Genomic DNA, 108,661 nt, shown 5'->3' with positions numbered 1-108,661 from the left:
TCTATATCTATATCTGTGTGTGTATAGTCAGATATATAAACACACATATGTGTATGTGTATACATATAGAGGTATATATTCATCTGGTTATGCAAATATGTGTCTGACAATGTATAAGTATCTGTTATTGCTGTTAGGTGCTGTAGAGTCAAGTACAACTCACAGCAACCCTATGAACAACAGATCCGAATCCTATCCTACCCTATCCAAGCCTGTGCCATCCTCACATTTTCTGACACACTCGAGCCCATTTTAGCAGTTACTGTGTCAACCCATCTGGTTGAGGATTTTTTTCTTTCACCACCTCTTCCCCTTTTCAACATGATGTTACTCTCAAAGGAATAGGCTCTCGTAGCAACATGCCTGACATATATGAGATGAAGCTTTGTCATCTTTGCCTCGTAGGAGCCCTCTGGCTGCACTTTCTCCAAAACATATTTGTTTGTTCTTTCGGCAGTTTATGAGATATTCAGTACTCTCCTCCAATACCACAGCTCAAAGACATCAATTCTTCTGTCATCCTTAGTCATTGCCCAGCTGTCAAATGCACAGCAAGTGTTTCAAAAGATTATGGACTGAATCAGGTGTACCTTGTCCTCAAACTGACATCATTGTTTTTCAGTAATTTGAAGAGGTCCTTGACTATGGACTTCCCCAATACGTCTCCTGATCCCCTGACTGCTGATCTCAAGGGTGTTGTAGATTCAAGTAAGATGAAATTGTAGACAAAGTAATCTCTTCTCCATCTGTCATGATGTGGTAAGAATTTTTATTTTCTTGACATTGAGATGCAGTCTGTATTGAAGGCTGTATTCTTGCAAGGTTATGTCACCAGCATAACACAGGTTATTGATGAGTCTTCCTCTGATCCTGATTATCACATTCTTCTCCACAGAGTACAGCTTCTCTAATAACTTGCTAGCATACAGAGTAAATAGGTATGGAGAAAGGATACAGCCTTGATACATATTGTTCTTAATTTTAAACCACCTTTGGGAACTCATGTGTCTTCAGAGGGATAAGTTGTTGGGTTTTTTCCCTTTTTCCTGGCTGGTGATTGGCTCTGGAGCATTTGGTTATCTGGACCAGGTGCACCTTAGTCTCAAGACTGACATCATTGCTCTTCAGTACTCTGGAGAGGTCTCTGGCAGCAGGTTTTCCCAATGCAATTCATCATTTTATTTCCTTTCTAGTAGTATCAAGAGTGTTGATTGTGAAGCCAAGCAAGCTGAAGCTGTTAACAATCTCAATCCCTTCTCTAGCATGGTGTTACTAATTGGCCCAGTGGTGAGAATCTTTGTTTTCTTGATGTTGAGCTTCAATCCGTATTGAAGATTGCAGTCCTTCACCTTCTGTAGTATCAAATTCTTCAGGTCCTCTTCAATTGCAACAAAAGTTGTGTCATCTGCATAATGCAGGTTGTTGATGAATTTTCCTCCAATCCTGATGCCACATTCCTCTTCAAACAGTCCAGCCTCCCGGACAATCTGTTCCGCATATAGATTGATGTATATATATGTTTGTATATGTGTAATATATGCGTGTGTGTGTCTGGTTATCTATATCTGTGTATTTATATATATGTAGTTTCAACACTGGCTATAAATATAGGAGGCTCTGGTGGCCTCGTGCTAAGAAGCTGTGCTGCAATCCCAAAGGCATGTGGTCCGAGTCCATCAGTTGATCTGAAGGAAAAAGGTAGGTAATCTCCATCCGTGCTATTTATTGTCTCTCAAAAACTACTGGAGGGTCAACTATGGCTCTGTTCTGACTTGAAGACACACAACAATAAATGATATCTGATGATTTATTTGGTGGAGAGTTGCACTGCCCACCCAAAGCCACAATTACTCTGAGGTTCAAATCCACCAGCTACTTTGAGGGAAAAAGATGGGCAATCTCTTCACATGTAATTGATAGCCTTTCAAAACCTGCTGCAGAGTCAGCTATGAGTTAGCTCCAACTTGATGGCAAAGAGTTTGAGTTTATATGTACATGCATATGTGTGCTGGCTATCTATATGTACACGTTTGGATGTGTATATATATCTTAGTATTTATCTCTATCATCTCTCTTCTGTCTCATCTACCTAATCATTGGAGGCTAGGATTTTGACGCTCTGTTTCACTTACTTAGGGCATGTGGCCAGGAGAGATTGGTCCTTGGAGAAGGACATCATGCTCAGAAGGATGGACAGACAGTGCAGGAGAGGGAGACCCTGGATGAGATGGATTGATAACAGTAACTGGGGCAATGGGGGTCGGTGTGTCAGAATTAGTGAGACCGGCTCAGAACAGGGAAGAGTTCAGAGCTGTTGTACATAGGGTTGCTATGCATCACAAGCGACTCAACAGTAAGATTCGATTCCAGGTTTGGAAGAGCAGGAGTGGCATCCACTTCCTAAACAACTTGCCTCTGCAAACTCGTATGGACTTTGATAAATGTCTGTGGTTGTAGAAGGGCTTCTGGCCTTTTGTTTATAGGGTTGCTATGAGTTGTACTCAAGGCAATCAACAACAGAAAAGGGGACATGCTTGTTCCCTTAAGAGTATTGGTTTGATAGGGATGGGCAAATCAGAAATTGGCTATCTAAAACAAGGATATTAAGGTGAGTGGCATGAGTAGCCGGCTCACACCCTTTCACAAATGTAGTAAGATGATTTAAGGAGAAAATACCCCACAATATATATGAATGAAATACAATGTAAATGAGTTTGTATAAAACACAATGTATATGCAGAAATAGTGTGATATGAATGATTGTATATAAACCAATAAAATATGTAAAAAATATTTACAGCCTCAGAAACCCTTTGTTCAGACTGTGTAAGCAGACTTGCGATGTCCGAGTTGGCTGGGTCCTTTGTGGTGTGGCCAAACTGGGAGTGGGACTTGACCAAAGAGGTGGTCACACCTGTTACTCTCACACCACATGACCAGAGCCCGGTGCCCTCCACACAACTCTCCCATTTATGTTGTGGTATGGAGTCCCCTTAATACCCTGAAGACATTGTGCTGATTTTTATGTTTTTGCTAGGGATAAGGAACTTGTTCAACAAAATTTTGAGAACCTTCACTTTATATTTTCATAAAACGAACACTCAGTACATAGTATAACATGGTATGTTCTGCTGTGAGTGCTATTACTACCATCCATGTCACAATGGAGGAAATGGAGGCCAACGAGGTGATGGCCCTGGCTTGAGGCGGCACGGAGTAGCACCTACACCCAGGAGCTGGGGAGCACCAGACAGAGCAAAAACACACAGGCTCCCACTCATGGTGGCCCTGGGGATTTCAGATACTCATCTATGGAATGAAAGCCTGGTCGTTTGAACACCCCCAAAGGTTCTTCAGAATAAAGCCCTGGTGAAGTACTTCTAACAGACCCAACACTGAAAACTACAGGGCTCAGGGTTGCCCTGACACAAAGGGAGTCAGTCACTATGACTTGGGGGGAAGTACTGAGAAACATGAGAATATGTTCCCTGTTGAAAGAACAAAATGGGTGTTTGAGCCTTAACTTTTTCATAACCTGCTTTTCACTTGAGGTCTCAAAAATAATCAGTTCTGAACAGTGTGGCTTTTATGTAATTACTTAACCAAAGCATGTCTAACAATTTCCAATTTTTCCACTAGTAATAATAATTTAGGGCTAGTCTGATATTCCATAAAGCTAAGACTGTCTTATAATGGAGTTGCAAGTCCAAGTTGTTCTCCTTTCCAAAGTTGGGTGGATTAAAACTTCCCCACATGAGGCTGCACTTCTTTCTGCTCCACAATTCTGGTGCAGAATTGAAGCTGATGTTGTCGAACCTCCTCCTAAGAGACTCTTGGTTTGTCAGCAAGTGAAGCCAGTGCTTGGAAGTTGGAGTCTGCTTTGGAGATGAAGGCTGATAGTCCCTGGGTGCCAAGGGGAGCTGTGGAGAGGGCAGTCTTGGATGGGCCGAGAGCCCCAACTGGATCTACTGAATTAGTTCTTTATTTGTAAATGCTACAAGACACTATGGTATCAGAAATCCTGTGTAATCTTGGGCCAAGATACTTCAGGACACTTATCCGACAAAAGGTAATGGAAAAATATCTACATGATCAAGTACAGAAGCACTAGATACAACTCTACATAACAGAAAATCCCTCACACCACAGAAATGTGCTAAGGAGGTGGGGTGGCATAGTCCCTGGGCTGCCAACCAAAGGCCATGCTTAGTGGCTTAATCCATCTGCAGGTCAGCAGGAGAAAGGTGGGTAGTCTCCTCCCCTCAAGATCTAAAGCCTTGGAAATCCGACGGAGGGTCACAATCAGTTGAAACCCATTTGATAGTATTATGTTTAGAGTTTGAGAACATATTTTATGAGTATCTACTTGAGTGGATTTCCTGCCTCTGAAAACCTGCTAGAGAGTCAGCTTTTGAGTTGGTTCCCACTCAAAAGTGCTGAACATCAGCCCAGGCAGTAATACAAAAAGCAAGGGAACTGTTAACACAATTATAAAAAAACACACACCACCACCCAAAGCTAAACTGGTAACCTAGATGAGAAGGGTCAAGAGGGAGGTGACCTGGAAGCATACTGGGTGTCTGTGACTTCCAAGCTGCCCACAGACTGCCAACAGGTAGGTCTTGGAGACAGATCACTCCTTGGATGCAAAGATGATGAGGCTTTGTCTTACTTATTTTACCATGTTGCTAGAGAGGTTATTCCTTGGACAGGGACATCATGCTTGGGAAGGCAGAGATAGTGGAGAGGAAGACCCTCAACCAGGTGGGCTGACACAGTGAGTGCAGCACTGGGCTTGAATGTGTCAGACTGTGCGGATGGCACAGGCTTCAGATCTGTTCACAAAGATGCTAAAAGTTGTACTCGACTTCCAAAGGAAGGCACAGAAAAGCCAACGGGCACCGCTCTACTCTGATAAATAGGCTCTTCTTTCATTAGTCTTTAAACTGTACAGATGTTTTAGCCACACATTTCACAAGAAGAAAGATTAGACAAAACATCCCATGAGAGACCTCAGAGGAATCATTAGAAGAAACATTTCAAATGTGTTAAGAAATATTAGTTTTATTTAACCAGTTTTCACAGCTGAATATTTATTCTATAAAAACTTTACAGATTGTACAGTTTATATATAGTTCAAACTACTGAACAAAAAAAGTAGGTCCCACAGATGCAAAAATACTGTACCAATCAATCCCGGGCAAAGGTAGATTTACAGACTGCACGGCTCTCCATGCCGTCGGGAGGCGGTCAGCTCTAAGTATAAACTCCAAAACTGTACAAAAATAAGGTCTGATTTGATTTCATTCTTCATACATTCAATATGATTGCAAGCTCAGAAGCCTAACTAGTAAAAGGCATCTGGAGCCAGGAATCAACACCTTCCCAGAGGGAAGGCAGAATGTCTATGTACACAGGGCACTCTCGGACACCATACTGTAGACAGTATACTGTGTAGACATAAAAGTGTAGACAAAGAACATCAAGTGTCTAATATAAGGTAGTTTATTTTCTGAAAGGAGTTTCTGCATTTAATAGTGTGCCAAAAGAATTTTTAACTTATTAAATAAAATATATTCTAAGTGAACCTAAAAATTACACATTATAAACATAAAAAATACTTCTTTTTGGTGTAATACATCAATTATATCTGCAAATAGAAAAAACCAAAATTGTATATAAAGTAGTTAATTTCTCACCCAGTAACAAGAAGCACTTATGTAGTTATTTTTCAAAAGGGTCAAAGAACTATTTAATATCTGCTAAGACTAACTCATAACTTAAGATATTCAGACTTAAGCTATTCAGTGATTCACTAATACTGCAAAACAAGCCTTCTTCTAGGGGCACTGGCTCCTTCACGTTAACTGGGTAAGAAGTGACATCTTAAAAAGGAAGGGGCCAGCTGACGCCTCGGCAGACCCTAAGCGGACCTTCCGTTTGGGTATGACCACTGGGGACTTTTCACTAAAAGTCATCTGAAAAGAGAAGTCTTCCTTTTGATCTTAAATTTTCCACCTCTGAGGTATAGGTGCCTTCGTGGAGACAAAGACAGTATCGCTGATCTCCACAGCTATCTGGACAGGGAGGGGAGGCTGGCTGATACCCCTTTTAGAATTTGTATTCTAGAAGAAAAAAGAAAAATGAGAAAATGACATTATGCTAGACTTCTCTGCCATCTAAAGACAGCAAATCAGAATTCCTTTTTAGATAGTACTAGCCAGAGATAACAGAAATGAGCTTCGAAGAGCAGTGTAGTGCTCACCATTCCAATTCCATACTTTTGTGTACATTGTGTATAAAATAATGACATTTGAACCAAGGAGCTTTGTAGTTATTTATTGTAATGTTACAGTACTTAAAAACTCCTTGATAATAAATAGCTTGGCAGTTTCCAGTCCTTGTTCCAAGCATGAGCTATGGGTAAACGCATTTCAGGCTATGAGGGTGGAGTGGACGACGTGGTGCCGCAGAGCTCCTGCGACAGACAGTTCCAGTGTCGTTCTGCAGGAACTCTGACAGTCAGAATTCATCGATTTTCCTCTGTAGGTATTTCAGCATGGAGTCCATCCCTTGGGCTGAGCCCCAGATTTTCTTCAGCACTTCACATTCCCTCTCGTTTGCCTGCTCCAGCTCCATTTTCATGTTACAGCGCACAAGGGCCTTGGATTCCTCCAGCACCTAGACCAAACAACAAGCAGAGAGGTGTGTGCATGCACTGGCCCTGCGGGGTCCCTGTCATGAAGGCAGGCAGTCCTCCAACTGAGCCCCGTTCACCACACATGTCAGGCCTACCATCTGAATAAAGTATATGTCACCTAAGATACTGGGTACATTCTCGGTTCCAAACAGACTCCTAGAGTTATTAGAGAGCTCTGTGGGCTAGTTCATAGGGAGATGCTGTGCTGTTAGCCCAAAGGCTGCGCCTCTCTGAATCCCCTGGCAGCTCTATTTGAAGAGGGGCCATCTGCTCCTGTGCAGTTCACAGTTTCAGGAAACCCAACGGAGGGTCAGCTTTGAGTCGGTTCTGACTCAGTGGCAATGACAGAGAGAATGAATTCCTGGGAGCAGGACTAACTGCAGCTCTGGCCCTCACTCAGAAGGGCACCAACCTTCACTCCATGCTGTGGCTCCTGCTTTGTCGGGGCCCCAAACTGGACACCAATTCTCTTTAGATGATCAATGAAAATGACGAGGAACCAAGTTTAAAACAAAGGGCGAGGTTTCATAGGTTTGCCTGATAGTTCTGACAAACTATGCCAGTTAATGTTAAAATAACAGTGCCTCCTGCCACTTGCTAAATACTGGCAGAAAAGTAACTATTTGCAGCACATTGATTAAACAAAAACTTCCTCTACTGTAGGGGGCTAAATGAAAGACAACTCTATAAAATGAGTAACTATGAATACTAGCTTCTGTAAACATGTACACCTTGCGGCCATCAAGTGGATTCTGGCCTCACTGAGGGGTCATATTGAGCCCCACGGAGTCCCAAGGAGACTGATCATTTATCCCATAGATTAGCGAGTGAGTTCAAACTGTAGCCCACTGATTAGGAACCTGACATGCAATGACCACGAGGGCTCCTTGTAAACGTGCATATAAAAACATCAAAACCAGAACAAAAAACGAAATCCATGCCATCAACTCCTCTAATATTAATGTGGTTATATTTATGTGCTGTCGAGCCAGAAGCAACTCAACGCTGACGTTCCAGTAGGTTTTCAGAGGCTGTAAATGAAGACACTGCTCATCTTTCTCCTGTGGAGCAGCTGGTGGATTGGAACCTTGTGCCTTTGGGTTGGCAGCACAACTCCTTACCCACTATGTCACCAGGGCTCCCTTGTAACATACATAAGAGATGTTAAAATTACTAAATTTAAGGCAATACCACTAGATGAACATTCTTTAATTCTTGTATTTTCAAAGAGAGAGCCATGGTTATTTCTCTTATCAGGATTTCTGTTGAAAGTGAAAGAATACATAGGAGATGCTACTATATACGTGTGAGTTCTTATGGCTGTGTGGTAAGGAACTGCACTGCCAACACAAAGATACAAAATACAAATCCACCAGCTTCTCCATGGGACAAGGAGGGCAATCTCTTCTTGTGTGATTTACTGCCTCTGAAAACTAGCTGGAGGATAAGCTATGGGTAGGTCCAACTCGATGGTATACAACAATAACAACAATAAAAATTGTATTTGTGTTGACTCTGAGGAGGTAAAGGTCACATGTTAAAAGTCACATATAAGAAACTTACAACTGGATTACATGAGGCAAGTTCCTTAATCCGAACCATCACTTCCTGTGTGAACGTTCCTGGCCAAAACACCTGGGAGACCAGTCCTTTACCACATGCTTCCTGCGCAGTCAACTTCCGCCCACTGAGCAACATTTCATTTGCCTGAAAGAGAAATTCATGTTGATATGAATATGATCAGTGTGTACAATTAGATCAAGGATAATAAAGACATAAAGAGCTATTTAAGAATCAGGCAGGTTATTGGTAAATGCTGTAACTTAAGTAGTAGTAATGAACTTGAAATTCATGAGTGATTATACAGGAACATACGCGCGTGTGTGTGTCTGTGTGTGTATGCATGCATAGGTCTATCTGTTGTTCAGTGCCAGAGTCAACTATAATTCATAGCCACCCTATGGACAGCAGAATGACACTTTTCCTGAGCCACCCTCCTGATCTCTGATGTGCCTGAGCTCATCGTTCAGTCTCTGTGTCAGTCTCCCTTATTGAAGGTTGTCCTCTCTTTTGCTGAATCTACTTTTCCTACCATTCTATCTTTTCCCAAGGACTGGCTTTTCCTGACAACATGCCCAAAGTGTGTGAGATGAAGTGTAACCATCCTTGCCCCTAAGGTGCCCTCTGCTCCCAAATCCTCCAAGACAGATTTTTTTGTTGTTTTGACTGTCCAAAAGAATGGTGAAAATTCAAAAATCTTTACCAATACCACAAATGATGACTTTTTTCCAATATACAGAGGCAGTCTTTTAATGCCAGTGAAATGCTGGATGATGGAACTTGGAGTTCACATTTTTTGCCTCTTGGATATTAAATTATTAAACTATTCAAGACTTGGGTGTGTCCCAAGATCATCATCTGTTAACATCTCTGCCAGGTTGTTCTTCCAATCTGGACTCTCATTTCCAATCTTTCGATTAACAATTGAACACATTAACTCCACCACCTAGTGACTTCAGTGTGATATTAAGAACCCCCAAACCCACTGCCACTGAGTTGACTCTGATTCACAGGGACCCTGAAGAATGGAAGACAAATGCCCCATAGGGTTTCCAAGGCTGTAAAGTCTTTAAAAAAGTAGGCTGCTCATCTTTCTGAAACAGAAAAGGCTAGATTAAAATCCCTGACCTTCTGGCAGTCTAATGCCTCGTCCATAGTACCATCAGCACTCCTAATAGGACTCCTTTCCATATCCCCCTTTCTGAGTTTATACACACATTACTTAGGGAAAGGAAACGTGGACCTATCTTGCCTCAAGCTACTGAAGGGTCATACTCACAAAATGCCCACAGGAAAAGCTTTACCACTTAGGCAGTCACTTAATAAGGATGGTCACAGTTTAAAGCACCTCACATTCATTTACTTTCTATACACAAAGATTTCTTCCCCTTGCTTTGGTTTCTCTGCGCTCTAGTGCAATATTCAGAGTTTCTTCTGACATCCATCTTGGTCTTTTCTTCCTCCTCTGACTTCCTTTTGCATTCTTCATGGTTGATATTCTTGATATCCTCACATAGCTCATCCAGTCTTCGCTCATTAATGTCCAAGGCCTCAAACGTGTTCCTGAAATGGTTTTGAAATTCAGGTGGGATAAACTCAAGGTTAAATTTTGGTTCCTGTGGACTTAATTTTCCTCAGCTTTAGCTTGAACTTGCATATGAGTAGTTGGTGGTCTGTTCCACAATCAGCACCTGGCCTAGTATTCACAGCTGATACTGAGCTTCTCCAGTGACTCTTTCCACAGATGTAATCGATCTGATTCCTAGGCATGCCATAAGGTGAAATCCATGTGTACAGCCTGTGTTTATGTTTCTTTTTTTTTTTTTAAAATGTGTTTATGTTTCTTATAAAATGTTTTGTTTTTTTTTTTGAATGAATGAGTTGTTAGTTGTACAAAATTCTATCATTCTATCTCCAGCTTTATTTCTGTCACCAAGTCCATGTTTTCCAGCTACTGATCTTTCTTCTCTATTCCCAACTTTTGCATTCCAGTCACCCATTATTGGTAATGCATCTTGATTGCATGTTTGATCGATCTCTGACTGCAAAAGTTGGTAGAAATCTTCTATTTCCTCCTCTTTGGCTCTGGTTGTTGGTGCATATATCTGAATGATGGTGGTATTCACTGGACTTCTTGTATGCATATGGATATTACCCTGTCACTCACAATACTGTATTTTAAGACAGATCTAGAAATTACTTTAACTATGAAGGCAACCCCATTTATGCTCATCTTTTCATTTCCAGCATAGTAGATCATATGATCCTCTGACTCAAGTTGTGCCCAAGAAATCTGAAGGACAACCACCTGCTCAACTGACTGGAAGAGATCTATATTTGTTCTTAACCCAAAGAAGGGTGATCTGACAGTGTGGAAATTATTGAACAGTATCACTGATACCACATGCAAACAAGATTCTGCTGAAGATTATCCAAAAAACAATTGGAACAGAACATCAACAGAGAAGTGCCTGAAGTGCAGCTCGGGTTTAGAAGAGGCCGTGGTACTAGGGTTATTATTAGCTAATGTCAGCTGGATCTTAGCTGAAAGCAGGGAATACCAGAGGAACGTCTGTCTATGTTTCACTGATTATGCAAAGGCATTTGTGTAGATCACAACAAACTGTGGCTAACACTGAGAAGAATGGGAATCCCAGAACATTTAACTGTGCTTATTATGTGAAACCTATACTTGGGCAAAGAGCTAGCTGTCAGAACAGAGCAAGGAAACACAGCATGGTTCAAAATTGGGAAGGGTGTGTGCCAAGGATGTGTCCTATCTCCGTATCTTTTCAATGGCAGAACAGATTATCCAGGCGGCTGGGCTCTATGAGAAGTGTGGCATCAGGATTGGAGGTAGACTCATCAACAATCTGCATTATGCAGATGACGCAACCCTGCTTGCTGAAACTGAGGAGGATCTGAAGCATTTGATGCAGAAGGTCAAGGACTGCAGCCTTCAATGTGGATTGAAGACTAACATCAAGAAAACAAAGATTCTCACCACTGGGCCAACTGGGAGCATTATGATAGATGGTGAAGAGATTGAAATTGTTAACAGCTTCAGTTTGTTTGGCTCCATAATCAACACTCTCAGTACCAGCAGCCAGGAAATGAAAAGATGAATTGCATTGGGAAAGTCTGATGTCAGAGACCTCTCCAAAGTACTGAAGACCAATGATGTGAGTCTGGAGACTAAGGTGTGCCTGATACAGGCCATGGTCTTTGTAATTACTTGCTATGTATCAGAAAGCTAGACAATGACTAGGGATGATAGGAGAATTAATGTCTTTGAGCTACGATGCTGTAGAAGAGTACTGAATATATATACCATGCATTGCTAGGAGAACAAACAAGTTCATCTTGGAGAAGGTGAAGCCAGGCTGCTCCTCGGAGGTAAGGCTTCTGAAGCTTCATCTAACATACTTTGGACATGTTACAAGGTGCAATCAGTTCTTGGAGAGGGATGTCATGCTTAGGCAGGTGGAGGGACAGTGCAGCAGAGGAAGGCCCTCTATGAGGTGGACTGATTCAGTGACTGGGGTAATGGAGGTAGGTGTGTTGGAGACAATAAGATTGAACAGGACAGAGCAGGATTTAGGGCTCTTGTACATAGTGTCGCTATGTGGCACAGGCAACTTGACGGCACACGATGACGACGACAACAACAACATAAAGAAAGAGACTCTGCTTAGGAAGTTTGGAGTCTGCACCACGAGCTTTGGGCTCTTGGGTCCAAATCAGGATCTCACAGCCTGGGCTCTGACCCTTGGGGCCAGAAAGCTCTTTTGTGGGGTCTATCCTATGTACTGTTGGACACTGACAGTAACCCAGGGTTCTACCCACTGGCATTTCCTCAGCTGTGACAACCAAAGTCACCAGATTACCAAACGTCTTGTGGGGAAGAGGAAAAAAAAAAAAAAAAGCCTTGATGGAAACCAAGGCTCCTGTACATACTCAGATTGTTCTTGTTGTTGAGTAACATCAAGTCAGAACCAACCTATAGCTGACCCTCCAGCGAGTTTTCAGTCAGTAATGTGCAAGGGAGGAGACTGTCCATTTTTTCCCTATGGAGCAGCTGGTGGATTCAAACCACATACTTTTGGCTTAGCAGTCTAAGTTGTTACCACTAAGCCACTAGAACTCTGTACTAATCACTCAGTGACCTTCTACTGGGTTTCCAAGGCTGTAAATCTTTATGTGAGAAGAAGCCTCATTTTTCTCCTGCAGAGCACCGGGTGGATCCAAACCACTGACCTTTTGATTAGTAGCACAACACGTAACACACTATGTCACCAGAACTTTTCTAGTGCCACCATAAGAACAGAAAAAGGATACCAGCAGTGGTAACTTTTCAAGGTTTGTCTAAGTGGAGGCTTTAAAATAAGTAAGCTCAAGGCTACCCCTGCAACAACCCACTGGGTGTTCCAAAATTCCCGAGACAGATAGCATCTGACCTCTCAGCTGCAGGTATAACAGATGGGCAGTTACAAACACAAGGATCATGCCCCGCACACACGTGGAGCTATACCAGGAGGTGGTCCAGACCTCTGCATTATCTACCAACACTAGGCTCACTCCAGTGGCCGGCCACCTGAGAACTTTCATGACCAAAAGTGGCATACAAATGAGGATGGCAAGTTTGCTGAGCTTTGCCCAGCCAGCCTCTTCTCCTCTGAGAGAGGCTACATCTAGATGGCTCCTTCAGGTAGGAGGCAGTGAATGGAAATTAGACAATATACTAACCAAGCAGTCAATGGCCTAGTTGGTGTCAGGGGCGTGATAGACAAGGACAGGAAGGTTGGGGACAGAGATCCGACACGGGTATGTTATGAATCCACAGGAAAGAGTGAAGAAAGACTAAACTCAGGTAGACAGGGATGTCAAGCAGTGCTGATCACTGGCCATCCCCTGGAAGTGGGGTGGGCCTTGACAGTGAGTGATGGAGCTGTGTCCATGGGAACCTACCCGCACAGTTAGGTGCCCCAGTGCTAAACAATGCCTCTGAGTATTTTTAAAGTCGCTAACCAACTGCACAAGGTGAAATGTGGACTTAACAGGACTGGATGCTCATTCCAGGGGTAGGGTGCCTTTCCTGCCTCAGGTCCTCAGCCCATACTACGCTAAGCTTATGAATGATGTGCTTCTCTGGCATGGGATTCACCATCGCCAGGATTGCCTCAGAACAGAGATCTGCTACATAGCACAGGGAGTACAGACTGGACTGACCCTGGAAGCAGCTTTAAGAAGATGAGGGCCATCTTTCAATTCATAGGACACTGAATCAGAAGCCTACATTTTGATCCACTTTCACTGATCTCTGTGACCTACTAAGGAATCTTCCATTATCTGTCCTTTTAACAATAGGCTCCTCTGGGTCCAGAAAAGGCATACGTTTGTCAGCAGACACAGAATTTCATCTCAAGAGCTAACTGGCCTTGTTATTCACAGATGCTGACTACCCACAGTGAGTGTCCACTTCTGGGAAACCCAATCCATGACACTTATATTTTAAAAAAGTAGGAATGACAAAAGCCAGAGTATAAACACATACAATTATTATGAAAGGCTTAAACAGGTAAAAGGGAGCTCAGGTGGCCAAGTGGTAAAAAGTTGTGCTGCAATCCCAAAGGTGGGCAGTTTGAATCCATCCGTTGCTCCACAGGAGAAAAGATGGGTAAGTTCCTCTTGTAAGAGTTACTGCCTCTGAAAATGCCAAAATCCTGAAATCTGGAGGGTGAGCTATAGGTTTGTTCCAACTCCATGGAACACAACAACAATAATCCAGTTGTGTGCATTTTTTTTTTTAAAGTACCTAGGAAAAACCCTCTTTAGGAAGTTATTTTGTTCTTTCATTTGTTCTCTAAAAAGTTACTAGCATTTCAAATAGAGTATTTAAGAATATATTAGTGTTATATACACACAGTCTTCTCAGGAAATGAGGTGCTTCTGCAAATGATGCAGAATAGTGCCAATAAATAGTCTCTGCATCAACATATGGAAAGTACCTACAATTTAATACATTATGAAAAACTAAAGAAATGATTATGTTTGATGGAAAACTTAACAGAATGACATTTTACATTTATTTAGAAGAATAATAACCACATGTCTTCAAATTTTCCAGAAAAAATTTTTGGTAATAGGTACTCACTGATGCTCCTCCCATGATCTTGGGAAACATAACTGTGGAACAGCCATCTGGGCTCTGTCCAAAGGTGGTGTAGGGTGTCTGAAACCAAGCTTTCTCGTTGGCCCAGACCACATCACAAAGAGGCAAGATAGATGCTCCTAGTCCAATGGCTGGGCCATTTACTGCTACAATTATAGGCTTCTTAAACTGTATGAAAGTATTCACGAAGTTTCTAAAATGAAACATACATGAAGAGTTACTCAAACACTGCACTCATGAGCAGAAGCAAAAAAAAAAAAAATTCCACCATTTTATAATTCAATTTACTAAGATGGAAACTGTGAGAACCATTAAGAAGAGCTGAGCTATTTAAGATCTTCCTGCAACTGTGGACCATGTATTTTCTTCATGTTATAAATAAAGTTTAATGTATCTGAACACCAAACCTCACGTATAAACCGGCTTGACCTATGTGAAAGCCAGAGGCTGTTTTTATATCTGTAGCTTGGGCTTTTTGAAGACCAAAACATTTTGGTCCTTACAGTTCCTCTTTATGAGATATAAGGAGCCAGATACACATTTTGGGTTTTTGATATTCAGTCAAGAAGATAAGCCAGGGAAAATGAGGCTTGAAGCATACTAGCAATGCTTGTTTTAGGATTAGACTGGAATGCAGGCTATTTCTCAATTTTGGGCAGGTTGATGCCTCTGAGACTGTCTATCTATGCAACTTGGATCTTCCATTCAAAGGCTGTTTCTTGGTGTGCTGTAACACAGTGGAGAAGCAGCCAGATAAATACATCAAAACAAAGACAGTCTGTTCCAGATTGTTAATTGTCACATATGTCTAACTGTCCATTCCTTTCAGATTTTTCTTCCTTTCACCTGTGGTGCAGTGTTCATTACCTATACATTTTCCCCCCTCTGTTAACAGGACAAGCATTACAAATTAAATATGTGGAAGGGTAGAGAGGGAAATGTGTATGAATAAAAACCAATCTCTTTGTAAACATTCATGAAAATAATAGTAGTTGTTGTTGTTAAGTGCCATCGAGTTGCAGGCGACTCATAGCGACCCTATGAAGGAGAGTCCTCAACGCTTGGGTGTCTCTCATCCTCTCTCCAAGGTCATAGGGTTTCCGGAGGCAAGCTCTTACGGAAGTGGATGCCACTCCTCCTTCCAAATAATAGTAGTAGTAGTAATAATAACGCTAAAAAACAAAAACAAAAACAAAAACAAACAACAAACCAAGGTCCAAATTCAAACTTAGAAAAATAAGGACTAAGTAGCACTCTTCACACACAAGATTTTGGGTCTGTGCCCATCGTCAGCATTGAGAATAACAATTTAGGTGTGCTCTAAATTTAGCAGTTTAAAAGCAGACAAATCTGTTCTAATTTTCTCTGAAAGTCATGAGTTGTAGGCATCTTAGATAGTCCTATCACTCCTCATATGACACCAACAAAGAGGGTGGTTGGTATATGTTTATGTGTGAGAGAGAGCTATTTGAGAGGGCCAGGTTATAGGTATGGAGATAGGTATACATGTGTGATGAACAATGGAGGGAAAGGAGAGAAGAGTGAAGGGCTTAACAGCCAGCTCTGCAGTCTCGCTCTCAAAGATGCCCTACAGCCCTGGAAGCCCTCCTTCCCCAGCTCTGCTCCTCAAGGCCTGTAGGATCTTTTCACTGAGTGAGAATTAACTCATTCAAATGAATGAGTTGCACTAAGACTTTCTAAATGAGAGAGCCTGAGGCATTGTTAGAAAGATCACACCGGGTTTTAATGATACAAAGAGAGCCAGACAACCTTTTAAGTAGGCTCTTGAAATAAATGCAGACAACCTACATCAAGCTACTTCAGTTCTGCCACCTTTTGAGGAGTCTGGGTCAATGACACATGATGAAACATTTCCTGTCTTGGTTATGGAGACAGTTATTCTTGATGAGGTAACTGCTGAAATCGGCTCTTATAACACAGAGCAGATGTTGTCCAACTACAATTCCCAGAACAGTTCTACTTTCTCACAGAAGCAGGGTACCATATAACAACTGTTCCAGTGCTAAAAACATCTGGAAACCACTGATGGGGTTGGCGGTTAACATAAAGTTGTCAAACTCAGGGCAATAATAAAACAATTCTAATAGAGAAACATTAAAATAATTAAAATGCTTCTTGTGGTAAACTTTCACCCTTCATCTGACAATAAATGTTATGTTTATAGAAAAGGATTAACAATTTGTTTTAAAAATAGGCATTACAAAAGCACAACTTGAGATTTTAAAGGACTGGAGAAACTTTTTTGAAATGAAATTCTTCCCATCTACCCAAATCAGTTTTGTTAGAATGAAGAGATGGCGCTTCTACTTACTGAATCTGGATAAAAGTGTCTTTGAGGACTTTAGCTGAGGACTACAGCTGAAGAGCATGTGAACTATCCTGAAGGTCAGCATCAGTCTTTTTTAGAAGATAGGACTTGTCATTTTCAAGTTTAAGCCAATGGCAGGAATGAACGTGGTCCCCAAATAAACCAACTTGACCCTGGAAGTCTGGCCAAACCTACCCTGCTACCCTGGTGGGAGGTGGAAGTGGAGGCCTGGTGCTGAAGGAGGGCCTGGTGTCTGCTTTTACAGAAAAAAGCAAACTCAAACTCAGAACTGACTCTAAGGCTGTAAATGGTATGGGAAAAGCAAGCTCATTTTTTTCCCTCTTGGCGCTGCTGGTGGGTTTGAACTGCTAGAAGCACCACTTTTGGGTTAGCAGGGTAACTCCCTATGGATTCAGTTACCAGTATAGAAGTATCTTTTACACATTACAATGAAAATGTCTGCAAATTCAAATACACACAATGCAAAAGGAAGAATTTAAATATTCGTTTCCTTTGAGATATTAGGATTTAACACAATACTATGTCTATTGAATTAAAGTCTACTAGGTATATTGTTGCTGTTAGGTAATGTCAAGTGGAACTCAGCTCACAGTGACCCTATGAACAGCCAACCCTGCAACCTGCCCTATCTGGCACCATTCTCATCATCTCCGAAACACTCAAACTCCCTGCTAAAGTCATCGTGTCAGTCCATCTCATTGATATTCTTCCCCTCCTTTGCTGATCCTCCATCTTTCCAAGCATGTTGTCCTTCTCCAATGAAGAGCCTTGCCTAGCTATAAGTGCAAAGAATGAAAGCTTTGTCATCATTGTCTCCAAGGAGCATTCTGGCATTACCCTCTCCAAGACATACTGGTTTGTTCTCTTGGCAGTTCATGGGATATTCAGCACTCTTCTTCAGCATCACAACACAAAGGAATCACTTGTCATCCTTATTCATTTTCTAGCTCTCTGATGTGCAGCAGGCGACTGATAATAAAAACCATGGCTCGAATTAGGTACACCTTAGTCTTCAAACTGACATCATTACTCTCTGGCACTTAGGAGATGTCGCTGTCAGTGGTCTTGCCCCATGCAATACATCTTCTGGTTTCTTGACTGCTGGTATCAATGATGGTGACTGTTGATCTAAGCAAGATGAAATCATTGGCAGCTTTAATCCTTTCTCCATCTATCGTAATTCTGTTGGCCCTGTGGTGAGGATGCTTTTTTGATGTTGAGATGCAATCCATACATAGGCTGCAGTCCTTGATCTTCTGTGGTGCCAAGTGCCTCAAGTTCTCCTCACTTTCAACAAGCAAGGTTGTCATCTGCATAACACAGGTTATTGTTGAGCCTTTCTCTGATCCTGATGCCAACATTCTTCCTCATAGAACACAGACTCTCAAATTATTTACTCAGCATACAGACTGGAGAATAGGTATGGAGAAAGGATACAACCTGGATGCATTCCTTTCTTAATTTTAAACCATTTAGTCTTTCATTGTTTTTGTTCAGACATTCCTCTAGGTTGTATAGCCCTGCTGTACAAGTTGCTGTCCCGTGGTCGCTTGTGGTTGCTGTGAGGCTAAACCCTGTGACACGGATGTGTCAAATGCGTTAATGGTTGGCTACCCAATGCGGACTGAGAGTGGGGTGGAGCTCCCTGATTAAACAAGCGTGGAAGGAGGAGTGGCATCCACTTCCGTAATAGCTTGCCTCCGGAAACCCTATGAACTTGGAGAGAGGATGAAAGGCACCCAAGCGTCAAGGACTCTCCTTCATAGGGTCGCTATGAGTCGCCTGTGACTCGACGGCACTTAACAACAAGTGTTCCCTTGCTCTGCTCGCACAACAGCCTCTTACTTTAGGTACAGGTTTCACATGAGCAAAATTAAGTGTTCTGAGGTTCCCATTCTTCTCAATATTAGACATAATTTGTTATGATCCATACAATCAAATATCTTTACACAGTCAATAAAGGACAAATAGACATTCTTCTGGTATTCTTTATTTTTCAGCTAGAATCCATCTGACATCAGCAATGACACTCCTGATGCTACACCCTCTTCTAAATTCTGTTTGAATTTCTGGCAGTTCCCTATCTATATACTTACTGTTGTAGCAATTTTTGCATGATTTTCAGTAGAATTTTTCTTTCATATGATATTAAGGATGTTGTTTGGTGATATTAAGGATGTTGTTTGGTAGTGTCTACATTTTGTTGGCTCATCTATTTTGAGAATGGGGACAAATATGGATCTCTTCTACCCAGCTGCCAGGTAGCTGTCCTCCACATTTCCTGGCAAAAACCAGTGAACTCATCCAGAGCTATATCTGTTAGAGGAAACTTGGGAGCTGGTATCCCATCAATTCTTGGGACCTTATTTTTTGCTAATGTTCATTGCAGCTTGAATTTCATCTTTCATTATCATTGGCTTTTGCTCACATGGTAGTTTCTGAAATTTTTGGTGCAGTAATTCTTTGTATTTCTTCCTTCATCTTTTGATGCTTCCTGGATCATTCAAGACTGTGCCCACAGTATCACTCAGTATTGAAACTTTAGGCTTTGTTTTTCAGTTCTTTCAGCTTGAGAAATGCTGAATGAGTTCTTCCATTTTTATTCTCTGCCTCCAGCTTTCTGCACATATCATTACAATATTTTAGCAGCATGCACACATGCACCAGCCCTTTAAGGGACAGCACAATCAGGGTCACTGGTCTCAACCCAATGGGGTAAAGACCTCTCATTCAGGGAAGGCAATTGTCATCATCCAGACAGCTCATGGCTCCAACAGGCACCCCAAAAAAGCATCAACTAAATAGACATGCAATAAATTTTCTTTTAATTACTAACATGCTGAGTATTTTAAGATAACTGTTTAGCAAATTAGTTATTTTTACAGTTTATAACAATTCCAGTAACAATTAATTATAGCACTAGTTAACTTACAAGCTACTGTTTAAGTAAATCTTTCCCCTTCCCTCCTTTTCTTATGGAAACTTATTGGAAAATAAAATTTCATGAGATTTGACATATGACTAAAAACTATATGCATGCATAAATATACATACAGCTGACCCTTGAACAAAATGGTTTCGAACTGCTCTAGTCCCTGTATACTCTAATTTTTTTCTTGTTGCTACTGTGCTGAACACAAGTGTTACTATCATCCCTGTGGAGTTCCTTTCCCTGGAGAGAGGAACTGTTACGGGGAGATGACTAGTGTTAGTTGGCATTTACGTGGTACCTGAACATTCAATCCTGGGAAGTTCAGATCTGTGTTGTTCAAGGTCCACTCTAAATTACAAATGGGTTTTCTATTGCATAGGAGGTCGCCTCCTAACCACCATATGTGTGTATGTGTAAGCATCTATGTGTATATGCAGGTATGTATAAAAATAAGACACACGGAACACTTATTTGTTTAAGCCTATCTTATACATGTAAAAATTAAATGCAAATGCGCACAAGTAAATACGATGTGAATCCAGCATAACGCATTATTTTTTTATCTTGCATTTATATTTTTTATATTAAAAAATAAAATTTATGACTGGTACAGACATACATACTTAAACGAACAACTGACTTTTCCTAAAGTTTTTTCCTAGAATTCTAATTCAGGGCTTTGGGACAGGGTAAGCGAAAATGGACTGGAATGGAGAGTTGGTAAAATTAAACATTCAAAGTTACCTCAGACTCCAACAAATTAGGATCTCTACTTAAATCTCTGCTTTTACTTGAATTTTTCTTGGTTTATCTTTCTTCTGCTCTGCTTTTTTCTAAACCCCGCTATCAAAAGCTTTATCCTTGCCAAAGACAAATCAACATGCAGCAGTAGGCAGAACTAGGGCCGAGAACTAGTCAGAAATGGTGCCAACTGGAGAAACTTAGCAGGTGAAAGCTGAGTCAGAATTTAGACAAGGGTGGCTGACAAATCTTAGGTTCTTACCAGAGCAGTTACTAAAAGGCACAGTTTTAGGAATAAATCTAGTGAGATAAATAATAGAAAATAAAGTCATCACATGAGGCACTATAATGAGGATGGTTTTTGGGACTGAGAAATAAAAATGAAACGTATGCAATTCACCCTGAAAGGATAGGGTAGGCTAGTAAGCAGGAAAATCTACAAGCAGTCTGAGAGATATAAACATTCTTTCATTGGATCAGTGAATTAAGCAATTTCATGTCAAAATAACAAAATGGCCCCAATCTATAGAGTCTACCTCAAATTTTAAGTTTTTCAGGAAGTGATAAAGAATACTTAACAGAATCAGATTATAATATTACAAACTATTTCTGAAAAGAAAATAAAACAGCCTAAAAAAGTAGTGATGTTTACAAGGACCAAAAAACTAGACTGTCTACTAAATGCAGGTATACAGTGGACAGTGAGAAAACGTCAGAAAAGGCCAAAGTCCCCTAACTCCCAGGTATGGGGTTCCAAATTTACCTTGATGGGCTGTTTAGGAGAATGCTGTTAGATTCATCACAGAGGCTGTGTCAGAATAGACATGCTTGTCAAGCAAGGATGACTAAAATAGAGAAAGAATCTGGCCTCTTCCTCTGTAGCCCTGGCTGGACCAGCAAGGTCTACCTCCCAATGTCCTTGATGCCTATGACTCAGCCGGGTAACCTCTGTTCACCGAAGCTACCAAAAGCAGCTCTATTTCCAGTCTCCAAATACTTGGAGCTCTTGGAGAACATCCAACCATTTCTTTTGCCATTTTGTTTCTTTTTGAATTATGTCTCTAAAAAATTTTAAATATCCGTAAAAAGAATTCTTATGGGTTGAGACATGCCATTTGAAGTGAACAGAGATAATGAAACAGGTCTTTCTGGTTGGTGATTGGTTTCATTTAATTTAAATAAAAATTATTTCTCAAAAATGTGACAGTTTTAATTATAATTTACACTGTGAGGGATATAAATAAAATATACATATGGATATAATGCATAACAGATTTAAGTGGTTCTCAGGAGACTTTTTTGCCTTGTTATAACAAAGGTAGTGATAAATCTAGTAAGTGGGGGGAAATACTGTAAAGTTATACTGTTAAGTGAAAAAAAAGCACATTTTGAAATAAGACAGCATTAACTGTATTTATCAACAGAACTAAAAAGAAATCGAAAATATTTGTATACAACCGTATATATATATGTGAAAATGCCAGGAGAGAGATACAAATTACCAGGTGATTACTTTGCGTTCTTAAGAAGGGTACCTTTACTTTTTAGTCCTTACTATCTGACTTCTTGCATAGTAGGGCCGTTAAGATGAGCTTGAACAAGAACATTTATTGCTTTTATTAAAAATATATTTTCATGTGATGCTATTACGGAGTTGATGTAGGTGCTGTTGAGTTGACTAAACTCATAGCAACTCTATGAACAATGGATCTGAGCTGTGCCCTATCCTGCATCATCCTGGATCTGTCCACTGTTACAGTCACTGTGTTAGTTAATCCATCCTGCTAATTCATTGGGAATCGTGCAAGTGTTAAGTCACTATTTAAAAAAAGGGGAAAACCCTCCCCACCCAAAATTTTAAAGAGTTGAAAACAAATGCATCACAGAGAGGATCTATGGAATACATTGCCATGCACGGTAACCTTTAGAACATTCACTGAGCACTCTCTGGGCTTAAGCCAGCCTTGAAATCAGTTATTAGCCTAAGGCAAGTAGTAATTTATGGCAGGCCCAGGGAAATGACAGATAACTTAATTAATCTTGCCACCAGGTCTCTCAATGGAAGATGGGCATTTTATTTACAAAGCTTGGAGGGCCTTTTTATGCGGGAATATGAATTGGGGGGGGGGGGGAGGAAACCTCCCCAAACAATTCCCTTCTACATACCTGATAGCTTCCGCCATCTTAGTGCTTTCTCTTTTTCGATCATCTGTTAAGCGCCGTATAAAATAAATAAAGTCGAGACCGCAGCAGAAGACACTGCCCACAGCGCTGAGCAGCACGAGCTTGCTGTCGTCAGCAGCAGCCGTGTTCAGCGCACTTTGGACCTCCTTCATCACCTGAAAGCCACCAGAAGTTAAAGCGGTAAAAGGATATTTTGCATATAAATTCTAAAAGCATTTTATCATTGGTAATCTGGTTTCCACAGAAAACAAACATTCACAGACTGGTACTGCCTGCGTTCCTGCCCCGAGTACTAACTTTAAACTATTTGCAAATTTCTTATTTTCTATTATCTGAGGTTGGAAACACCAGGGGTAGAGTAGAAGTGTAATTACTTCTAAAATACAACTAGAAAAGTAATACAGAGTGTAACTAGATGGGAACTGAAGTTACCTTAATCCTCAATAGTCCCTGAGGTTCTCAACAGATAATACAAGTTACTTGCTTGCTATAGTCACTTGACATTTCTACAGTCTGAACAGCAGGTGGCACATTCAACCAGTTCAAAGAAACTAGTTCAGCTCCTATTTTTAATTTTTGTTTTTTTAAAACCAGCCTACCATACTTACAGCAGAAACCGAAATAGTTCAGTGCATAAGTAGATTAAACACAAGTACATGAACATGGAAGGGTGGCTTTAGAAGGGCACAAAACCATTTTTTAAAATTATCTCTATGAAGCATTTAAAAATAACCAACCCAGCAGGGAGGCAAAAGGACTGTGCAGTCCAAAATTGTACTCGAAACCAGCCATGAGGAATTTGCTATGTGACCCTGCTCAGAAACACAGTTTGGTTCTCTGGTCTTGGAAAAAAGGTAACTTGGCTTCTCTCACATGGAAAAGCAGCAACAAGTAGAGCTTAAAATTTTGGTAAACATGGTGTAGGTATAATACTCCAGTCTCCAAACCTCTCCATGCCCCACGCCCCTTCTCTTCCTTTAGCTGGGCAGTTTACTGGACAGGCATCACCAGCAGAGCACATGTGAAGTCAGTTGCTCTGCGCTCTGCTTCCGTGCTCAAGAGTATCCGAAGACTGGGACAGACGAAGTGTGCTGATGGGGCTGGGGCCCAGGCATGGCTATATGTCTGGGCAAAGAACCCATCAAGACTTTGATGAACTACAGGAAAGCCTATGCATACAGCGCTCTGTGATTTAGGGACCTCTTCACCCTCCAAACAGAGCATCTGGACAAAGACACAGCACCACCATTCGCCATCACAGCAGCAGTGGGGACACACTGGCCCAGGAGGATGAAGATGGCACACTGTCCCAAGCTTGCTGTGGTCACACACCCAACAAATGTCTCCTGTTTTCCGCTTTCTGGCAAACGGTGGCCAGGCTCAGCAGGAGATTAGAAAGAGCACAAGAGAGAGTGCTGCCTCAGTCAAGAAGCACTTGAGCGAGCCCCAATAAGAGGGTCTGCACAAATAATACCACCAACCACCCCAAAGAATGGTCTCTCACCTCTGGATTTAGTGAATTATTCTCTGATGATTTTGTTGATAATAAGATGTGGGTGAAACCATCCTGCTTCCTGACGACAATATCTCTGTATCTGTAGGCACTTTCTGTTTGCCTCACACTGAAACGTAACCGCTTGTCAAAAGGCTGGTCTCTTCTGTCGTCAATAAATTTCCTTTTCCCGGCTGCCACTCCCGTAACGGATGTCTGTATGTTGGTTGTTCCACTGGCTGTTAATGCATCCATAAATGGAGATGTACCTGCCAAGAGTTTCAAATCACAGTAGTCTGTGATGTCCTATCACCAATCCATTCCCCAGGGTGCTCTTTGAATGAATATAAAAATGCCCAGAAATCCAAGACTTAATGTAGTAACCTAAGAACATTATAATTTAGAACCTTCAAAAACTCTGCTTTTAAAGGCTTTGGCTTTCCTTCAGAGTCTAACAAAGTTTTAGCTAGTCTAAGATGGAAAGGTCTTTACTGAAAAGAAGTTGCAATGGGCCTCATACAAAGTAAGTGTCTGTTCAAAGTTTGAGAAGTTGGAAGGAAAACTTTAAAATACAATACTCTATTATTAAAGTAGGGTCATCCACCATCTACTGAAAGCTCCTTTTCCTGAACGAAAGGCAAAGCAGTTGCCTCTGAGACAATTCCAAATCCTGACAGCCCTGTGTGTGGCAGTGTAGATGCTAATTCCTTCTTATGCTGCTCTGGAATGTAGTAATTTACAAAGTCCATTTTGTGGTCTCACAGACTTTTAGGGAATTGGTAGAAATAATACTACACATATTAAATTTCAGAGTTTCAATTAAAAAGATTTTTTTTTAATTTTAGGTTCTAATATACGCATGTAGTTCATGTATATTGAAAGATATATGGTAAAAGGTCTCCCTCTGCCCTTCTCACAACAACTGGGGCTGGTTTCTTTTGTATCTTTCCAGAATTCCTTTCTGTACATGCCAAAAATGCAAAAATCTATCTATCTCCCTCCTCACCTCCTAAACGGAGTAGCAGTTGTGGTATAGTAAATTGCTTAATGTGATTTTTCTAATTCCTACCCACATGGCTGGGCAGGAGTATTCAAATGTGAGGTGGGTATGGCGGCCCATCAGGGGGACTGAACAACTTGCTAATAATGTAAATGATACCATTTTCGGGTGGAGCAATGCAAACCAGAAGTATGGAATGCTAACATGGGGAGCGAATGGTTAGATTTGTCATCCTGTTAGGCTTAAAATGATCCATCCCAGAGACAGAAAGGGGGAACTTGCCACCCCATCAAGTAAGAGAAGCAGTGACTGCAGCATGACCTTCGAAACGTAGATCCCTGTGCCGAAATGCCTCTGATCCAGGAGACAGAGAGCTAGAGAGATGGCATGAGGGGAGGAGATGGCAGCAATAGTGGTAGAAACCAATAGGCGACAGGGCTGTGGTTTGGTTCTTGGCTTAGCTGAAAGAGTTTGGGGAAATATGGTGGCATGGGTGCCTTTGGTCATTTGTTAAGAAGCAAGGTTTTCCAGCCTAAGGAGGGAGCTAGAGGGTGAAGAATCTTTGTGCTTAGGCTTGTTTAATAATTTGCCGTGCTATTTTTGGGGACCAGTCCTTGGATAAAGACATCACACTGGGAAATGCGGAATGTCAGAGAACAAGAAGGACCCTCAAAAAGATAAGACTGAAATAGTGACTCTAATAATAATGGGTGTGAGCCTATCAGAAATGGTGAGGATGGCCCAGGATAGGACATGGTTCAGATCTGTTAAAAGTGCTATTTAATGCTGGTCCCCCCAAAGGGCAGACACCAAGGCTTTGAGTATGGCTGAGAAGCTGTCTTGATAGAAGATCTGTTTCTTGAATTGCTCCTAACCTTGGATTGTATGTTATTATTTCCCTAAATAAATTCCATAACCGAGTATTTTGAGTTTTGTGTCATTTTAACACATTACTAAACCCAATAGAGTGTGTGCTGTGGGAGAAATAGTTCATATCAGGGTTGACAGGAAAGGACTGGTGCATAAATGTATATGGTCATCCCACAAGAATCAGCTGGGGACTGACTGTTGATCATGATTCGCTCTGTGTGAAGTCAGAGGTCAGATGCTGCTGCCCTTTCTAACAGGCCCCAGTAGTATACTCGGCCTACTGTCGTCTTGTTCTATCTTGCTTTTTCAGTCATTTGATGGAATCTTTATTGGTACACTTTCCTTATTCTTTTCCAAGGTGACTGCTTATGGGGAGGTGCTAGAACTCATTTTACCAACCCACACTGCAATAGCATCCAGTGGATTTTTTTATATCAGAAGCGATGCAGAATAAGGTGGTCAATGAACAGTTTGTCCTGGAGAGGGTGAAGCCAGGCTGTTCCTTAGAGGCAAGGATTCTGAAGCTTCGTCTGACATACTTTTGGACATGTTGCAAGGAGGGACCAGTCCTTGGAGAGAAACGTCATGCTTGGGAGGGTGGAGGGAGAGCAGGAGAGGAAGGCCCTCGAGGAGATGGATTGATTCAGTGACTGAGGTAATGGGGGTAGGTTTGTTAGAGACAGTGAGACAGGCACAGGATAGGGCAGAATTTAGGGCTGCTGTACATAGGGTCGCTATGAGTTGCAGGTGACTCGATGGCACACAACAACAACAACAATAACATGTAGTTATTGGCTAATTTACAGAATAAATCCCTAGGAAGTAGTCATAGGTTATATACCTTTTGAATAAAATTGCTCTCTAAAGGATTTACACCGAAGAATACTTCCAATTGAAAAAGTGTTGCATAAATTAATAGCACTTTCTGAAGTACCCAGCAATGTTCTTTTTATCTTTAAGCAGACCTTCTCCTCCAGATGCTGCCTTGTGTTAACTACATTCTTCCATCTCTGCTCTCTTTAATTTACTCCAATGTGTTCTTCTCTGCCATTATCCCCTCTGCTTACCCAATCTCAGACTCACTTGTTCTACACTTGTCATCTCATTTTTGTCCCCCTCCTCCTTACTCAATGTTTTCAATGTTATCAGCTAGAAGAAAGTATGTCCAGGTAACTCCTTGAGTGAAAAGAAAGGTTTGTTCACAGGTGAGTCTGGAAAATCTGGTTTTATCCATGTTGGTCATCCAGGTGGAGAGGCGGCAGAGCTCAGAGGTGGGATGAAGATGCCTGGGTTGGAAGGCAGGAGAGCTCCAAATGGAGGAGAAGGGTGAATAAGTGCTGGCAGGGAGGGAGGAGCTCCATGGTACCAGGACTGGATTGCACAGCAATGAGGACATGTTAATAGTGACATGAACTGCAGAGAGGTGAGAGAACAGAGAATTGATAGGAGGTACAGGTAAGAACCACAGTAGACTGGGGGAAGTTATTTCACTGGAGGGCTAAGGACAGATTACAGAAAAACAAAAGATAAGAAAAAGTTATTAAGTAGGAAATACCCAACTCAAGAAATCGACAAAAGTGTGTTGAGGAATAGATTACTTGAAAACTTCATGTAAATCAAGCTAAAATGAAAAAGAAAGAACCATCAGACTGAGAGTATGGGGAATAAACTCAATTTCATTCTCTTTCTTCCTCATTCCAATCCAGAAGCTGAGTTTAAAATCTCTTAGGAAGTTAAATGACTCTAGAGAAAGACAGCTGCAGATGTGGGAACACTTAACACTCATGTCAAGAGTAACAATTTCCTTCCCTACAAAGAGACCAGATGTGGCAGTCCCAGTGCTGAGGACTCAGATTTGGGGCAGACAGAAACTAGTCCTCTTGGGAAGGGCTCCTCAGAGCACATAGCAGTGTAAGATTCCTGAGAAAGACACCTGCATCTTAAGTTTCTGTTACCATCAACTGGGAGGCTGCCAACCAGGTGCTCTGCAGGACAAAGATGTAGCAGTCTGTTTCCGTCAAGGACACAGCCTGCAAATTCCTGGTGATAGTTCTACTCAGTCCTACAGGGTCATGGTGAGTTGACAGCAGTGGGTTTGTTGGTTTTGGTGCCATGAACAGAATTAACTGGTGTTCCATCAAAACAGGAAGAATGGCTCCAGCGTACACTGATTGCTTCTCACCAGGAAGGATCTCATGCTCAAAAGTTCTTGATTTATTTAAAAAGCCCCCTTTGTGTAATCTCTCCAAGTACTTTCCTCCCATGGAAGAAAGATTTCTAGACTAAGCAATCCATGCAGCCTTTGTATTTGAACTTTAAACACTAAGGAAAAGTGCAGCATTCCTTTGAGGCACAAGTGTCCATGGAGCTATCCATGGTTCTGCAAATTTTTTTGGCTTATGCTGGCACAATAGTTTACCTTAACTTTTATGCTCCTGTGTTAGAACTGTGTAGCCTTTCGCCAATTTAAGACTTTTGTGACCTCACAGGTGTCAAGTCCTCTGTCTGCTCCAATGATTCACAGGCCCCCTGTTATCAATCTACCCTTGATCATCTGACATTCGATCATGCACTATTCTAGATACATAAATCATGCACTATTTAGACACAGATAAAATAGGGCTACGCAGTCTTTCAATCTTTAACTGCCAGCACTGAGCTAGGTCCTGCCTCTCAGTACTTCTATTTCTATCCCCCTGACCAGGTTCCCTACTATCTAACCTCTAAGGTTTGTGACAACTTGGGAACTCCTCTGTCTGCCTAGAATGTTGTTTCCTAGAGTTTCAAATGCCAGCGCCTAATGTCCATCAGGACCCAAAATGTCCAAATGTTACCTCCTTTAATAAGCATGTCTAATCTAGTTATCTAATTCCAGTCAAACAGCCTCTCTTCCTATTACCCAGGCTCATTTCTTCATAGTACTCCTCACCAGAGTTACATCCCCCCCCCCCCCCGATTTGACTTTTGGCTTAGGATTTATTATCTGTCTGTTCCACTGAGCTTTGTGAAAGCAAGGTTCTTCGTTTATCTCACTCACTAATGCAAGGCCAACGATTAGAATACTCAGTAACTATGCGTCAAACACAGATAGAAGGATCTAAACCTTCATTTAATTTAGTTCCTTAACTTTATACAAGCTAGTGACTTGCCAAATCACAGTTTACTGTCTTCAGCTAATCCAGGGACATTTGCTACACAAATGGCAACTACTGATATTCAAGGAAAAAAAATTATCCACAATATAAAATGTATAGCAGTTCAAAGAGGAGTGAGAGGTGTCTGAATGACCTGGATTTAGAGCTTACTCAAGATTATCCTAAGTAATCTCTGGTGTTCTGGATGGCTGCTGTTGTTGTGTACTGTAGAGTCAGAATCGGTCCAGAGCTGACCTAGTGAGTTTTCAGAGGCAGTAAATTGCACTGTAGTTGACTGACCCTCTTTTCCCCCATAAAGCAGCTGGTGGTGGATTTGAACTGTGTTATCTTGCATTGGAACTGCAATTCCTTACTGCTAAGACACCAGGGCTCCCTATGCTGCCAACACAAAGGTATGCAGTTCAAAGCTACCAGCTACGTCATAGGACAAAGATGGGCAATCTGATCCCTTGTGATTTACTGCTCCTCAAAATCTGCTGGAAGGTCAGTTATAGGTTGGTTCCAACTTGATGGTACACAATAATAAAGTTTTCATCCTAGAAGTTTTAGGCTTAAAATTCTACAAATAGCAAACCTAACCAACCAACCAACAAGGGAAAAAAACCCAAGAAACCTGACCAAAACGATTTTAGTGTTTTTCCTAATAATAAGTTTTTCACTTATATATTCATGAACAAAACAAAAACATTATCTCAAACATGTATGGCAAATCTGGTAAAAATCAGTTGACAATGTATGCAAGTATTTCTAAAGATAAACTGCTACTTCTACTTTCAACCTTAAGAATAACAGAGTTAGGACCTCCTCATTTGCTACTGAGAACGAGAAATTGAACAAAACACATTAAACATCTATTTTCAGACACTGGGTTAACAGGGTTAGGGTTTCCAATGAAGGGAAACAAACAAGGGAGCCTCGCAGTGGCCCCGGCTTTCTGCCTGCCCACACTTTCCACACTATAGTTACCACACCTTGTTGGTAAGTGCAGTCGAGTTGTAGGTGACTCATAGGGACCCTATGAACGGAAAGTCCTCGACACTCGTGTGTCTCTCATCCTCTCTCCAGGTTCATAGGGTTTCCAGAGGCAAGCTATTTACCGAAGTGGATGCCACTCCTGCTTCCAAGCTTGTTTCAACTGAGGAGTTGCCACCAAACACTGTCTACCATGGGTAACCGTTACCACATCTGACACATAAGATGTCAATGAACTCTTCCTTGTCATCTCTATACACTATAGTATAGGGAGGTGAAACTAAAATATAGTTTCGCAAAGGTGCTAACTTGAAAACAAGACTGAAATATATTTTGGAGGGCACAGTAATGTGTAGAGTATAACAGTAGGAAAGGGAGAACTACACAGAGAAAGAGATGCGTGATACTTTGACAGAATACAGAACAATTACCAAAGCGCTGATAAAAACAACAAAAAAACTTTACAGAGCATATATAGCAGCAGGAACCCTGAGCTCTCACTAGCCAATGGAGAGTATTGAGTGAATACACAGAGCTTTGGCAGAGATTACAGAAGAGGCACATATCTGTAATGGAATTAAATCAATTCTAAAAGAAAGAATACTCTAGAACTATACTAACAACCCTAAAGAAGGAGGGAAAAGCTTTGAAAAGAACAATTTATAAGTAATCCTCCTGGAAAACAAAAACACTCTTTAAATGCACACAATAAAACTCACCAACTAAAAATGTGGAAGTCATAAAGTATAGGAACCAATTAAAAATATTTTACTAAATATTCAGAAAAGCATGAAAATATGATCTGTGACCAAGGAGTGGGAGGGAATGAGTTAATGAAATCTAGAAATGAGAGAAGATGAACTTAGCAGGATTTTACATTTCCAGCAACTGTAATATATAACTTCAATATGGTAAAGGTTTAAAGGAAACCACTAACAAAATGAGGTAATAGAGGTCAGCAATAAAAGTATCACAAAGATGGGTTTACAGTAGCTCTGGTGATGCAGTCCTTAAGGAGTTGCTCAGATAGGCCTAACTAAGGTGGTGCCTCTCTGGAGGTCTGAATTCACTAGCTGCTCCTTGGAAGAAAGATGGGCAATTAATTTCCCACACGATTTACAGCCTCAGAAAGCCTGCTGGAATATAAGTGGAGTTGGTTCTGACTTGATAGCAATGAGGTTTGAGTTTGAAATAATAGATTTGACACTATAGAATGAAAGTGCAGAAAGCATGAAGACACAGCAATAGACAGTGTCCAAAATAAAGAGACTAGAAGAAATGGGGTGTATGTGCATGGTGTGCAAGAATGCTCAAGTATCCTGTGGGATAGATTCAAGTAGTCGAGCTGTATAGAACTAGAGGCCAAGGCAGTGGTAGTGGAGTGACAGGTCAAAAGATTCCACAAAAACCAAATCAAATTCCCAAAATACAGCAATAATGGATGACAGTTTTCCAAACTCAACTACAACTAAAAGTCCATAGATTGAAGAAAAATAATGAAAACCAAAGAGAAACACAAAGAAAATGAAACTAAGTCATGTTACAATCACTCGGTTGAAAGCCAGTGATAAATAGAAAAAATTCAAATCAGAAAGAGAGCAAGATTACAGCTTACTTTTTTCAAAATGATGCAAGACAATCAACAATGGAATGACATCTTCAAATAGGCATATGTTGTTAGGTACCCGTAGGGTCCTGCATGACTCATAACAATCTAATGAACAATAATCTGAACCCTATCTTGTGCCATCCTCATCTTCTCTGACATACTTGAGACATCCAGTGTAAAAAAAGATGTGTGTGTATATATACTCACAGATTATCTTTCAAAAGAAATGTATAAAAACTTCTAGATTAAAGCAGAAAGAATATGGATTATGTTTTCAGTAAATCTGACCAACAAGAACATTTCTTAGGTAGGACAGAAATTTCAGAAAGAAACTCGGCAAAGGAATGAAAAGCATTTGTGGGTATAGAATGGATATACAAACATTACATAATAAATTTAATTGAAAGTAGTAACTGCTTGCCAAAATCATAAAGAAATACCTCTCCCTCGCTTTCACACCAAGACGGAAATAACAGAATCCCTTTAAATATTTTCCAAACAAAATCAACTAAATATTTAATTCATAATGCACACTGAAAATATGCTAATGAGAAAAAATTTTAACAAAGTAAAAATCCAAAGATATAATTTACCCAACCAAAGAGCTAAATGACTGAAAAATTAATAATTTCCCAAACTCCTTTTTTCTTTAAAAGAACAAATAAAAATAAATTATTCAACAAAAATAAAAGAGAAAAATACAAACAAGCCCAAAGAGAGTAAGAAAAGACATAAAAGATAAAATCCATATGCATGAATTTTTACATGCAAATCTAGGCTCTAGCTCTTTGAAAACAATCTCAGTCACTACTACTTCAACCAGTTAACCTTTTGTCAAAGTTAATGAAGAAAAAAAAAATGAGAAATATGCCGGAATATATAAGAAACTGCCTACTTTGGGGTAAAAAGCTCCCCCAAATAATCAAACATAACACAACCAAAAAAACCAAAATTAAACAGAAAAACTCCTCAACAACCAAACCAAACCAAACAGAACAGAACAAAACAAAACACAACAACCTAAACCAAACCCAAAAAACGCCACAAACTCTTAAGATTTTTAAAATACAGGTTACAGGTTCATATTAACAACATAGTACACAAGCCTTAAGTGTTGTTAGGTGTCCTTGCCCAGCCCTGCACCATTCTCAAATCACTGCCACTGCTGCAGCCACTGTGTCAATTCATCTCGAAGGCCTTTCTACTTTGTACATACATGTTATCCTTTTACAGACTGGTCCTTCCTTCCTCATGTCCACAGCACAAGAGACAAAGCCTGACAATTTTTGTTCTAGTAGTCCAACGTATGCATAGTATTTTTTGCCAACATCATAATCCAGAATTATCAATTCTTCTTTGGCCTTTCTCATTCTTGGTCCAGCTTTCACATGCATACAAGGTTATGGGAACTATCAGGCTTTTTAGTAAGGTGTACCTTAGTCTTCAAAGTAACATCTCTGCTTTTTAAGATTCTAAAGAAGTTTACTTACTAAATTCCAATGCGTCACATCATTTCATAGTGTGATTTCTGCTCTCATGGGTTTTGACTGTGGATCCAAGTAAAATTAAACTCTTGATTGACAATGTCAATCTTTTCTCTGCATATCATCATTTTGCTTATTGATTCAGGAGCAGGTTTTTGTTGTCTTTATGTTATGGTATAGTCCATATTGAAGGCTACTCTTTTGGTTTTGAACAATGTTTCCAGACTTCTTCACTTACTGCAAGTAAGACTGTGTCATCTGCAGAAAGCAAGATTGTGTCATCTGCATATTGTAGGTTGTTAATGAATCTTTCTATAATCCTCATGCTGTGTCCTTCTTCATACAATCCAGTTTCCTGGATTATCTGCTAAGCATACAGGTTAAATAAATATGATGAAAGAATAAAATCTTTCCTCATTTAAAAGGTAATAATCCCTTGGATTATTGACTATGTCTTTGCACAATTTCTGCATGGACACAATTAAGTGCTCTAGAATTCTTATCTATCTATCTATCTATCTATCACGACCCAGGCAGTTGAATGCCTTTGCATAGTCAATTATAAAAAGTAAAGACTTTGCTGGTATTCTTTGCTGTCAGCCAAGATCCATCAGCAATGATTTCCTTTGTTCTATGTCTCCTGAATCCAGCTTGAATTTCTACTGGCTTCCTGTCAAGGTACTGCTACCATTTTTAAACTACTGCCAGCAAAATTTTATTTGCTTATGATGTCTGGTGGCCTAGGGGTAAGAAGCTTAGCTGCAATGTCAAAAAGCACAGTTTAAATCGACCAGCTGCTCGAGGAGAAGGATGGGCAATCTCCTCTCGTTTGATTTAGTGCCTCTGAAAACCCAAGAGTCAGTTATGAATCAGTTCCAACTTTGACAGTACATAGCAACAACATATTAAAGATACTGTTTGATAGTTTTTCTATTTTGATAGATCACCTTTCTTTGGAATGGGCACAAATACTGATCTCTTTCAATCAGCTGACGAGGTAGTAGTTGCCTTTCAGATTTTTTGGTATAGATGAGTACACACTTTTACACCTATCTGTGGAAACATCTCCATTGATAATCTAGTCTAGGACCATACCACCCTGAATGTGCTCACTCTCATCAAATGATAGTTTGTCAATTCTTAAAACCCTAATCTTTATCAATGTTGTAGTGCAGCTTAGACTTCTTCCTTCAGCATAACTTCTGACTGAATATTGATCAATTCTTTATGGCACAATGACTGTATTACTTCTATCTTTCTTATTTCCCATGTTGTTCAACAGTTTGCTAAAAGAATCCTTAAATAATATAACTCAAGAATGGAGGGGGTGGTTTTGTTTTTTTTGGAGTTTTTTTCAGCTTAAGAAACGTTGATGAATTTTCCCTTTTGGTTTTCCAACTTTTTCATATATTCAAAGTCTTTATACATTTTATTTTATATAAACTTTACATTGTTCTTGGAAGCTATCCTTTGAAATCTTCTGTTCGGCTCTTTATGTTCATAATTGCTCTCATTTGCTTTAGCTACTCAATGTTCAAGAACAATTCCAGAAGTTTTTTTGTGACATGCAATTTTATTTTTCCTATTAAATGATCTTTTGCTTTCTTTTTGTATGATGTCGTGTTAGTAAACAACTAATCTGGTCTTTGGTGGCTAGTGTTCAATGGGTCAAATCAATGAACTCTAAACTCAGATAAGATATACTCAAGGTTGTATCTTGGCGCTTGTGGACTTGTTTTAATTTCCTTGTGCTTCAACTTGAACCGATGTAGGAGGAACTGATGGTCTGTTTCACTGTCAGCCTTTGGCCTTGTTTTGACTAATAATATTGAATTTTATTACTATCTCTTTCTACAGAAGTAGCAAATTTCATATCTCCTTATTCCAGCTAGTGAAGCCTGTATGAATAAAGTAATAGTTTTATGATATGTTTTAAAAACTGGGTTTTTGCCAAATACTAAAATCAGTTTGTTGGTATGGGGAAACTCTTATCATGTGATGTCGTGTGCCTTGGTTCTTCTTTGTTCCAACCTTGCATTTCACTCCCCAGCAATTATCAATGCCTCTTGAATGAATGTTTGATCAATTTTAGACTGACGTCAGCCAAAAATTTTCAATTTCTTTTTCCACAGCATTAGCAGTAGGCATGTGAATTTGAATAATACTCACATAAATTGGTTATTTTTACAGGCATATGAGTATTATTCTGCCACTACCAACACAGTACTTACTTAATAACAGATCTTTTGCTTTTTGAAAATTAATGTGATGACATTCCTCTTCAATCTGTTATTCCTGACTAGTTGACTATGTTTGCTTGAGTAGAAATGTCCAGTTATCAGTATAATGATGTTACTCTAAGAACACTATGCAGCACACAGGAGCAATGATTTTGTGAATTATTACCTAACTTGGGGGAGGGGGCAGAGCTGGAGAGCATTATGCTGAGTAAACTAAGCCCCCCAAGGACTAATATAAAACCATTACTGCAGAATGAGTATAAGGCTCCAAGAAGGGGGGAGACGGTGGAAGCAGAGGGATGAGGATGTGCAGGAGGGGGATTAATCATGGGGTTGTACAATTTGATGGGTGTGGGGGTGAGGGAAATGGAAAGAATCTGTTCTCTGGGGGAAAAAAGAAAAAAAAATCAAATCTGAAAATTCCAAACAAAACCCCAGAACAGCCAAGAGATCACTATTGCTAATGTCTATCCTTAGCCGTAGAATCATTAACATAAAATACCTTCTGATGACTGCGCCAGGGAAAAAAGGGTGATTATATATTAAATTAAAAAAAAAAAAAAGAACACCTAACTAAAGTCAGGATATTTTTCAATCACCTTTTATGCTAATGAAGACTGGACAATGAATAAGAAAGACTAAAGAACTGATATGTTTGAATCCTGATATTGTGCAAAAAACACTGAATATAGCATAGATGTCAGAAAACAAATCTGTCTTGAAGTATAGCCAGAATGCTACTTAGAAGTAACATGGTAGCATGAAAGCCCATACAAAATCACAATCTCACAGACAAGAGGTGGTAACATAAATACCCTAAATTAGATCTATATAGTACACCTGAAAAGTTAGTACTTTCTGCAGATCTCACACCCAAGTTTGTGTTCTTTAACTACATTGCTTCCGGTTATACATGGAAAAAAAAAAAAAAAAAGAAAGATAGCTTTCGAGCTAGTGTTTTTTCACATGTGAGTGCTTATTAGGAATGTAAGAAGAGAAAATTACTAATTAGTGATTCTTTTTTACTGACAGAAATAAGAACAATTCTTATTTTTTGGCATTTTGTAACTTTCTATCACATATTAATGACAAGATCTAGGGGAGGCCTTTAAAAAAAACAAAAACAAAACACCCCCCCCCAAAAAAAACCCCAAAACAAAACAACTATGACATTTGTTAATAATAGAAATTAACCTCTCTGCTCCCAATCTAGTGGATGTTCTAAACTCTGTACCTGGGAGAATGACCTTTTCGGAAACGCAGTTTTTGGAGACATTACCAGTTAGCGTAAGTTACACTTGTATAATGTGAGCTATAGTGGTGAAGCCCACAGCTGATAAAGCAAAAGCAGCATCTTTCTGGATAAAGCCACATCCCTTAAATTGCCTTTATCTCCATTCAGATTGTCTGATGTACATAATCCTCCTTCCACACAAGCTGCAACCCTTCTGAAACCCAAGCACACAAGCAAATGTCACAACTTTTTCAAGGTAAAGTATAATCTTTATTGTTTTTAAGGGCCATGGAGTTGAAAGTGACTCATACTTGATTCTCCAGCAGGTTTTCAGAGACAGACTATGGCTTGCGCGGGATGAGAATGCCTGCCCAACTTTCTTCCACGGAGCAGCTGGTGGATTCAAACCACTTGTCTTTGAGTTGCACCATCAAGCTAAAAAGACTAGATCACCAGAACTCCCTAATGTAGTATTATGTTTTTCTTAGCCATATCATCTTCATTTGTTTCCAATTACCCCCACATACAAAGCAAATTACTCCCAAATCCAATTACCCCCACATACATAGCAAATTACTCCCAAATCTTCATCTTGACTCACAAAAATCTGTCTTTAGAGTTTCACGTTCACTTTCAACTGAATTGGCAATATCTACCACCATACCCCACAGGACATTTTATTCCATAACAACAGAAGATTCTAGAACTCAATCTCATCATATTCATTTTAATGAGAGATTTTTTTCTTGTGACCCTACAAGGCACAGGGTTCCTAATTTTTTCACTGGACATGGAAATCTTTCTTGAATATCAACTGAATATTCTTTCTCTGCTCATCTGCCTTTTCAGAGAGCTGCCCCATGGCTCCTGGTCTAATCAGCATTTCCTCAGGTCTTAAACATTCATTCCCAGCATGACAGAACCCCCATGTGGGGTACACAATGACTCATTTCAGAACAAGTGCCCCAGGAGCACCTCTAGAGGTGCATTTAGGAGTCAGAAATTAAGTGCAGACACACTCAAAACTGTGTTCTTGGTACTTTGTTGTTGCTGTGAACCACTGAGTTGCAACCGACCTGTAACTGACCCTGTGGTGGGTTTTCAGAGGCAGTTAATTACACAGGAGTTTTTATATGATGCTTTAAAAAAACAAGGCATAAAATCCCAACCAAGTACCATGGCCTCTGAAGACACTAAGCCTCTTTACACAAATATAACTCGACTGAATGTGATCCTTTATTAAAGGGAGCCTGTCTATTTACATCCTGCTTGGCCATGATAACCGAGTTCCCTGCCCTTCATCAGGAGTGCTGGTTATCATTCTGACCATCCCTCAAAGAGGCCTTTTCCAGAGATGAAGTAGCAGCACAGTAAATGGAAGTCCAGCCAGGCTGTCCTTGGTGAAGAGTACCTAGACATCAGAACCATCCTCTCTCAGATTAGTCATTTGTCTGGGCAAAACTGCTAGTCATTTTGAATTACAAATACTGGAGCAGTCTACATCCTGTTCTGCTGCTATAGCAACTGTTTTCCACACTGAGGCTCAGACTGGAAAATTCTGTTATTATAAGTGGGTATGGGTCCCTCCCTAGGTGAGGCATGATGTTTTGTACTTCACTACTAACCTGATTACCACCTTCAGTGAGTGAGTTACATTTCAACATCAAGAAAACAAAAATAGTCACCACTGGGCCTAATACATAATAACATGACAGATGGAGAAAAGAAAAAAAAAAATTGTGCCGGATCCAAAATCAACATCCTTGGCGCCAGCAGCCAAGGACCTCTCCAAAGTGGTGAAGAGAACAAAATGTTTAAAGATTAAGGTATACTCTATCAAAACCATGATCCTTTGAATTACATCTGAAAGTTGGACAATGAACAAGGATGAAAGAATTGACGCCTTTGAGATGTGGGACTGAAGAAGAGTACCTAAGATCCCATGGACTCCTAAAAGGACAAACAAGTAAGTCCTGGAACTGGTGCAGTCACGATGCTCTTGGAAGCAAAGACAGTGAAACCTCACCTCACATGTTCTGAGAAGGGGCCAGTCCTTTGAAAAGGACACCGTGGTTAGAGAGGAGGAGGGTCAGTAAAGGGAGGGAAGATCTTCAATGAGATGGATACAGCGACCGCCACAATGAGATGATAAGGATGGCACAAGATAGGACAGGGTTCATAGGATCTCTACGAGTCATGGTCAACTCAACAGCACCTAACAACATCAACTAACCCGAGATAGGTGGTTCAGGCCCAACTAGTGTCACACAGGTAAAAAAAGGCCTGATAATTTACCTCTGTAAAACTTACAGCCAGGAAATCATTCCGAGTAGGTCAACTCTGTTAACACATGGGACTATCATGAGTCAGAAGTGACTGGACAAGCATCTCTGTGTGTCCACTTTACACTCTGGATTTCTGGCTCCCTCACATTCAGAGAGGACAGTGGGTGAGTTCTGGGTTGTTTCTCCCTGGGTGGGTGATGTCTTCTACTTGTGTACGTTTCAAGCTGTGGAACAAGTCAACCGCTGTTGTTAAGTGCCTTTGAGTCATAGACAACTCACAACAACCCTATGAATGAAAGACTTCAACACTTGTATAACTTTGATCATTTCACCACGTTCATAAGAGTTTTCGGAGGCAAGCCATTTCAGAAGTGGATGCTACTCCTGCTTCCAAGCTTGTTTTAATCTGAGAGTTCCATCAAACACTGTCCAACACAGGTAACCATTATTGCATTAGTGGATACCAATCAATATTTATTTTACATAGAACAGTCTAGGAGGAAATAGAGGACGTCACAGAGTTGGGGTAACTTGTTCAGTACCTAGAAACACAATGCAACACGAGCTTCTTATTGTGGGTCACAGAAGAGGTTTGAGAACACTGATGGGAACCTCCTTCCCTCTCAGAATGTCTGCTCAATCAAGGAACCCCTGAATGAGGCTGGTTTTTCAAAGAGGCTCAGCCCAACACTGGGACTCCACTTGTAAAAATCTAACTGGGAGTTCCCTGGGGGTAAGACATGCAAGCCTTCCAAAGCTCTCATCAGTTTCTAGCTGCAAGCCTTTCCAACTAGCTTCCTGCCAAGGGTTCATTAAATTCTCACCCCTAAGGCTCAAGTGCACCTTGGAGTCAGCCAGAGAGAAGAGCAGGACAGTGGGTCATTGATCTGATTCTCTCACTACCTTCCAGCTATGCAGATAGTCCCATATGGTGTTGGCTTCTCATCTAACCCAACAAATGACACTTCAATGTCCTGAGGCTTATAGTTCACTCCCCTTCAGGCTCATCTGGCCAGCTACCCACTTCTTGACCCTGACTTTTGCATTTTTTCTTTCAATTGGCAGGGTTTTCAGTATTGCTATCTTCACCACTGTAACATCTGAGGGAGTACCGGTGGCTTAGTGTTAAGGAGCTGTGCTGCCAATCGAAAGACATGTGGTTCCTATCCACCAGCTGAGAGAGAAAGATGGCAATCTCCTCCCATACGACTTACTGCCTCCGAAAACCTGCTTGGAGGATCAGCTATGAGTTGGTTTCTACTTGACTATAAACAACAACAAAAACAACGACTGCAACATCTGAGAGTTGCTGCTCTGGCTGCTAGTGCCTGAGCACACTATCACTGGGCAGTCCCACAGTGAAAACAACCCCTCTACAAAACAAGAACCCAAATTAAAAAGCCCACTAAATCCATGTTTATTATTAGGTAAATAATCATGGTTTTCCATAACTTGAGTCTTTTCTCATTTTTCTGACACCATCTCTTGGGGTCCAGACCCATTTCCCTGCAGTATGCCACGTGAGTGCAGAGCCTGGGGAGGGGCCCAGAGCACCGGCACCAGTATGTGGGCCATGTCCACACTCAGGAAAACGGCCCAGAACTACCTTGGTCTCTACAGCTTGGGGGAAAAGCCCAAGAATGGAGACTATAAGAAAAATGATTAATTACTTCAAACAACTAAATAATACTGAATACTAAAGATTTGTGGCCAAAAACACACTGAAGGCAGATGAATAGAAAATTGTGAATACCTTAAAAATCCAGGATTAGGAAATATGTTGAAAAACAATCGGGGAGGGAAAAAACCCAACTCATAAGCTGTGATTATAATGAAAATAATTCTGTTTAATAGCCCAACTTCTCAGAAGACATGAAGCAAAAAAAATATAAAGTGTACTTAAAAAAAAGACTTAAAATGAAAAACACTTTCAAGGCAAAAAGGACCAATTAATGGAGACAATGTAATCCAAAATGAACTCCAGATAAATAATTTCCTAGCATCTAAATGAGATAATTCAAAACAAAAAAACAAACCCCCCCCTGTGAATCGAGAGATACACAATAATGCCACATGTGTGGCATCAGAGGCAATATACTGTTGTCTGCAGGATTCTCAGCCTGACTACACACAACCATCTGGAAGCTTCCAGAATCCCGCTCTGTGGTCCACACTCCCAGGCTCTTGAATCAATTATTCCCTCCCTCCGTACTACAGTCGACTAGGGGAGTTTACAATTCTCTCAATCTACTCCAGAGCCCTCTGTGGTTCCGATGCACACAGGGATGAGAACATTCCAGAGCAAATGTGTGCACAGTTCATAACTGAGGAGGCATACTTAGAAGAAGGTCAGTTTAGAAGATGGGATCAGATTAACAGGAACATCCGCTCAAAACAGAATTCAGGATTCAAGAAATAGAGAACATCAAAAAGGCCATGAACAGATGCTAACACAGATGGAAAAAACTCTTAGAAGTGTAGTTGTTCTGGTATCCTGTGGACTTGTGACCAACCCATCCAGGGCTGACCCTCAGTGGTTTTTTTTAAGAGGCAGCAAATCACATAGGAGAAGACTGCCCATCTCTCTCTTGCAGAGCAGCTGGTGGAGTCCAACAGTGTGTTTTCAGGTTTGCAGTGCAGCCTAGGTCATCAGAGTTTATTTAGAAGTGTAGAGAAACTTTGCTTGGCCCACAATCAACACTCTTGGTACCAGCAGCCAGGAAATTAAAAGAAAAACTGCGCTGGGAAAGTCAGCTGTCAGGGACCTCTCCAAGGTACTGAAGAGCAAGGATATCAGTCAGGAGACTAAGGTGTGTCTGATTCAGGTCCTAGTCTTTGCAATTACATCAGAAAGCTGCACAATGAATGACTAGGGATAAAAGGAGGATTTATGACTTTAAGTTGTGGTACTGGAGAAGAGTACTGAATATATAATGAATGGCTAGGAGAACAAACAGGTTCATCCTAGAGAGGGTGAAGCCAGGCTGCTCATTGGAGGAAAGGATACTGAAGCTTTTTCTGACATATTTTAGGCATGTTGCAGGGAGGGACCAGTCCCTGGAAAGGGGCGTCATGCTTGGGAGGGTGGAGGGACAGCGCAAGAGAGGAAGACCGATGAGATGGACTGATTCAGTGCCTGGGGTAAAGGGGTAGGTATGTCGGAGACAGTAAGATTGTCATAGGTATAGGGCTACTGTACAAAGGGTCCCTATGAGTCACAAGCCAAGTCAATGGCACATAAAAACAACAGAGAAACTTAAGAATTTCTTAAAGGTGTTCGGCCTAATTTGTTTTTTCTCCAGTAACAGAGTAAGATAAAGAAGTCAGCAGACAACAAGATAAATGAAAAGGGAGACCAACGATGGGAGCCTGCTAGCTCTGGTCAACATCAACAAGATCACTCTGCTTTCCTTGTTAAAACCGCTGTCTGGGAAGCACAGAGTTTCACAGGGTACGTCAAGCACTCACAGTCTACAACTGGCTTTTGTATTTTCAATTTTATAATTCTTCACAGTAATAGGGAAGTAAAGGTTTCCACATTCTAATTACCTTCTCTTAGAATCACTCACAGATAAAATATCCCAACTTCTAGTTTCTCTTCATCTTCACCAAAAACAGTGGAGATTCCTGAGTGGGTAGTAGGTTGTATTGGGCTTCTCTGAGTATGGCAGCTTAGAGGTGGGTAAGGACACAGAGGTAGAGTATGCCCACCTGACCTGTGAGAACTTGGCACACACGTGCTGTGGGACCTGGCTCCACAGTGAAGCCCTCTGCTCCAGGCCCCTGTCAGGCTGCACACTGTGTTATCCCACTGAGGATAACAGGGTTTGTAATATGGCCTAAAAACTTGTTCTGAGTCAGTTCTAAAAACAAAAAAACCAAATAGTACTGTGACTTCTAACAAATAACAGGAAGTTGTGAGAATGGCACAGGACAGGGCTCAGAACTGTTGTTCAAAGGATCACCATGGGCTATAGCGAGGACATCTACCACCACCAGCAAACTCCATCATCACACACCTAAAAACCCACTGCCATAAAGTTGTTCCCAACTCAAAGTGACCCTTCACCGGTTTCTAATGCTTTACATCTTTAAGGCAAAAGACTGTTTTTCTTTCTCCCATGGAGCAGCTAGTGGATTTGAACCAGTGACTTTTTGGCTACTACCGTACTATCTAACACTCTATAGCACTAGAGCTCCTTAACAGGCAGCAAGTGGCTTACTCATTTTAAGGGCTCCAAACTCAGGTCCCACATGTCACTTTTGACATCCAATTGGTTGGAAGGGCAAGGGAGACCGGCTTTCATAAAAGGGGAAAAAACTTACTGACGAGTTACTATGCTACAGAGAGATGAAAATTTGTCAGAACGGAAAGCAAACATTTCCCTGCTAAAGTGATTATTCCAACCTAATAAATATTCTCTAAAAGCAGAAAACTTATGAAATGTGGAGTCAGAAAATCACTGATATGCCAACATGAACCTGAAGGAAGCCCAGGTGTGAAAGTTAGAAACAGTTTTAAGAGGCAAATGAATTTTAACCATATTTGTACATAATGTGAGACACAAATCCTAAACAAGCTTTAGTGTCTTTTTCCAGTCCTACTGAATAAAAATCCAAACCAAAACAAAATCACCAAAACCCTTTCTGGATGTTTATGAGGTAAGATTCTGAACAGACAGTGGTAGAAAGTGCTAAGACTATACCCTGTCAAAAGAGGAAAACTAGACGCTTAGAAAAATATGGTAGACCCACTGAACTGTGGCTTTCACAGCTTATGGTTCTTAAAGTTGTAATCTAGTATTCCACATCCTGCATTCAGAAAGTATGGGAAGAAATGCCACCTCCAGCAACTGTCATAAGCAGACTCCACCTCATGGCAAGTCCATGTGTTGAGAACTTTGTGTGCTCCACAGGGTTTGCAGGGCTGCCTTTCCAAAAGGCATTCACCAGGGCTTTCTTTTGAGGCTCTAGGACACACATGTCCTTATCTGGTGTGTTTTATGCCCCATAGTCTATCCATCCACCTCAAGGCTGTAATCGTTATTGTCTACTACTAGTTTGTTTCATGTGATGTTGAGTTGGAACCTAATCATAGTTGATGCTCTAGAGTAAATCTATGGGAGGAGAATATTAAACTTTATCCCGCAGAGTGGCTGGGAGATTCTAAACACCTGACTTTGGGCTGGCAATTTAACTCCTTGCCACAAAGCTACCAGAGCTCCATTTTCAGTTACTTCCAATGCATGTAAAGTTGGGCATTAAGGACGACAGAAGAACAATCAATACCTTTGAACTATGTTGGAGAAGAGTACGGAATTTAATGGACAGCCAAAAGAACAAACAAGTTTGTCTTGTAGGAAGTGTGACCAGGGTACTCTTTAGAGGCAAAGATGGTGAAACTGTTTTACGTATTCGAGCAGACTGTCAGGAAGGGCTGCCTAGTCATTAAAACAACATCATGCTGGTAAAGGTGGGAGGATCAAAGAAAGAATGGTAGCCCCCTCAACAAGGTGAACTGACAAAATGACTAAAATGATGGGCTCATGTATTATAAAAAATGATGATGATGATGGCTTGGGATAAGGCAAGATTAAGATCTGTTTTTCACAGGGTCACTATGAGTTGTATCTGACTTGACAGCACTTAACAACTACTACTACTTACTAGCTTTTTGCATAAAAAGGGTGGCATAGTCCATAATGAGCTTTAATGCCAATCAAAAGACCTTGAATCTCTGCTGGTTCAAACCCTACATGGGAGAAAGGTAGGCAATCTCTTCTTGTTAAGATTCATAGCTTTATGAACTCAATGGATGGTTGCTAAGTTGACAGCAGGTCTGTCTGAGCTTTTATTACAGGGGGTAGTGAAGGTCAATGTTCTGCAAAGTTGCTGCTGCTGTCATTAAAAACCAAAACCAAACTCAAAGCCACAATTTGGAATCTGACAGAAAGCAGACTTTTTACCATTCCTGTTGCCTAGAGCGATGCAGGCATCTGCGGGGCCCCAAAGGCACTTTCGGTAGCACTTCTTCCTGCCCCCAGCACACCTGAGACAACAAGCAGCTCCCTGCCTACCTGAAGAGGCCTGTGTCTTGTTTTCAGACAGGAGACTGGCGGAGTCAGGTCTGTCTGGCACAAAACAGATCTACTTTCACTACAAACTTTTATTTCTTTTGAGGGGTACATCACAGACAGACAACAGCGAACATGGGTTGAGTCTCTAATCTAGGACCCACTTGGCCTCTAACACCACCTGCCTGTCCTGAGAGAAAAATCTCTGCACCATTACCCAGCTCATAGGGCCTATTATACTCTATGACCTCAGAAATAGAGTAGTGTTTGTCAATTAAGTTACAAGTATGCCTCATTTTATTATGTTTCATTTATATTGTACTTCAGAGTGGGGAGAAAAAAACCACCCCAAAAACAAACCCACAAAAACCAAATTGAAGGTCTGTAGCAACCCAGCATCTAGCAAGTCTATTGGTATCATTTTTCCAAACACACGTGCTCATTCCATGTCTCTGGGTCACATTTTGGTAATTTTGGCAATATATCAAACTTTTTCATAATACTAAGTACACTTCTCTCTCATGATGCTGGTGAGTCAGGCCCTCCATTGGGTTTCTGAAGCTGTAAATCCCATAGGATGAGACTGCCTGTCCTTTTCTTGTGGAGCTGCTGGTGGATTCCAACCACCAGAGTGAAATGGCCTTTGTTAACAGAGAACTTCCTATGGACTAGGCCACAGGAGCACCCTGTGTACATTAATATAATACTATGTAGTACATTTATAAGCACTTTGCTATACACTAAGAACCCAAAACATTCATGTTACTTGTTTTGTGATTTTACTTTATGCTATTCTAGAACAGAACCCAGGCATTTAATTAGTTAAGAGCTGATTTAATTCATCATTCTTAGAAAAGTTTTACATAGACAGTGATTACTTCTATTTCCTTGTTAAATTTTTTTACTGAGGTTTTCTACGCTGGGGGAATAAGATATACAAAGATGAAAAAAATCGTTTACCTACTGGAGAGAAATGAGTAGTATAATCAAAGAGAAACTGGTAAGAAATCATAACCAATTTTAACTTCTGGCACAGAAACAAAAACTTAGTAAAACAAGTTCTTTTGTTTTTTTTCATTTTTTTTTGGTGAGAAATTGCTTGCTCCTAGTTACTGCTATAAAGAATTCTGGTGGCTGAGTGTGGTTTTTGGGTTGTGCTGTCAACTGAAAGATGTGGTTCGAATCCACCAGCTGCTCTGCTAAAGATGGGCAATATCCTCTTTGCCATTTACTGTCTCTGAAAAATCGGCTCGAGGCTCAGCTATGAATTGGTGCCAAAAGCCAATGAGAACAACTACTACTCTATAAGAAGCCTCATGCCTGGGAGCATGTACCACAGAGGGTCATAATCACTGCACTCTTAAGAGATGCAACCAAGAATTTGCCAACTGACATCTCACAAAATACAAATTTATTATTCTTCCAGGAACAAAATTTCTCCAAGTAGCATAAATTTACCATAATCTATGCAAAAGTTTATAGCCAGTTAAGAATACACAAATGTCCTTGTTCATGTTTTAAGGTTTTGTGGTATAAAGGTCAACACTATGTACAATATTATATGCCGAAGAACCCTGTCAGTTTTAATCTTCACTCGGAGTTGTTCTGAGCTCCTTTGAGTGCATTAATCCCCAAGGGGATTTAGAGTTCTAAATCTAGATATGCAACTGAAAGTCGACTAAAGAAAATTCCAAGTGTTCATTTTTACTAAGTTCTTCAAAACATTTATGTATGCAATGAAGTAGTTACTATGTTACTTATAACAACCAACATTTCAGAATCAAAGAAAACAGGAAAGTGTAATTGCTAAAAGGGAATATTATTTGAAAGGAAATAAAAATATTACTCATGCATAATTTTTTAACTATAGATGTAAATTCACACTGTTAAGCTTAGTTTTTGACTGGAAATACAAACTCTATCAATCTATTAACTAGGCATTATCAGGAAGATCTATGATAAATTCAACAAAGCAGGTGATACTTCAAATCAACTCATAGTTGATCCTTCAGTGGGTTTTCTGCACATCACACAGGAGATTGCCCATCTTTCTCTTTTGGAGCCGCTGGTAGATTTTGACTACCTGAGAGGCACAGCCTTTGGGTAAGCAGCACAATTCTCTACAGAATACACCACCAGAGGGCTCTCATACTTCTCTTATTGTTTGTCGTCATCCTTGCTGTGTCCCTTGGAGTTGAGACAGGCTCACAGCTGATTCTCCAGCAGGTTTGGAGACTGTAAACTTGCATGGGAAGAAATTACCCATCAGAGCAGTTCACGGATTCAAACCACGTGCCTTTGGGTTGGCAGCTCAAATCCTTACTACTCAGCCACCAGAGCGTCATAGGAGTTGTTGCTGTTAGGTGCCATAGAGTCAAGTATTATTCATAGTGACCCTATGAACAACAGATCTAAACCTTGTCCTGTACCATCCTCATCATCTGACTCATCAAGTTGACTGTTGGAGTTACCATCATTCCATCTGGTTCAGGGTTTCCTTCTTTACTGACTCTTCACCTTTCCTAATATGATGTTCCTTTCCAAGGAATAGCCTCTCCTAACATGCCCAAAGTACTGCTAATTATTTTATAGTTTTGGTGTGTATATGCCTGCTTGTTTATTTTTTGTTCTCCTTAGTGCAGTACTTGTCTGTCAATTTGCTACACTGAGGTAACTTGTCAGTTGTTGTGATACTGAAAATTATGCCACCAGTCTATCAAATGCTAGAAGGGACATCCATGTGAGCAGATTTCAGCAGCACTCCCAGATTAAGAAAGATTAGGAAGCAGGACTGGACATCCACTTCTGTAATAACAGAAAAACTTTGCAATATCTGTCGCTATGTGCCATTATTTTCCTGATCTATCTTGACAAACTATATATATATATATATATATATATAGCCCAGTGTAGTTGTCACTGTGTCAATTCACGTGATGGAATCTTTCTCTTTCACAGACCCTCCACCATTTCTCCAAGTACGATATTATTATTAGCCACACCTAAAATACTTCCTTAAAATAAATCTATTTAACACAAAATCAAAATCATTCAATACTTTCCCCCCATAATAATTTTTCTTCTTTCCCCTGATATTTCACTTGAATTTTAAAACTAACTTTGGCATCTATTGCTATAGTAAGATAAAGATTGGAACAACTATAACTTAATATCCTATTTCATTAAATATTACTAGGAATGACAGACAGAAGGGAGAATTAACGCCATTGAGCTATGATGCTGGAGGAGAGTACTGAATATTCCATGGAATGTTAAGAGAACAAACAGGTTCATCCTAGAGAGGGTGAAATCAAGCTGCTCCTTGGAGACAACGATTCTGAAGCTCCATCTGACATACGTTGGCATGATGCAAGGAGGGGACCAGTCCTTGGAGAGGTTTATTATGCTTGAGAGGGTGGAGTGACAGAGCAGGAGGAAAGACCCTGGATGAGATGGGTTGACTCAGTGACTGGCGTAATAGGGGTAGGTGTGTTGGAGACAGTGAGATGGGCTCAGGTTAGATCAGGGTTCAGAGCTATTGTATATAATAGGGTCACTATGAGTGGCAGCCAACTCGACGGCACATAACAACAACAACAACTACATTCACTTCAAGTTCTGTATAATAAAAGGAAGACTTAAATGGGTGGTTGTTGTTCAGTGCCTGCAATTCAACTAGGATTCACACCAACCCAACGGACGACAGATTGAGACCCTGCTGTATCCTCACAATCTCTGCCATGCTCAAGCCCATATTACAGTCACTATGACAATCTATCTCTTCGAGGGTTGTCTTCTCCTTCAGTGACCCTCCACAGTATGGTATCTTTTCCTAAGCACTAGCTCCTTCTGATAACATGCCAAGTATATGAGATCAAGTTTCACTATCCTTGTCTCTAAGGAGCACCCTGACTACACTTCCTTCAATATAGATTTGCTTGTTCTTTTGGTAGTCCATGGTGTATTTACTACTCTTACCTAATTCCACAATTAAAACTATTTCTTTGGTCTTCCTTATTCACTGTACAACTTTCAGACGCATAGCTGTTGGTGTTGTGTACTGCAGAGTCAGAAATGACCCATATGTGACCCTCTGGTGGGTTTTCAGAGGCAGTTAACTGCATGGGAGGAGAACGCTGATCATTCTGAGGAGCAGTGGATGTCCTCAAACTGCATGCTTTCAGGATTGCAGTGGAGCTTTTGCCATCAGGCCACCAGAGCTCCCTCTTGGATCAGGCACACTTTATAATTAGTCCATTCTTGCTCTTTAGCACTTTGGAGAGATCCTCGTCAGTAGATTTTCCCAATGTAGCATATTTTATTAAATTTTTTTATTTACAAAATTTGAATACATTGTTTTCGAGAACAAATTCTTCTAATTTCCCTCACCCCCTACACCATCAAATATGTTACCTTGATATTCTTGAGGTGATTTAAACTATTTTTCTTTTTTCCCCTTTCCTTTTTTATTATTATTAATTTTAATGAAAGTTTACAGAGACTTTGGATTTTCTTTCATTCATTGTTGCACTTTTCTCCCTGTCCTCCACCGGTGGACCCCCCACCCCCCCATTTGCTCTTCCCTTTGGAAAGTAAAATTCTTTCATTGTTATACAGTCCTCCCCCTGACGTGCACTCCACTAAGAAGCCTTTGTTCTGGACTTCTGTCATGAGAGTAACACCTAATCATATATCCCTTTAAACAGGTCTCTCCTTCATCTGTTTCAATGCAGTATACATAATTTATCCCATCTTTCTCAGTCTCCCCGTAACCCCAATGTCAGTCCCATTTTACAACAGTGGCACTATGCAGTATTTGTCCTTTTGTGACTGATACTTCACTCAGCATAATGCCCTCCAGGGTCACCCATTTTGTATACTATTTCACGAGTTCTTTGTTTCTCAAAGCAGCGTAGTATTTCATTTTGTGAGTATATCACAACTTCTCTATCCATTTGTTTGTTGATGGGCACTTATGTTGTTTCCAACTCTTTGCTATTGCGAACAAAGAAAGCCATGATAAACATGGTGTGTATTTTTTTTTTTTAAATTTTTTTGACTGCTGCTGCCATGCGTTGTTGACTGAGGATCCAAGCAAAATGAAATAGATGAAAGCTTCAAGCTTTTCTCCAACTATTATGATGCCTACTGGTCCAGTAGTGAGGATTTTTGTTTTAAGATTCTTCATGACGTCTAGCTTTTGGAATGATTTATTCAGCATACACACTGAACAGGCATAGTGAAAGGCTACAACTCTGGCCAGATTTCTGATATTAAACCTTATAGTGTTCCTTTCAATTGCTTCTTGGTCTATGTAAAAGTTTTGCATGAGTACAACTAAGTGTTCTGGGATTTCCACTCTTCTCACTGTTACTCATAATACATTATGGTCTGACTGACACAATTAATGCTTTTGCATAGTCAATAAAACAAAAGCAGACATCTTTCTGGTATTCTCTGCTTTCAGCCAAGAGGTTTCTAACATCAGCAATCATATTCTTCCACTTTCCTTGGCCTCTTCTGTATTCAACTTGAATTTCTAACAGTTCCCTATTGATGTACTGTTCCAGCCTGTTTTGAATAATCTTCAGCAAGATTTTACTTGCAAACGATACTAATAATATTGGCCAAAATTTCTACACTTCGTTGGATCACTTTTGGGGATGATGAACAAAGATCTAACTTGGTTAGACACACACAAAGTAACTTTGACCAAATATCTGCTCCAAAAAAAATTATGTTCACATACTTAATATTTCGATCTCAGGGTGAAACTATGTCACAGAGGCCAGCTTTACTTTGCAAGAATTTAATTACTTCAAATACAAGTAGGACCAAGGTGTTTGCTTGTTATTGACAATAAAGCCTAACTCAGTATGTTTACTTGCAATGTCAAAAGGAACGGGCTAAAAATACAAATCTCTCACCTATACTTTTTACCTTTTCCAAGGGCTACCATTTTTATCATTAATTTCTTAAACATTATTACTTCTGTATAATGGAGATTTGAAGTAATCAACTCATTCTAATATGGCACAGAAAGCAGTTGGATGTGTATTCTTACATACAAACCATGTGCACAGCATATAAGTTAAAAACTATTGTACCGGACACCTTGGATTCACAAACTAGCTCTGATATTTGTCTCCTAACTTACTTACTTACTGATTCATTTTCTAGTCTAGCACTAATGAGGCAAATCTATTCTCCACCACTTCCTAGATACTTCGGAACCACTGCTAGGTTTTTATTGCTGTAGTTAAAATATTTCTATGCCTGGGCATCAGCTAGCTAGTCCTTAGAGTACATTCTAGGGACCATAGGCCAGTGGTGCATGATGTTATCAATGGACTCACCAGAATACGATAGTGGACAATGACAAACTAATTTTGTAAGCCCTGTATTCTATGATAACGTTCTCATGGCCTCGTGGTAGGGAGTTGCATCGCTAATGGCAGGTGGTTTGGATCTACAGGGATCCTGTAAGAGCAAGATGGGCAATCGCTTCTTGTGCAATTTACAGGCTCTTAAAGCTCATTAGAGGGTCAGCTATGAGTTGGTTCCAATGAATCTGAGTTTTCAAGTATATTCTACTATAAACAAAGGTTAAATGGAACAAACACACATAACCAATAGTTCAGAATTAAGAACATATTTGTGCACAGCTGCAAAATGCTAGCTATAAAATGAAAATAAACAACAATGTCATAACTTTACTCGAGGTCATCAGACCTGAGGATGGAATACAACCAAGCAGCCTGACCCCTAAGGAAAAATAGGACATGTAGGCTGTCTCATCTGTGGCATGTAGGACTTCTATAAAGGAGAATAGAAGCAGCTACATTTTTGATGGTTAGATAAAGATAGATGACTGTGGCTCAGCTTGCTAGTGTCAAAGCTCACACACAAGAAAAACTGGGGCAAGGCACATCAGAGAGAGCTTCTCTCATGATGCAGGCACAGAAGGCTTTACCCCTCCTGTGGGGAAGCCCAGGGCCCACTCCTGCTGACCTATGGCCAGGGTCTCTGGGTGGACCCATTAGTATTGAAGGCAGGGAATCTAAGGATGTTCCATGCACAAAGCTTAGGTATATAGTGCCAAAAATGGAGACAGGACCAACAACAACAAAAAAATTGCCTTGCTCTACTCCCTTACCAGTCAACTGCTTAGGGAGGGGCAGAAGTATGGCACTCTAAGTCCTCTTATGGACCAGACACCCAAGGACAGCTGAAGTTGAGGGTGGAGCACAAACACTGAGAAAAGCCTTTTAGTAACCTCAGCACCTACATGAAGCATCTCAGATGTATACTGAAAGCAACCAAAGTCAAACCCAAACCCAAATCTAGCTCAATTCCTGGCTAGAATGACTCATTCCTTCCTACTAATTGCATAAGAAGTGTGCATACATTCAGGAATGGATTTGTTATTTATGTCGTACTTTCCTGTTCTACCATTATGCATTTATTAGATTGTACAGCATGACCTATTTGTTGCTAGGATACTGGATGATATGTCATTGGTATTTGAAAATACCATATTGGACAGGTTTCAGCAGAACTGCTATATGAAGAGAGGTTTTGGCAGAATTTCTATACTAAGACAGGATAGGCAGACCTGGTAGTCTAGCCATAAAAATTAACGAGTGAAAATTTTACAGTTTAACAACAGAATGTTGTCTGATATAGTGTGTGTGTGGGGGGGGGGGGGGGGAAGGCGCTCTCCCAGACTGAAAGGTATTATACAAAGTAGCCACAATGACAGACATAAATAGCCCAAAGATCATGAAGATGGTACAGGACCGGGAGATATCAAATCATGTTATACAAAAGGGTATCACGAGTTGGAGCTGACTAGAAGGCAATTAAAAACAATTCCTGTTCTACACAAGTTGTCCAGGAATCTATTAAAAAAAAAAAAAAAAAAAGAAAGAAAGAAATACATGCAGAACAAGGAAAAAAAATATACAAACTTACAAACTGTAAAGAACAAAATAATCACCAGAAAAAGACTCAGTGCTGAATGGATGATGAAACTATCATATGGGGCATTAGAGTAACCATGAGATAAAAAAAATGTTGAGAAAAAGGTAGACAATTTGCTAGGATAAAATTGAGTCTGTCAGCAAAGACATAGGAAGCTACATGAAAAGAATCAAGCATTAGTGATAGAAATTAAAAAAATATCAAATCAGAAATGCAGAACTGCTTCAAATGACTTAATAGATTCTACAAAGCTGAGGAAAAAAATTTAGTGAAAAGGACAATAAGAAAACTCAACTGAACAGAACACTCATTCAAATAAGATATCATATACTCTAAGCAAAATTTAAAAAGAATTACTCAGTCCCAGACGCATCATATTCAAACTTCTGAAAACCAAAGATAAAGTCTAGAAGATGAAAAGGACACACTGTATGGAAAAGAAGGGTGAATAATTTCAGCTTTTAGAAAACGTTGTAATAGTCTTCAAGTTGAAAGAAAGCATGAACTCGGAATTCTGGACCCACCAAAGTATATTCAAGACAAAGGCAAAATTAAGACTTTTTCCCAGAATAAGAGCTGACAGAATTCATTGCTAAGAGTAAGAAAATGAGAGACCTGAATAAATACAAACTACAAACCTGTCCTGTTCATGTAGAAAACACTATACAGCTAAAATCTGCAGAATATACAGGATCTCTGCATGTTTAGAAAGTAAACAATATATATCATCATCATCATCATCATCATCATCATCAATAAACCCCCTCAAGAAAACACAAAAACCAAACAAAAGGCAGGAACCAAAACCACCAATCCCAATGCCTTTGAACTGCTTCAGCCTGACAGACATCTGTGAAGTTTCTAAGGCTATAAATCTTTATGGAGAAGAATCCTGCAGAGTGGATGGTGGATTTGAACCACTGGTCTCTTAGTCAGCAGTTTGATAAATTATGTCCTATGCCATAATGGGGGCAGGAAACCACAAGGGAAGCCAGAACACTTGGGAAGAAAACATATGAACAATAAAAAGGAATATAAACATCTGTGGGATGCAACCATAGCTCTGCAAAGTGGGAAATAAATTTTTTAAAAGGGTAACATCATGGTGCTCTAAATACCTACCAGGAGAAGTCAGGAAACCAGCAAACAGAATGACAACAAAAATCAGAAAACCAGAATTAAAGAAATAAAGAGGAAAAACAAATGAAGTCTAAACAAATTAATGTTTCCTTGAAGAAATAATAATAGCAGTAATCACCATCATCAGTAGTAAAACACACACAAACTGATCAAGGAAAAAAGGAATAGAGACTGTTATAAATAACCTGTCAGGGATGAAAACATAAGGAATTTCTAGAGCATCTACAGAGACATTAGTAATATTAGGCTATTATTTTATGTAACAAATTAGCAAATCAAGAGGAACTTACTAAAAATATGATTTCTCAAAACTGACAGTAGAAGAAGAATAAAACCTGAGAGGGTGATGGAGGTGGTGACATCAGGAAAAAAACTGAATACATTGTTTTCTAGAACAGCGTCTTCCAATTCTCCTCTCCATAAGACTATACAGCTCCATAATTAATCCCCCGACCCTCACACATCCTCATACCTCTGCTTCCACTCTCCTCCCACTTGGATCCTTATACTCATTCTACAATAATGGTTTTATACAATATTTGTTCTTGTGGGATTGAGCTAGTTCACTCAGCATAATGCTCTACAGTGCCTCCCAAATTAGGTAATTTATCAAATTATTGCTCCTACATACTGTGAAGTATTCCATGGTGTGAATGGACCATCATTTCTCAAGCCATTCATTTGTGGTTGGATATCTGGGATGTTTCCATGTTCTTGTGATGGTGAGTAATGCTGCTATAAATAATGGTATACAAGTCTCTGTTTCTGCCTCAGTTCTCATTTTCTCAGGGTATATTCCAAATGATGGGATAGTTGGGTCATATGGAATTTCTATGTTCAGCTTTTTGAGAAAGCACCAAACTGCCTTCCAGAGTGGTTGTACCATTTTACAATCCCACCAACAATGTATAAGAGTTCCTATCTTGCCACATCCTCTCCAACACTTATTACTTGTTGCCCTGTCAAGCTATCAAATGGGTAAATGACAATCTCTTCAAAAAATGGTGCTGGCAAAATTGGACTTGCACATGCAGAAAGTTGAAACAGGATCCACATCTCACACCATATACAAAAATCAACTCAAGGTGATTCAGAGACCTGGGAGTAAAGCCCAAAAACAATAAAGTTCTTAAGAGAAAAACTGTGATCAAGTTTAGAAGTGCTAGTCCAAGGTATAGAGAGACTGCCAGAAATGCACAATCTGAAGAGGATAAAATTGATGAATGCATATTCAGATTATTTAATGAGACTTCTTCTGATCCTAATGCCATGTTTTTCTTTACATAGTCCAGCTTTTTGGATTACTAGCTCATTAAATAAGTATGATAAAAAGGATACAATGCTGAAATAATCCTTTTCTTACTTTAAACATGCAATATCCTCCTGCCCTGTTTGAACAAGCGTTTCTTGATCTATGTGCATGTTTCACGTAAGCACAATAAAAGGGCCCTGGAATTTTCATTCTTCTCAATGTTAGCCATATAGCTGAATGCCTCTGCATTGCAAAGCAAAGACAAGTATTCTCTGCTTTCAGTTAAGATCCAGCTTTTGGTCAGAATCAGCAATAATATTTATCATTCCATGTCCTCTTCTCAACCAAGTTTGACTTTCCGGCAGTTTCCTGTCAGTGTACTGCTCCAACTGTTTGTAAATTATTATCAGAATCATAAATTCTACAGTAGCTAAAAAAATACCTTAAAAAACAGACAGGGAAAGAGATGTTTATGTTGGTTGTTGTTGTGTATTGTTAAGTCAGAAATGGCCCACAGCTGACCCTCTAGTGGATTTTCAGAGGCAGAAAATTCCATGAGAGGAGAATGGACACCTTTCTCCCATGCAGCAGCTGGTGGTTTAGAACTGAATTCTTCTGGGCTGCCAGTGCAGGGAGAGGTAAAAAAAAATTCACTAAATCTAAACTCCCACGACCCTGAAATCAGATGAACTAGATGGTGTGTGTCAAACACCATTAAGCCTTTACAAAACCTACACAAGGACATGTGTCTGGAGGGAAGGAGGTAACACGGTATTTTAAATTCACATAAAGAAAATAGTAGACTACTACCTAGAGAATAAGGAGACAGAAAAAATATTTTGGTTTGAAACCTTTCCCTTCTGATTTGAAAGATCACAGTATACAGTTATAACGATAAACCTGGGGTGATCAGTATATAAAATATAAAGACATTATCTACATAACAGTACAAGGAAAAGAGGAACAGAATGAAGCTATATAGCAGAAATGTTCTTGTATGCTGTTGAATTTACATAGAAAACAAAAGGCAAAACAGACATAAACCTGGTGGTACAGTGGCCAAGTGCTTGCTGCTAAAGGAAAGTTTAGCAGTTTGAACACACCAGCTGCTCCACGGGAGAATGGTATGGCAATGTGCTCTATAAATATTACCAAACCAGAATCTACTACTGTCAAGTTAATTCTAATTCATGGCAACTGTATAGAACTAAGCAGAAGAGTCCCCACTGGATTTCTGAGGCTGCAAATCTATACAGGAGGGAACTATTTCATCTTTCTCCCATAGAACTGATGGTGTATCTGTACTTTCTGGCTTTTGGTTAGCTGCACAATGCTTAACCAGGACTCCTTCTGTTAAAGTAACAGCCTTGGAAACTTAATGTGAGCAGATAGAGTCTGTCCTACTGGGTTGCTACAAGTCAGACTAAACAATGGCAACAAGGTGTATTAATAGTAATTATTTTAAATGTAACAAAGTAAACATTGCAATTTTAAGCCAAAGATTGGCAAAAGAGATTTTTTTAAACTACCACCTATAATGTATACAAGAGATACACTTTGAATTCAAAGACACAAAGAGGTAAAAATAAAAAGGATAGAAAAAGATAAAGCACATAAAAGAGTAACCAAAAGAATTGGAATCAACATCAGAAAATGGAGACTTTAAGATAAAACAGAAAAAAAAAATTGGTATGAGAGAGAGAAAAGTGAACTCCATGGGAGATGCCCTACTAATCTAAAGTTTGCACCTCTCTGGAGGTTCGAATCTACCAAGAGCATCAAGAGACAAAGATGCAATGTCCCCATCTGCGATTTACTGCCTCAGAAATCCAATGAAGGATCAAAGTGGCTTCAACCTAACAGCAATGAGTTTGGAGTTGAAATAATCAGTGGGTCAAAGGAGAAAAAAATTTACAAGGTAATTGTATGAAGCACAATGTAAATGAAAGATTGTATAAAACAAAATGTATGAAACACATGAATGAAACAATGTATGAAATACAATGTATATGAATGTATGCAAATCAATAAAATATTAGGGGAAAATAGAACCGGGAAGATATTTTGAAAGAAAAGTGAAAAAAGTGCATACTAAATAGGCTATACTCAGAAATTCTGTCACAAACAGCAATATTAAAATAATTCATTACCTTAAGCTTTCACTGTAAAAAAAACCCTAAAAAGTGGAAGAGTAAACAAAAAACAAAGTAGAAGGAAAAAATAAAAATAGGAGTATAAATTAATGAAACAGAATAGAGAAATGGTGAAATATGAAAAAGCTGATTTTTCAAAAGATCAACAAAAATTAAACTTTTAGCTAGTTTGACCAAGAAAAACAATACTCTAATTATGAAAATCAGTTATGAAAATATATATATATATATTTACCACCAATCTCTTTTGTTCATAGGGTCACTATGAGTCGTGCTCAACTCAAAGGCAATCAATAACCATCACCACCACTACCACCACCACCAATTTCATAGAAATAGAATAATTAAAAAAATACTATCAGTAGTAGATAACCTAGATAAAAAGCACAAATTGCTAGAAAGTCACAAAAAACCCATGCTACCCTGAGAGACAAAATGTGGATACATATGAAGTAGTTTATTAGTAATTACTTCAGGAATGCAAAAGAACAAAACTGACAACGATCATCTCAAAGACAAATGGGGAGGGAAGAGAATGACTAACATTTCTGGATAAAAGCATGGTACAAACTTGAACTAGAAGCAATTTCTTCTAGTTGTTGGAAGGATCAACTATGCTTACATGATACATCGTGTTAAAGACTTCAAAGTTCCCCACCCCCCTCAAAGCTGAGGAACAAGAGAAGGCTGTCCACTCTTGTCACTTCTATCTCACACTATACTAGAGGTTCTAGTCAGGACAATCGGGGGGTGGGGGAATAAAATACAAAGCATTCAGCTTGGAAAGGGACATTCAAATTATTTACTGATATAATTCTGATATAACACACAGAAAAATTTTAAGAATACAGGCACGCATGTATATCCCCCCCCCCCGGTGTCAACAGTATCACTACCTGCCTCTCTTAGAGTGTGGTAAGCTATAGTCTGGCCTTTCGAGGGTCAGGCTGAGCTGGCACACTTCTCACCTCTTCACTCTTGCTTGTCCCTTCCTTTCTCAGTGCAATACAGCCAAGCAGGAGACTGAAGGACAAGTGGTGGGGAGACTTGTGCATTCAGGAAGGGTGAGAAGGGGTCTAAAAGAGGGACAGTGAGGATCTTCAGATGATTTAGGTAGCTCCTGGTCTCCTATCACTCATGGGACCTGAATGTTCTCTAGTGTGCAGGACAAGAGGTGTTGGGAAAGGACTGCTGATGGGTACACTTCCTCTAGTCTCTGGTCATTCTGACATGCTACTATTTTTTCATACTTGACTAGTCTCTTCAATGATGATAATCTGGCAAATGGGGCTGGAAACATGGTAAACTTCCCAAAGACCCAATCTGCCATTTCTACAATTTCCTCTGTTCTGTATCCTACAGGAAAACACAACCCTTATAAAACCTTCCATTGTAGACGGCTCTTCACAGCTCTCAGTCTTTGCTAGGGCCAGAGCGGAGTCCCTGAGTATCTAAAGTGGCCAGTATGAGGCGCTTCCCCAGAGATGACAACCTGGTGAGCAAGATCATTGGAGATGTGGTGGGGGTGATCCCTAGTCCTGGCCCTTTTTCCTTTAGGCAACACCAGGGCACTTCGTTTGAAACATAGATGATAAAAGTACTCACATCAACACTTGCTTTTCCTTCCCTTCCTGTGACTGGTTATCTCTGCTCTCTGACTTGGGATGTAATATGTTGCACTGGGCAAACCATCCAAATATTTGCTGTCAATGATTTAAGCCTTTGAGTGAAGGAAGCTGGAGAGTCCATGCAGTTATAATCCTTCAGAGGGGTTGGAGCCCTGGCCCTTTTCTGGACCAGAGAATCTGTGATTAGGTTCTGGATAGATGAAGGCTCTTCAGACTCCCAGGAACATGATTTCCTTTGTTTAAGAGGTAACTCAGGAAGAAGAGGTGCTTGAAGGTTCAAAGTTAGCAGGGCCAGCAAGCTGAAAAAGGGATGTCTGCATAGGACGGCTGGCAGAGATTGCTCTTGACACGCTGTACTTGATGTACAGCTGCTGAGGCTGCAGCGGCCCCAGCTTTGGCTCCTGCCATCACGGCAGCAAAACCCGCTGGGACACAAGACTAATACATAGAAATCCATTGTCTTTCTAATGTCATAGCAGTAATAGAAAAGAAAATTAAGAAAATGCACTACTTAAAATAATTTAAAAAATTACACAGGTGTAAAAGTAACAAAAGTGAAACTGTAAAACTTCACTGAATTAAAAAAAAAGCAACTTAAAATCAAGTTTAGGTGGCAATACTCAAACTGATCACCATACTCAATTCAATCTCTATCAAAATTCCAACTGACTTTGTAAAAATGGACAAGCAGAGTTAAAAATTCAACTAGAATGGCAAGGGACACAGAATAAGCTATGTAAGGTCGAAAGAGTGGTCTTTTTAGCAAATGGGTGCTGGGATAAGTGGATATTTATATAAAAATGAATGAAGGCAGATCCCTATCTTACAACATACTTTAAAAAAATTGTCTTGTAGATAGACAAACGTAACAGTAAAACTAACAAAAGTTCATGGAAAAAGTGTAAATCTTACTGATCTTGTCTTAGCAGTAATTGCTTACACAGGACCCTAAAAGTAGAAGCAACTTAAAGAGGAGAAATAAACTGAGCATCATCAAAAACTCCTATCCTACTACGAACAACTGTACGAACGTGTACAAGTTTCTGTTTGAGCCTCAGTTCTCATTTTCTTGGGGTATATTCCAAGCAATGATATAGCTGGGTCATATGGAATTTCTATGTTCAGCTTTTTTTCCAGGAAATTCCAAACTGCCTTCCAGAGTGATTGTACAATTGTACAATTCCACTAACAATGTATAAGAGTTCCTATCTCACCACATCCTGTCCAACAGTTGTTACTTGCTCTGAGAACTGACCTCAACCAGAAACTTGTACACCAATGTTCAGAGCAGCATTACTCACCATTGCATGAACATGGAAAGATTCTAGATGTCCAACAACAAATGAATGGAATGAGAAGTTGTGGTACATTCACACAATGGAATAATACGCAGCATGCAGAAGCAATCATTTTGTAAATTACAAACTAACTTGGGAGGGACTGGAGAGCATTATGTTGCGTGAACTAAGTCTTAGAAGAACAAATACTGTATAAAACAATTATTGCAGAGTAAGTATGAGGATCCAAGGTGTGTGGAGGAAGGAAATAGAGGGGTGAGGATTGGGAGGTAGGGTATTAATCATAGGGTTGCACAATTTGATGGGTGAGTAAGGTAAATAAAGAAAATGGGAAGGATCTTTTTTTTTTTTTTTAAATTTTATTATTTGTGTGTGTGCGTGTACTGTCAAATCAGATCTGACTGGTACAGGAGGAGATTGTCCCTCCTTTCCCGGCAGAGCATCTGGTGGATTCGAACCGTGCTCCTCTGGGATTGCAGTGCAGCTTCTTGCCACTAGGCCACCAGAGCTCCCCCGGGAAGGATCTTTTATGAGAAACAATGTTATTTAAACTTGGTAAATAAATCAGAGTAATATAAAAAATAAACAACAAAACCACCTCACACAAACCAAACTCCTGTGCTTGAAAGAGTTTACTAAGAAAGGGAAAAAAAAAGTTTAAACCATACACATGTCTGAGAAGAGTACAATATCCAGAACTGATTTAATTTTGAAAATGGCAAAGGATCACAAAAGACATTTTCCAAAGACCATTAATTGTTTTTGGTGCTGTCATGTAAATTCTCACTCAGTGAAACAATGACAGAGGAGACCTGTCAAAAGGCAGTTGTTGTTATGTGCCATTGAGTCGCTTGCGACTGATAGCGACCCTATGTACAAGAGCCCTATCCTGTGCCAACTTTGCTGTCTCAAACACACTCATTCCCACCACTCCACTCACAGAATTGATCCATCTCATCAAGGGTCTTCCTCTCCTGCGCCACCCCTCCACTCTCCCAAACATGATGTCCCTCTCCAAGGACCAGTCCCTCCTCCTTGCAACATGCCCAAAGTATGTCAGATGAAGCTTCAGAATCCTTGACTCCAAGGAGCATTCTGGCTTCACCCCCTCTCCAGGACAAACATGTTTGTTCTCCTAGCAGTCCATGGTATATTCAACACTCTTCTCCAGCACCACAGCTCAAAGGCATCAATTCTCTATCATCCCTGTTCACTGTTGTGGTTGTTATGTGCCATCGAGTCACTTGTGACTCACAGTGACCCTATGTACAACAGCCCTAAACTCTGCTCTATCCTGTGCCAATTGCACCGTCACCAATACACCCATCCCGATTACCTGAGTCACTGAATCAATCCACTTCATAGAGGGCCTTCCCCTCCTGCGCTGTCCCCCTCCACCCTACTAAGCATGATGTCCCTTTCCAAGGACCGGTCCATCCTTACAACATGTTCTAAGTATGTTAGACGGAGCCTCAGAATCCTTGCCTCCAAGGAGCTGCCCGGCTTGACCCTTTGCAGGATGAATGTGTTTGTTTTCCTAGCAGTCCATGGTATCCTCAATACTCTTCTCCAGCACCACAGCTCAAAGGCATCAATTCTCCTTCTATCCTCCTTGGTCACTGTCCAACCCTCTAACACTTAACAAGTGATTGCAAAGACCATGGCCTGTATGAGACGCACCTTAGTCTCCAGAAAGACACCACTGCTCTTTAGTACTTTGGAGAGGTCCCTAACAGCAGACTTTCTCATCACAATACGTCTTTTAAAAGTAGAGTGTTAGATCTTTCTTCTACAGATTTTCCTTGTGGGTTTGAACTGTCAACCTTTTGGTTAGCAGTTGAGCATGCAAACATTACACCATCAGGAACATTTGCTTCTTATAATTGATCAATTATCATTTTCTTGTGAAAAGATGTTTAACAAAATTCACTCATGCACAGCTGTTCAACTCAACTGGTTCTGACTCAAGGTTGTAAACTGTAACAAGAAGAGGCTGCCATCCTTCATCCAAAGAGCTTCTGGTGGTTTTGAACTTACAGAGATACACTAGCTTTGGGTTAGCAGCCCAATTTCCCACAGCCCCCTCAACACATGTTCATAAACTGTAAAGATGCCAATTGTTCTTGGGAGATTAGAGTGAATACAATTGTATCAAAATTCCAGTAGCATTCCTCTGGGAATTGATACACTAACTAATAACAGAACCAGCTAAGTTCAATACTACGAGAATCAGTGGAAAACTGTGGTATATTCATACAATGGAATGCTGTCTATGCAAAAACATGTTGTTGTTGTTCTGTACTACCCAAACAGAAAAGATTCACTGCTGACCCTTTCGGGGGTTTTCAGAGGCAATAAATCACACAAAGATTGCCCATTTTTCTGTTATGGAGCCACATACCTTTGGGTCAGAAGAACAATTTGGATGAATTTGAACAGTGCACTTTTGGTGCAACTCCTAACCACTAAAATTACTTGCTTTGCATAAGAGAGCTGGACAATGACTATGGATAACAAAAGAAGAGTCGATGCTGTTGAGTTGTGGTGCTGGAGAAGAGTCTTGAACATACCACAGACTGCCAAGAAAATAAATATTTCAGTCTTGGAGAGGGTGAAACCAAGTGTTTCACTGGAGGCTAGGATTTTGAAGCTCTGTCTCACATACTTTGGGCATGTGGCCAAGAGAGACTGGTCCTTGGAGAACGAAATCACGCTTGGAAGAGTGGAGGGACAATGCAGGAGAGGAAGACCCTAGATGAGAAGGATTGATACAGTAACTGGGACAATGAAGGTAGGTGTTCCAGAATCAGTGATATTGACACAGGGCAGACTTCAGAGCTGTTGTACATACGGTCACTATGAGTTTTAGGTGGCTCAAGAGAGCATAAAAAGAAGCCACAACAGATATCACAAAATTTTATAAGAAAATCAACTAATGGATGATTTCTCTCAGGTCAAAATCGAAAGTAGGCAAAAAGAATTAATGAAATTAGAAATCAGGAAAGGGGAAATGTTTTAGAAAGGTCAAGGGAAGCAATATCCCACAGCTTGACCAAGAGTTGGTCATGCTATGGGTATACGCCTCTGAGGTACTCATTAATAAGCAATAATAAACTTATTAGGCAATCGTAAGGAAAACTTTACATCAGAAAGACTTAACAGAGTAGTTGTTGGAATGGAATGCTACAGTAAGCTGGAGACTACCTGTCCTTGGAGAATTTTGTACTTTTATTTGAGTAAAACATTAACACATTTAAAAATAAAGGAGGAGATAAAAAGTATATGGAACCATTTTAATGATTCATGAAATGTTTAGGCTACCTAATATCCTGTTCTTGTAAATTTGAAGAGTTATTAGAATAGTAAAGAACATGGGGGCTAACAGATTAGAGCAGGGAATGTCTCCTTTTTGTAATTGCTGACTGGAACACAACTGCTCAATTTTTTTATACAATGTCTGTGGTAGAGTTCATGCTATAGTTGAGTAGCTGTAAAAAGCTCTATGATCTGCAAAGCGTAAAATTATCTGAGTGCTAGAGTAGACCAACTTCAAATACCCAGTGAAATCCCCCTAAAAATGAATTGGAGAGAGCCAGAAAACTCCCTGGTAGAGTGGGAGAAGATAATGGCTTGGCTATTAGGAATATTTTTAAAATTTTCTTTAATCACTCATATACCTTTTTTTGATATACTCTCTATTACAACTGTACAATGCCATTATTTATGCTTTCTCAAATCGGCTCTGTGTCCTCATTCTTCCTTTTCTTTCACTCTTCCTGTCCCCTGGCTAATCTCTGCTCCCTCTCCATCCACTTCCATCACTGTCAACATTCCACAATTATGTGTGTAAAGCTGCCCTCTGCCTTCTCCCCTATTCAATTCTACATACCTTGTTCTAGATTAGTCCACTCTTTATACACAGTGACCTTCTCTTTTTCACCTATAGCATACTCATTAATTTCCTACTCCCCTCGCTTCCTATAACTATTTTGTTTTTGTAACAGTGGTCTTATATGCCCTGGTATACCTCTTATTCCTTCTCTTGCTTTAATAAGACTTGCAATAAAATATTGAATGGGAATGGTGGTAGATGACATCCTTGTTTCGTCCCTGCTCAAGGGAAGTATCTTTAATCTCTTCATTGAGAATGATGTTGACTACTAGCTTTGAATATATGCTCTTACTAATTCTTATTAGGTACCTTTGAGTCAAGTACAACCCACTGAGACCCTATGAACAACATATCTGAACCCTATCTTATCCTATGCCATCCTTACACCACATGACTACTGCAGCAGTAACCGTGTCAATCCTCCTGAGGGTCTTCCTCTCCTTCGCCAACCTTCTACCTTTCTGAGCATCATGTCTCTCTCCTAGGAATAGACTTTCCTAGCAACATGCCTTAAGTATGTAAGGCGAAGCCTCATCATCCTTGCCTCCAAAGAACACTGTGGCTGCATCCTCTCCACACATACTTGTCTGTTCTTCTGGCAGTCCACTGGATGTTCAACTTTTCCCTAACACAAGTCAAAGGCAACAGTTCTTCTTCTGTCATCCTTGGTCATTGTCCAGCTCTCAGATGCACAGCAAGTGACTGTAAAGACCATGGCCTGAATCATCTTCAGGCCATGAATCTACAATTTTATCTTATTTGGATTCATAATTAACATCCTTGGTACCAACAGACAGGAAATCAAGGGTATTGAACTGAAAAAGTCTGCTGGTAGGACCTCTCCAAATTACTGAGGAATAATAATGTCAGTTTGAGGACTAAGGTGCTCTTAATTATGTTCTGGAAATTCTCCTCTATTCCTAGTTTGTTAATCGAGAAAGGGTGCTGTATTTTATCAAAAGCTTCTTATGCATCAATTGATATGATCTTGTGCTTCTTGTGCTTTGTTTACTGATGTATTATTAAGTTACACTGACCATTTTTTGGTTGTGTTTTGCTTTTTTTTAAAATGTTGGACCATCCTTGCAGGACTACTATGAATCCCACTGGATCATAATGAATTATTGTTTTGACATGCTGTTGGAGTTCACTGGCTAAGACTGTGTAGGACTTTTCCATCTACATTCATGAGAGATTTGATCTATAGTTTTCTTTTTTGACGATTCCTTTACCTGGTTTTGGCATCAGAGTTATGCTTGCTTTGTAGAATAATTCTAGAAGCGTTTCTTTTTCTATTTTCTAGAGTAACTTAAGTAGGACTGGTAACAGTTCTCTGAATGTTTGGTAGAATTCACTAGTGAAGCCATTTGAGCTGGAGGATTTTTTTGGCTGAGAATTTAAAATATGCTCAATTTCTTCTTTTGTAATGAGTCTGTCTGTTCAAGCATTCTACTTCTGTCTGTGTCAGTTTCGGTAGGGTTTGAGTTTTTCAGAATTTGTCCATTTTTTTCAGATTTTCAGGATTTGTTAGAGCATACTTTTTCAACATATTATCTTTTTTATTTTAGTTGGTTCTGTTGTGATGACATCTACTTAACTTTTTATTCAAGTTATTTGCCTTTTCTTTCTTTGGCTTTGTTAGGTGTGCCAATTTTCTTGATCTAACTCGTAGTTTGTTGATAGTTTTGATTGTTTTTCTGTTTCTACTCCATTTCTGTCTGTTTTTATCTTGAAAATTCCCTTTCTTCTAGAGACTGTGGGGTTTGCTTCTTGTTCTTATTCTATTTGTTAGAGATGTTGGATTAACTTGTTGATTTTCATTCTTTCTTCCTTTTTTCTATGCATTTATTGCTATGAACTTACCTCTGAGTACTATTTTGTCTGTAACTTGAGGGTTTTGTATGTTATTTTCACTCTCATTTATTTCAAGAAAATAGTTAATTTCTATTACCCAGTAGTGACCAAGCAAGGTGTTATTCAGCCTCCACGGCATTTACTCCTTTATCCTCTTGCTGTTGATTTCTAATTTTATAGCTTGTGCTGTAATAAGATGCTTTGTAGTATTTCTTTTTTTACAAGTTTTTTTATTTATATTAGTACTCACTTTTACACAATAACATATATATTGTTTCATTTATACATATTTTATATTTACACTTTGGACATGCTGCAAGGAGGGACTGGTCCTTGGAGAAGGATATCATGCTTGGTAGGGTGGAGAGGCAGCGTAGGAGGGGGGAAGGCCCTTTATGAGGTGGACTGATTCACTGACTTGGGTAATAGGGATGGGTGTGTGGGAGACAAAACGACTGGCACAGGACAGAGCAGAGTTTAGGGCTGTTGTAGTTGCAAGCAATTCAATGGTTTATAACAACAATAACAACATGACACTGATATGCCAAATGCAATAATGGTTACCCATGGGGGACAGTGTTAGGTGGAGCTTCCCCATTAAAACAAGCTTGGAAACAGGCGTTACACCCACTTCTGAAATGGCTTGCCTCCAGAAACTCTATGAACAGTGTTTAGGTCTTTGGTTCATAGGGTCACTATGAATCATCTACAACTTGATGGCACTTAACAATAACAACAGCAACATTGAGAGAGCTACACTGGCCTAGTGGACAGAAAGTTATGCTATAAAGCCCAAGGTGGGTGATTTTAATCTGCGGCCCTCAGGCCTGGTTTTAATTGTTTTTTTTTTTTTGTCAAACTTTCTTCTAAGTCGTAAAGCACTGGTCTGTGCATTGCTGTACAGAGGTAACTTGTGGTTGCTGTGATTCTAAACACTGTGACACTGATGTGCCAAATGTGATAATGGTTACCCATGGTGGACAGTGGTGGAGCTTCCCGATTAAAACAAGCTTGGAAGCAGGAGTGGCATCAACTTCCACAATGGCTTGCCTCCAGAAATTCTATAAACAGTGCTCAGGTCTTCTGTTCATAGGCTTGCTATGAGTCGTCTATGACTCGATGACACTTAACAGCAACATCATCATCATCATCATCACTAAAGACAAATGAAAATCATGGTGATTTTAAGGGAGAAGTTTAACTTGATCTTGCACATGTTTTGAAGTGATCAGTTCATTTGTGCACAAAAAAAGGACACAAATAATCTTGACTCACAGAAAAGGTGGCATTATATTGTTAATTTTCAAAAGCAATCTTTTTTGCTGCTTCTTCCCACACTACCAAAAAGATTCTGATGTTTCTTGGGAACAGAATATCTCAATGTTCTTATGTATTCTTAGCCACATCAATGTCATAAAGCTTCTTTACAGCTTGTTTAATTTGGTGCTTGTTGGCCTTGACATCCACCATGAACACAAGTGTGTTGTTATCTTCTATCTTCTTCATAGCTGACTCAGTGGTCAGGGGAAATTTGATGATGGCATAGTGGTTAAGCTTGTTTCTCCTGGGGGCACTCTTCTGGGGTTATTTGGGCTGCCTTTGGAGTCTCACCATCTTGGGCTGCTGGAAGGTGGGTGACGTTCAGATCTTCTTTTTTTTTTTCTGGCTGTGGATGCCCTTCAGGACTGCCTTCTTGGCCATTAATGCCTTTGCTTTGGTTTCAGTTTTGGGAGGGACAGGGGCTTCCTTCTTTGCTTTCGGTGCCATCTTCATAGAAAGGCCCACAATATGTTTTATAAGGCATGGAAATCAACTTGAAAACAAGGGATCTGGCCTTTGATCTTGGTGATTCTTTCATGTTCTATCAATAAAGAGACAGGTCACAGGAAAGCTTTGGGAGACATGACACAATCATGACCATGAGGTGAGGCTGTTTAAGGGCACCTTTGGCGTAGATGACGCTTCCTGGTTGGTGATTATGCACAGGAGAAAATACATCCTCCTCAGTTCGACAGTGAAGCTCCATGGTGGGAATCCTCCCAGATCTCACTCAACTTGTTGCTTCATCTGTATCCTTTGTGATTAGTAATAAACCTTTGAATTAAGATATTTTCTGGAAACTAAAGAACTCACTGAGGTATAAAAACCAGCAGGGGTTGGTATCTGCCTGCGTGGCAATCAGACATAAAGTACCCTTACAACACAAGCCCCAGGTGGCTGGGAATGAGAGGTGAACTTAAGGACTGGTGATGAAGAAAGAGGGACACTGGGGGCTGGATCTATTCCCACACAGTTAGCAATGAAGGGATATTTACCCAGTGTCCATTGCTCGAAGTACATCTACTTTCAGATAATCTTTGCACTGAGATGTCTGTCTACTTCTACTCCTCTCTCTCCCTCTCTCCTTTCAGAATGTAAAGACATTGGTAGTTCACAGTGGTAGTTTCACCTTCCTTGTGGGAGATCCAGGTTTGCTCTCTAGTGAACGTACCTCAAGCACAGCTACCAACAGAGACTTGAATATAGATATGATACTCAGCAGATTTCAGTAGTTTCCAGAATAGATACAATATATTAAGAATAAAGGTCTGGTGAGCTACTTCTGGAAATCAGTTGTGGGGATGGCACAAGACAGGATCGTTTATTATTCTGATGTACATGAGTTTACTAAAAACTGAAACAATAACCTACTCAAAGTCTATGAAATCAGCAACGCTTTCTGTTAATATCCATAGAGACACAAGTCCAATCTAATTAATAACTGTTTGCTTTTTTATATTAACAGACAGGTTATCTTTGGTGATACAAATCTATTTCCTGAAAACTGAAATAAGTGTCTGATGTTTACAAAAGGCTTCCTAGTTGATTAGAAATAGATTCTTGGCAAAGATTTTTAGAAATTTAGTACACATGAAAATAACTCACTGACAGTCTACTTTGATGATGAAGTTGTAAAATAAACAATTTTCAAACAAATTTTATGTAAAACATTTTTCCATTAACACATGTAATCTAGTAATTCTCCTAGAGTCTGTCAGCTCTAAGACATGGAGAAAGCAGATCTCCTCAAACAGCAGGGGAATGCTGAGGTCTCTGCTGCTGGACTCTGAAGAGCCCTCTCTGGTCTACACCACCCCCCTGCTCTTTTTTATTGGTTTTTCAATTTTAAAAGCAATCCAAATTTTTAAAAATAATGTTATCATTTCTTTTTTATAGTTTCTAATCCCAACAGTGTTAAGACTAAAAAACATTTAATAGAAACTACTGTTTCATTAATGAAACAGCAGTACTGTAGACTTTTAATTCTCTATGGTAACAGGGTTTAAGTAAAAAAGCTTAGGAGCCTGAAAACAGGGAAATAAAGATGAGCCTTGACCCTACTTCATTTCCCTTCTCATCATTCACTCACTGCTTTTATTAATGCTGACATAATATTTAGGTAATGTTGAGCAATTACATCTCTTGACTTGTCTACTCACTTAAAACAAGTAATCTGGATATTTCTAATTTAGCCTTATATTAAATCATGTCCTATTGCAAGCAAAGTGTCAAAGAGGAGGAAATGTTCTGAAATAAAAAACCATATCAAAACACCTAACAAAACACCTGCCCCAAAACCTTTAAACTCACTGCCCTCAAATAAAAACCAATTCATAGTGGGCCCAAGAGTAGATTTTCAGAGGCAATAAAATGTCTAAGAGAAGACTGTCTATATTTCTCCTTTGGAGTGCTGGCTAGTAGAGTAGCACTATCTACCTTTGGGTTGGCAGTCTAACTCCTTACCCACTAAGTCATACGATGAGGAAATGCTAGCAGAAGTGCTGAAGGGCAATTAAAACTTCTTTAACACAGTAATTAACAAGCAACACACCAATTAAACAGCTTGACCTCCTATAGTCTTGTTAGGATGTTCCCATTATGCTTTACATATGACAATACCAGCCTGCTTTCATCTGCAAGTAACTCGACCTAAAGACAGTATCTACTAAGCTTTACTAAGTGTCATCCAAAGTAGATGTTACAATTATAGTGTACAGACACTCTCACACAGAGTATTTTAGAATCCCATGAGCCAGATGAAAAATTATCTCCATCCAGTTTGTCTGGAGTCCTAATGCCTGTTACATTGAACTAAAGTTATATCATACACGCACGTGAGAGGCAGAGAATCTCATTCAGTAAAATACCAAACTCTCCAGCTATTACCAAGGAAACAACAAAAACAACAACAATGCCCTCATCTACCATGTATGCTTACTTTTTAATTCTGAAGTAGTACTCAGGACTGAGTCATTTTAAAGGCAAAAACAACTGCAGAGACACAAGCTCCACAGTAACTATAGTCCAAATGAAACACTTCCTTATGAAAACAAAACAAATTATCTTATTCACAAGATGTATAATTCTTCAGATCCAAGGGTTTCTAGGGATGTGAAATGTCCTTTGGGCCATTATGCTCTACAACTTTAAAACAGATAAAGTCAACTTTTTCCTGGTTCAAGTCACAAAAATTTCACAACTTCCTCAAAATAATTCAGCATATCTTTTCTCATCACTTCCTTCTAAATATGTCCCCCATTCTTCGCCTCAGCTCTCAGTATTAAGCCTGCTATTTCAGAAAAAGAAGGCCTGGTAGCTTAGTGGTAAGGAGCTGTGCTGTTAATCCAAAGGCTTGTTGATCAAATCCATCAGCTGCTTTGCAGAGGAAAGATGAGTGGTATCTCCTGGAAAGATTTAACTGCCTATGAAAATGCCCCCTCCCCAGTCAGCTACGCATCAGTTCCACCTCAATGGCACATAACAGCAATAACTTCAGAAAGGTTCAGAAATGTTGCATCCCTAACACGTGAAACCACTTCCGTGTCACAGACCAACTGCCATACGCCTCAGGTCAAGATGACTGTCTTAGTGGGAGATACATATATGGTAAAGTTTTTATTTTATTATTTAAAAGTTCTTTTTAATATTTTTTAACCATTAAATTAGAGGCAATTATACCTAAATTAATAAGCCTGAATGATATACTGAGATTAAATGGTTTTTTTTAAAAAACAAAACCCTGATGTAGATTCATATAGACTTTTCTATATATGAATGGTTAAATATAATGAACATTATATACCAGACATTAACAGAAAAGTAAACCCATTAAATCATTGCCTTAATTCTCCAGCTTAATTGATGACAGACTTAGCAAAGAATCAAAATGTCCTTTTGTCCCACTCAGTGCATTAAAAATTGGTGTCTAAACTTCCATGTACACTGGAATATAAACTTCACAGAACAAGGATTTTTATTATTCTTATTTGTCAGTAGACACACACCTAGAATCAAGAATAAAGAAAGGCCTGGTATATCCCATATTTGCAGCATCATGATAGAAGGTGAAGAGATTGAGACCGTCAACAGCCTGTTTGCTTGGCTCCACAATCAACACTATTGGCACCAGCAGCCAGGAAATAAAAACACAAATTGCACTCCCCAAAGCACCAAAGAACAATGATGTCAGTATGGAGACCAAAGTGCGCCTGATCCAGGACATGGTAATTGCAACCACCTGCTATGCATCAGAAAGCTGGACAATGACCAGGGATAACAGGAGAACTGATGCCTTATGTGTGGGGTCGCTGTGGGTTGCAGGTGACTCGATGGCACATAATAACAACAGCAGCAATATGCCCCAAGTATGATGTCCCTCCTAGGAGTGATGTCCCTCTCTCCAGGGACTGGTCCTGCCTTGCAACGTGTCTAAGGTGTGTCAGATGAAGCTTCAGAATCCTTGCCTTCGGGGAGCAGAGTGGTCTCACCCTTTCTGGGGCCAAATGTTTGTTCTCCTAGCAGTCCATGATATGTTCAGTGCTCTTCTCCAGCACCACAGCTCAAGGGCCCAATATTTTTAATTGTATTCTGAGGGACTTCCCATGGCAATGCGCCTTTTAATTTCCTGGCTACTGGTGCCAAGAGTGTTGACTGTGGAGCCAAGCAAACTAAAGCTGTGTACAATCTCAATCTCTTCACCATCCATCCTGATGCTGCCAATTGGTCCAGTGGTGAGAATCTTTATCTTCTTGACATTGAGCCTCAATCCATACTGGAGGCTGCAGTCCCTGACCCTCCGCAGCAGGTGCTTCAGGTCCTCTTCAGTTTCAGCAAGCAGGGTTGTGTCATCTGCATAATGCAGATTGTTGATAAATCATCCTCCAATCTTGACCCCACATTTCTCCTCATAGAGCCCAGCCTCCCGGATAATCGATTCTGCATATAGGTTGAAAAGGTATGGAGATAGGATGCATCCCTGGCGTACACCCTTCCCAATTTTGAACCATGCAGTGTTCCCTTGCTCTGTTCTGACGACTGCCTTCCTGGTCCAAGCATAGGTTTCACATTAGCATGATGAAGTGTTCTGGGATTCCCATTCTTCTCAGAGTCAGCCACAGTTTGTTATGATCCACACAGTCAAATGCCTTTGCATAGTCAATGAAACACAGACATTCCTCTGGTATTCTCTGCTTTCAGCTAAGATCCACCTCACATCAGCTACAATTTCCCTAGTACCACGACCCCTTCTGAACCCAGCCTGGACTTCTGGTACTTTTCTGCTGATGTGCTGTTCCAGTCGTTTTTGGATGATCTTCAGTAAAATCTTGCTTGCATGTGAAATCAGTGAGACTGTTCTATAGTTTCCACACTGTTGGGTCCCCTTTCTTTGGGATAGGAACAAATATAGATCTTTTCCAGTCAGTTGGCCAAGTGGTCGTTCTCCAGATTTCTTGGCACAACTTGGTGAGCACATCCAGAGCAGCATCTGCTAGCTGAAATATGTCAATTGGTATACCATCTATTCCTGGAGCCTTATTTTTTGCCATTTTCTTCAAAGCAGCCTGAACTTCTTCTTTCACCACCATAGGCTCTTGCTCATGTGTTGTTTCATGAAATGCCATTTCCTTCAAAGCAGCCTGAATGTCTTCTTTCATCACCATAGGCTCTTGCTCATATGTTGTTTCATGCCATGGGAAAGTCTGCTGTTAGGGACCTCTCCAGAGTACTGAAGAGCAATGGTGTCTCCCTGGAGACTAAGGTGCATCTGATACAGGTCATGGTCTTTGTAATCACTTGTTATGCATCAGAGAGTTGGACAATGACCAAGGCAGATAGAAGGAGAACTGATGCCTTTGAGTTGTGGTGCTGGAGAAGAGTACTGAGAATACCATGGACTGCTAGGAAAACAAAGATTGATCCTGGAAAGGGTTAAACCGGGTGGCTCCTTGGAAGCAAGGATTCTGAGGCTCCTTCTAACATACTTTGGACATGTTGTGGGAGAGACCGGTCCTTGGCGAAGGACATCATGCTTGGGAGGGTGGAGGGACAGCGCAGGAGGGGAAGGCCCTCTATGAGGTGGATTGATTCAGTGACTGGGATAATTGGGATGGGGGTGTCAGAGACAGTGCGATTGGCACAGGATAGAGCAGAGTTTAGGGCTGTTGTACATAGGGTCGCTATGAGTCGCAAGTGACTCGACAGCACATAACAACAACAACAACAATTCTGAGGGAGCTGATGGAGGGAGAAAATCAATATACATAACTTATTTCCATTAGTATCCTAGTCACGTAAACCCAGTCTGCACGACACTGAATAGACAATACTTTGTAAAGCCACATTCATAATGTCACTGTTTCTCCAACTAGTATGCATCAGTTACTTCAGTGTTGATGTCCAAGGTATGTGGGGAGGTGCACCCTAGAGTACCAAGGCCATCACCATAGGTAATAATGTGCAGGTGACTAGGTATCTCCAGGGTAGAGCCCACCTCTGTGTGACAATGGTGCTGCATGGACACTGGGGGAAAGATATCACACAGAAGCTGGGGTAGGAGCCATGACAGTGTGTTCCCAATGGCTAACACATGATCATAAAGACAACTCCCAAGCCACAACACTTTTCACAACAAGCACACCCATGTACATAACACACATGCATAATGGGAGGAAATGACAAATTTACACAACAAGTTTTGGCAGTGCACTCATGTCTATACATGCAATATGCTTTGTGACAGTTCCAAAAGTGATTTTCAGCCTCATTCATCCTAGTGCAAAATTCTAGAATGGGTTTGGTTTGTTTTTTTTTTAAATCACATCTGTATGATAAAGATACAGGTCACGGTCAAGAAGTCATGGATTGAGTTTAGTGGTACTCAGGTAATCAGAAAATAAGTCACTGACACGCAGTGTCTGCTCTGGGGCAGTCTGTGGCTGAGTTAAGAGAGGTGCATTTTGTGTGGTCTATGTACGGCTTAGCAGAGGACTGAGTGGGAGGCTGACACTCCCTGTCTGAGTGGTCTCTCCAGGCTGTGTGTGCAGACTCATTGGGTTCTTCATAAGGTGGACAGAGTAACTGGAAAAAGAAAGAGGAAATCGTGAGAGGAGAGATACTGCTTTAGAAATATAAGGTAGGCTGGTGAGGGTCTATTGCTGGGAATCAAATCTCTGCATCAACAGGCATTAAGATTAAGACTTTAATGTTATGTCCATTGAATGGACTTTAAAAAAGTGAAAGTGAATTTATCAACATATTAAAAATATTGTTATAGCACACTTGTTAAAATAATGTAGGAGGTGCTGCACACGATAAGCAAAAGCATAAATAAAGTAATTTACATCATCTCTCCTGGTAATAAATGCTCCCCCTGGTGTGTATATACACACACAGAGAGAGAGAGAGAGAGAGAGAGAGAGGAAGAAAGAGACATACACACAAACAGTACAAAAGAATGAAGGCAGGCTATAATTGAGGTAACTAGGTCAAAGGAGGGATTTTTTCTGTTTTATTAAAAAAAAGTTATCTGAGAACCTAGTATTCTCCCTTAAACATTTTTTTCTAAGCACAAATGACTCTCTGACAATGAAGTATTTCATTATGGCATATAAATAACATAAATATAAAGTGTTGAGTTAAATATAAAGTTATCTTTCCTGAAAGGGGGGGGGGGGAAGAAATAGCCTTGTGAATAGAGAGATCAGTGGCCAAACTCACTTGTCTTAAAGAGCAAATACAGCGTTCTAAAAACAAGAGTCAAAACACTTTGCAGGTTAAGATTTTAACATTTCTGTAAGTATCCACTGAAGGATTTGTGTAGCCTGGCTCAGCTCAGACACACAGGGTCATCCTGAGCCATAGTCAGTTTGAAGTCAACTGGCTTATCAAACCTCTGAAATATTTTGGAGGGAAGAAGGAAAATGTTTTCTTGGCAATTTGTCATCATTCTGGAATGAAAGTGAATGTATCAGATCTTTATTATTAGAGTAAATGGAGCTCTGGTGGCATCAGTGCATAGGGTGTAGTGCTACTACTCCAAAGGCCTGAAGACCCCAGAATAAAGAATGATGGACAATTTCTTTCTGTCTGATCTCCAGTCCCAAAAATCCAATGAAGTCGGTCAGCTCTGAGTCAGATTCAACTCAATGGCAAAGAGTCTGTGTTTCTATTAGAGTAGATGGGCATTTGCTATGCTGGGGTTGAGAGGTATATGTATTATTTTATTTAAAAAGAAAAAAAAAATCCAAAACCCAAACATTGTCTCTCACTAGGTTTGAAGATGGATTGGTTTTATACACTATTCTAAACAACAATCTGGTATACTGTTCTTGCCATAGGAATACTACCTACACCCCTAAGACTTAATTTTCAAAACCTGCAGCCTAGCCTCTTGCCCAGCTGTAAGTGCTATACTTTCTGAACCACTCTTGCCTAGATGCTGGTCTGGAGTCCTTCTGACCAGGTATAACTCCTTCCTTTCTGTAGGCTAATATACTCACTGTTCAAGTGAACCTCTACAATCAGAAACAAGAAATCTCCCCTGAACACCTGCTCTTTTTCCAAAAACTGCTCCAGATGCACTGTGTCTACCATTTCTGGATTCCCAAAAAGCAATCCAGAGCCTGGCACACAGTGAAGTTTCACAAATATGGTCTCCCCATTACTTCCTTTTCTCATGAGAATGGTTTGTTACTTCCTTTGGGATGTATCTTTTCTAATAAACCTTTCTTTGCTTTTTACCTAAAAAAATAAACCTTCACAAAGATATGATGAAGAGGCATAGAGCTTCCATAAAAATCATTACAAGACACTAAATTAATTAAATCATGGTATTAATGTGCCTTAAAACCAAAAGGAAAGCTGGTTCAGAACACAAGATGCCATGGAAAATAACTAGGAGCCAACAAGTGTGCTGAAGACAAGTAAATGAATCACAAACACACACAAATTTTAACCGTCACCAGGACCAAACCTGCGGTGAACTGTGGATCCATGGCTTGAGGGCTCCTTGTGAGTCTGTGCTGCATCAGGATAATAGCAAGCAGGTGCATGCCCTGCCCCTGCATGGTAAGCTGGGAATGCTCTCTGTCTGAAGTTCAAGGACTTCTTCAGCTAAATTTTGTCCAGATAAAACAACACTGTTTCTATTTTCAATAAAATGATAATGAGGAAAATATTTAGGTTAATAAAGATGATAAATGAAGAAAATGTACTCCTTTGTTCCACACAGTAAGTGGCCACCTGCTATGCAGTAGGTGCAGAAAAGCTGGGATAGACGTTTTGGTTCTTTCCCAGGTGATGCAGATACAAAGAGAAATGCATCAAATGCAGAAAAGGCCATGTATCAAGTGCAGTATGATACAGGAGTGGTGCTCAGGCTAGGGGCAGAAGAGAGAGCAAGGGATACATGCCAGCAGTCTGACATGCAAGGAAGTCCTAACACCTTGGGTAGCAGAGTCGCATGCCACTGGAGCAGTGGGTCTACCCCAAGTGGAATGTCTGTGATCCCAGCAAATGCCTTTGTCTGGTGCTGGTGTCCCTTTATGGCACTATGAACCAAACAAATATCCTTCTATGGAAGGGTCCCACACCAGGCCTCGTATAACTTGATGTTTTAGGGATATGGCAATTAAAGCTGAGTAGAAAAGCTCACGAACACAAATAAGAAGAATGTTAGGTGCTGACAAGTGGACCCCAATTCATAGCTTAGTAGAACTGTTTGAAGCCCTCCCTGATCCTATGCCATCCTCACAACCCTTGCTGCAGGACGGCACAGGATCTAGGAGGATGTGCAATCCCATTGTTGTAGTCCTTGTGTTGATTCATCTCATCAAGATTATTCCTCTCTTCACTGGTTAATGAAGAACTACAACAATCAAAACAAGAATGACTCTCACATGGTAAGTTAAACATGTTTTCTACTGTTCCCACTACTCTGCCTCCTGGAAGGGCAGATGGTTGCAGTGGAGTGGCAGCTGCCTCCAAAATTCTCAGCCAATGCATGAATCCAAAATAAACTGGAGCATTCTGCTAGCAGATTTTCTAGAATATATATTCTGACAAGTCTGGAGGTGGACTGAAAGACTAAAACTTTAGCTAGAATTGGCATTCTCAGAGAGAGTGAGGGCCCAACAAACAAGGACTGAGAACCATACCTGCCTGAAGATGGGTTATGTGTGTGCTTCCTGATCAGTTTATAAACCCTCTTCAGTGAAATTAAAGTTCACACAGACAGGTGGAAGATGGTGTGTTTAATCAAAGACTAACAGATATACTTCCCTTAGGGCAGATTTCTAAGAATGCCTTTTTTGATTTATTAAGAAACCACTAAAAAACTGAAATCTACGTCTGGCCTAAAGGGATGCTGTCACAAAAAAGAGGAGGGGTAAGTAATGCCTGGATACTGTACCAACCTAGCAGTTTCTTTCACAAATTAGCACTTTAAAAAAAAAATTATTTTATTACTTTTGTGTGAGTGCACCGTCAAATCAGATCTGGTACAGGAGGAGATTGTCCCTCCTTACCCAGCAGAACATCTGGTGGATTCAAACCGTGCGCCTCTGGGATTGTAGTTGCAACTCTTTGCCACTAGGCCACCAGAGCTCCCCTAAATTAGGACTTCTTACAGCACCATATATGTGGGGAAATTGAGAAAAGAACACTTTGTAAAATTCTAATGTCCTAGGTTCAACACAAAAGTACAATGCATACAAAGAAAGGGAGGGGGAGGGAGTGTTGTGCCATTTAAGTGAAGATGACAAAGAAAATAATTATGAAGTCTGATAAAGAAATAATTTTAAAGAATATAATGTGATAGTAAATAAGCTCAAAGAAAACTAAAGGAAAACAGGAAAATACTACATCAACATGGTAAGAATATACAGCTAGATACTAGAAACAAACACTGGAACTGAAAAATAAAAATGAAATTTAGAACTAATAAAACAATTAAAAACAAAAGCCTTAAGGGAAGGACTTAATATATCTGAGCTGAGAGAAGAAAGAATGAGTGATCTAGAGGATAAAGTGCCTAAAATGATGGTGGGTGGCAAGAAGTGAGAAGGCTCAATAATGCAGAGCTTCTTTGTTGTTAGGTGCCACTGAATAGACTATAATTAACAGCAACCCTAGAAACAGCAGATTGGAATCTTGCCCTATCCTGTTCCAACTTCTTAATTTCCACTGTGCTTATGCCTGTTGTTGCAGCCATCACTGAGTCAATTTATTTTATGGAGAGACATCTTCTCCTTCATTGATGCTCTACTTTTAAGGTACTGGGTCCGTCTGCAAAGACTGGTCCCTCCTCTCCTGACAAAATGCTCAAAGTATAGGGACAAAAATTTCATCATCCTTGTCTCTAAGGAGCACCCTGGCTGCATCTTTTTAAGACAGATTTGTTTGTTTTTTTGGTAATCCATAGTTTATTCCATATACATTGCCAACATCACAATTCAAAGATACCAACTTTCCTTCAGTCTTCCTTTATTCACTGGTCATTTTCACACGTATATAAAGCAACTGAAAATATACTATGGTTGTTGTTGTTATGTGCCGTCGAGTCATTTGTAACTCATAGCGACCCTATGTAAAACAGCCCTAAACCCTGCTCTATCCTGTGCCAAACTCATTGCCTCTGACAAACCCATCCCGAGTACCCCAGTCACTGAATCAATCCACCTCACAGAGGGTCGTCCCCTCCTGTGCTGTCCCTCCACTCTACCCAGCATGATGTCCCTCTCTAAAGACCTGTCTCTCCTTACAACATGTCCAAAGTATGTCAGACGAAGCCCCAGAATCCTTGCCTCCAAGGAGCAGACTGGTTTAATCCTCTCTACGATGAATCTGTTTGTTTTCTTGGCAGTCCATGGTATATTCAATACTCTTCTCCAGCACCACAAACCGGAGGGGAGGAGCAGAGGGGCCTGCCGCCTCTGGCAGACGCAGGACCAGAAGCGGTGCAGGCTCAAGCCAAGACCAGGCAAAGCAGAGGACTCCCACAACAGCTTCTGACACGCCTCCAGGTAACAAGCCCCAAGGTGGAGACTAAACCGGTTGGACCCTCGGGCCAAAAAGAAAAAACACAATCTATACAGGAGTTCTACAGGACCCATCACCATCCCTTCGGAGACAGTACAAGTAAACTTAAGAGACACTGGACACAGGAAGAAGAAAAAAAAATCTCTCTGACAAGCTGTCAGGTCATGGGTCGGACAATGGAACATTAATTCTGAAGGCATTTGGTAGAACTGAAGTGGTATCCTGCTGGAGGGTGGAGCTGGGAAATAAGTGGGTCAATGCACTGGGCTAAGGGCAGGGACTACACTGTAACTAATGGTCAACTCCAAAATGAGGGATTTATCTTTCACTACTGCACAAATTGCTGTCTGTCAGATACTCCTCTAAATCTAAACATTCAGATTAAGACAGACTAGGAAGAAGGATTGGCCATCCACTTCTGAAATGGCAGGCCTCTGAAAACCTGTACATATACTATGGTTGCTGTTGTTGTTTAATGCTGTCAAGTTGTAGACGACTTATAGCGACCCTATGAACGAACAGCCTGAGCACTGTTCGTACATAGAGTTTCCAGAGGCAAGCCATTTTGGAAGTGGATGCCACTCCTGCTTCCAGATATACTATGGTAGAGGACTAAATACTAACAAGAAAGAGGAAGAGGAAGCAAAAGGTATCCTTCAGGGCCAGAGAGTCCTGTACCAGCCAGACTAGGAGCTATACAAAAAGCCACAGCAGCCTCAGTAGCCCAGATACCAAAATTAGACAGGGTTGATTTGGGACTGCTGCCTGACAGAACCAGAGTCAAGAGCCTTCACCCAAACTTTCTGGAGGACTGAGGGAAGATGCCATAACTGGCAAGACTAAGGGAACTTTGTTAACACTGACTTAAGCCATGTGGCTCAATGTCCAAAGGCCTATGACCACCACATCTGAGAGAATGTTTGGGCTGAGAGACTGTATCCCACTGCCACCCTGAATTACAACCTGCTCACTTCCCAAAAGAAACTACATCACGGCTTGGGTCAGGAGCACCTTAATTTCTAAATGGATATCTTTGTTCTTCAGCACTTTTAAGTTTTTTGATAATGTCAACCTTTTCTCCATTAATCATGATGTTTTTCTATTGGTCCAGTGGTGAGAATTTTTGTTTCTTGATGTTGATGTATAACCCATATTGAAGGCTGTACTCTTTGATGTTTAGTAAAGGATCCGAATACTCTTCACTTTCTGAAAGTAAAGTTATGTCATATAGATAATGCAGGCTGTTGATGAATTTCCCTCCAAGCCTGATACCACATTCTTCTTTTTAGAACTTTTTCACATTCTTCTTCTTCTTCATATAGTCAGCACACATACTGAAAAAATATAGTAAAAGGACACAACCTTAGCATATACCTTTTCTGCTTTTAAACCATGTCATATCTCCTGATTCTGGTCCAATAACTGGAAATATAGGAAACCAATGAAGGAACTAACATATGGATCATAAGAATTCCAGATGGAGACTAAAGGACAGGAAAGTTATGGCAGAAAATTTTTCAAATCTAATTAAGCATATAAAAATCCAAGAAGCTCCAATAAGATATGCCCAAACAAATTTTAAACATTCTATAATAATAAAAATATTTAAAATACCCTAAAGATAAGAGATAATCTTAAATGCAGAAAAAGGAAGTAAATAGTTTCATACAAAGGGACCCCAATAAGACTGAATTTGACTTTCTTTTCAGAAATGATATATATGTAATATTTTTCATGGAATAAAATATTTGAAATGCTGAGCAGAAAACTAGCCAATAAAACTGTCTGTCAGGAATGAGGGCAAAACGATGGCAAAAAAAAGCATGTTCAGAGCCACTATATCTGTTTATAAGAAATGCTAAAAGTCCTTCAGAAAAAAAAGATAGGACATTAGACAGCAATTCAAAGATTTACACAGGGAACAAAGATCTTGCAGAGGTAAGGGTGAAGGTTGTTGTTGTTGTTGTTATGTGCTGTAGAGTCATTTGCGACTCATAGCGACCCTATGTACAACAGCCCTAAACCCTACTCTATCCTGTGCCAATCGCACTGCCTCTGACACACCCATCCCGATTACCCCAGTCATTGAATCAATCCACCTCATAGAGGGTCTTCCCCTCCTGCGCTGTCCCTCTACTCTCCCCAGCATGATGTCCCTCTCTAAAGACCTGCTTCTCCTTACAACATGTTCAAAGTATGTCAGAATTGTTTTAAACCTTTAAGCTTTATAATGAAAAATAGCTTAAAAAATACAAATCTGATTAGACTTCAGGAGAGACACTCTTCCCCAGAGTCAGCATTTTCAGATGTGGGGAGAGAAGGGATTAAAATTCCCTGAAGAAAAGGTCCTTCCATTTGGTAATGCCCGTTGCCCTGGGGCCATCCCCAGAATCAACAGGACAATGGAATCTGGGACAAAGAGCAATAAGCAGGGGAAAGACTCACTTTCTCAGCTGGCATAAAGAGCTGTGAAAGCTGACTTGAAATACTTCTAGATACAAACTGCTTAAGTTGACCCCATTGATCACGCACCACTCCAGAGAGAAAGGAAGATATCAGGCTTTAGGAGAGAAGTCATCATCAGGTGAGACATTCTTCCTCAGAGTGATGAGAGAGAAAGAACTGTAGCTCCTCTGGGGAAAGGTCCCTCCATTTGTGGATCCCTGCCATGGGACCATTCCAGGAACCAAACGAGACAGAAGACGTTAGGACAGAGAGTGATAAACAGAGGAAAGACTTTCTCAGTTGGCATGCTGAGTTAATAAAGATAACCAACTTGAAACTCCCCTACACAGAAACTGCTTAAGAGGAGTATCTATCTGCTCTTGCACCACACAGCCGACAAAGGAGGACAATAGAGTTCTGGAGAGGACACAACAATAAGGCAAGATTCCTGCAGGGCTGAACTGCAGACCAGAGAGAACCTGAAAGGTCTTTATAAAAAGCAAATTTCCCAGAAAGGAATCTCAGCAGACTGAGTGGCTGACAGCTATGGAGGAAGGTACAAATGAGGAAAAAACCCACAGGGGCCAGAAATAAAAGGAAACTAAACATTCCAGAGACAGGGAGCTAGAAGAAACATATCGATGAGAAGGAACTGGAATAGTTACGGAAGAAAATTCAAAAGATGGAAGAAAGAATTGAAACTAGATAAAGAGGTAAAATAATTTAAAGATAAACGGGGTACAGCCAACACAGAATGGAAAATAACAGAAATGTATGAAAATGCAATTCAGAATATTAAGACCAAAGTGGCTGAAGAGTCTAAAACACTGGAGGGACAAAAATAATAGAAGAAGCGGAACAGAGAGTCAGTGAGCTAAAAGAAAAATACTAGAAGAAAAATGAGATAATACATAAAGAAAATGAAGAAAACATTAAAATTATGTGGGATGATATAAAAAAGAGTAACATACCTATCACTGGAATTCTAGAATACAAGAGGGACAGAGAAATCAATAAGAAAGTTGTGGAAGAGGTAAAAATAAAATATATATTCATTCCCCACCCCCTCAAAAAAAAAGAAAGAAATATACATTCAAGAAGCTCAGCTACCAACAAATAGACTAGACCCAAAGAAGAAAAACATCAAGACAGATCATATTCAAATTTTCCAAAATAAAGGATAAGGACAGAATATTAAAAGCAGCATCAGAAAAACAGAGAGTCACCTAAAAAAAAGAAGAAACAATCAGCGCAAGTACTGATTTCTCAGCAGAAACCATGCAAGCAAGATAATGGGATGACATACACAAAATGTTGAAAGAAGACCACTGCCAGCTGAAGATCCTGTATTCAGCAAAGCTGTCCATTAAATATGAAGCAGAAATTATAGCTCCTTTGCAGAAATGAATGAATTTAAAGAACTTGTGAAAACACCACCAAACTCTTCAAGAAATTTTAAGAAATGTCTTTCACACAGAGACACCAACAGTAAGTGGATGGATGAGAGTAAGCAGAAAAAGAAACATAGCTAAGTGGCAACGAGAACACCTGGCCTGTCAATAATCCCACTTAGAGTGAATGGATTAAATGCACCATTTAAGAGAAAAAGAGCAGCAGAATGGGTAAGAAAACAAAACCAAACCCAAAATCCATCAATATGTTGTTTACAAGAGATACAGCTAAGAAACAGGAAGGACAGACATGAAATCAAAGGCTGGAAAAAAGATACCAAGCAAACAACATCCAGAAACAACCAGAACAGCAATACTAATCTCTGATAAAATACACCAAAGGATGAAACCACTATAAAGGATAAGGAAGGCACTGTTGATTACTCATAGTGACCCTAAGTATGAAAGACCTGAACACTTGTATAACTTTCATAGTTTCTACCAAGTTAATAGCGTTTATGGAGGAAAGCTGTTTTGGAAATGGATGCCACTCTTTCCAAGCATGTTTTAATGTGGGGGCTCCACCAAACATTGTCCACCATGGATAACCATTACTGCATCTGACACATTAGTGTCAGTGTTTAGGAAGTTGATGTTACTCCTGCTTCTAAGTTAGAGTTAGTGGAGCAATTAAATAGAGTGGTTAGATACAAGATTAAAATGCAAAAGGCAGTGGGATTCCTCTATAGTAACAAAGAAAACACAAAGAAAGAAACCAAGAAAACAATATCATTTACAATAGCAAACCACAAATTGAGATATTTAGGAATAAACCTAACTAGAGACACAAAAAAATCCTTTGTAAACAAACCAACAAAACCCATTTGCAAGAAACAATAAAAAACCCCCTAAGTTAATGGGGTAAAGTTCCCTCCATTCATAGATAGGAAGACTAAATACAGTGAAAAATGACAATGTTAATCAAAGGCAACCAACATGCTTAAGGCCAATTCCAATACAGATACCAGATTTGTGTTTCAAGGCTATCTAAAAGACAACTGTCATGTTTATTTGGAGAAGAAAGAGATTCTGAATAGGCAAAACACTTCTGAAAAACAAAAATGAAGCGGGAGGCACAGCATTCTCTGACTTCAAAACCTACTATTGCTGTTGTTAAGTGCCATCAAGTCATAGAAGATTCATAGCAACCCTATGAACGAAAGACCCGAACATCTGTATAACTTTCATTGTTTCTTTAAGTTCATACAATTTTCCAAGGCAAGCTATTTCAGAAGTGGATGTCACTCCTACTTCCAAGCCTGTTTTAATCTGGAAGTTCCACCAAACACTGTGTACTACATACCCATAATAACTAAAATAGCATGGTACCAGTACAATATTGGCAAATACACCAATGGAACAGAACTGACAACCCAGAAATGGATCCATCTATCTACAATCAACTGATATTTGACAAGGAAACAAAACCTATCAAACAGGAAAATGACAAATGGTTCTGGCAAAATGGGACTGCTACCTACAGAAAGCTGAAACAGGATCCACATTTTACATTATATAGAAAAATCAACTCATGTTGGATCAGAGACCTAGAGGTAAAGCCTACAACCACAAAGATCATAAGAGAAAAAATGGGACCAAGCTTAGAAGGCCTAGTTTACAGGATAAAGAGGCTGACAAATACAGCCAGAAATGCACAGTTAAGAGAGGATAAAATTGATTAATGAGAACTTCTAAAGTTAAATCCCTGTGTACATAAAAAAATTTTTGCAATAGGGTTAATAGACAACCTACTGACTGGGAAAACACATTTGGCCAACACCATCTGAAACAAGGATTTCAGAACAAAAGATTACAGAATCCGACAGGTTCTTCCACAAGAAAAAGAATGATAACCCATTTACAAAATAGGCAAAAGACAAGGAAAGAGCTTCCACATAGGACGATATTCGGATGACCAATAGATAAATAAAGAATTGCTTCAAATCACTGGCAATAAGAGAGATGCAAATAAACACTACAATGAGATACCAAAACTCACCCTGGTATCAGCAGCAAAGTTTAACAGGACATAAGCATAAAATTTTGAAGAGGATGTGGAGAGATTGGAACTCTCATACATTGTTGGTGGGATTATAAAATGGTACAACCATTCTGGAAGGCAGTTTGGCATTTCTTCAAAAAGGTGAACAAAGAAACTCCATATAACCCAGCTATTCCATTTAACTCAAGGAAATTTAGAGCTGAGACACAAACAGAGCCTTGAACACCAATGTTCATAGCAGCGTTATTCACAATCACAAGAACATGGAAAACAGTACAAATGTCCAACCACAACAGAGTAGACTGAGAAACTGTGGTAACATTCACATGATGGAATACTATATAGCACTCAGGAGCAATGGCGTAGCTTTGTTCACAACAGCAGAGTTGGAAACAACGCAAGTGCCCACCGACAAACGAATGGATAGAGAAGCTCTGGTATATTCACATAATGGCACTGAAAAACAAGGAATTCATGAAATATTATACAAAATGGATGACCCTAGAGGACATTATGCTGAGTGAAATATCTCACTCACAAAAGGACAAATACTACATGTTGCCACTATTGTAAAACGGGACTGACATAGAGGTTGAGGGGACAGTGAGAAAGAGGGGTAAGTAACATATACTGCCTCTGGAAACCCTATGAACCTGGAGCAAGGACGAAAGTTATACAGAAAGTGTCCAGGACTTTCGTTCACAGGGTCACTCTGAGTTGTCTGCGACTTGACAGCATTTAACAACCCTACCACCACCAACAGCATAGAGAGAGCGAGAGCGAGCAGTTGGCCTAGCGGACATAAAGCCATGCTCCCAAGCCAAAGGTGGGTGACTCTACTCCACAGCCCTCAGGCCTGCCTTTAATTGTTTTTGGTGAAACATTCTCTTAGGTTGTGTAAGCCTGGTATGTCTACTTGCTGTACAGAGGTAACTTTTGGTTGCTGTGAAGCCAAATACAGTTACTCATGGTGGACAACAACAACAACAATGCACTGAAACAGGTGAGGGAGAGAACTATTTAAAAGGGATATATGATTAGGTATTATTGTCATGACAGGACTCCAGAATGAACCTGCATAGTGGAGTGACCTTGAGAGGAGGGAATGTATAACAATGAAAGAATTTTTCTTTTACTTTTCAAAGAGAAGAGTGGAATGAGGGGGGGAAAGGGGAAGTGCAACAATGAATGACTGAATAGAAATCCAAAGTCTCTATAAACTTTCATTAAAATAAAAAAAGGGGGAGGGGAGAGAAAACCTGCTGGAGAAACACAAAAAACAAACCAAACCAAACAACCAACCAACCAACATAACTTGGGAGAGACTGGAGAGCATTATGCTGAGTGAACTAACTCAGTCTCCTAAAAACAAATATTACATAAGATGATGATGATTATAAAAATAGAAGGATAACCAGTAAAAACTTGTATGGAAGTACAAGGAGGGTAAGGATGGGAACAGAGGGGTGAAGATGGGTAGCAGGGAAATCACAGGGTTGTATAATTTGGCAGGCTGAGGAAGTGGGTAAAGGAAATGGGAAGGATCTGGCAGGAACCTGAAAAGATGGGGTAATGGTGGGCATAGTCCAATGGTGATTAATTTTATAAAATACAATGTATGGGAATAATGCAATGAAACATAATGCCAATGTAGGAAAGTGTGAAATAAACACAAACACACACAAACCTACCAGGCACATGAACAAAACACAGGTATATGAATAATTATATGCATACTAATAAAAATAGAGAGGCAGGGGGAAAAGATGTAATAGGTAATAAAATATATATACATGGGAAGGTAGAAACATAGTATACAGGTAAAGTGAGGTTTAAACTTAAATTTAATTTTAACTGGGTAAAATGAAATTCTATTTTAAACACACTGTTATATATGGATTCCTCCTGGTATTAACAAAGAAAATAACAAAATACACAAAAGAAAAAGCTAAAGGAATCAAAATGGTTCATTGTAACATAAGCAAGAAAAAGAGCATGGAATGAAGCATGGAACAAAGGCGTAAGACAGACGACACACAGAGAATTCTTTCCTTATCACTAATTACTGTGACTATAAATTTACTGAACACATTACTCAGACAATAGAGTGGAAGAGATTTTTTCAAAACCCAGATCACCACCATCATCAACTATATGCATATACTGACTACTGAAACAAACCTTAAGCCACTATTTAAGGTAATGAAAAGGGAGCAGCTATGGTAGACATAACAAGCTAAAGCAGAGTCTGTTAAAGACAGAAATAATATAAATATTAAAGGGGCAACTCATGGAGAAGAAGTACAGCAATCATAAAACAAGTATATTTAACATCAAAGCTCCAGAACACATAAAACACTGACAGAAATGGAGGGGAAAAAACAACAACAGACAGACAGTTGTATATTTTCAATAATGAAAAGATTATCTATAAAAGTAAGGGAATGTTGTTCTTGTTGTCATTGTTGTTAAGTGCCATTGAGTCGAAGACAACTCATAGCAACACTATGAAGAAAAGACCTGAACACTTGTATAACTCTCATCCTTTCTCCCGGTTCATAGGGTTTCCAGAGGCAAGCTATTTTGCAAGTGGATGCCACACCTGCTTCCAAGCTTGTTTTAATTGGAGAGCTTCACCAAACATTGTCCACCATGAGTATCCATTATCACATTTGACATCAGTATCACAGTGTTCCGTGCATCACAGCAACCATGAGTTACCTGTGTACAGCAAATGGACAGACCAGTTCTATACCACTTAGAAGAATGTTTGGCCAAAAACCAGGCCTGAAGCCTGCAGGCCCGAGGGCCTTCAGGAATTTAAGAACCAGAGCCTGGTTCAAGCTCCATGAGCTCCTTTATTCCAATTCCTCCATAATCATGTATCTCACTGGCTCTCACCATCCAAAAGTGCCCATCTTGGAACATTCTGCTGCTTCTTTAATCTCCTCCTATTCTGATGCCACATGTTACTTCACAGTCTTACTTCTTCAGTGATTTGTCCACCATATATTCTGAGTAGACATGAGGGAAGGACACACACACACACACACACACACACACACACACACAGCAAATGAACAAAAGCCTGAAGCCCTTCTATAACTATCATTTCTCCAAGTTTTTAGACTTCTGATAGGCATGTGATAGGAAGTGGATGCCAGTCCTACTTCCAAACCTATCAATCTGGGAGCTCCAACGAAAACCTCCCATAATGGGTAGCCAATTATGGTGCCTGATAAACCTATGGCTCAGTTGTTGGTTATTGCAGCAACTCTATGTTATTTCAGTAGAGCAAATAAGAGGCCATCCTAAGGTCCAGCTTGAACAGAGATTGACAATACACTAGCCCCTGACCTGCAGACGTGGCCAAGCATTTCAGTATTTTAACATTACAGCATGCCCAAATGCTGGACGACTCTGGGCCAGAGACCCCCAATTTACTGCGTAAGGCCCCTCTGCTGACATCCACCTTGGATGAAAAGAAAGCCGTAAGAGTCCTGAGTGTTTCATATGTGTCCCTACTCAAGACATCAGAGGCTATCCTAATGTCTAGGGGAATTTAAACTGCTTGACTTAGGTTGGCAGAACTTTAATTGCACAATAACAGACAAATACAGAACACTCAACTTGAAAACAGCACAATATACATTCCTCTTCTGTTCATAAAGACCATTCTCTAGGGTAGATCATATGTTTGCTTAGAAAAAAAGCTTTGATAAATTAAAAAAAGACTTTAATCATACAAAGAATGATCTCTTACCATGATGAAGTGAGATTAGAAATCAGTAACTGAAGGAAAAGAAAAACAAACGTGGAGATTAAACATACTAAAAAGGAATCATCAAAGGAAAATTTAGGTAAAAAATAATAAAATACTCACATGCTGAATGAAAATACAGTATACCACAACTTATGCAATACCATTAAAATCATGTTCAAGGGTAATTTATAGCATTAATACTGTACTTAAAAAGTAGATAAAGGGTTAAAAACAAAGAATTTAAATTTCTAACGTTAAAAACTCGGGAAAAAAGAGCTTAAGACAAGCCAAAGCTACCAAAAAGGTAGGGAATAATAAAGATTATACAAAAAAATAAAATGAGGAACAGTAGTCAGTGAAATTATGTACATTTTCTTCAAAGATCAAGAAACTGGCAAATATCTAATGAGGCTCCAAAAGAGAGACAGGAGATGCAAATATATAAAAACACAAATGAAGATGAAGACACTACCACTAACTGTACAGAAAGAAAAAGGTTCATAAGCCTAAACAACAAACCACTGGATAACAACAAATGAGATAAACCCAGAAGAAGTGAAAGTGAAGAGATTTTAATGAAAACCCTCTCAACAACAACAAAATTCCTGAAGCACATGACTTAACTAGAAGATCTCCTCAAAAGTTTATATAAGAGACTCCATTCTGTCTTAACCTTTTCCAAAAAACAGAGGAAGGAACGCTTTCTAACTTACTCTATTGTTGTTGTTATTGTTAAGTGCTGTTGAGTCACAGACGATTCATAGTGACCCTATGAAAAGAAAGACCTGAACACTTGTATAATTTTCATTGTTTCTCCAAGTTCATAGGGTTTCCAGAGGCAAGGTATTTAGGAAGTGGATGCCGCTCCTGCTTCCAAGCTATTAGGAAAAGTCAAATACACTGTAAGAAACAATAAACCCCCAAGAGACATAGGTGACACAAAATCAAGTACGATGCATAGCAACTCATGAACAACTAACTGTACCATCCTCACCACCTCTGATATGCTCTAAACCATTCTTACTGTCACTGCACCAAGTGATCTTGTTTGGGGGGGGGGGTGTCCTTGTCTCTATGGCCTTCCACCTTTCCCAGCGTGATGTCCTTCTGCAGGAACTGGCCCCTCCTGGCAACACGCACAAGTACGTGAGACAGTTTCACTATTTTTGTCTCTAAAGAGCACCCTCCTGGCTGTACTTTTCCTCCAAACTTTGCTTTCTAGTTCTTTTGGCAGTTTATGACAACATTCAGTACTCTTCACCAACACCACACGACAAAGACATTCTTCAGTCTTCTTCAGTCATTGTCCAATTTTCACATTATAATGAAGCAACTGGGAAAAAAAATCAGGGTTTGGTTCAAGTACATCTTAGTATTGAAACTGATACCCTGGCACTTTAAAGAGCCTATCTTTGACAGCCAGGAATCACTGAAAACTTGATGACAGAAACAGAAGTGACAAAAAATTCCTTCAACAAATCATTTATCCATTTATAATAGGAATGAAACATCTATCATTTATAAAAAAAGGAGGGCTCATGACACTGTGGATAATGTACTGGCTGCCTACTGAAGAGTCAGCAGTGTGAATCCCCTTCCAAGGGAGAAAGATGGTAGTTTCTTTCCAGAGACCCAATGAGGGTTACCATGAATCATAACCAACTCAGTGGTAATGAATCTGGATTTCTGTTACATATAAACAACTGGACAGGAAAATATAAGATTCTAGTGGAGATGATGACAATGATTGCCACAATGCTTTCTCCTCTACTAGCTCGTTTTATCAAATTCTTCTGTCAATTCTGGATCTTTCCAAAATAAGACTTTCTTTGTACAGAAATTTCCCCGAGAGAAAATTTCTCTCATCCATTCATTCTATTCAGGTATCCGAGCCACTTCACATGACAATTTCCCTTTTGAAGCCAAAATACCCTGCAGAATTTGGATCCCAAATTAAGTCTTTTTCTTCAGAGGCTCCTGAGATGCTTTTCTCTTAATATGCAATTGTAACTGACTTGTAAAAGGTGACATATTACATTCTCAAACCTAACTGCTGTCAAGTTGTAAATGACTCCTAGCTGGCCTTCTTTGGGTTTTGGAGGCTATAAATGGCATGGGAGTTTGCCCTCAATGCTGCCAGTGGATATGTACAGGCTTTGGGTTAGCAGTGCAACTCCCTACAGACTAGGCCACTATAGGTTCCTAAGGCTTACCAAATTAGGAGAGGAAAAATGTGCGGCCACACAAAGCAGAAAAGTAAGTTTTAGAAAAGGAAAAAAACAAGAGCATCCTTTCTAGGCACAGAACCAGAAAAAGAATAGTAGAATACATAATTAAAATCTCACTGTGAGCATCAGGTCACAGGGGTATGTGGACAGGAAGATAAAATACAGTTGACATGAACTACTGAAAAGATACATTATTAATTAAAAGTCTTTGTTTTTGAAATCCTTAATAGTCAGCACTTGTGAAATTCTACCGTAACTGAGGATTTTCAATTAACTCCATAATTTTAATTGTGTCAAGACTATAGACACCTGTTGTTTGGTCTGTACAGGACCTGAATTTCCCCTGGAAGATCATACAGTCCCCTCTGTCAGGCTTAGAAGACTCTCTGTCTCATTGCCAGTGAACTGGAACCAACTCACAGCTGACCCTCCAGCAGGCTTCTAGGCATGAGAGCTCCCTTTGGAATGTTCAAGAAAAAGAAAATGTAGTTTGTAAAGAGGTGGCTCACACAGCCCAGACCTGCTGATGGCACCTTGCTTGGGGGGGGGCGGCATAAAGGGGGTGAGAACATCAGTTTTTATTGGTTCATCAGGTTGGGCGCAGTTTCATTCACATGAAGCAGAAAAAAAAAGGTCCTGGCTAGTACTTGTTGTTATTAGCTGTTGTTAAGTTGATTCAGACCTATAATGACCCCAGGTGTGTAGTACAGAATTGATCCATAAGGTTTGATCAATCCCTGGGATTGTACTCCATTAAGTGCTGGATTGTTAGCAGAAAGGAGGAACAGAAACTATAGTATGAAATATTTTTCTGATGTCTGACCTAAAGAATCAATTTCCTAATTGACTATAGACAATCAACTTTAAATTAATACACTTTGTATATCCAAAACCGGGAAGGCGCTATAAAATTAATGCGAGTTAATTTGAGGATTTCATATTAAACTGTAGCAAATCCCTTAAGGTAGAAGCTAGATTGCCCTATTAATTTTAACCCTTGCCATGGAAGTATATGTCTACTGAGCAGGAGTAAGGAAGATGAAGTCAAACTCCTCTTTAAGAAACAAGAATGAAAGACCCTTTCTGAAACACGCATACTAATGTCAACAGAGAACAAGAACTTGGTTCCTAGACAAAGATAGCATGCACATTCATGAAGTAAAAAATCTAAAATTAGAAAAATAAGGCAAAGCAAAAATAATCATGCTACCAAAACCACACAAAGGAACCACAAAAATACTCTTGTATAGATAGGAGAATAGAAATAAAATCACCAAAACACTAGTGAATGGAATCCAATAGCATTAATTAAAGTTAATACACATAACAAAATGAAATCTATTACAGAAATGTAGGGTGGTGCAACATTAGAAAATGAAGGAAATATACTACATCAACAGAACAAGGAAAAGAACCTCAAGGACATGTCTGTGGATACAGAAAAAGCAGCTAATGAAATTTAACACTTCTTGATGAAAACCTAAAAAACATCAGAATAGAAGGGAAGTGCTCCGTGAATATGACTCAGGGCACATATGTAAAGGCAACAGACAACATTATACTTAATGAAGAAAAACTGGGAGTCTTCCTAATAAAATCAAGAGCACAGGGTGCCTGGTCTTTCTATTTCTATTCAAGACAGAACTGAAGTACTAATCAGGCCAATACAATAACAAATTAAAGGTACTCAAACGGCAAAGCAAAAAAGAAAATTGTATTTGTGAATATGAATCAGTTTTATAGAAAATAAAAAAGAATCTTCAAGAACATTTCTAGAGCTACAGAGGAAAATGTAGCAGGGTTAAAAAAAGTTGCTGGGTACAATCTCTATAGAGAAAAGTCAGCTGGGTTTCTACATACCAGCAAAGATGATAGAAGGAGAGATAAGGGGATCAATTACATTTACACTAACACTTTCTAAAATAAAATAACCCAGGAATACATTTAACAAGAGAAGTGAAGATTATACAATGGAAAGAATACTATTCAAAGGAATTAATGAAGAAGTTACAATTAAAAGAATGTAAAGACCTTCCAGGTTCACACACTAGAAGACAATATTGTTAAGATGCCATTGTTACCTAAAATCATCTACAGACTCAATGTAATCTGAATCAAAATTCCAAAAGCCTTCTATGTTGAAAGGGGCATGGGAAAATCAAACCTCAATTTCATATGAAATGGCAAAAGGTCTCAAACAGCTTAAATACTACTAAAGGAGAAAAAGTAGGATGACCAAACACACTTTAAAATGTCTTATATAGTTAAAATAATCAAAACAGCCTGGTACTGATAAAACAGACACATAAACCAAGTTAAGAGTCAGAAAGTAAATTCTAAGGACACATTTCTGAAAACTTAACTATGCACCTATAATAACCAAAACAGCAGGTACTGGAACAATGATAGGCACATAGACAATGGAATAGAATCGAGAACTTAGAAATTAACCCATTTATCTAGGGTCAACTGATACTTGACATGGAAACAAAACCTATCAAATGGGGAAATGACACCCTCTTCAACAAATGGTGCTGGCAGACTCCTACACGCAGAAAGCTGAAGCAGGATCCATATCTCACACTATACACAACAAAGTTTGGAGTTTCCTTAAAAAAGCTGAACATAAAAAGTTCCATATGACCCAGCTATTCAACTGCTAAAAATAAACCCCAGTAGTGTTAGTAATAATCACAAGAACAATGAAATAGCCCAAATGTCCAACAATCCAATGTGCTGAGAAACTGTGGTATATCCACATGATGGAATACTACACAGCACTCAGCAGCAAAGATTTTGAAAAAAATACATTAACTTGGGAAAGACTGGAGAGCATTATGCTGAGTGAACTAACTCAGTCTCATAAGGACAAATACGGCAATAAAACCATTATTGTAAAAATATAAGGATAACTAATAACTGTGTTTGGGAGTCCAAGAGGGTGGAAGCAGAGGGGTGAAGATGAGTAGGGGAAATCACAGGGTTGTACAATTTGATGGGTGGAGGGAGGGGGTAAAGGAAATGAGAACGATCCAACAGAACCTGAAAAGATTGGGTAATGGTGGGCCCAATTCAATAAGGATTAATTTTCTAAAACACAATGAATGTGAAAGATTGTATAAAACACAATGTGAATGAAGGAAAGGGTAAAACACAATATATACAAACTTTGTATACAAATCAATATAAACTATTAATGATAAAATGACACATCTACGGTTAAATAACTTTTGACAAGGGTGTTAATAAATCTATTTCATGGGGGAAAATAAGAGTCTCTAAAGGTGGAAACCACTTAAATGCCCACAAACTGCTGAGTGCATAAATATGCATACAATGAAAATCCTGCTCAGTCAGTAGAAAACTTTGATACAGATCACAATATAGTGGAGCTTGAAGACAGAATGCTGAGGCAAACAATTTAAAAGGAACATATACAGACATCAAAGTTTATTCATGGTTACCAGAGGCAAGAGGAGAGGGCAGGAAAGAATTGTCACAGAAAAATCCAACTGCATAAAGGCAGGGTTATACAGTTGTTTACTGTGGTCATTAAGTGTTACACAAAAAGTGTGTGGGTATTGACAAACGCCTGAGGTCTTGAAACCTTGCCTGTGCCATCTTTTTATGTGTCTGGAAGAACAAAAGAAGGAGATTTGAAAACAGAAAGATAATACAGATTGGCTAACAGACTTCAGGGACAACTGCCACATTTGTCATGAGAGAACAACAAAATAAAAACTATAGTCAACTATAGCTATGGCACTTTGGTAGCAGAAGTCTCTACAACTAAAATCACAAACTAACTTTCAAAAGAGTCATTTGATAAAAAATTATATTTATATACTTATGTGTGTGTGTGTGTATATATATATATACACACACACACAACATGGAAAGGGCAAAGGGAAAAAATGTAAACAATTCATTAACTAGAGTAATGAGTACACTAGTATTTCCTGCAGTGTTGTAATTTTTCTTTCAGTTTAAAATTTTATCAAAAGATAAATAAAAACAAAGTTTAAAAGTTAAAGAGTCAAAATATATAAATCTTAAAATATAAAGCTGCCCAAAACATGATGTCATGGTGTTACAATGAAAACATATGTCAGAACAATTTATGCAGTATGATTCCACAGAAAAGAATATAAATAGAAAGATCTGAAGTGACACACATCAACTTCAGCTGTTTCCCCTGGGAAGGAAACAGTGTTCAGTGGAAGTAAAGGGGAATGCGCAGGGTGTGCTCAAGAACCCCAACAGCACAGTTTTAAGTACTCAACTATTAGCCCTAAAGGATGGTTTCAACCCACCCAAACATACCTTGGAAGACAGAACTGGTGGTTCTGTCCCAACTTTAAAAACCTAGGCTAAGTAACAACTTGTGTAATTATGTGAAATCTAAAGCATTTATGTATTACTTTTCTATTTTTTCTATAATTATATTTTATTAATTTTCATAAACATTTACAGAGATTTTGGGTTTCCATTCATTCATTGTTGCAATATTACTTTTATTTTAAAAAAGGAAGATACTACTAACTTTTTGCAGTTGCAACACTGATAAAAATACTCATTTATGGGGAAAGACTGTCAGGGTTGACAGCTGTGGCTCTCACCTCCTGGATGCCATGACTACATCTTACAAATGGAAGAGGAAATCAGTGGATCTGAATTATTACCTTGGTAGTAAATATAGAATACATCACAGACTGTCAGAAGAACAAAACAGACTTAGATAAAACAGAAACAGAATGCTCCTTAGACGTTAGGATGGTAAAACTTTTACACTGCTTCCTTGGAAATCAGAAAATACAATGGGCTACCATGGTTGGTAAGGCACAGGACGGTAAGCTCTCAATGAGACAGACTGACCTGACAGCCACAAAAAACGAGCTCAAACCTATTGAAGATCACAAAGATGGCGCAGGACCAGACCGTGTTTCTTTTTAAGTGATGCTGTTTACCAGGAGTTACAGTCACTCTGATGGCAATGAAAAAACAGCACTGCACAGAGGCAGAGATGCTACATATGTCTAAAATATAAACTGTCATGTTTATGTGGTATCAAACTCAAAAAACTAACTCACTGTTGTAGAGTCAGTTCTAATTCATACCAACCTTCCACCAGGGTTCCAGGGCTATAAATCCCAACAGGAAGAGATTGCTCATCTCTCCCCCATAGTGGATTCAAATGCTATATATATATATATATATATATAAAAACTTACGGCCTTCGGGTTAGTAGTGTGGATAGGAACCATGCCATGAGAGCTAGAGTTACACAATAATCATAACAATTTCCACAAGAAAATCCATATTTGTATAGATATGAAGATAACATTTAAGATGCACTGTAAAATGGAAAATATGAACAGCTAATCTGAAGAACCATATAACTTGCATGAACTCACTGATGGATTGAAAAGATGTACATATTTATAGAATTTCTAAAAGACAATGGTTAACAGCAGCCATTTCTGAAAAGTGAGAAGGTGGGATGATGAAACCATTTTAAAAATCTTTGAAATGTGTTCATTATTTAATAACATGCTACTATAATTCAAAATTATTAAAAAAATTTTTTTTAAAAAAGCAAAAAAACCCCCAAAAAACCAAACCCCAACAAACAGCCCACAAATGCCCTGTTATAGTGTGAAGAAATGAAACAAACATGGGCTATAAGAATTTCAAATCAAAACAACACTGATCTCATGGCAGCAACAGTAGCGAAGTACAAGGAGGCAGCAAACAATAAGTGCTGGCAAGGATGTGGAGAAACCGAACTCTCATATTCAGCGGGTGAGAATGTAAAACGGTACAATCATTACAGGAGGCAGTCTGGCTCCTTCTCAAAAGTTTGAAAAGAGACATACCATTTGACCCAGCTATCCTACTACTGAAAATGTACCCCAAAGAAATTAGAACTGTGACACTAACAGATAGATGTAAGCACACTCACGTTTGTAGCAGTTGAGTACCAGTCATAGGAACCCTATGAACAACAGATGTGAAGCACACCCTATCTTGTGTCATCCTTTTCATCTCTGACATGCTTAAATCCACTGCTTTAACCACTGTGCCAATGAAGGTCTTACTCTCTTTTGCTGACCCTTTCCAAGCAGGATGGAATAGCCTTTCCAAGGAATAGCCTCTCCTAACAACAAGCCCAAAGTATGAGAGACATTCTTGCCTCCAAAGAGCCAGCCTTGCCTCCAAGGGGCTGTACTTACTCCCAAGACCTATCTGTCTGTTCTATTGGCAGTCCATAGGACATTCAGTACTCTTTTCCAACACCATAGTTAAAAGGCATAAATTTTTCTTCTGCCATTCTTAGTCACTGTCCAGCTTGCAGACAGATGCACAGCTGAAGGCTAAAAGACCAATGCTTAAATCAGGCACATCTTAAAGTTGACATCACTGCTATTCAGGACTTTGGAAGAGGTCTCTGACTTTGAGAACGGTCTCTGACAGCATATAAACAATAGCAGAGAGAATGACATAGCACAAATATATGTGATTAAATGAATGGATGGATAGAGCAACTGTGGTATATTCACATGATGGAATATTATGTAGCACTGAAAACCATTAAACTCAAAATACTACACAACATAGTTAAGTCTGGAAGACATAATGCTGTATGAAATATTTCAGTCACAAAAGGATTTATACTGCATAACAACAGGATGGATACAGTGTGGGGGTGGAGTGAGTCAGAAAAGAATGGTTAGGTAATAAACACTGCACAGATGAAGTGAAGGACAATTTGAAAAGAATGATTATACATTATATGATAATTAATAATTTGGAGCAGGACAACCATTATAAAGAAAGGAAAATGTGAATGAATGAATGAATGAATACCAGTATCTTGTAAACTTTCACTAAAATTAAAAAAATCTAAATATACATAAGATTTGGAAAAAATATACTATAAACAGAGTTTAATAATATTTAGTCATTCCTATTGGCTCTATAAAACCATACACTTAAAACAGTACTCATGTATACAGAATGACATACAGGGCAGGTTAACAGGCTCCTTAGATCAAATCCAACTCCAACTCAGTGGCTTGGGGTGGGTCCAAGACTGTGCACCTGATGCTATTGCCTGGACACAGCAGTTTAAGAACCACTGGTACAGGAAAAGAAAGTTGACAACAAAATAGACAATCAACTGTTCTCTCACAGCCTGGGAGCCAAGCACAAAAGTCCACTCACGGGATATATGGCTCAGAGTCTTTGTTTTCCTTGAAGAGATCACAAAACACTGGCTTCTTCTGAAGAAACCCTAGTGCCCTACACAGAACCCACCTAGCTCAACTCCTCCTGTGAAGATAGATGCTTGTCAGCAGGTGGTAGGTCTCAACTCTGTAAATGCGCTAGAGCAAATGAATTTTTTATCATACTCAATTTTCACATAAATGATGAAATACAGTTTTAAAAAGAGAGTAGTTACATCAGTGAAAATGCAAGTGAAATCTGAAAAAAACAAAAAACCAAAAAAAAAACCACCAAAAAACAAAAAAAAAAAACCCAACAAAAACCACCATTAAAATAAGGGACTACCTGCAGATGGATATAAGTATCAAAATTCTTGTTCTGTGCTCTAAAGAAATTCAAACTAGTAATAGTCAGTGATGGATTATGGGTAAGCTTTGTACAAAACGGAATTCCAATCAATGAAATGTAAAGGAGTATTTGTATCTTTGAATATGGAGCAATACATCAAGATACTAATTCTTAAAGGACCTTAGCTTTATCTCAACAGTAAATAATTGTAAATGCAGAGGTATTAAAATATGTTACAGTTTATGTCTTCAATGACTTCCTGGTATTAAACCAAAAGTCTGTCTACTCAACAGACTTAATTGCTGTTGAACAAGAGTATGCTCTGTCTAGTCTCTGTGCCAAGATTGCTAGACTAGAACTCTTCCTTATACCAGTGACTGAGAACTTCCAAACTTAAGGAAAAACGACTGCTTCAGAGGCTTACTCTGCTCTGGTCTAATTGTATGTAGTCTTTAGAATATTGGACACACTGACAAAGGAGATTAATCAGAACTGGCTTTGACAAGCACTGTGGCAACTGGACAATTAAAACAGACTTTCAAGTGGGGGAAAAAAAAGAGGAACGAACTGGGGGGAAGGGTAGAGAAAATAGTGCAACAATGAATGAATGGAAACCCAAAATTTCTGTAAATGTTCATTAAAATTAATAAAATTTAATAATAATAAAAAAGAATATTGGGAAGGGTGTGGGCAGTACAAAGGTCATTAAGTAAAGAGGCTGAGTCCACTCAGAGGTTCTTTGAAATACAGGTCTTGCCATCCATCTATTTCCAGAAAATGAGTTCTTGAAAACCTGATGGACATAGTTCTACACTATTACACTGAGGCTGTTGAGTTGAAACTGATTTGGTAGCAATGGATAATCTTTACATTGCTAAATTTATGTTCTTTGTGAAGAATATGTAAAACACTTAGCACAAAGCCTGTTATACAGAAAGTGCTCAATAAATACTTACTGGTCGTGAATTTCTGGTCTTTCTTGGATCAAACCCTAATAGGCACTCTGAATTGCCTGTGGGCTTCACATTCTTTTTCATTTGATTTCTTTTCCTGTGGTGATCTTAACAACTACAGGTTTTGGCAAATGGTCTCCTGAAGTCTTAACGCTCCCTGGGGTTAGGTGCTAACTTCAGCACCTGAATAATAAAAGGCCCTGGGCTCTATTTCTAGAAGAGATATATAGATTTGACATGTAAGCTCCCCTGAGAGTCACATACAAAATGGAAAGAGATCATGTTTCATACAAAAAAAGTGGAAACTACACTCCACTTTCTCATCAGCAGTCACAATTTCCTCGCTAGTTTCTAATGCTTTCTCTTACTGCACCAGCCCTTGCTAGGAAGGTGGGTAGGGTATGTCCTCCTCCAACTGAACCTCATTAGGAACAGACAGTCATGAGGACTTGGGAAGCTGCCTTTTCTTCCACACCCAGCAACTCTCCCTACCTGACAACACTGATAAGTTTTAGAGTCAATCTATTCCTTAATTTGCTAACAGCATTTCCTAAAATGTTGTACTTGTGGAACGATGACCAATTAAACATCTGAATTCATGAAACAATGACAATCCATTTTATAATAATAGTTGCTTCTTTGCAGAATGAATTCATTAGACAACTAAAAGAGAAAAAAATATCAATTTCACTGAAAAAGAGCAAGGTAAAGGCAAGCTACCTATCTCACATTTTCAAACAAAGTGATGTCTTTACTCTCTAAACTTTTTTCCATACTTATTTTAAATACATGATTATAAAATATTACTAAAATTCTCCAACAACATTAATTCTTTCAGTTAAATGATACTCCAATATGTGCTACTTTCTATGGCAAAAATATTTTGTCATCCACACATGATTAATGTCTTTAATAGGAGAAGGTTCATTTCCCAATGACTCCACAAGTATCTGATTCAATTAGTTTCAGAAAAACAAATGAGTTTTCTGATGTAGTTCTAAAATTAATCTGGAAATTAAAATAAACAACTGCTTTAAAATTTATGAGTGCAAACCAACAACTTAAAATAGCTTTGGTGGTTCATCACTTCATTCAGGAAAGATACACTGTGTGAGTCTTAGTAAGTGGTTTTTTAGAATGTTCCTAGTCTTTTTGTCACCACCACAGTGAGTCTTTCCTCTCTCCAATTTCAACTGAGCCCTTGATAAAGGCTGCAGGACACATAACAGACCCTGTCGTCGGTGACCACTGCACTCACAAGTATCTGCAGGCATCTGTGTGGCTCTGCATGTAGGGGAATGAAACTCCCCTAACAACTCCCAAAGCAACATCCACTCCCATTCTAACGGAGGGAGCACAGAAAAGGTCTAATTCACCTGAATTATTGAAAGTTGTCAAAGGTTATCATTTGCACATGTATTTCTTTTAAGGACACAGGTGCAGAGATTCCTAGGGGAAGGAAGTACAGTTTCTCTTATTAAACTTCAAACTCACAAGGGATGATACCCATTCATGATCCTAAAAATTCTGCTGGGTGGCTTCTAACTTTCATCCCATGGAAGTGTAAAGTGTGTGTGCTTCACAGCTGATCTGACAAACCCAGAGGAAAGAGGAACAAGCACCAAGAGTACAAGTTCAAGCACAGTGGCCATGAGGGCCTTGGAAGTGCAAGACTGCCCACACATCCAACCCCACTGATTACTCCATAAAGCAGGGTACCCTAATTCCAGGTTCGTGGCCTGGCTTGTAGGGAGTTGTGGTAGGGAACCCAAAGGCCGTACCTCTCTAGTGGTTTGAGTTCACCTTCGGTTCTGCAAGAAAGACGGGCAATAGCCTCCTCTGTGATATACAGCCTTGGAAACTATACTGAAGGGTCAGTTATGAGTTGGTTCAGACTTGAATTATGTCATGTATCATTGCTTTTGATGGGACTCAAAGTTAATCTTTTACACATTTAAATGTTTCTTATATAGGAAGAGTATAAAAAAAGGAAGTCACTAACATTTCTTTTTCAAAAATTAAAAATATGGAAAAATCACTCTTCGTTTGTAAGCCGCATTAAGAACGGTGGTGGATGGGTCTGGAGTGGTGCTAGGGGTTGAGGGAGGTAAGTGACCCAAAGTAATCAACAAGGATGGAGGCAGAATATTGGAGCAGAGGTGATAAACTTGTTCTTAGCCTTTCTCTGTCTCCCGCCCTCTTTAGAAGCATCATAATCTCTCTTGCCTTAAGTTGTCTCGTCGAAAGAGAAAGTAAATCAGATGATGTACAAAATCCCTTCAAGTCAGTATCTAAGGTCCCTCCTCCAAAACAGATTGTTCACTGTCACTGAGGTGGAACCAGCTCTTAGCTCACCCTCCTAGCCTTGCAAATGCTGCAAAGTGTATGAAAGAAGACTGCCTCCCTTCTCCCTCAGAGCTGCTAATGGGTTGGAATCATCAGTTGCCCTCTATGGGTAAGCAGTGCAGCTCCCTACAGACTACGCCATGAAAGCTCCCTCTACAACGAGTCAATAGAAACCTACACACGAGAAAAGTTCAACAACTGGCAAATCAAAATCTCTGAACACGTTCACAGGGTTCACGTGAAGGCAAACCCTGCGGAAGATAAATAGCATTTGGGAAAGCACATATCTAAACTATAAAGATGATAACTTACTGTCCAGATTTCATTTACATCCCTCTTCCTTGCTGTACAACAGATTAAGCAATTTATTCTTGTGGTATGAACTATAGTAAAAGATCCCCTTAAACAAACTGAAACCAACTAACTTTCTTAGCTTGGAGTGAAGGAGACACACACAGGTGAAAGGGCAACTGTAATAGGCTATCACAGAAGCAAAGGGAAGCAGAGTAGAGCAGGTGGCAGGGGAGTAAGAGACTCTGAATTGTGAGGAGGAATGAGGGCTCATCTGGAAAAGAGAAACTGAGTCAACAGTGGGAGTGAGCCAAAGCTGGAGAGGTGGGCATGGGTAAGGCCATTACGATGCAGGAGCACACCTCCTATCTAAGGCTGTGGTGGGACTTAAGACTGGCCATATGGCAAACTCAAGCTCAACACTTCTCAGCACTCCCCCAAGAATTAGAAAGAGGGCGAAGGGCAAACTAATCAGAAAGCTACAGCTAGCAGAGAATTACCAGGACTTGAAAAGTGATAGGAGCAGGGACCTTGAATTAGAAAAACAGGTTAAGAAAATTTTTTTCCCAGTTTAAAAAAAAAAAATTGCTGTTTTGGTGGTGTACACAGTCGTTTAAGTTCCTACACAAACTCCTCACTGACAAAGGTCAGATAATGGAATTCTATAAAAGTGTAATTATCCAGCTGTGAAAGAGGGTCCGTGCTGACACTGTGGTTCACTTGAAGCTATACAGCCAAGCAAGACAAAGAATTCAGAAGGAAGAGAAGATGGGAAACAGCATTATTGCGCAAGGGAGCCAACCTCAAAGACAAACTACAGAATGTGATCAGCCAACCTACGAACGATCTGGGATGCCACGTGATACCATCTCCTCATAGAGAAGCATTTAGGTTAGTCAGTGGGAAAGCATGGCCTCTGGTCACACAGAGAAAATGCAGATGAACTCATAATGTAAGGTTCATTTATAAAGGCAGATGACTTCAGAAGGAGAATACTCTAAAAACAAACCAAACACAATTTACTTGAGAGAGAGACACTGTTTAAAGCACAGTAATGTGGCACTGACTGTGGATGGCAAGTTACAGAGAAAGCGGATTAAAGAGGATAAATGCCAACAGCTTAAGGTAAGGAAAGAAGACGCTGGCAGCATCATCCAAAGGCTCCACACAGGTCTACTAGACACAGAATGGGCAGAATCGCTCCGCTTCCCTTGTTCTCCAATATGGGGGCAGAGGAAAGGGTCACATATCAGCTGTCGGCCCAATGCCCACACCCACCCCGTGAGATCACTGCAGTGCAAGCTGATAGTCACACAGGTGCTGCTGCAGAGTAGTTAGTAACACTCACCTTTCCCATTAACTGCAAGTCCTGTGGCCATAGCAGCAGTCACTGAGCCGGGCGCCTGAGGCACTAGTTGGTGTATCCGAGGCCGGCTCCCCATTCTGGCTCGCTCTGCGCCAGGGCCCAGCAGAGCTCCGACAGGCTTCTCTGCAGCCACCTCCGGGGTCACCGTGTCCTCCTGGCCCTGCTCTATGGGATCCAGTTTCTCAGGGCTCTCGTTCTGAAAGCCATCCACTGCTGTCCGGCTCTTAATGGGGCTCTTAGGCACTAGTATCTTTATACCTGATTTTGCGAGGTCCATATTCTTCCTGTTGGAAAGAGATGGGGCTGTGTTTTTCCTGAACTTCTGGCTGGCAGCAAATAACTGGCTGTTTTTTGAGTCTTGGTCTTTGCTAATCACGAGTGACTTAGGAGAGGTCTTAGAGAAGCTGCTGTTGGTAGATCTGGAAATTTGCTTCCGAGCATTGTTTGGAGAGGTCCTGTTTGTCCTGGTTAAGATGCTCTCCTTCTGCTTTTCCGTATGGCGTCTGTTGAAATCGTGGATGTACTCCTCACAGTTAACAAGGTGCTGCTCTGGCTCCCACGTGTCATCCTCACTGTCATAACCTTTCCATCGCACCAGGTACTCCGTCTTCCCTTTCTTATTTTTCCTTTTGTCAACAATTCTTTCAACCTGTTTATAAAAGGGGGAAAAAAAGTTATTTGCACGAAAAGTACCAGTTCCATGAAAAAACATCAAAAGAAATAAAAACGATGGCAGACAAATGAAAGCTATCTTCTCCACCCTCCTCCCAATCATCTGGAAATAAAACAGTAAAGATTACTGAGAATTTGAGCAATTTCCTTAAGTCAAAACACAATGCTGAAATGTCATGCTATGAATACTAGCTCAGGGGAGGTGTGTGTGCGTGTTTCAGAAAAAGCTTCTTTATGGCGTGCTTGGGTGGCACATATGGTTCACATGTGTGACTACTAACTGAAAGGCAGGTTTGGGTCTACAAAGAGGTAGATACCTTGGAAGAAAGGCCTAGAGATCTACTCCAGAAAATTTGCCACCAATACCTCTATGGACACATGTGGACTGTCCAGGAGTCAGAGCTGACTCAGCAAAACACAGCTTTAATTTTTACAACTATATTAAGCCCAAACCACTTGAACTGGTTTTCACAAGCATAGCTGGGTCTGTACTAGTCAACCACAGCTTTTGGTCAGGTCATCTTTCTGGTTACCAAAAAGAGCTTGGCTACTGTGAGGGAAGGCCACCAGTTAGGAGGAGGAGAAGGAAACCTTGTTATGGGGAACTGGCTTCTTCAGCTAACACATAATGATGAGCTTTATCAGCACCATTCTGGAAACTCCGCTATCTACAAAAGATCAACAGTTTTCAACATTTTGTTATAATAAAATGATCTAGAATACTTCCAGGTTATTTGCCTCCAAATCTTAGTTTTAAATAATTTCACTCTGTTATCTTTAAAAAAAGATGCTGTTAGTTTTATAGCATGATGGGCAATATACCTTACATTAAATATGTAAGTCCACGTAGCATAGTCTGTAAACAAGTTGTTATTTTGATAGATTCTAAATGCTTAAGTGTTAGAAAGAAAGGTTATGGCTCACATGAACACAAAACATCTGACAAAATGTACTGTGCTGGTCTGCAACCCAAAAGGTGGACAGTTTAAATCCACTAGGCTTTCTGCAGGACAAAGATGGGCCATCTCTATCCCATAAATATTGATAAACCTGGAAAACCCTGGGCTTCCTGATAGACAGGTTAGGAGTTCCAGGGTGGAAGAGTACCAGTTGGAGGCACAGCACACAGCAATAACGGAAATGGGCTTCAAAAGAAAGGACTTGCAATCCTCTTCCAAAAGGTCACAGTCACGAAAACCCTGACACGCCTTTACACACATGGAGTTGCCATAGGTCTGGTTAAATTGTCTTACTGTTTTTAACAATTTTGGAGACTCGTAGTGGTGCAAAAGGAGCCCTGGTGGCACAGTTGTTAAAGTGTTTGGCTACTAACTGACAGGTCAACTGTTAGAATGCACTAGCCACTCTGTGAGAGAAAGAATCTTGACATCTGCCAAGATTTAAAGTCACTGTGAGTCACCACCTCAATGGTAGTGGATTTGCTTTAGGTTTGTTTTGATGTTGAGACAATTAATTTACTCAGCTAATAATAGAAAGATGGAAAGTTTAAGCCCACCTCGAGGTGCTACAGGAGAAGTCTTGTGATCTACATCCAAAAGATCAGCCACTGAAAACCCTACAGAGCACAGCTCTCTACTCAGATATGCACACTGTGACCATGATGCCACTTCAATTCAGCAAGTAACAAGTTACAGACGATGCTTGAATGGGGGAGCAAGACCCACTCTGAACCATGCCCTCCATCCTCTCCCTAATGTGCAAAAACAAAGACTCCAAGGCGTCTACTTAGAATAAAAGAGAACTAAAGCCATTAACAACAGACCAAACCAAAATGAAATATGTATCACTGGTTCGGTACAACAAGGACTAAGAGAGTAAAGAAAGACCTTGTTCCACCAGAAGGCAGATTTCATGCCCAGCAATCCTCCACAGACACTGTAATTGAAATCAGATCTACATATAAGTTTAGAGTCCAGCTCTCTCAAGGAGAGCCCGGAAAGTGATTTCTTCCTTGCTCCTTCACCTGAGTATCGTTACACATAAGGGTGTAAGTATTTAAAGTACAAGATATTATTTCTGGAAAATTCTATGAAAATCAATTTCATGGCAGGGATAGTTTAGAAGTTTTACATTCAAGGGAGCAAAGAGATTATCGCTTAAGGGAAAATTATGTTTCATACTTAATTTTTTCCAAATCCATTTTTCATTCCAGAAGCATGAAGTAAACAAAACCAAGAACACCTTTATTTCTTACCCCTCATTTCTTAAAGCAGAAGCAGTTTTCTCCTTTCTCCTGCCCTTAAAGCATGGATCCTTTTCCTTTCCCACATCTACCTTAAAGTGCTGATATCCCACCAGGCCTGATCTCCATCTTACAGAGAGGAGACACTGCAGAATTGCCTGAGCAGCTGACAGCAAGGTACACGTTACTTGTGCTTACACATACCCTATTCACAGACTATGCACGCTGAAAAGCAGCAATGATAAAAGACACATACAACAGAAGTGACTGAACTTCTTAACTCATAGGCGAAAATGTAAATAGTGTAGGTTTATGGGATTATACACAGTATCTCCCTCAGTTGGACCACTGGAACACAGGAGAACCCCAGAGAATATGTAAATAAATGAAATGAGGGGATATTAAACAAACAGACCAAATTCCACTTTATTTACAGATATGAAACTTTGATTTCAAGTGTCTCAAAATGTTCTCCTTTTGAATTTGCCCATTCCCAATGATTTAAAAATGTAGAAACCATTCTTAGAACTGTTCCATAGGTGTGATTTGCTAGTCTAACAGCTCCTGCATGAGAATAAGAGGGAACTGAAGATATTCAAAGCATACACATGACAAGGAGATGAGAACAGTGACAATAACTAGAAAGAGAGGATGGGGTGTTTATTCTAGCTTGAAAGCTTACATTATAAAAGCTTATAAACACCAATTTCAGCCTTCATGAGTTTTCTTCCTCAATTCAAAGAAAAAAGTTCTTTCCTCTTATAAATCTCAAAAGCAAAACCATACTGGTCCCTACAGTCTGATAGTTAAATGAATCTTACTAAAATTTAGATTCAGTCTGATCATTGTTGGAATATTAAACCTAATATTACTTTCAAAGAACATTTATGGTTGTGAGGCAGTAAATCCTTTCACAAGATAAACCCATAATAAATCTTACACCAAGTTTTCAGTCTTTTGCAATGCGTTTTTCCCACCTCAACAGGACTGTTTATAAATCTACCTACCCATCACACTGGGAAGCAGGAATGGCATCCACTTCCTAAACTAGATGCCTCTAGAAAATCCACAAACTCTCTAAACTCTATAAAATGTACAGATAATTATATTAGTTATAGAACAGACTTCAGGTCTTTTGTGCAAAGCTTATTCGACTGACTTGACAACACTTAACCACTGCTGAGACTAGTACTTGTTTTATCTGGAGGAACTCTCCTCTTTGTACATCCCTCTTTGTCCATGTGCTGTATGAAGTAACCTGGGTTTGCTGTGATGCTGAAATTTGTGCCATTAGGGTTATCAAATACCATAATGGTTTCCCAATGTGAAAAGTGTTGGGTGGAGCTCCCAGGTTTAAAAGCAGGAGTGGCATCCACTTCCTAAGCCACATGTCCCTGGAAACTGTATTAACTTGGAGAAATGGTGATAGTTATGGAAAGGCATTAGATTTTTTATTCAGAGTTGCTATGAGTTCAATCAACAACAACAACCATCAAGGAACAATGTTGTCACAATCAAATGCTGATACTCTTGAAATTGTAACATTTAAATGTAAATAACCTTACACATAATTAACACTTTGAAAAATGATGTTAAAATTACACTAAATTCAGTCATGTTCTAGACTCTTACATGCCAAGACAAAATTAAGAAAAAAATGGAAATGAGATAAAAATTACCCAGGTATACTGTTTTGCAATAACAACAATGCTTTTCAAGCACATCTGGAGTAAATTAAGTTCTAAATCTGAAAAAA

At 39.7% G+C, this 108,661-nt stretch overlaps 1 protein-coding gene across 1 annotated transcript; it reads right to left on the bottom strand.

Moving 5' to 3' along the window:
* Window positions 1–6,324: 6,324 nt before the first annotated feature.
* On the bottom strand, window positions 6,325–107,107 carry CDYL (chromodomain protein, Y-like). The gene is made up of 8 exons (XM_006888760.1): window positions 107,094–107,107; window positions 105,949–105,999; window positions 104,013–104,683; window positions 24,144–24,400; window positions 22,622–22,794; window positions 14,415–14,625; window positions 8,264–8,407; window positions 6,325–6,681 (listed from the first exon to the last, which is right to left on the bottom strand). The coding sequence occupies exons 1-8, from the start codon at window positions 107,105–107,107 to the stop codon at window positions 6,523–6,525; spliced, it is 1,680 nt and encodes a 559-aa protein (XP_006888822.1). The 3' UTR covers window positions 6,325–6,522.
* Between the last annotated feature and the right edge of the window lie 1,554 nt (window positions 107,108–108,661).

The sequence above is a fragment of the Elephantulus edwardii genome, unplaced genomic scaffold, assembly GCF_000299155.1.
Source record: "Elephantulus edwardii isolate Elephantulus edwardi_28Jun2011 unplaced genomic scaffold, EleEdw1.0 scaffold00071, whole genome shotgun sequence".
Lineage (NCBI taxonomy): Eukaryota > Metazoa > Chordata > Mammalia > Macroscelidea > Macroscelididae > Elephantulus > Elephantulus edwardii.
Note: the sequence above shows the minus strand (reverse complement) of the source record. Positions and strands in the feature narration are given on the sequence as shown.

What these genes read in the sequence shown, in the direction of transcription:
- CDYL (XM_006888760.1), bottom strand. An exon ending in ACTTGCAGTTAATGGGAAAG is followed by an intron (nt 24,401 to 104,012) that starts GTGAGTGTTACT and finishes AACTCTTGGCAG; the next exon opens with GTACATCTCCATTTATGGAT. An exon ending in ATAATTCACTAAATCCAGAG is followed by an intron (nt 22,795 to 24,143) that starts GTGAGAGACCAT and finishes GGTGGCTTTCAG; the next exon opens with GTGATGAAGGAGGTCCAAAG.